At 44.7% G+C, this 109,044-nt stretch overlaps 2 protein-coding genes across 5 annotated transcripts; one reads left to right on the forward strand and one right to left on the reverse strand.

Annotated features, from left to right (window-relative positions):
* Nucleotides 1-13,798: 13,798 nt before the first annotated feature.
* On the reverse strand, nt 13,799-52,275 carry SPATA7 (spermatogenesis associated 7). Of its 4 annotated transcripts, none has more exons than XM_061551344.1 (15): nt 52,158-52,275; nt 49,190-49,253; nt 37,272-37,343; nt 33,812-33,904; nt 30,955-31,002; nt 28,748-28,884; nt 26,825-27,068; nt 25,036-25,288; nt 24,305-24,356; nt 23,019-23,092; nt 21,860-21,895; nt 20,912-20,989; nt 19,239-19,296; nt 15,599-16,051; nt 13,799-14,846 (listed from the first exon to the last, which is right to left on the reverse strand). In XM_061551344.1, exons 2-15 carry the CDS (start codon nt 49,209-49,211, stop codon nt 14,082-14,084), a joined length of 2,385 nt encoding a protein of 794 aa, XP_061407328.1. In that variant the 5' UTR covers nt 49,212-49,253; nt 52,158-52,275; the 3' UTR covers nt 13,799-14,081. The 4 variants fall into 4 exon arrangements, with proteins under 4 accessions (XP_061407328.1, XP_061407327.1, XP_061407329.1 ...); XM_061551343.1 differs by lacking the exon at nt 52,158-52,275 and adding an exon at nt 51,104-51,225; XM_061551345.1 differs by lacking the exon at nt 52,158-52,275 and adding an exon at nt 51,104-51,205 and having other exon boundaries at nt 49,190-49,239.
* A 7,091-nt stretch (nt 52,276-59,366) lies between these two features.
* LOC133342298 (potassium channel subfamily K member 2-like) lies at nt 59,367-74,293 on the forward strand. Its single transcript, XM_061551375.1, is given in 6 exon segments — nt 59,367-60,714; nt 66,386-66,509; nt 68,389-68,549; nt 69,305-69,364; nt 69,366-69,492; nt 71,896-74,293. Coding segments are annotated over 6 exon segments (1,140 nt in total). The 5' UTR covers nt 59,367-60,525; the 3' UTR covers nt 72,375-74,293.
* The last annotated feature ends 34,751 nt before the right edge of the window (nt 74,294-109,044 follow it).

The following is a 109,044-nucleotide window of genomic DNA, read 5'->3' on the forward strand; positions in this document are numbered from 1 at the left end:
GTTCACTTGACATCAGGCGGAGGCCCCCACTGCAACAGCCCCGAGTCTCCCGCGCATCTCCCCCTTTTATATCACTACGAGGCCACGCCCCCCTTCTCGAACCTTCTCGCTGACCCTGGACGCTCCCTTCTTGAACATTACCGTAGCCACCAGTCCCTTCACGCTCACAACTGATACCCCTGTCATTACCTCCCGTGGCCACTGGTGCATTCGTACTGTAGGCTAACCTCCCTGTCATTACCTCCCGTGGCCACTAGTCCCTTCACACCGCATGCAGGCTCTATTATCATTACACAATGACTACAGTACCACTTTGTGGCAAAGTCAACAACAGTGGTTGTCCTATGGATAGACTTTGCACTGCCATAATAAAAATGTGGAAATTTCACCAATGGGTCTGGCCTAAGTGGGAGATGAGCGCCACCCCCCCCCCCCATGCTCATTTGAGCAGGAAATTAGTTGGGCTATTTTTTGACAGAATGTTCGAAAGTGTACATTATCGGCTCCGCATACATCGCATACAATTACCGCTGACGAGCCCCTGCTCTCTGGTCTTTGCGGAATCCATTCCACAGCCAAGATTAACATGAATTGTAGCACATTTCCTTTCCACCCACTTGGATATCCCGCAACCAAAAAATAAATTATATATATAAAAACAGTGTCCTCCATGCATGTCCTCTCGTTTCATTATCTCGCGATGGCGTGCGTGCTTGAGCTGTCACTGCTGAAGAGATACCTGCGCGACGAGCATAAATGATTGCACTCAGGGCCAGTGGCTGATTAAAAGGGAAGGAAAAGATTAAAGAACGGAGGCATCTCATTTGATTAATGTCTTTTTACCAAGTCCTGGAAATACTGGTTAACCAAGTTGGTTTTAACCCAATGGTGTACTGCCAGATGACTGCCCTTCTACTTACGCATTGCAGGCAGGCCATGGTAGTTATTTGACCATACTTCACCGAGTTGGCCAGTGCGGGTTTTGTGAAAGCCGTGGGAACATAGGAGTACAATGTGACAATGGGTGTTTATTTTTGCAATGTCCTCCCCTGCCCCACAATGCAGCTCCGCAGTAGCCTATAACACCTGCTATGCATGAGAGTCACCCATTCAAGCACTATCCAGGGTCCATCCTGCTCAGAGTCCAAAGTTATAGGCATTGAGGCCGTATCTGCGACACTTAAGTTACGCTGCCTGCTGCACGTATACAATTCCATGCTTTTACTACATTAACATCGACAGGGGAGTGGAACCTCTCTAGGTCTTCCTTCCTCTTTATGCCCCCACCCACTTAATCATTAGTCCCCCACCCCCTCCTGGTTATGGCCCCTATCGCATCTTCTTTTTTTCCAGTCTGCGTCTTTCCTTTTAGGCCCCACCCTTTCTTTAGACCTCGCCCCTTCTTCGTTAGGCCCGCCCCTTTATCATTAGGCCCCGCCTCTGCTTACAGCTCAGCTCCTTTCCCCAGACGCGGGGTTGGGTTGCTTTGGGTAGTGCTGGGTGGGGTTGTGGAAGGGGTGGCGGAGTTGGGTAGGTGACAGTGGGTGGGGGGGGCTTCACAATGACCACCGAAATCCCGCAAACCCACTGGCTATCATCAGAGATTTGTTCATGAAGCCATCCAGATATATAAACACAGACACAACTTCAACCCGAGAAGATGGGTACAAATTGAGGAATCATTGGAAGGACGTGATTAACCAGGTAAAGTCTTAACTGGCTGTGATGTTTCCATCCTTCCTGCGATTTTATCTGACTCTCTGAGTTGCATTATTAGGTTGGATGTCTTTGTATTGTCGGGCTGGATGTCCTTCTCGCTCAGTCACCGATGCTGTGACATACTAGGCAAGTCACCGCATTGACATACTCAGCTCGTACATTGACATGCTAATCTCTCACAATACAATGGCCACTTCCACAGCCTCAGGGAGACCATCTCTAGCCCCGCCCTCTTACCCTGAGGCTGCACCCATCTGAGGCCTATATAAGACCTCGTGTCTCAGTAGCTTTCTCTCTCTCTCACCTGAAGACGGTCGCTTGTGTTGCGATCGAAACGTCGTGATCTATTAACTTTCTGTCTACGTGACTTTACCGAAAGAACTAAAGAGTATAGGAACAATATAATAATGAGGTGAATACTCTTTGGTTCTTTCGGTAAAGTCACGTAGGTATGAAATAAAATAAATTAAATCACGACGTTTCGGACGCAACACAAGCGTCCGTCATCAGGGAGGACAACCACAGCAAGAAACAGTTGCTGAAGTGGGCAAAGGGGGCTGCTGCAAGAAGAGGCCATATAGGCAAGAGAAGGGGGGGGGGAGCCAGGGAGGAGAGACAGGGAGGGTGGGGGTGTGGGGTAGGGGGAGTGGAGGCTACAAGTAAGATGCAAGCACGGTAAAAAATGCCGGGGTGGGGAGGGAAAGTGGGCGGGGCTGGGAGTGGGAGGGTTAGGAAACTGGAGATGCGGATATGAAGGCAGGCCAAAAGCAGTTATGGTTTTACCTGGTTAATAACATCCTTCCAATGATTGCTCAATCTCAATGCTCAATGAGGTTAACTTCGTTTTTTAACTCTGCGATGAACCCAGCGACCTGTGAGTTAACGTCAGTGGTGAGTTAAATCTGAACCGGCTCTTCCTTCGTGAATCCTAACCGAATCAGAATCTGTATTTAGACTGGAGGGATTCCGATGAACTACGACGCTCCTTTTCACAGATGTCCATGACCGACACGATGCAGGGGAACGTCCTCATTCAGCAATGGATTGTTGTTGTCCTCGTCAAAGGGCTTCTAAGCTCAAATGGGCCTTCACAAGCTGAAATAAAGTCTCGGTCTGGACGGACAAAGGAATGTAATTTATAAAATGTTCACTATTATGCAACCAATAAGTTAGAAATTATTTTAATTGTCTGCCTGCCAAGTTCGTGCGGTCAGCTTATACTAACTTGGTATTTGGCACGTTACAGGAGCTTTTACATCGCTTCGGTACCACCCTTGGGCAAGAACATTGCATGACCATCACTCTCAATAATCGGACTGCAATTACACCCCCAATGTAAATACCGTGTTTTTTTCGCACAACAATCAGAAACTATTAATGATACATGTATGAATATATGATAAGATACACGCACGGGGTTCTTGAATTGAGCCAGGTTATACGAACTTTGGGGAAGAGACGATGATGGGAGGGCATCCCAAAGTTGAGCAGTGTGAGCGAAGCCGCAGAGAGGGGAGTGTGTTGAACTGCAGTGGTGTGGTGAGTGTTGGACGAGGCAATGCCGGATTATCTTGGTAGCAAAGTAGCTACAAATGCTACGGACCCCGCACTTTTAAGGGCCCCGCGCTAAATGATTTCAAGCTATCAATTCCGGTTCAGTGATTCTGCACTTGCTCTATTACTATAGTACTATACCGCCTTCAACTTTTATGAACGACTGGGTGTTTAAGGTTAGCGATTTGTCATATTATCTGTCTGTATAGCAAATACAAAAATACAATTACTTTACTATGCAAGCAAAAATATATAATTGTGTTTTAATATTCATGTTTTTTTCTATTTAAGGGCCCCTTCATAACAACACGTGCTACAGGCCACGCACGAGTTTAATCCGGCACTGGGACGAACTGCTGCGTGTCGTCGTGGGGAGCGGTGGTCCAGTGGTTAGCGCGCTGGGCTACGAAACCAGCCACCCGAGTTGGATACCCGCTCATGGCCACCAATATCTAAACCGGTCCTGGGCATCTCCTCTGTCGATTCGGCGTCACATGGGTACCTGGTGTTGACAACGTGTGTGCATCTCCACTCGAGAGACAAAGGCGGGCGGGCGTGGTTCTGGCCACCCACCACCTCGTGTGCCGTGCCGACCTTCGCAGTGCTCACGAACATCACTTGCCCCCAAAAGTCTGTTCGGGCGACACGGGGTGGATCTTCGTGTTCCTGCGAGCTGCAGTGTTGGTGGTTGAGCACCGTATGGGGGGGGAGTGTGGACGATGAGAGCGTCCTCGCCAACGGGTGAAGGAATGAACGAGTTAACTTCATGCGATTAAAAAAAACCGAGACAATTGAAACGCTAACGCACAACTTAAATGCGAATTGTCGCATCATGCTATTAATATATAGATTGCCGCGGCAGAATGCATTGTAAACAGGGAGCAAGCGACCCCTGCGAGCGGTGAGAGGCGTTTATCATTGAATCAGCACAAACATTCCAAACATCAAGCTACCAGTTTACACAGGGTGTGTGTGTGTGACCTTGGGTTATTGTTACTCTGGATGGGAGAAGTCACATTCTTTTTACTCTGTTGTCCCTTTACGTCACGACACGGGCCCCGAGGAATGCAGCGAAAGTGAGACCTGAATGAATGCACGCGGAGGATTGTGTCATTTTTTTGTGGAAAAGTTTCTCGACAATTGAACCTTCCCCCTGTTCCCGCCCCTGTTCCCGGACGGGAAGGTTAAACAGGCTGGCCCGAGCCACGGTGGCTATGAGACGTTAACTACCTCCCCTGCTAGACAAGAAGACGTGGGTTCGATCCCGACTCCTGACGTCAGTAGATTTGGTGTTAGCATGTTCTTTCTCTCCCCATAGTCGGGTGGATTTTTCTCTAGCTCCTCCGGTTTTTCCCTCCACATTTAGAATCAACGCGCATTTAAAGTATTTAGCTGTTATACTGGTAGGAACCACCTGGTTTCACCAGCCCACAGGGGATTATTGTGTCCGTCCATCCAAAAATGGGAGGGGTGGGGCTGGGTGGAGAGGGGAGGGTGGGGAGGGGCTAGGTGGGGAGGGTGGGGGGCTGGGTGGGGAGGGTGGGGCTGGATGGGGGGTGGGAGGGGTGAGGCTGGGTGGGGAGGGGCTGATCACCCCGTGGTGCCCTTATAAAACTCAACGTTTAACCTACTCACGCCGGCTTGTGGCCCGCCCTCACAGTCGGGCATATTTGCGGAATACACCACGCCGCCGTTGACCCTGGCCATTGACCGAGCAACCCAACGTTCCTAGCAGCTCCCTCCGCAGAAATGTGTTAAATTTCCACGCGATGAGCCACTTCGTTGAGCTATCATTTGTGGCCAGGTCGCTTCTGAAAGGAGATATACAGCTCAATGGGCCTTACCTGGTAAAATAAATAAAAATGTATTGCTCACGTCACTGCTGATATAAGAGCCTCCACTAGAGAGAGTTCTAGACACCCACTACGGGGAGTATTTTGGTCTATTCTTTTACGCTTCTAGCAAAACATTTTGAAAGAGGGTGAGAGTACCCACACTTTCAAAAGCCGTTTGGCAATCCACTGCTAGAGGAAACCCTTCCCACACCTCGTGTTGTGGGGGTTGCTGTTCAGTGCGGGTTGTGGAAGTTGCGCTTGCAAAGGGTTGGTTCCTGTACCACTCTCCACTGACGTTAGCCGTGACCTGGAGAATCAAACGCACGTTGTCCGAATGATTCGTAGATGAGTGCGCTAATCGCTGCGCCACCGCTCCGCCCACTTATGCAGCATGACTGGTGAGATTCTTGAAAGCTCTGCGAGTGTAAAGAGAGAAGCATGAGAGATGAGGGCATGTGACTTTCCCTTGCCAGGTTAACCAAGGTAGCGTGGCCTGCAGCTGTAGCACCTTGCAACCCTGATCTCGCCAGGACCTCAAAAGCCAAGGAGTAGGGCTTGCACAGTAACTGGATGGGTGACCAACAAAAAAGGGGCATTCTTTGTAATTTGTCAGTCTTCAGTGCACCGGAGGTAAATGGAAGTTCTATCTGACTGGATGATGTACGGTCGAATGTGAAATCTTTGACGAATGGGATGTTAAACTTAGGTCGTGTAACACCCCGTGGTCATGAAATATTCTATGGGACAAATATTTCAGGCGCTATTACTAGTTTCGCCACACACACACGCGCGCATTTTAAAGGTGTTGTACGTTGCTTTTCAATGTCTCTACCGAGTCAATTCCTCAAACATGTTCAAGTGTTATATAAGGGGCCCATGTGAATGGGATACAGGTCCATCCTGCATAAAGACAGAACGGCTTATGTGATATTAAGAATAGCTTTGTGGAAATTCTACAATGTATCTATCAGGCAGACTGGCTCCCTTCACAGTCACGTGGGATGTTTGCCATAGTTAGCTGAGGCCTTAGGACCACCAATGAAGATGAGCACCACACGCTGAACGAATGACGACAATGGTGTCATCATCAGTCATGAGCAATCCACTACTGGATGAAGATCTGCCAAAGCTGTTGCAGTCTCTCACGGCCTTGCGATGTAACAGTTATCCTCATCACACTCCACCTCCCTCCGCCCTGCCCATGCAATGTTGTAAAACATACGACAATAAAAACATTTAATTGAGTTCATGACCAAACGTAATACGTAAACACATTTGTAGTAATTCGAAAATACGCATGCGGCACGCTCCGTGAAATATTACGAAAAATTGTTACAGCTCAACTTTGTAGGAATTCCCCCCCCCCCCCACCACTACTGGCCCCCTCCCCCCTCCAAGAAAAAAATGCGCAAATGGAGAAACCCAATACAAGAAAACTAGGCTACAGGACGCCTCTCATCTGGAATCTTGTTTTATTTAAATCGCTCGGTGGGACAGAAACAAAGGAACGACTGTCTTCTTGATGGCCTTGTGTGCCAGAGACCCTACCCTATGAGCCCCCCCCACCCAACCACCCCCCACAATGCCCCCCTTTCTCTACTCTCTCTCTCTGTCTCTGTGTTCATAGTGAGACCGATGCTGCTGCTGCTGCTACGCTTTGGCTTGTGCCCGAGCCGAGAAGAGCCCCCCGTCGTGATCGCATGGCGTGACAGCCACGAGGCGGAGAGAGGGCAACGCTCGCATCACGCTACCCGCCCATCGGAATGCCGATTTGCACAACGGCCCATGCGACACGCATAAAAAGACAAAGATACCCACCCCCACTGGATAACCTATAACACATCTGTTGGGGCAAGTGCTGTTAGCGAGTAGCCACCTATGAAGGCCGCCACGGCACACGAAGGGCATGGGAAGGCCAGGACCACGCCCCACCGCCTTTGTCTCCCCATTGGCGATGTTGTTTACACGCCCCATCAGGTACACATTTTAGGCTGAGTCGACCTAGGGGGAGGCCCAGGACTGGTACAGATAATCGTCACCGGTGTTCGCTGTCTGCAGGAATCGAACTCGGGTAGCCGGGGTCGCAGCGCGGCGCGCTAACCACTACGCCATCTAACCGACTAATTCGCGGCCGTCTTTATCTCCCCAGCTAGTCGCAGACATTTCATAGACATTTATCAGAAAAACATGTTTTTAGATTATTATTACTACTACGATTATTGTTGATGTGCGCCTCATTTGAAAAGCTTTTAAATTTGTGGCATTTCCCCCCTGGGATGTTTCTATATCCGCCTCTTGTCCCCAGCAATGTGCTCATTTAAGGCCGAGTCGACCCAGGGGAAGGCTCAGGACTGGTTCAAATAATTTCCACTCATGGTGGGCAGTGATCGGGAATCGAACTCGGGTGGCAGGGTTCGCAGCGCTAAACCACTCCACTCTCACTCCCCAGCAAACGCGCGAGTTGAGGCAGCCGTCCTATGAGCCTTACATGAAAAGTCGTGGTCTTTGTCAGTTTGCACAAGGACATAACGCTCAAGGCAAGACGTGCACATTCGTCTCCTTTCCATTGACATGTCGTCGTTTCGTTTCCTAGAGGTGGCAAGGCAAACCGACGCACGAGTTGGCCGAGTGAGACAGTGGTTGGCACGGAGAGTTGACCCCACGGCTTCTCAGTTTCTCCTGGCAATTTATCAGAGTTCGCAGAAATACTTTACACAGTGGTTCCAGAAGTGTTGTGACCCCCCGACGATTAATTGACCCCTCAATTTTTTTCCCCTTTTCATATTAATTTCTCTACTCTTTGGTTTTTTCGGTAAATTAAATCACGACGTTTCGGAAGCAACACAAGCAACCATCATCAGGTGTTGACTGCTCCAGCAAAATTACTGAGACGTCTGGAGCAGTTAACAACTGATGACGGTTGCTTGTGTTGCTTACGAAACGTCGTGATTTAATTTATTTGTTTTCTTTTTTACCTACGTGACTTTACCGAAAAAAACAAAGAGTATGGATCCTTGCAGTCACGAAAACTTCAAATCTAGAAAAAATAATTTCTGTTTTAAATTAACCTTACTTAAATGTTTTTTTAAGTTGTTGAGAATTAAACGTGCACTACCACTGCCCCTAACTATTATTTTATGGCCAAACCCAAATATCAATCGTGATCAATGAGAACGCATATATGTGAAGAAACTCATTGCTGTGTATTCTGGCTAATAAAGTAAATCCACATCAGTTCCGTATCTCCACGTTAAACTGTTTTAGGCGAATGGTCAACAGGCCTTGCGGGTTTTATGTTATCAGCAGAATTTTGTTTAAACAGCAAATTGTGGACCGGTTTGGACTAGCGGGGTCTCATAACCAAGGGCGTGCTAGCTTAAACAGATGCAATTCGAAAACAATCTGTTGTAATACCTCTCATGTGTTTGATATTTCGCTACTTGCTTCAATCTTGATTTGAAGCTTTCGTGACTGCAGGAATCCATACTCTTTAGTTCTTTCGTTAAAGTCACGTAGGTATAAAATAAAATAAATCACGACGTTTCGGGCGCAACACAAGCGTCCGTCATCATGATGTGTTGCGCCCGAAACGTCGTGATTTATTTTCTTTTATACCCACGTGACTTTACCGAAAGAACCAAAGAGTATAGCTACTTATTTGTTGTGCTGTGAAGACGGAAAACGCCACCCATTATTCATGTTACAGCAGCGTTCTTCACAAATGTTGAGCTTAACGTTTGACAGATGCTCTGTATTGGAATGCACACAGGCCCTTTATATGGGTGTCTAATTTTACTTTTATGTATCAAGAGAATGCAGTTAGTTGTCTCCTATTTTACGTGACGATTTACACAGATACACAAGCACTCGCAAGCGGTTACTCACACATAATCGGAACATCTGCACATTTTTTTTTAAATGAAGGGGGTGCATTGGGGCTTGCTATACCATGAAAATCGCAATCTCTGGTGTCGTTCTGATTTTCAGCTTTGGCAAAAATCCGGGCTCCGAGTGACCCGGCCTGCAAAGTGGGAAATGGTCCAAAGGTTCAATCATCTGCCCCTGTCTCTTCATGCTCATTTTTAGAACGCTATACGTGTATGGAAAATGCTTTTGCAACCTGCTCACATGAACCGATATTGAAATTCAGTCACATTACAAACAAAATACCTACATACATGATAAGCATCCTTCCCATATTTGTTTGCCATGTTAAAAAATAAAGGTATTTTATTAAACATTTCATCACCCACACAGCCTTAATGGAGTGCATGTCAGCATCATTGGTTTATACAAGCAAGGGGCCGTCCATAAATGACGTCACGCGATTATGGACGATTCCCCCCCCCCTCTCCTCGTCACACGGCGTCACATAAAGTCAGACCCCCCCCTCAAATATGATGTCACAAAGCTCTGCCCCCCCCCCCCCAAATAAAACATGCTTCAAATCGCTTTAATCTGTTGTCATTGTAGTGCGTATTTAATGTGGCGCTGCACTGTCGGAGAAAACATTTATTAAAAAGTCAATTTAATTAAGTAGAACTTGTTGTCTATATTTAAAGTTGCGCATTTTGATGTGACGTTGCATTTCTCAACCCCCCCCCCCCCCCCCTAGGTGCGTGACGTCATTTATGGACGGCCCCTAAGGAGAAATGTATATTTATATTGTCTTTAATGGCGAGCACTGACCGTGCATCTGCGCGGCATACACGGCCAGGGTGGAGAATGGATGGAGGGGGGGCATGACGTCAGCACGCATAGGTCCCACTCAACGCTGTGGGATGCAGGCAGTCAGCCAGGCAGCCCAAGCCAGCAAACCTTTGTTTTGCTGTTCATGTATGAAATCAGTCGTGGAATTTTGACCAAGACGGGAAAATTCCGTTAAGAAATTGTAGACATTTCACTGGGGAACGCATATCATTGTTTCATTTAATATGGACACAAACCATACTTCTCAATATAAATAACGTTGGCTGTACACCTATAAGTAACAAGTCATTAAGATGAAACTGCCTGCCTTGGAATATGATCATGTAATGTTACGAGGCAGGGTGAGAGACCCTAGGGGGGGAATGATACATTTTCAATAACTAGTCAAAAAACAGACCTAACCTGAGAAACGTGGGACTCAGCTCATTGGGGCACCACGGTGGCGAGATGTTAACTACCTCGCCTGGTATGCAGGAGGTCGTGGGTTCGATCCTGACGCCTGTATATTTGAAGTGTGCATCTTCTCCCTGTGGTCGTGTGGATTTTTTTCCGTGTCCTCCAGGTTGTCCCTCCGCATTTAGAAACAAGCGTTTATAAAGTATTTGGCTGCTATAAATGTCCACGTGATAAGCCACTTCTCGTTTAGCTATCATTTGTGGCCAGGTCGCTTCTGAATAAGTATAACCCGTAAAAACAAAGTTTTTCACTATAAATCCTTTATATGCATGGCGGCTAGAGTCCTCTCGTCCTCTGGCTTGAGATGGCTGCCACCTATGGGTCAGATGATTGCATTGCACCATTAAGCAATTGGTAATTAAATATATTTTTGTCCTAAAAAGTGTAAAATTTTGGAAAAAAAATTTTCACGAACATTGTCACGCACGAGTCTGTGTGGAAAATGTCAGCTCGATTGGATCACGGAAAATGGGTTAAAAAACGACCGAAAGATTTGCACGGTCCTAAGCAAGCAAGCGAACTTAATATAAAGGATTTAAAAATAGGTATATAGTTTAGTGGGCCTTATGGTAAAACAAAGTTTGGTTTTCAAGTGCGTAAATTACTGTGACTTTAGTGCCCTCTGCTGGTTCATAATATGAGCTGCAGTGGAGAGAAAATAAGCTTTAGGCAACGAGTCAGCGTTCAAAGCATTGCTCGCTCAACTTCAGTCCAATACCGGGTTTTTTTAAATCCTTTATATTAAGTTCGCTTGCTTGCTTGCGTGCTTGCTTGCTTACGACCGTGCAAATCTTTCGGTCGTTTTTTAACCCACTTCCCGTGATCCAATCGAGCTGACATTTTCCACACAGACTCGTTGTGCGTGACAATTAATTTTCGTGAAAATTTTTTTTCCAAAATTTTACACTGTTTAGGGGAAAAAATTAAATATTTTATTACCAATTGCTTAATGCTGGCAGACAATCATCTGACCCATAGGTGGCAGCCATCTCAAGCCAGAGGACGAGAGGACTCTAGCCGCCACGCATATAAAGGATTTAAAGTGAAAAACTTTGTTTTTACGGGTTAATTTTTTAATGCGTTGCTTACAATTTGTTTCGTGAATTGATAGAGCAGATAGAATATTTTACGTGCGTTCAAAACACTATCAAACTCTTCTGTCTTATGGGAATATACACACATATATAGAGGTAGATTTGAATGTAGACATCCAGTGAAGAACATCATCACATGCAGAGTTAACTGTTGTTTGTGAAGTGAATACAAGGGGTGACCGCAGTACGGTGAATTTTTTTTAATCACCACCACTCCTGCATCCGATATCCGCATCACTCGTATCGCAAGTCCTGACACCAACTCTCAAACGTTATGAAAATATGAATACATCCTCTCTGTATGTTTTAGAATGCGTGTAGAACAGCAGTGAATACGTTTTGACGTAAAAATAAGTCGTACATGATAGATTACATCCAATTACTGTTACAATCAAGAAAGCTCGTAAACAAAAAACGACGCATGGACAGTCGCACACCGATAGGCACCAGTAGTGGGACATTATATTACGTTTCACAAATGTAAATAGGAAACATTTGAGTTTAAATAAGTTGGCATTTCTCCGACCTGCCTGTGGAAACCCAGAAAGTCAAACATTGACTTCGTCTCATTGGTTTTTAAATCCTTTATATTAAGTTCACTTGCTTGCTTGCTTGCGTGCTTGCGTGCTTGCTTGCTTACGACCGTGCAAATCTTTCGGTCGTTTTTTAACCCACTTCCCGTGATCCAATCGAGCTGACATTTTGCACACAGACTCGTTGTGCGTGACAATTAATTTTCGTGAAAAATTTTTGCCAAAATTTTACACTGTTTAGGGAATTTTTTTTAAATATTTAATTACCAATTGCTTAATGGTGGCAGACAATCATCTGACCCATAGGTGGCAGCCATCTCAAGCCAGAGGACGAGAGGACTCTAGCCGCCCGATTCATGACGCAAATGTTGACTAACCACATGGCATGAAATCCCTGCCCCCAAGCTGTACAATGGAGACTATTTATAGAGCAGTTAAATTGAAGCCGCCAGGTTCTTGAAAGTGGTAAAACGGGTCAACGCTAGTGCCCTCGGGAATATACGGGGCATGTCAAGAGGTGATCTTTCATTTTTAAATCCTTTATATTAACTTCACTTGCTTGCTTGCTTACTCAAGAAAAACAGAAATAAATAATAAAATGAAACCGATGCCACGCATATAAAGGATTTATAGTGAAAAACTTTGTTTTTACGGGTTAATTTTTTTTCTGTAAAGTCACGTATGTAGAAATAAAATAAAATTTAAATTAATGTAATTAAAATAAATCACTACGTTTCGAATGCAACACAAGCGCTCATCATCATGTGGAAATGGGGTAAAACACATAGCGAGGGAACACACAGGGGGACATCACGCGCATAGCACACAGAGAACGGCAAACTGCATGGAGGCAAATACAGCAAGAAGATGGGAGACGAGAACTCAACAAACCTTAGAAACATAACGTGATGCAAAACCAGTCGGCCAACAACACAGTTAGACACTAACCTGGTTGACCACGTATTTCAAAAGACTGCAAATTTTTGTGTGCTCATCATCTGGGCTGAACATACCAACGTAAAACAGAGGACAAGGACTCGTGATCAGACACGAGGTACATACGCAGAGAAGACACAGGTAAAGATGTTTTGGGCAGCCCAGAGGGACAACCAGAGCAACACCACACCAAGAGAAATACACACATGCAGAGGCACACACAGAAAGATTAACTTCATCATCAACCCTGATCAATCCACTGCTGGATCGAGGCAGTCCTCCCCAACGCAAGAAAGAACTGGCCAGGTGCTCGTGTCAAGCCGAGTTGAGTCAGGGGTGGAGAATAGGTGGCTTCTTCAACAACATGTGCATTGTCGTTCTCTTCTAGCATGTGCACCTTTAGCATGTGCACTTATTGTCCTCTTTTAGCCCCGCCCCCCCCCCCCAATACGTTCCATTCATTGGCTACCACATTCAGATAAGCTCCTCCCCCCTCCTCCCCCCCCCCCTTAACTTGTATTTAAAAACTTGTATCTTGAAATGTTTTGCCTCACTTGATACAGCAAATCTAGCTGTGACGGTCCCACCTGATGACGGAGACTTGTGTTGCCTTCGAAACGTCGTGATTTATTATTTTATTTCTATTATTACTTTTATTAATTTTAATTTTATTATTTTTTACCTACGTGACTTTACAGAAAAGAAAAAAAAAACCTAAGAGTATTCTTCAGGTGGCTTCTTCAGGTGAGGTGACCTGCGAGACGCCCCTGGGAGATGTTCAACTGCAGACGATGCCAGCACGAAAGAGCCGGATTCAAACCCAGGCTACAGGTTCCGGCACCAAGTACATTTTACAAACACTTTAAAGACACAAACCGATCGGTGCATTTCAAAACGCAACCTCGGGATGATGAAATGACAAAAAAATTGCAATAAAGATCAAATGTCTTTCACAAGACGTTTTTATTTTATTCCATTAATACTGTCCATCTAAAAATATACAATTTGTAAAGCATCACACAATATATCAGTCAAGTTAACAGTATATTCGTGGATATAGTGGATACAAATCTTTTAGCTTTAAAATTATTCTATGAATTAGCGAAAAACACAACGAACTGCACGCAGTGTAAACCTCAGTTTGAACTTTTTTTGTGAACGATAAAATTGCAACGTAAGGTTTAACCTTTGGAAGAAACGAAACATCAGTGCAAGGGGCTATTGCTGCGGGGTTGATCTACTCGTCAAAAATCGTCGTTGCCCTCGCCTTCATCTCGTGCCTCTGCATCGTCCTTCTCGCTTTCCGCAGGAGACATTCCCCCTTCTTTGTCGTTGCTTACCCGCTCTGGATCGCCTCCCTCCTCATCGCCCAACCCTGCTTCTTCATCGGCAGAACACTGACCATTAGTCTCCTCATCCCCGATGTGCAGCACGCTCGTTAAGACCTTCTGCAACGTCTCAATGTCCTGGGTCACCATGGTCCTGCCGAGCTTGAGCCCAGAGCCGGCGTGGACGGTCTGCGCTCCGCCAAAGAAGTCGTCGTCGTCATCAACGGCGGCATCGGCGGCATCGGGACAAATCTCGCCGGCACCGTCTCTCCCCTCAACTTTGTTCTCCGTGCCGGTGACCGGTTCTGGATCGTTACCGTCCTCTCGTTCGTCCGTCACCGGAACTGTCGCCGTGTCTTCAGCCGGGCTGGAGGCGCCAGCGTGCTGGCGGCTCCGGCGCCTTAAACCAGAGCCTCGCTCCTCGATTTTGTTCTCCGTGGCACCGACGGGTTCTGGATCGCCACCATCCTCTCGCTCGCGGTTCGACTCGCCCGTCACCGGAAACTTCCCCGTGTCTTCAGCTGGGCTGGAGGCGCCGGTGCGCTGGGGGCTCGCTTGCTCGTCTTCGCGGTGCAAGCCGCCGAAACGGTCGTACTTTAAGTCGCGCCGATGTCGATACTTTGCCAGGAGGTCATCCAGTCCATCGTCTGTGAGAAGCGGCGATGAATCATCCAGGGCAGCCTGGCCAAGGGTGACAAGGCAATCGCTTAATCATTACGCGAACATCGGTCAATGCTCGGACCACGGCCGCCGAGTACCGCAGTAACCCTCAAACATGTCAACGTGTCCAGACTCGGCGCGTCTCCCCTGTGAAAATTCCCGTCGGTCGGTGCTCATCTGCATTGGCGGCCCTGGACCGGGAGTGGATATACCCGAGGGCCAGTTTAGCCATAGGACCATTGTTCAATTCTCAAATAGGTACACCGACTTGCAAAGTTTAACATTGTAAATTTACTTGCACACACGAGTATATGTGTATATTTTCAAATATTCCGCGACCCAAGTTGCATTCCCGCTCACGAAGCAATAACAGTGGTGAATATTTAAACTGGTCCTGGGCCTCCCCTAGGTCGACTCAGCCTCAAATGAATACCTGGTGAGGTGTGTAAATATCGCCACTGGGGAGAGAAAGGGGGGCAGATGTGGTGTTGGCCACCCACCCCCTTGTGTGCCGTGGCAAGCTTCTTAGATGCTTGCTAACAGCACTTTCCAAGTCTGTTAAGGCTATACGGAGGATCTTTGTATTGTCTTTGTATATACAAATGCAAGAAACCACGCTCAAAATGTTTTACTAAAAAATATATATTGTTTGGCATCAGAGGAAGCATAAGTATACATGCGTCATCAAATCAGTCCTCCATTAAATTAAAAGTAAACTACGAAACGCATCTTTTTTTTATAAATATACCATTAAACATTATTTAGCAACTTACATCAATATTAAAATCTCCTAGGTCTTGCTCACGCGTGCCCGGGTCATCGCGCTTCCCAGACAATTCCAGCGACGCGTCCCCGTGGCCGTGCAGGACATCGGAGGTGGCCAGCGAAGGCCGGTGCCGCCCCCCTCTCCCGTCGCCGGAGCTCCCGTGAGCGTGTCCTGGCGAGGCCTCGGCGCCCGCGCCGTTCCAGCGGTCGACGGGGCGGCGCGAGCGGTCGTGCTGGCCGTGTCCGTCTCTCGCGCGGCGCTCCTGAGCAGGGCGCGTAGGTGAAGCGCCGCCGCTGTCATCGAAATCATCGCCGTCGCGGCGGAGCGAATCGCGAGAGCGGGCGAGCGGACCGTCCGATCCGTCGGGCCTCCAGTCCCGCGGCAGGGAGTTTCCCCACTCCCGCGACTTCTCCATCCCGAGATCGCTCTTCAGCACCTCCAGCATGTGGCGCATCTTGGTCTGCATAACGGAATTGCATTCATTAGCGGCGGCGGCGTCGTCGTGATCACCGTCAACATTACTACCGGCTCTGCAAAATGTAACAGCTTGCAAAAATATCAACCGGAGAAGTCACTAATCCTAATATTTGGGAAGTATTCTGACAAAAGATGGCAGATGCTCGAAGGAGATTAGTGCCACGATTGCCACGGAAAGCGGAATTGAGCAAGAGAAGAATGCTGCTGCCAAGATGAACGAGCAGAGCGTTGAAGAGGTGAGTGAAAACCCTCGTATGCAACACAGTGTTTTATCCAGCAGAAACTTGGAGGAGGTTCTAGAGCCAGTTCAGGAGGAGAGGAGTCTCAGAAAATGCTAAATGTGGATTGGACACATGCTTAAGAGGTGAAAGCGCCATGAAGGAAGTTCTGCCAGTAAGGATGTTTATTGGTAAGATGCAAAAAGGAAGAAAACGGTGCCGGCTTGACAACTTGGATCAGTTCTGTACAGTAAAATGATTAAGAAAGCTAAAGGTCGGACAGGATGGAGGAGGTAAGCCAAGACCTGCTCTCTCTTTAGCAGAAGACTCAAGAGACAGCAGAGGCCTCAAGAGAGAGCAGAGGCATCCATCTATTTAGGAACTTATTAGATGTCCCAACACACGACTCTGATAATCCGGTGCCTTGGTGGGACTTCTATGGATTATAAACATTCCTAGCAGTGACACACGTGGGGTGGAGCGAGCGGTGGTGCAGTGGCTATCACACTGTGCTATGAACCCGGCGACCTGAGTTTGATTCCCAGCTAACTTCAGTGGTGAGTGATATCTGAATTGGTTCAGTACACCGCCCCCCCCCCCGCCCCTTCACCGACAGGCACTGACCAGCGTCGTTAAGATCTGATAAAACAATATTCACAAACAATTGCGAAGGCCTTCATCCAACCGAGGATTGTCAAAGGGCTGAACATACAGTCCCGCCACGTTTAACGCGGTAGACGCATTTCTGAAAAGTGCCGCGCTAACCAAAAAAAAAAACACATTAAGCGAGAACGATTTCCCCACAATAAATAAATGTCACGATAATATTTGGCAAGAGACGATATTACGCACACACGGTAGAAATGGCCTGACAAAGAAGTGAGATGAGGGTACGCCGCCGCGTACCGCATCATTCCGCGGGCATACCTAGAATTTCCATACCGCTCAGCCGCGCGCAAAGCAGTTCATGGTCGACCGCTCAGAAACTGCGTTACAACGGTGCATGGCTCCGCGTCACAATGGTGCGTTTTCCCCAATGGAAGAACCTCGTTATCGCGAAAACGGGTTGCATGAACACGCATTACCGTTATTACTACATTACCGCAAAAGTTTTTATTTGTAACATTCACTAAGATGATTTTATAAATGGTTGGTAATTGCTTAAATGATTAATACTTATTTTTTTAAACCAGGTATGAACCCATTGAGAAAAGCTTGCTAACAAGGATGCCTGGGGATTAATTCAAGTGTTGGCAGAAAGGAAATTGGTCCCAAGACACTGGTGAAATTGGCATAAAATATTGGCATTGCAGGAATGTCACTCTTTGTGGAATTGTCTCTTGCCTAACACAATTGTCACCAGGCACAAATATCATTAGGTACAAAATACATACATAGAAAATAAGTGTAAACTACAAATTGTAAATTTTTCTTTAAAAAAACTTTACCTGGAGAAAAACCGAGCCGTTACACGGCCCATTATTAAGCGACGTTAAACAATCGGTACTCTCGCAAGGATACACCCCAAAAGCCACGAGGGCGAGGAGAAAGCCAAATTTTGCCTCCGACAGCTACGTGATATTTTGGCAGCGGGCAATAACAGGATGCACGTGCATTCAATTCGGCCAGTTAAAACGCTGATGCTTGTTTTGAGCCTGTTGTTGTTGCTGCTGCAGACAGACGGCCGACTGCTTAGACGACACATCACAAGCGATTGCTTATGAGCACAGCAGCAGTTGTACACAGCCAAAGCGACACGCAAACAGATCTAATCTCGGGGATTAACAAGAACTCTGCCCCACCCCACCACCCCCCATTAGCTAAACGAATCAGCTTTTTTTCCAGAACGCTTGCATTAGGTGTGGTGTGGCATATTCGATTAAATCATTTATTGATGGCTTTAGATGTAATTCATGTTAACCTAATGACCGCACATTATGCGTGGGCTCTGGAAAAAAATAATAACTCCCCCCATCTCCGCCTCCCCCCCCACACAATGGAACATTTGGCGAATGGCAATGGCATTATATTTAACCTCTCTTCACCTATCGTGCAGCCAGATAAGCGACAAATGTCGCTGGGTCCGAGGAGCCATCGAAACACCCCTATAATGTCAGTGGTACGTTCCAACAGATGCGCACAAAATAGCGGTGAATTTAGAGCACCCATTCAGGAGCGGGTCGCACTAGATCACAGGGGAGCTCATAAAGCATAGTTTCCACGTATAAACTAATTAAGGGTCATTGTGGAGCACTATGCCATATGTAGCAGAACTTTGTTCCGTGTCTCAACATAAAAAATAAAATAAATATATGTTGCGTACAGCAGGTCCCCATTGTGTAGATAGAGTGCTTTTGCCAATAACATCTGGTAACCCAGCAGCATTCGTTGAACAAGCATGACTTTGCTGACGAGTCCCGGAGGGTGAAAAAGCAGTTCAGAGTTTGCGTGTTTAAATACATGCTGCTGCTAGATCCCATTGGCCTCGAAGGACAACATGCTAATGGGACTAAAACAATTCTATTTTTACGTGGAGACCGACCAGAGCTTTGGATATATTTGTTTCCATATACATACTTTCAGCGGAAACGCATGCCTCAATGCGAGACGCTCCAGGAACACTTTTAACCTGGATTAACGCTGTGACCACTGAACTCCACGGGTGGTAGGTCATGGTAGAACCTGGCGATTTGTCACGCCTGCAGTCAGCCACCCGAGTCATAGAGCACGTGACTTCACAGTAATCCTCTGCTACGGTCTACTCACAAAACCTATTCAATTTGGCCCACCACACACTGCCACGGATTAGGGCACCATCGCACGCATGTGCAGAAACAAGACGAAAACACTCATCTCCCCCCCACTCGCCCTCCCCCCCTCCATGCCGCCTTTCCAGATGTATCAGCAACGATCCCCAGCCCAGCCTTGAAAGCTCTCGCACGCAAAGCTCACTTCTTCAAGACGGTGTCTGTTTTTCTCCACGTGTCTCTCAAACACTCTCACGAGGACCCTGCGGGAGCAAAAGAGAGAACAAAAAAAAAGCATGTTGACAAACGCTGGCCACGTGTAACGAGCGTCGCGGGGAGGGGGGACAGCCCTGCGCAGACTTAAACAAGGCAGTCAGTCTCGAATACTCTTACAAACGCGAAGCCGTCCCCCGACGTCTCGGGGCAAACTCAAAGATAGATTCGGAGACTGATCCCTTGAGAAGAAACACCGAGTCTCAGAGAGCGTCCCCTGACGGGGGGGGGGGGGGGCCAAGGAGGTCAGGCAGCAGATGGTGCAACGAGTGTGCCGTCATGTGACAAAGAAATGAAACGGTTGGAGCAAAGATATCCGTCCACCCCGAGATGATTTACAGAAGACAATTACTTTTGTTTGCTTTCATTACCTTTATTAGGTGTGTTCGTCAAACACAACTTGTACAAGTGGTACTGACGCAACCCTGAAATGTCATGCTCACGTCACTGCTGCGATAAGAGCCTCCACTCGAGTGAGTTCTAGACACCAACGACGGGGAGTATTTTGGTCTACTCTTTCACGCTGGCCAGACGTCTTGAACGAGGGTGAGAGTACCCAACACTTTATCCCACCCACACGCAACCTGCCCATCGTCTGCGGTGTCTCTACTCATATTGCTGGGTGGACCAGTGGCTGGGGGGGGGGGGTTTAAGAAACTTGCTCGTTATTTCAACTGCCGTGCCGGGAGATCAACCCCGATGACCTCTAGAATACGGGTCTAGCGCGATTAGCATTACAGCACGGCAGCATCACGATGGGGCAATATTTAAAACACGCATACGGTGGATCTGGCAGTCTCTACACAATTAGGAGAATACACGGTGTGCCTTGAATAAGGACGTTTTCCAGGTGAACGGATTAATTATAGGCTCATTGCTTTTGTTGGCTGTGAAATTGGCTGCTATATCGAATGGTTGAAAATAGCGGTGTACCTTTCACTGCACAAAGGACAATGCACGTGACTACAAATAGATGGTTTAAAAATAAGGCAACAATGAATTATTTTTTACTTAAGTTGCAGTGTCATTTACGACGAAAAGAAATGCTCAATTATAATCAAAGCAGCATATTTTGATGATAATACCAGTTTAATATATAATTCACAAGTTGACCTGTTTCCTACTACCAGAATGTTTTAAGCGAATAAACCAGCATTCACATTTTACAATATTACAGTAGTTACAATGAAAACTATAATAATGTAATTAATTTATTCAGGACAGCCACACTGACTCTCGATAAAAAAATGTTACAGAAGGCTCCTCTTGCATTTGGGTGTCTGGCTATACCTATTTAAGGAGGTTTTGCATGCGGAACGAAACGGAAACACGCGGAGAAAACCCACACAGACGAGGGGATAACATCTCAATGGTCCACAGGGGTAGATAGGTTCATGGACCCACTTGCTGTACTACCAGCTCCTGGCCACCTTGCGGCCCAGCATGTGTGGGAGTTTCACAAAGCCACGTGTTTCTACCAACCCCTTACCAACCCCTGCCTTCTAAATGTTGGTCCACAATTGTATGCCACCATTCCCAGCGACAAATGACTACAAAGTGAAAGTGTGTATGAGGCTCATGTAAGTGACTGGATTGCTTTCTTACGAATTTGAGAACAATCCCATTGCCAAGATGTCATCGGTGACCTGTCCAATAAACTGCAAGTATTTCAGCTCTTCTTCTCTGTGGGTAAGAACAACATGGTAAGTGTACATAGATTAAGTGTACACACAGATCAATTCAACAACACTGATTTCATTCTCTATTTTCTAAGCCTACAATTAGCAATGTGCTATGAGCAGAAAGGCACAATCAAGACAGATATCATAATTGTTTTTTTACCCTTTTATCTGGCAACAAAACTGACACCTTTTTTACAAGAAGTCATGTTTGCATTGACCGCAATACCTGCGGTCGGAATGGAAACAAAAAACACAACTCTGATAATGTATGCACTGTCCTTGAAGTTGATTGGTCTGGTCCACACCCGAGACAGCTTTTCTTAGAGCCTGGTCTCACATGGTGTTGGACCAGATGACGCCAAAAGGCGCACAACTCAAAGACAATGCACCATCAGAGTATGAGAGTTCGGGGTAAGCATTTACACCATTTGAACCTCCTTTGCCAGTAGCAAAATATGATCATTGTTTTTTTATAGATATTTTTGAAAATTTTCACCACTATGAGTAAATTTGTATACTGACAGGGCAAGATAAATATGATCAGGTGCGTGTAAGGCATTGTGGAGCCATGCTCTGTCCACTGCTGGACGTAAGAGCCACCATGCTGATTCCATCACCACCCACAATGGAGTCGCAACACAGCTGCAATGCATCTCGCGCCACATGTAAGTGCTGCGCACCAACAGATGTGCGTCCACTTGAGTGCCGGGCATCCACAGGGGAGCGAGTTCACTTTAAAGAGAAGCCCTCCTGTGTGTGCAGACACTAATACTCTCCTACCCACTACCCCCCCCCCCCCAGTCCCCGCTACGCAAGTCAGCCTGACTCAAACACACACAGGAATGTACCAAATGCACGAGACACCACTTACTGTAAACGTGCCCTCTCCGCTGCAGCAGACTTGGGCCTAAAACCAACGACAAAATATTTATATTTAGAAGCCGGTGGGTGACAGCCCTTTGAGATGGGTCATTTCCCTTATAAATGCCAATTATTTTAGAATGCCAATTGTTTTTATGTCAACTGTTTAGCCAGGAAACCATTGCCGAGATTCAAGACCTTTTTTTCAGGAGGTTCCCGAATTTGTGATCTCTGGCCAATTCCGTGAAAGAGCGGTTTGGGGCTTCGCGTAGCAGGAAACTGGAGAACACTGAGAAACCCCCCACACGTACGAGGGCTAGCGCTCTACGCTTGCCACCTCCTGGCCAGCTCGCGCAGCTCCTTGGCGAGAAAGTGCTGTATAAGAACAAGCGGAGACAAGTTTCGTTTGCAAGGGACAACCATAGAAATATGGTGGGGGGAAAAATAATAATAGGGTAGAACACGCGTGTAAACAAAAACATTGCAGACAACAAATAAAACACACACCACTATCGCAGTACACTGATGTATGGTGCTCAGCTATTAATTAAGCAATTTATATTTAACAATAACTTGCTGAATGTTGTTATTGCCATTATTTTATTCCAATTTCACCAGTCTTCTAATCTAAGTTTCCAATTTTTTTTATTAAGTCCCAGGCCTCCTAGCTATAGAAAGCTTTAATGGGTTGCTGCCAGGTTTAAAATAAAGATAATAAACAATGTGATCAATTAGCAAGCAGTTGAACATGTTCTCCAGTGAACGTTATCAAATAATTCAGTAATTTCAAATAATAACCACTCCCCCTGCCCTCACGCGGGGTCCCCACGTGGTTGGGGCAGCGGATCCTACTTCACCCCTCCTAAGAATGGTGTCGACGCACCGATCGGGGGCTTCCACGAACATTATATATGTAAAAAAAGAATAACAACAACGTACAGACCTTTGTCAATCCACTGTTGACTGGCGAAGATGAAGAATGCCACAAATATATTCGGCGTAAAAATGTTTAAAAACAAAAAACATCGTAGAATGCGCACACATTTCCAATCGCGACACCTACCGCAGCGCTTGGCTCAGTGTTTTCCACAATCGCTTCCACCGATAAAATCGTGCGGCAGTATCGTTCGTTGTGCCAAGCACGCAAATGCCAGCACCTGGAAACTTACCCCGGCGAAAGACTTGTGGCTTGGAACCAGTCCCGTGCCCGCACGGGGGCTTCTAGCCCCTCGGTGTACCTTGCCTGGAGTCGCCAAACACGAGACCACAAATCATAATTTTTTGCCGATTTCCTCCCAAATGTTTTATCCAGATTATGCTATCGGTGTCGCGTCACGGGACGGAGTATCCTATCGCAGGGCGGTGCAAAACTTAGTGGTGGAGAACAACCCGTGGAAGCGGACACCACAGAGCTACTTCAGAGATTCCTTCACGAGACCTCTGGTGCCACACAGCGGTGTGCAGTGCCTTTCCAGCCAGACGGCAGTGCAACCCTTCAGTGTCGTCCATGGAAGTGGATACCACGAAACTACTTCTGAGATCCCTTCACGTCACGTCGCGTCCACACAGCAGGGCGCAGCACTTTTCCACAGAGCAGTACAACCCTTCTCGTGTTGGAGAATGAAACGCAGAAGGTAAACAATGATGAACTTAAAGGCATTGGATTGATGGATGTAGAGACCTTTGTCAATATACCGATGGAAAAGGGTTCTTCTCCATTCCATACGGGTCGTTGGGGTCATACAACAGTGCGCTGGTAGGTGTGGGTTGTGAAGGTTGGGGAGCATAGAAGTACACTACAAAGATTCATTTTGCTACACTGCCCTCTGCTGACCACCACAGAGTAGCTCCGTAGCCACTGATGACAGCCTGGAGTGCGCAACGGTTACCAATCTAAGCACTATCCACACTCAAGCCTGCTTAGCTTGACAAGAATGGGTGCATTCTGGGTGATTTTGTAATTGGTGAACAATTAATAATGAAAAAATGCATATGAGACAGTGATGCAAAGGTAGCCCAAGCCCTTCTGCATGCGGCAGAGTTACTTTAGACCAGGGGTGGGGGAACCTTTTGTCTGCCAAGGGCCATTTGGATATTTATAACATCATTCACGGGCCATACAACATTATCAACTTAAAAATTCGCCTGTTATATTTGGTCAAACATTTAATTAACTCACCGCTAATGCGATGGCTGGAACTGCTTCTCTTTGGCGAGGAGTGTGATGTTAGCTGGTATTGATGATGTTGCTACTCGCAACTGCTTGTCCAGGTTTGCTCTTAGATTTATTGAATTTCGAGTCCTGCCTGCGGTTGCCTTGGCAGGGCTAGACTAAATGATTTCGCGGGCCTTATACGGCCCGCGGGCCGGACGTTCCCCACCTCTGCTTTACACATTAAGAATGGTCTTGGTTGATTTACTGAAGCAGAGCAGTGGAGCAGGTAAGTGAACACACCTGTTCCAGCACCCAGCGTGCATGATTGGCGTCCGTCTGGTACATATCCTCGCTGCAAAACGGGCATCAGGAGGCATAAGAGAGATACACGACAATAAATGTACAAAAGTCACTGCCAGGGCATAGAGACAGTCTAAGCAGAGACTAAGCTATCTGATGAGCTAATTTAACATCGATGGTCTTTGCTCTGGTCTTTCATCTCTATATTTTGGGCAACACTTCGATCAATTCGGGCAATTTTTGGTGAGAAAAGTCCCAAATAGCAGCAACACAACTCTACACTCAAATCTGGTTCGTATTGAACCATCATCACGAGAACTACAATCTTGACTTAAAGCTTTCGTGACTGCAGGAATTCATACTCTTGGGTCTTTCGGTAAAGTCACGTAGATAGGTTCAAAGAAAATAACAAAAAATAACAAAAAACTACGACGTTCCCATCGCAACACAAGACGACCGCTTGTGCTGCGATCGAAACGTCGTAGTTTTTTGTTATTTTTTATTATTATCTTTGAACCTATCTACGTGACTTTACCGAAAGACCCAAGAATATGAGAACTATAATGCCCCACCGTTAAGCATAGACAGATGGACTGATGCATGGAAACAGCTAATGCACGAACACTTTAAATCCAAGAAGGAATCCGTAAAAAAAAAAACTCGTTAAAAACATAAAACCACCCAACGTCAGAACGCGCCACAATGACCCCCGCTCCCCTCCCCCCCCACACCTGTCGGGGTCCGTCTGCACGTCCCTCTCCACGAACGTCTTCCCGGGAGGCGGCTGACGAGCTCGGCGTCGGGGCGGCGCGTAGTGCCGCGTGCGGGCCAGCAGCGCGGCGCTGGCGTCCGACCTGAGCATGCGCGGCGTGAACGGTCGCTCGGCCGTCGTGAACGACTCGGCGTGCTTCTCCAGGACGTCGCCGCCCGCGAACGTGCGGCCGCGAGCGTCGCGGTACGGCCGCTCGGGGGCCGAGGCGGCGCCTGCCGTTTGCGGGGGGCACAGCCAGGAGCGTCAAGCAGCCTTCCAGGAGGTTCCCGTGCGCGTTAGCTGCTGCGAGTGCTCTCCAGGCTGCTGCGTTCGCTGCTGCGAGCGGTAGTGTTGCGGTTATCCCGAGTTCGATTCCCGCTCACAGCCAACACCGGCGACTATTATCTGAACCGGTCCTGGGCCTCCGTAGGTTGATTCAGCCTCAAAGGAGTACGAAGTGCGATGTGTAAAAACTTCCCTACTCGGGGGACAAAGACGGCCGGGTGTGGTGCTGGCCACCCACCGCCTTGTGTGCCGTGCCGGCCTTCATAGGTGCTCGCTAACAGCACTTGCCCCAACAGTCTGTAAAGGCTATAATGAGAATCTTTGTCTTTGTTCTCTCCTACACGTGGGGGTTTTCTCTGGGCAGCGGTGGCTCGGCACGGAGAAAAGGCGCTTCGCCGGATGTCACCGGTGCGGTAAATAAAGGATTGTTTAGCTGCCATCTATGGGTTAGGCCCGCGTATCACGATGTCACAGAACTACTGCTCAAGTCATGTCAATATAAGCGTGGCTCCGCACATTAGACAACCTCGCAGGCAAAATGTATAAATCAGTAATGATGTCGGAAGTATTTCTCATTTTATTTTAAATATGGCTTGTTCACGGAATAAGGTGATGGTTTTGACACGCACATGAAACTGAATGCCCCATCATCTGAGTAAGTGCGACACTATGGGATGTTATGAGCAATTATCCTCTCTCAAACTAATTTGGACCAACTATTTACATCTGTATGACAGTGCTCATTGGTTGACATATGATGCCCAAGTAAAAAACCAGAAAAGAATAATGATTACCCACATTTTTAATGGATTTGAATTGTAAAGCCAGGACTCTTTGTTCACCTTCTCTTCCATATGCTCTACAAAAAGTTATTTCCACTGCATATAAAACTAAACATTTTTGTTCTCAAAGATGGAATAAGATAAATACATATTTCCAATGCCAGTTCTATTTTGCAATGACAGTCCCATTAGTGATGACCTGCATCAATCATTATTATTTAGATGTTGTGCTGTTCATCTTCTTGGTTCTTTCGGTAAAGTCACGTAGAAGGGAAATAATAAAATAATTAAAATAAAACATAATAAAATACAATTCTCACTTTGTGAGAATTGTATTTTATTATGTTTTGTGACAATTGTATTTTATTATGTTTCATTTTTATTATTTACCCATGTGGGTAATGACTTTGTGAGAATTGTATTTTATTATGTTTTATTTTTATTATTTCCCTTCTACGTGACTTTACCGAAAGAACCAAGATGAATCCCTGCAGTCCCGAAAGCTTTAAATCGAAATGTTGTGCTGTTTATATGATTGCCATGTACATGCATCCTCAGATGGTCTCTCACTTTAATTATTTAACAACTTTCAAAACAGCTTAGAAATGCCTTCATCCGGCAGTGGACTGATCACGGTTGACGATGACAGGGGGGAAGGGGGGCCCAGGTGGTGGGGGCAGGCGTGGGCAGCTGAGCACTCGCCTGCGGAGGGGCAGGACAGTAGGGAGCGGGCGCGCTGGGAGCCGGGCAGGGACGCGCCCCCCCCACCACGCTGGGATCTGGTGTGACGCCGCAAGTCGGCCCAGCGCGCTGCGTCGCGCCCGTGCAGCAGCAGCAGTGGCGAGGGCGACGAGGACCGGCCCGCGTCGCGCGGCGCCTCCGCATACGACGGGAAGCCCGACGACAGCGCCAAGGCACTGCCGCACCGCGGCGGAGGAGAGGGGCTCTGTGGCAAAACAAAGCCACGCGGCGATTTTATATATACGAGCTGTACTACCCGGCTTCGCCCGGAACTTGGATCCACCACGCCCGGCCGCCTTTGTCTCCCCAGTGGCGATGTTCACACACCACAGCAGTTACTCGTTTGAGGCTGAGTCGACCTAGGGGAGGCCCAGGAGCGGTTAAAATAATCGTCACCGGTGGTGGCCGTCAGCGGGAATCGAACTCGGGTCGCCGGGTTCGTAGCGCAGCGTAGCGCTAACCGCTACGCTACAATGCGTTACGCTTCCACATGCACGGGTCACGTGACAGATATGACGTCACAGCTTACTTGCCATGCAAAAAATATATACATTACTGAGCTCCCCCCCCTCCCCCCAAAAAAAGTGTATTTTTATAATTTTTGCATGGTGTACAATGTGGAAAGTACCCACATGGCAAATTTCAAGTTTGTTGCATGTTGGGAAGCACGCTAAACATTTTGAACACACACACATCATCACAGCTTTGCCTTTTATATATGTGGAGAAATATTTTTTTACCAGGGAAGGCCCACTGAGCTACATAGGTTTTTTTTTCAGAAGCAACCTGGCTATCGTAAATGATAACTCAACAAAGTAGCTCGTCTTCATGTGCAAATTTAAATTTGGACTGCATGTATGATGATTTTAAATGTGGAGGGAAAAACCGGAAGACCCGGAGAAAAATCCACGCAATCACAGGAAGAACATGCAGTCCAAATATACAGGCAGCAGGAGGTCGTGGATTCGGGATCGAACCAACGACCTCTTGTATACCAGGCGAAGTAGTTCACATCTCGCTACCCTCAATATACGAGTCAGAAATATGTATGCACGTAACCCCGTAGGCTCCAGATTACAAGATGATCCGTGAAGTCAGATGCACTCAACACTTTTGTCCTGTTTTAAAAATACCGGTTACACCTTAACACCTACCGAGATAAGAGAAACACCCCCCCCCCCACCTTTTGCTTTAAAAGACAGGGAAAACAACAGGACATAAACCTTGGAATATGGTCATGTAATGTTACGAGGCAGGGTGAGAGACCCTAGGGGGGGAATGATACCTTTTCAATAACTATTAAAAAAACAGACCTACCCTGAGAAAGGTGGGGCTCAGCTCATTGGGGCACCACGGTGGCGAGATGTTAACTACCTCGCCTGGTATGCAGGAGGTCGTGGGTTTTTTCCCGACCCAGATGCCTGTATATTTGGAGTTTGCAAGTTTTCCTCGAAGTTGTGTGGATTTTTCTCCGGGTCCCCCGGTTTTTCCCTCCACATTTAGAAACATGCGTTTGGAGCATTTAGCTGCGATACATTTCTACGTGATAAGTCACTCCTTTGAGCTATCATTTGTGGCCGGGTCGCTTATGAAAAAGAGCTTTATATCTCAGTGGGCCTTACTTAGTAAAATAAATAATAAATTTTGTTTTTTAGTTGCATTGCTTGCGGCAACGCTTCAGAGCCGCAAAGCACCATATATCCTCAGCCCATCTTAACTCCATATCTCCAGCTCCCTCCCATCCCTTCTCACTGCTGGATAATGTTGAGATGTGAGAAACCCTGCCAACTCCCTGACCTAATGCGTCGTGGGAGCGAGGCAAAGGGGTTGAGAAGTGTAACGCGGCGGATAAAACGCGGTGCTCTCGCTCTGTCGCTCACCCACCCATGTGCGCGACGGTGATGCGGTGCGAGCGGAGGCTGGCCGGGAGCCCGAGCGAGACAGCGACGGGTTGCTCCGCAGATCCTTCTCTGCGTGACGCACCTCCTTTCGCAGCCACGCCCGCCGCTGCTGGTCCCGGTCTGTGGCCGTGCAAAGTCATCGCTTTCACTTTGTGCATGTGAGTATGTATGTATGTTCAACTTCTTTCACACCATATGGAGCCAACCGAGCTAATCAGAGGCACAGGGGAAGGGCAATAAACTAAATACAAAAAGCAGCTCTGAAGAAATGAGTTTACAATCTAGATTTAAAAACGCATAGCTCTAGTAGCTTCCTAATATCGGAAGGAAGAGCGTTCCAGACGGCCGCAGAAGCGCTTCTGAGAGCTCAATGCGGCGACCGTCTTTGTTCGATGGCTAGCCAAATGCCGCTGCTGTGAGGATGACACCAGATCAGCAAGGTATTGTGGTTCATTGTGGCAAGCACTACTTCATTGCCTGTCAAGTTTGTTCATCACATCAATAATAATAAAATTATATTCGAGTCGTCAGGTTGGAATAATCTAAATGAAGTAAAATATGAAATTAGAAACTACTTAGGTTTTCGTGGCTGTGTTGTAATAAACTAAACAATTTTTTTTATTGTAACAGGTAAGGCCCATTGAGCTATATAGCTCTTTTTCAGAAGCAACAAATGATAACCTAATAAAGTGGCTTATCATGTGGACATTTATAGCAGCCAAACACTATCAACACATGTTTCTAAATATGGAGGGGAAAACCGGAGGACCCAGAGAAAAATCCACGCGACCATTGGGGAGAACTACAAATATATAGGTGGCAGGGTCGAGATCGAACCCACGACCTCCTGTATACCATGCGAGGGAGTTAACATCCCACTATAGTGGCCCTCACCCCACGTGCCGGGAGAGAAACATCAGACATCATGCCGAAGAACTCGCAGCCTGACTCGAAAACACTTCGGAGATGAATATAAAATGGATCTTGGTGGTCTGGGGCCATGAACTAGCTATACATGAAAATCTAGTTTAATCGTAGCCGATGGATGGATTAGGCCCTAATCCGAACCCAAGTTATCCATGTAGCCTCAGTCGTGCCACATGCTCATTATGAACCCCCACTCCTCTCTTCCCCATGTCACCCGGCCACCTGCCAAGCAAGCAATTCTCAAATTAGGTTCAACCATCCTCAAGAGTAGCTCGTCTAGCAGTGTATTGCATTGAGATGTAAATTCTGTTTAGTTGTTAGGGGGAGGCAGGCAACAGGATTGGAATGTGAAAACTGCTAGGTCAAAGCACCCATTGTTCAGAGAGCCCTGCAGACAATCAATTAAAGTAGTGGATTTACCCTTTCGTTTATTTTTCACAAGCAAGTGTGAACCAATGGGGTCTCATATCCATTTTGTTGAACACATGTTTTGATAACAGACGTTAATAATTGCAGAGTGTACAGATGACTCCACTGAAGCTAATTAGGAGGGCAGATTACTCAAAGGCTAAAATTGGAAAATTTTAAATGAATAATTCAACCTTTATTACAGATCTGAAAAAGATGTTTTGTTTGAGTGTCTATGAAATTATATTAATGGCCTTGTAGAATCATGTTTAATGGATAGAAACTTAAGGACAGACTTCAATATTAAGGATCTCGTCAGCAGTCAGGCTCGCCAAACAAATAATGTTTTACCAGATTGTTACTGGAAAGAGTTCTTCCTCTAAATGCCATGAGTTCTGCCAGTGGCAATACACAATATTGGATAGAGTGCAAACGAATAACATTGCAAACACACCAGATTGTGCGAGCTACTGGGTATAAACAACCACGGTGCCAGTGCTTCCCACAGTGAGTCATCTATTTAACGTGCAAAGTGTAATTATGAATCCACCACCTGGACAACAGCCACAGTACCCAATACTGGGGACTGTTAAACAATCCCAGGGCCGATTCCATTACATCAAGCACTTCATTTGTCGATAATGAAATACGAGCACTGCACCGAGCACTTCTGAGTGCAGCACTTCCTAAAGTTGTTTAATGGGGAAAGAAAATACAAAATATAATTGCCGCTTTAAAACTAAATCCGATTAGTGGTTAACACCTGATCTGCGAGTGCACTACATTGACATCCGAGCCACATTGCGATGAGAAATACCCACATCCGGCCTTGTTCATTCCTGTAATGGTACTTACATTTCACGCTAGTCAGTAGGCTCTTGGGCAGAGACGAATCGACAGCCGCTGTTGTGAGAGAACACGACATCACGCCACCATTAAATGGACACGCTCAGAGGTGGTGCCTCGTGCATGTACATCCGGGTGCGGTGGTGTGTGCCGGTAATCAAGAAACCTTTAGAGTATGTATGTTGAACTTCTTTCGCACCGTACGTAGCCAACCATGCTAATCGGAGATGCGGATAAAACTTAAGAGGCAGCATTGGTAGATCACGAAGAGAACACATGCTAGGTACCCATCTGGAAAGTCATTGTTGCATGTAGCGCTTATACCATGCTGAGTAGTTCCGACGGACGTACTCGTAGACGGAGGTAAGTTAAGGGCTTCTGCCAGGGTTTAGTAAAGCTGTTACAATAATACACAGCAGGGTACACAACTCCCAGGGGATAGGGGTCCTACTCTGAGTCCGGGTCCCTGCCGGCTCGCTCCGGTCTCTCTCTCTCTTGTGTCGGATCGTGGACTCTGCCGACTCCACCGACCGGAAGAAGCACCTCTACGGCTATCACCGGCTTCTCCCAAGACTCCCTATTCGATCCCTCTCTCTACCCCTGGTTCCCTCTTCACCCTGCTTACTCTACCCGTTCCCCCAGTGACCCCGCTTACGTCACGGGGTATCCCTTAAGTACCCTAGGAGACGTGACGTCATGTGCACTGTCCAGCGCGCGTGACCCCACGTCCCGTGACGTCATCGCACTGGACAGCGCACATGACGCCACTACGCTCCTCTACTCCTCTACACTTATACAATCAATGAAAAGAGTTACTGGGCAATAGGGCTCCGCTCGGACTCCCAATATGACCTTCCCGGCAAAATCAACCAGACGGCAATCCTCAGTTTAGCTAGTTCAAATGACTCTCACGATTACAGGGAGCTGCACGCTTTCACTTGGGCCACCCTCGCGTCCAGTCATGATGTCACTTGATCAAAGCAGAACACAGAAGCTCCCAGGACGTAGAGTGAAACGTCTGACACCGTGATTAACACCACGTGTTACAACCCAAAAACATTATAATTGTTTTTTTACCCTTCTATCTGGCAATAAAACTGACACCTTTTTTACAAGGAGTCATGTTTACATAGACCACAATACCGGCAGTCATAATGCAAACAAAAAACATAACTCTGATAATGTGCACTGTCCTTGAAGTTGATTGGTCCACACCCGAGACAGCTTTCCTTAGAGCCTAGTCTCACATGGGTTGGACCAGATGACGCCAAAAGGCACACAACTCAAAGACAATGCACCATCAGAGTATTAGAGCTCAGGGTAAGCTAACAGAAGAGACGTTAAACTTCCAGGATGTGCAAAGAAAATGCATAGACTATTCCACCGAAAATTTAAATGTGCTTGGCATAGCATAACCTTCGACAAGAATTTATTCATTCTTGTTAAAAATAAGGACACGTTTACGATCGCTGCCCTCCTGCCGCGTATAGAAGGGAGGGGGGCTGGGGAAATGGAGCGAGGTAACGAGCCCATGGAAATGTGCTGCTGTGCAGCATTGGAACAATAATCGAGCCAAGCTGAGCCGCTCTTAATACAGCCCATGATTGCTCGGTCTGCATTGGAAACGGTTGTTAAAAAGTAATCATCGGATATGCTGGTACACACAGTGGCGCCCACTCTCAAATTCCACCACGAGCGATTTGACATTTAATAAATACCACTCGCTCGAATGAGCCGGCGACACTGGACTAAGACGCCGGCCTAAGGTTTCAAATCATTTGAGCAAAACATTAAATTAGAGATCAATAGACTGCAGAAAGGAACGTGGGAGTTAATGGACTGCAAAACAATTACAGGGGCACAACATGAGAAGACAAACATGCCCCATTTATGGTGTACAGCTTATGGGGAAAAGTGCTGTTACTGAGCATCTATTAAGCTGAGTAGAGTTCGTAGCGCAGCGTACAAACCACTCTCCACAATTGTAACACAAAAGACAAAGATCCGCCGTATAGCCTTAATAGACTGTTGGGGCAAGTGCTGTTAGCGAGCACCTATGAAGGCCGGCATGGCACACAAGGGGGTGGGTGGCCAGCACAACGCCCGGCCGGCTTTGTCTCCCTAGTGGTGATGTTTACACACCGCACCAGGTACTCATTTGAGGCTAAGTCGAATAATTGTTACTGATGTTGGCCGTGAGCGGGAATCAAACCAGGGTGGCTGGGTTCGTAGCACAGCGCGCTAACCGCTACACTTCAGCTCCCCACACACACAAACACACCAAGACAAAAATCCAAACTTTCACCATAAGAGTCCACAATTGCAAATTCTATTCGGGGAGCACCTACTAAGAGGCTGGTGTACAGCACATTATGAGGTGGCCACTGCCTTGCGTGGGCTACTTAAGACTCTCCAGTATTTCAACGGGTACTTATTTAAAGGCCGAGTTGACCTGAGAGAGATCCAGGAGATTTGTGTGCCACTTGCCAGTTATCTGTGGGCAGGGAATCAAACTTAGGTTGCCACTGCAACTTCACATAGAAGGACCCTCCGTATAGCCTCAACAGTTTCTTGTTAGCAAGTACCCATTAAGGCTGGCATGTTATATGACGAGGTGGTGGAACCACAACCAAGCCTGTCCACCTTTTTCTTTCCAGTGCTCATGTTGACACACTACACCTGCACTAATGTAAGGCACTTAGAGGAGGCCCAGGACTGGTTCAGATACAACTTGCCACTGATGTTAGCCATGGGTGGGAATCCAACTTGTACTGCCCGGTGTGTCGCACTGTGGGTTAACCACTGTGCCACCACTCTGCAGGAACTCACGCTCACACAGACACACACACACAAAAGATTCTGCTACCTTTGGCTGAAGAGATTCGGTTGTAATGTGACGTCATTTGGTCCTCGATCATCATCTGGCTCGCAATTCTGCTGGAAGAGCCAGGGCAAAATGCTGCTCCATGGAACACAAAGGGAACACCGCAGGTATCACCACCGTGGGTTACATTACATGCAGGGAAACCTGAACCAATACAAACCCACCCCTGTGAGATAACATTCCAAACACTATCAACAACAAAAAAACACTAATACATTTGTTAATAACGCTGCCACAGTGGCGAGATGTTAACTACCTCACCTGGCATACAGGAGGTCCTGGATTCGACCCTGACCCGGAATATTTGGAGTCTGCATGTTTTTCCCGTGGTAGCGTGGATTTTTCTCTGGGTCCTAAAGTTTTTCCCTCCACATTTAGAAACATGCATTTACAGTATTTGGCTGCTATAAATATCCATGTCATAAGCCACTTCGTTGAGCTATCATTTGTGGCCAGGTCGTTTCTGAAAACGGAGATATATAGCTCAGTGGGCCTTACCTGGTAAAATAAATTAATAAATCTTGCTCACATCACTGCTATGAGCCTCCACTAGAGTGAGTTCTAGACATCCACTGAGGAGTATTTTGGTCTATTCTTACATGCTAGCAAGACATTTTTAAAGAGGGTGAGAGTACCCACACTTTATCCCACCCATATGCGATCTGCCGATCGTCTGCGGTGTCTCTACTCATATTGCTGGGTGGACCAATGGTTGGGGGGGGGGGGATTAAGACACTTGCTCGTTATTTCAACTGCCGTGCCAGGAGATCGACCTCGATAGCCTCCAGATTGCAAATCTCGGTGTGCTTAGCATTACAGCACGGCAGGATTACTTGTACGATGGGCAATATTTAAAACATGCGTGCAGTGGATCTGGCCTCTGTGGTAGCAGTTACATTGGAGAAACCAAACGACATGTCTCGGACCGCATCCGTGAACATAAGGCAGACCTGAAACACGGTAGGACAAACACCTCAGCCGTGGCAGATCACTGTTACAACTCAGTGGGCTCACATGATATTGACTTCTCCAAGACAGAGGTTCTCTGCAAGCCATCTGGCTATCATGAGAGATTCGTTCATGAGGCGATCCACATATACAAACACAGAGACAATTTCAACCGAGAAGATGGATTCTGGCTTAGCAATCATTGGAAGGACGTAATAAACCATTTCGGATCTTAACTGATTGTGTTCACGTTTACGGTGACTTTCAGACCGCGTTCCACTCACTGGCATGGTGCAGTGTGCAGAGTAATGTATGGTGTCGTAATTGTATAGTAAACATATAGCAGTGTGATACACATTAGGGTGGGTAGAATAATACATAGTGTTATATTAAAATGGATAAGGCAGCAACTGCAGCAGCACCAGCAAGTGCAGCAGCAGCAGTAACAGCAGCAGCAGCAACTGCAGCAGCAGCAGCAACTGCAGCAGCAGCAGAAACTGCAGCAGCAGCAACTGCAGCAGCAGCAGTAACTGCAGCTCCCTTTGATGCTGTTAATCCTGCATAATGCACATGCATATGCAGTACTAATCACATTCCTGCATTTCCCATAAATATGCTAAATTCCTTTTGATATGCAAATTCCTTTGTCAATGCGCCCAGCTTATATATATGCTCCAAGCTCGTGTGCTGTTTCATTCAGACTCTGTCGCCTCGACGGACCTGGTTTTCACCTGAGGACGGCTGCTTGCGTTGTGGCCGAAACGTCGTGAGAATTGTTTTATTATGTTTTATTTTTATTATTTTATTACTTCCCTTCTACGTGACTTTACCGAAAGAACCAAGAAGAAGATCTGGCATTCTCTCACACAATTAGGAGAATACACGGTGTGCCTTGAATAAGGACGTTTTCCAGGTGAACGGATAAATTATAGGCTCATTGCTTTGTTGGCTGTGAATTTGGCAGCTATACCGCATGGTTTAAATAGCGGTGTACCTTTCACTGCACAAAGAAAACGGCGCGTGACTAAAAATACACGGTTTAAAAATAAGGTAACAATGCGGTTTTTGAACTTAGGTTGCAGTGTCATTGAGTGAAGAGAGTGGTATATAACATTTTTTATAAATAAGTTTCATTTGGAAGTTTGATTTAAATTGCAAATCTTTAACCATGATGAATGTCGGATTGGGACACCATATCTTGTGATTATGCACGCAATACACAGGTGTTCCAACTGTACATCAAGGTGCATACAACATCTTAGGTCAAGGTGAACATCTTCATGTTTTTGTCTCTAGTTTGCTGCTGTACTGAAGTACCACGAATCTCCCTTGTAAAATAGACGGTCTAACTGGATAAACGCGATCATCCGTGCAACTAATCACTCAAACTGAAAACCAAGAGATGACAACTTTGCATTCTGACACTGCTATCTGGTCTTTCGTATCACCTGGAATGCACCCGGATCTCGTCAGAACTGAGACGCTAAGCAGGGTTGAGCCAGGATTTCTGCGTGCATGGGCCACTACCATCCATGAGGCAGATATTGTAGGCTGCTGCAGGGCTACCTTGTCAGCAGAGGGCAATGCAGCAAAACCCATTGTTGTATTGCTCAAGTACGGTCAAACAATCCACAAAACCCACGAACTTAACTGAACTAGTTGTATTTTACCAGGTATGGCCCACCGAGCTATGTAGCTCGTTTTCAGAAGCGACTTGGCCACAAATGATAGCTCAACGAAGTGGCTTATCGTGTGGACATTTATAGCAGCCAAATACTCTAAAACGCATATTGAATCTAAATGTGGAGGAAAAAACTGGAGGACCGGAGAAAAATCCACGCAACCACAGGGAGAGGGCATGCAAACTCCTGATATACAGGCGTCAGGGTCGGAATCGAAACCACAACCTCATGCATACCAGGCGAGCTATTTAACATCTCGCCAGCGTGGCGCCGCTCGCGTGGATGAAGCCTTTGTCCAGCAGAGGGCTGACAAAAAGTTGCTTAAAAGTAAACAACTTTGTGCCTACTCACAAGGTGTCAGTTTTTGTACCAGTTGAAAGGGTAAAAACCTATTACTATATTTTTCCACTGGTAAAGGAGGTCTCATAGTGTAAATGCTTACCCTGAGCTCTCAATACTCTGATAGTGCGCTGTCTTTGAGTTGTACGCCTTTTGGCGTCATCTGGTCCAACACCAATGGAGACTAGGCTCTAAGAAAAGCTGTCTCGGGTAGGGACCAATCAACTTCAAGGACAATGCATATCATTATCATCATCAGAGTTGTTTCTTTTTGTTTGCATTTTGACTGCTTGTGTTGTGGTTATTGCAAACATGATGCCTTGTATAAAGGTGTCAGTTTTTGTACCAGTTGAAAGGGTAAAAACCTATTACTAAAACTTTGTGCCTCATTGTGATTTTATTTTCCACCGCCAATATGAACAAAAAGTAAAAACGACGCAGAGAGGGTGATGTCAGGCTGTTGGGAGGCTTACGGCCACTCTTCATCGCCAGGTGACCCCGAGCTGACCCCACAATGCTGCGGCGCCCTGGCCATGACGACGCGTCTAAGCATAAAACAACAAGACAGCATGGCAGAGGCGTCAGTTCTTGTACATATACAATTAGCCCCAAAAATATATGCACATGATAACTTTCATAGTAGGGAAAGTAGAAAGGACGATATACAGAACCTAAAAAATGCAATGTTTTTTTTTCATTTGTGTGGTTTAGGGTTGAATAATTAACCTGAAAATTCTTCCAACAGCAATTTAGAGTGATACATTTCATGTATATGGCATTGTTTCTACATTGTGCTTGTAATTCATTTACTCAAGTTTTGAATTAATTACAGCAGTGCCAAAATCTATCTCGCTCCTGCGCATCAACTCCGTTTAGCACGGTTGTCAAGGTATGGTATGAAAGAAGTTCAACACACATACATAAACTGTGCATTCCCTACTTTGGCTGCCAATCGATCACCCGTCTTTGTCCATTGGCCATCATCCTACTCACGATGAATCCTGCCCGAGTCTACTTACTGTGCTCAACAGTCAACAAGGTATTTCTGATTTGTGTTTGTTCGTCGATTCATGCGTTTCCGCAAATTGTCTCTGTGTAATTCCAAGCCTGCATCTCTTCATACTTCTTCGCACACTTTTCATCGTTGTTGCATTTTAAGTCGGTGTCCACGTCTCTCATTCAAATATCACACGTAAGAGTTCACACGCAGATTCTATGGTTCTTTCGGTAAAGTCAGTGTAGGTAGAAAAAATTATAATCCTGATGACGACTGCTTGTGTTGCGATTGAAACGTCGTGATATTTTTAATCACTTTATTTGATTTAAAAAATTTCCATCTACGTGACTTGACCGAATTCCTGCAGATTGTGAACATTCTTTATCAAAATGTAACATTTGTTTTACCATCAAAAACATACACTGTTATAGATATTTAATGTGAAAGAGCACGACCACTGTGGAAATGGAGTGATGAGATCAGTTCACGTGCAGGAGTCAGATGGATGGCAATGGCGTGGGGAGGCGTTCATCCAGCATTAGGCAGATAATGTATGAAGATGATGAAAAAGTGATAACATATTTTTTATAGTACAGTTACAATAATTAGAAAACGGAGTATGAACTTAATGGTCAATGGTTAGGCTTAACTGCCACGTATTGAGCAAGTCATTTGTAGTTTGTCCTAGAAAAGTAACAAGTGTGACACTGTGCAAACATTAATAATTCAATATCCTGTTCAACATGCGTTGACATGCCCTTGCACTGATACCTCTGTAACGTATACATGTAAAATAAATACTGTAAACACATGGAGGCACAGTATTAATCACCTAGAGAAAAGTATTTGCAGTGTTAATAGGCCAGGCTGGCCATATGTAAGATTTACAAACCATATATAATGTTGTAAACGATAACACGCACACGACAACTGTAGTGAAACATCAAATTACTACACAAAGTGCAGCTTTCAAGATCCTGCTTGCTCTGAATATCAATAGTCTGAGAATGCTAAGAGTTAGAAAACAGGGTTTATTATGTCTAAATCAATAAACAGGCAGCAGACCATGTGCAATTCAATCATATAAGTGTTGCAGCAGCTGAGTATGGGAGTAATTATTGTATTACGACGGCATTTTGTCCTCGATCTTTCTGCGCCGGTGAAAAAACCCATTACGGAATACAGACAACACGGACGCAACATTTAAGAGCTACGCTTTTTCTTTTTCTTCTGTTACAACGCCGGAGTAATGCAAGCCATGATAAGTGCACGCACTTAATTGTTTGGTTAAGTGGCGAGTAGGAGCTTCAAGTCTCGGACAATAAAAGTTCAGAGCAAGCCGTCCACCCAGCAACAACCTCAGCGACCCACATGAGTTACCTCCCAATTGAAGCTGCTGCTGCTGCTGCTGTAATTAACACATTCCTGCGGAGGGAGCTGGTAGGAACGTTGGGTTGCTCGGTCAATAGCCAGGGTCAACGGCGGCGTGGTGTATTCCGCAAATATGCCCGACTGTGAGGGGCGGGCACAAGCCGGCGTGAGTAGGTGAAACGTTGAGTTTTATAAGGGCACCACGGGGTGACCAGCTCCTCCCCACCCAGCCCCACCCCTCTCACCCCCCACCCAGCCCCACCCTCCCCACCCACCCCCTCCCCATCCTCCCCTCCCCACCCAGCCCCACCCAGCCCCTCCCCATCCTCCCCTCCCCACCCAGCCCCTTCCCACCCTCCCCTCCCCACCCAGCCCCATCCCTGCACTACGGACGGACACAATAATCCCCTGTGGGCTGGTGTAACCAGGAGGTTAGTACCAGTATGAAGCCAACTAAGCAGAAGGCATAGCGACACTCGGTAATAAACATTGTAAAGCAGACACATTTTCCCATGATTAGCTCAATAACTTAGAGACGTGGAAAGCACTTGTAAGAAAGGCTAACAATTAAAATAGCTTTGCTTTGGAGAGGCACACCTATGGATTTAAAAAAGGGGTCTCCTAAGGTAAAAGTGGGAGTTTAAAATACCCTCAAGCAAATTAAAATATCTAGATTTGAAGTTTTCGTAACTGCAAGGGTCCATACGCTTTGGTTTTTTCGGTAAAGTCACGTAGATGAAAATAAAATAAGTTAAAAGTTGAAAATCAAAAGTGCCCAGGCAGATGAAGGCTTCTAAACGGAAGCTACATTGTGTCTGGCCACATTCTCTCGTCGTCAAGTTAACCCGTGTTGTTTCAACGCATTGCATATGACGCGTGCAGTTGCCATTCATTTAGCAGCGAGCACAGAGTGCACATCACGATAACAAAAAAACATGAATGGCAGTGTACCATCATTATATAGGCAACAAAAATACCGTTTCATATTTACAGGTCTCTTAAACATAATTTCCCCCTTTAATCTGCTCATTAGCAATGACGGGGGCCGAACCAATCTCAGCCACAATTTGCTTTCTTTAGCCGGGTTCACGACTTCCGTTCGATGTCAACCTTCAATCTTTTTTTAAATCCTTTATATTAAGTTCACTTGCTTGCTTGCTTGCGCGCTTACGACCGTGCAAATCTTTCGGTCGTTTTTTAACCCACTTCCCGTGATCCAATCGAGCTGACATTTTGCACACAGACTCGTTGTGCGTGACAATTTATTTTCGTGAAAATTTTTCCTAAATTTTCCACTTTTTAGGAAAAAAAATTGTCATATTTAATTTAAAATACCAACGTGATAAAAATGAAACTCTTACTCAAGAACAACAGAAATGAATAATAAAATAAAACCGATGCCACGCATATAAAGGATTTATAGTGAAAAACCTTGTTTTTACGGGTTAATTTTTATCTATTGCGATCGATAATGCGTGATTTTTCAAAAGCGGGGAACCCGTTCAACAATTAATTTATTATTCCTTGCACTTCTCATAATTTATAGGCTGAGCATTTGACTTTCGATTGCCTGCCGTGCTTTCTTCAATAACGGTACAAGCCTATGAATTATGCAGGTGGTGCAATACACAAGTGGTTTAGAAAAAAAAACGACCATGCCTCAATAAACACCACCACCACCATCACCATTAACTGGGAGTTCAGCATAAAACTTAAGGGCCCTCCCTACCTAAAGGGGCCATTGGCCATTAACATGCTGTGGGTGGCAGGGCTATCTGTAAACACAAGCTTCTTGTTTCCCTGGAGACCAACACAAACACAAACATAATTTAGGTGACAAGTCCGTCCAACCGTTGACACTCACAATTCACAAGCATGCACACGGGTGCGTACAAAGACAAAGGATCTTTATCGGACTACTGTATTGGGACAAGTATTGTTAGTGAGTACCTATGAAAGGCCAGCATGGCACATGAGGGGGTGGAGTAGCCAACACCATGCCTGGCCGCCTTTGTCTCACCAGTGCTGATGTTTTTCACACTGGAACAGCTAATATTTTTTTAAGACCGAGTCAAATTAGGGGAGGCCCAGGACCGGTTTAGATATTCGCCATCGATGTTGGCTGTGAGTGGGAATCGAACTCAGGTCGCCGGGCTCGTATGACAGTGCACTAACCATGACACTACCGCTCCCCATACACGCACACACATATTCAACGCCTCTTATTAGTAGTAGGTTAGCCATAGATACATCAAACGCTAAATTTAGACCATTTCAATTTCAGCCAGCGCCTACTTTGGGGATGCTCAGGCCAGGTTAGAAAGCAAATGTCACACCGATTGTTTTTCTAGTAAGAATTAGGAGAAATAACTCGCCTTATTTGGAACAAAATGCATTTGTGCAAGTTTAATAGTGTACTGATTTTCGAACTATAATGGTTTCTTCTTCCAACATCCACTACTTGAGTCGTTTGCTATAATTTGTGTTGCTTTTAAGTCGCAACTTGATTATAACTAATTGGATGGCATCTGTCAAATAAATCCTATGGTCAACCTAACATGTAATCACAGGGTCCTGAAAAAAACAATTCCACAAAATACAGAATAAAGAATTAAGTTCTACAGTATTCTGTTCACAGGCGGGATACATTTTTTCCAAACAATGATTCACTTACAAAGAGAACAACACAAACCTGGTCACTGGTTGACATAGAAAAGCATTGAACCCAGTATAGCAGCTAGATCAGTAATAACTCTGTCCTGTTCTGATATCACGTCAAAACTCCCCTCACTATACTACAAATGAAAAATACAAAGATCCCCTGTATAGCCCACACAGGCTGTTTGGGCAAGTGCTGTCAGCGAGCTGCGATGAAGGCGCACGATAGAATGGTGTCCTCGCCAGCGCCACACCATTGCCAATATTTTTAAACACCGCATTTAAGGCTGAGTGGACTTAGGGAAATCCTACGTCAATCGAACTCGGTAATGCAGTGTGCTAACCAGCACTACACTACCGCTCCCCCCACTCTTTGTACCACGGCAACCACACACTCCATCTACACATGACTGGCAATGCCCTCACACCCCAGTGCCAGCAAGACCACGCACATCATTTCCGATTGACTCAACCTGAAGTAGGCACTCAGCGGGGGAATAAGAAAATAGCAACGCTCAATGGAGCTTGCCAAGGCATGCGCTAAGGACTCTTGCTCAATGGACTTGACTAAATTATCTGCGACCGATTGATCAGTGCAAAGACAGAGATAACCTTTCGCTTACCTACGCCACTTCTCTCGCGCAAATCGAAGAGAAGCACGTACATTTACCGCGCAGTGGATCAGAACCAGAATTATTCTTTATACTGGAGGAATCCGATTAGCTGCAAAGCTCTTTTTCACAGATGTTCAGTAGCGGCGGGTGAAGATGCAAAATGACACATACGTGAGAGTCACCTTGACAAAATGCCTCATTCATTGTGCCCTATAAAATGACTATTTTTCAGCTATCCATTGAGTGGCAACATTCCTGAGAAGGATGTTAACTATGACCGAATTTACACCATTGGAACCTCCCCTTTGCCAGTAGCAAAATATGATAATTGTTTTTTTACCCTTTTATCTGGCAACAAAACTGACACCTTTTTTTTCTCGGGTGTGGACCAATCAATTTCAAGGACAGTGCATACATTATCAGAGTTGTGTTTTTTGTTTGCATTCCGACCGCAGGTATTGTGGTCAATGCAAACATGACTCCTTATAAAAAAGGTGTCAGAGTAAAAAAACTAATTATTATGACCTAATTTTTACCCTTGAACTGGACCTGCCTGCACTGTGGTGATCATTCCAAGCAATGCCATGGTGCCAAAAAAGGTAACTGTTAACGTCAGCAATGAACACCATATTGTGCAGTTAAGACACAACACAAAACGACCTTAAGCTCAAATCCCTGCGCCGTTTATATAAATTACCTTCAGTATAGTAATGTAGTTATTCTAACCTCAACTTTATACTGCTTTATTTGCAGCCGATTTTCATGCTTATGTACTTTTTAAAATACATTATTAAGCAGAAAAATGCATTCACATAATTACAGTGTACAAAATGAAAACGTGCCAAAATATCACAGGCGGGCTGTTACAATAAAGTACAACCCACCATTATTCTGACACTCAATCACAAACGCCACATATTTCTAAGCACAACAGGTTGAGTCCATAATCTAAGCGGCATTCTGCAATCGCTATAGAGAACTTCTCCTGTCCACTGTGATATGGGGAACTAACATCACAGATCTTATTATCCGTGATTGTACCCCTCTCATCCTTTGTGTAAAAAAAAATTCGCCGATGCTCAGCAACCACGATACAACACAACTAAACGATTCGCCACTGTTCAGAGAAAAAAACATTCCTGCCTAGGGAGCTGGTAGAAACGTTGGGTTGCTCGGTCAATGGCCAGGGTCAACGGCGGCGTGGTGTATTCCGCAAATATGCCCGACTGTGAGGACGGGCACAAGCCGGCGTGAGTAGGTTAAACGTTGAGTTTTATAAGGGTACCACGGAGTGACCAGCCCCTCCCCACCCAGCCCCACCCCTCCCCACCCAGCCCCTGCCCACCCTCCCCACCCAGCCCCTCCCCACCCCCCAGCCCCTCCGCACCCAGCCCCACCCCTTCCCACCCAGCCCCTGCCCACCCTCCTCACCCAACCCCTCCCCACCCTCCCTCCCATCCAGCCCCTCCCTCCCCACCCAGCCCCTCCCCACCCTCCCCTCTCCACCCAGCCCCACCCCTCCCATTTTTGGATGCACGACGGACGGACGGACGGACACAATAATCCCCTGTGGGCTGGTGTAACCAGGAGGTTCCTACCAGTATCACGGTCATATGATGGCTTCAATGCAGGCCTCAGTGCCCCATTCTACTTAATTGTAAGACAGAAATCGCAACCGTATGGCAGCCACTGCAAGGGCACACAGTTAATCCTATTTGTCAGCGGTGCTATATAGTAAGCCTTACCAATATAATTAGCCCATCTGCTGCACGCGCATCTGCCGTTATTCATTTAAGAATGTTTCACCAATAAATATCATTCCATTTATCCATGACAAATTGTGATTGAAATCTCACTTGGTAGCAAGCGTTAAGAGGCCTGTCTGTGGTCATGGTTTGCATCGAAATAATGTGAGCACAGGTTCCAGTGTGAAGTTTAAAAGTGAGCTGGTCTGAGGCTTGAACCAATTGCAATGCAGCTCTGAATGCAATAGAAGCTCAGACCTAGAGCTTATACAGGATCACAATTAGTCGGCCTTGGTCTAAAAATACACAGCCATCCCTGTCCTATACCTATCGTACTTTCAGAGATTACAAGCTTCAGGCTGAAATGTTGCCAATTACAATAGAGTATCGATAGTAGGTCAGATGCAGCAGTGGTGCAGTGATGATTAGCGCACTGGGCTACGATACCCAGTGACCTGAGTTTGATTCCTGGCAAAGGCTCAGAATTTGTGACAGCCTGCATAAATAAAATCAAGATTAAAATGCTGTACATGTAATTAAAGTAAAAAAACCTCGGACCAGTACAGTGATATAAACCATCAAAATATGTATTGCAGCATTACAATTTTATCAGCGGCACTGCCTTAGTTACCCATAACCGATACACACTCTAAGTTATACATTAACACAAGGCTGGGGAACAATTTTCTTACGAGGGCCACATAAAACCTGTGACCACCCACACATTAAAACACACTGTAGTGCTATCCACGGACGTCATCCGTAGAGGTGACTCAGTGTCATCAAATTAGAAACAATTTCATTAGGCCTATCGTGCAGACTAAGGGGCAAACATTTGTATGTCCTGTTAGTGCCCATCACATGGCAATTAAGCTGAAATATGTATTGCTCATAAGTCAAATTAAGTGAAAACACAAATATATTTGTGGTCATTGGTGACTCGGCTGTAACTACCATTAACTCGCTACACTTAACAATATGATGTTAATCATGGGTGGGTGGCTGAAACCCATACTTAAATCAAGGTTTTGATCCAGGGTCAATGTAAAAAGCTAAATCGTTTGATAGTGGTGCATGTATGAAGCAAGGGCAGGCAAGGCATACTACATCTTCATAACAATTCAGGAAATAGGATGGCAGGAGAGCAAATAGGTTTAGGAATTCATCTGTTTAGACATTTGTTTAAAGTTATCCTATCGTGTGCCTCTCAGGTGCATTGAGACTCGGGCGAAATTTTCTGAACGAAAAACACAAAATAAAATAAGTATTATTAAAAAAAACTTTTTTAAACACGCTTTAATGAAATGTACCGTACTAGTAATGGAAGAACTCCACGACTCCAGGAAGTGGCCCTGAAACTTGCCATAACGTAAGGGACCGTGGTGATCTACAGCCAACGTCAGTTTACCGTGGACAATTAGACCCAAGCCGAAACATAACATGTAAAAAATAATGTTTTAAATATGTTTTTTTTTTTATGATATAATATAAGTATTGTCAACAGTATGACATAAGTATACCAAGTTTGCAGTCACATTGAGAAGTGGGTAAAAATTGAGTTACAAGATGTGAGGATACAACAACAGACAGAGTTGAGCTATATAAAAGCATGTACTAATAAAATCGTGTTAAAACTAATGCACTCGGTAAATGTGAAACGTTGGGGCCTAACTTTGGTCCCACGGTTCCACCACCATACCAACGTTGTTGGCACGTTTACTGGATGACTCTACACCTCGATGCCCACATATAATTTGAGCTACCCGAAGCAGTAATTAATAAGACCATGTATGCATTGTCGTACTATATCACTACAGGAAACAATATTCTGTAGGTAGTACAACAGTCGTGTGTGTATGCACTGTTGAACTTCTTTCGCACCGTACGTAGCCCAACCGTGCTAAATCGGAGGCACGGGGGAAGGACAACAAACTAAACACCAACAACGATTCTAAAGAAACACGGATCTGTAGGCAAATTTAGACATAAGGAACCAGCGTTGGCAGCAGTTGACGAGCCCAACTCAACAATAATACATTACTCATTGATAATGTCTCAATAATGCACTGGAAAATCTATACAGTGGAGAGTACTTAATGTCAACAGTGTCCAGGGTGGTCCAGATGTCTCGTTACCCCAATTTATACAAAGGTTAAAAACATTTTAGGAGTAAATTAATTGGGCAGGGCGGGGGGTGGGAGTCACAAGACATCTGGACCGCCCCCTCTACGACGCACGTGGGTGACTTGCTTTGGCTTCAGACACACAACACTGGTACTAGGCCTCAGCAAGGTAAGGTAATTTACCCTTTTTACCGGGTAAAAGTGTAAAGGTGTCGACATGCCAATTGGTAAGGTAAAGGGTAGGGTAAAGGTAGCTCAGAAGAATTACCCGGTAGGGTAAAGGTAGCGCGAAGTATTACCCGGTAAATACGGTACCTTGTTTACCGCTAAAAGCTCCGTGGCGCAGTCCGTGGCCTACATTTAATAAGTAATATTAAAACAAACTTTATTAAAAACACGCTTTATGAAATGTACTAGTAATGGCAGAACTCCACGACTCCAGGAAGTGGCCCCGAAGCTTGCCACAGGGTAAGGGGACCGTGGCCAATTACAGGCAACGTCGGTTGAGCGTGGACAATAAGACCCAAGCCGAAACATAACATGTAAAAAAGATGGTTTAAAAACATATAATTTTTTTATGATAGAATATAGTATTGTCATCAGTATGACCTAAGTATACCAAGTTTGCAGTCGATACCACATTAGGAAGTGGGTTAAAATTAAGTTTCAAGATTTGAGGATATAACAACAACAATAACGACAACGACAACAACAACAGACAGAGTGAGTTCAAAGAAAGCGTGTAAAATTGGAATCATCGAGAGTATTCTATATGACTAAAGCGCTCTACCCAGCATTTATCATTATAAACCTGTTTCATGTGTAGTAGTTCCCTAGTAATTACCCTGTAATCGGGTCATTTGTATGTGGTAAGGGTAAAAGGTAGGGTAAAGGTAGGCTCGTTGTATTTACCTTTTAACTTTTACCTTACCTTGCCGAGGCCTAACTGGTACCGCACTTAAATAGGGACACAGACTTAAAACATTCACACGGAACTCGTCTAAACACTCGTGGGCCATTCACCACTCACCAGACCCTCACCCGATGCGTGTCACGTGGGCGATAGCCCATTGTGACGACGATACGAACGCACGCGTGCATTTACCCTGTAGACCAGGGGTCGGGAACCTTTTTGACTGGGAGAGCCATAAAAGCCAAATATTTCTAAATATATTGCATTGAGAGCCATATAGTATTTTTAACGTATAATAAATTAAATATGTCTTACTTTTAATGCGACTTCTAGTGCCGCGTGGTTTTGCTGATGGCCTTGTATTCTGGTTCATACGTGGTGAGGTTGAGCTTCATGCAGGCGTGACCCGTGAAATGTATCTTCAAAACTAATTTCTGTTTACTTAAAAATGACACAGTATTATTAAGCAATATCACAAGTATTTTAAAATCAGTTCCAAACTGATTTTTTATTTTATTTTTTTCAACTCAAAATTGTCTGGGAGCCATATGCCGTCACCGAAAGAGCCATATATGGCTCGCGAGCCATAGGTTCCCGACCGCTGCTGTAGACAGTACGGTAAATACTACTAATTTACTCGTGGTAATTGTTACTGAACATGACGGTGTGAATTGCCAGCGTGCACGTACGGCAGTAGCTAGGCAGCAATGGTATATCAACATACACCACACGTGGACCTGCATCTGTTAGCTATGCAGTACAGTACAATAATACAGACAGTACTGTGTGTATAGCATGCGTAGGTGTCGCTTTATAAGTGTGCAAGTTTGACAGTACAGCATGCATCTCTCTCTCTGTAAGCAGTAACACACGTGTCGGATCGAACAGGATAAGCGTGGCCACTCTACAGACGCGATACCAATGCGTTTACAAAGACAAAGACCCCCCCCCACACACGTGTAGCCTTCACAGGCTGTAGGGGCAAGTGCTGTTAGCGAGCAGCACCTATGAAGGCCGCCACCGTAGCACACGATGGGGGGGGTGGGTGGCCAGCAAAACCACGCCCGACCGCCTTTGTCTCCCCCGGCGGCGATGTTTGCTACACACCGCGCACCAGGCCGAGTCTTATCGAGGCCGAGTCCACCTAGGGGAAGCCCAGCACCGGTTTCAGATGCTCGTCACCGGCGTTTGTGTCCGCGTGTGTACTGTACATAAAGACAAAGATCCCCCCCGTGTAGCCTTCACATACTGTAGGGGCAAGTGCTGTTAGCGAACGGCACCCTATGAAGGCCCGGCACACGATGTGGGTGGGTGGCCCCAGCTCCCACGCCCGACCGCCTTTGTCTCCCCAGTGGCGATGTTTGCTACGCGCCGCTACACCAGGTACTCAATTGAGGCCGAGTCGACCTAGGAGGGAGGCCCAGGACCGGTTCAAATAATTGTCACTGGTGACAACTCCAGTGTACCCGGTGCGGTGCGTAAGCATTGCAAGCATCGCCACTAGGGAGACAAAGGCGGTCGGGCGTGGTGCTGATCCACCCACCCCCCTAACAGCACTTGCCCCTACAGTCTGTCAAGTCTACACGTGTGTGTGGGGGGGGGGGGGGTCTGTGTGTGTGTGGGGTGGGGGGTCTGTGTGTGTGGGGGGGTCTGTGTGTGTGTGGGGGGGGTCTGTGTGTGTGTGTGTGTGGGGGGGTCTGTGTGTGTGTGTGTGGGGGGGTCTGTGTGTGTGGGGGGGGGGTCTGTGTGTGTGTGGGGGGGGGTCTGTGTGTGTGTGTGGCACCACGGGTGTGTGTGGCACCACGGGTGTGTGTGGCACCACGGGTGTGTGTGGCACCACGGGTGTGTGTGGCACCACGGGTGTGTGTGGCACCACGGGTGTGTGTGGCACCACGGGTGTGTGTGGCACCACGGGTGTGTGTGGCACCACGGGTGTGTGTGGCACCACGGGTGCGTGTGGCGTGCATCACCTGCGCTTCTGCTGGACGTCATCCCGAGGCTCTCATCTCCACTATCCCGGCTCCACGTGCGGAGCTGCGACGCATCCACACACAGTGGGGGGAGGGGGGAGGGGGGGGTGGGGAGAGGGGGTGGGGGGGAGAGTGGGGGGTGGGGGAGGGGGGTGGGGAGAGGGGTGGGGGAGAGGGGGTGGGGGAGAGGGGTAGGGGGAGAGGGTGGGGTGGTAGGGGGAGAGTGGGGGGGTAGGGGGAGAGGGTGGGGGATGATGGGGAGATTGGAGTAACACTGTACAACAGGCTGGTCCAGATGTCCTGTGACTACCACAATTAATTGACCCCCAACATGTTTTTTTGGGGGGGGTCGTTTACATATTCAGTTCTGTTTTAAATGAAGCTCACTTTACAAAATATATCAAGCTTTCGAAAATTAAATAGGGGGGGGGGGGTCACGAGACATCTGGACCACGCTGTATAACAGTCGTTCTACACAGCTGCAATTGCACTTGTGGACTGTTATACACTGTACTCTTAGTTCTTTCGGTAAAGTCACGTAGGTAAAAATGAAATTAAAATTAATAAAAAGTAAAAACAATAAAATCACGACGTATTGATTTTTTTTTTAAATTTCATTTTTACCTACGTGACTTACCGAAATAACTAAGAGTATGAATCCTTGCAGTCACGAAAGCTTCAAATCAAGAAATGTTATACACTGTGGTCCAGATGTCTCGTGACCCCCCATCCCCATTCAATTCTCTAAAGCTTAAATTGTTTCAAATTTACAGCTACAACAGCACGTGGCAAGTGCAGCTGCACTGTTACAGCTACAATAGCCGGCGTGTAAAACCACTGCACCCACAACTTGACTTCTAACGGGATAACAAAGTGCTGTGTCCCCTTCGCCACGAACTATAACCCTAATGGTTGGGGGCGCATCTGAAGGCGAAATAGTTCGTGTCAATTACGAAGTTTACGTGTTCCGTTGTAATGTTCGACGTTGACGCAACTAATCACGTGTTTAATTGGGAGATGCAAATTCATGAGAATCCCAGCGAAATGCTGACTGCTCTGGTGTAGAGGGTGGTCCAGATGTCTTGTGACCTTCCCCCCCCACGCCCCCCAATTGACCCCTACATTTTTTCCTCCTTTGCAACATTCGTTTGTTTGAAATCAACCTGACTTCATTTAAAAATATTTTTTTTAGTTTTTAGATAATTAAATGGGAGGGGGGTCACAAGACATCTGGACCGCCCTGTACAATGGGGCTAATTAGACCGTGCCAAATTAATGCAGTGGAATTGGCACGCTCAGTTAAGACGTTTCCAGCTGGGAACTCCAATTGGAACTACAACACAATAACCACACCAGCAATTGGAGACACTCACCGTTATATTAGTATGTGACCGAACATTGTATCTTAATAATAAAAAAAAAATCTGAAGACATGCAGTAAGAATCACGACAGACACAGTGACTATCCAAATTCAGCTACAAAACAATGTTTCAAAATTGTAAATACGACGCAGAAAATAACAACTGTGTATGATGTAGCGTAGACGTATCAAAATGCAGCTCAATTATCGTGTATCCGACTGGATGTACAATCTATCCAATTACAGCACCCCACTACTATACATTTAATATAACCTGAATTAATATCAACAATAGTCTACAATGTATCATATTGTAGCAATACAACGGGCTGCACTGTGTATCTACAAAACGATTTAGCCAGCCAGAACTAAACTGGAATGTCTCACACTACAGTTACAATGGCATGTATCCAAATCTAGCTGGCATGTATCCAATTGCAGCTACGATACAATGTACATATCCAGTTGTAGCTACAATACAATGTACCAAAGCACAACCATAATGTGTGGAATACTATCTCATCAGCACTCAACCGCAATGTTGTTATCAAACCTTGTCTGCGCTCAGCTACAACGTAAATCCAGCGATCAACTACAGCCAGCAGCTATTCGTGACGTCTCCTTGCCCTGCTGGTGTTGTATCTGCTGCTGCTGTTGTCTATCTCCAGCACTGTGCCCCCACACTGTTGCTCGCGTTGCTATAGTAGAGAGTTGAGAGGGCTGTGCATTTAGATCTCTCCTCCCCATCATCCTCCTCCTCCCTCCCCTCCCTCTCTCCTCCCCATCATCCTCCTCCCTCCCCTCCCTCTCTCCTCCCCTTTCTTCTCTCTTCCCTCCCACTCTCCTCCCCATCATCCTCCTCCCTCCCCTCCCTCTCTCCTCCCCTTTCTTCTCTCTTCCCTCCCTCTCTCCTCCCCATCATCCTCCTCTCTCCCCTCCCTCTCTCCTCCCCTTGCTTCTCTCTTCCCTCCCTCTCTCCTCCCCATCATCCTCCTCCCTCCCCTCCCTCTCTCCTCCCCTTTCTTCTCTCTTCCCTCCCTCTCTCCTCCCCATCATCCTCCTCCCTCCCCTCCCTCTCTCCTCCCCTTTCTTCTCTCTTCCCTCCCACTCTCCTCCCCATCCTTCACTCTCCCCATCATTCTCTTTCCTTCCCATCCTTCTCTTTTTTTACGATCAGAGGAAACAAGAAGATGATCGGTGTATTCGGCACTTTGCTTCGTTCATCATTTCGGTTTTTTGGTTTTTTTTTCAATGCTTTGCTTTATGTGCCCCCCCCCCCCCGTTTAAATGAAAGATTTCACGAAATATTTCACGCTCTGCTTTCCTCCTTCTTACCCCTTTCCTCTCTCTCTACCCCCTCTCTCTACCCCCTCTATCCGTCTCTTTTTTTTTTTTTACGATCAGTAGAAACAAGAAGATGCTCGGTGTATTCGGCACTTTGTTTCGTTCATCATTTCGTAATTTTTTTTTCTTTTTTTTTTTTAAAACAGGGCTTTATGTAGCCCTCGCTCGCTCGCTCTCTCGCTCGCTCTCTCGCTCACTCTCTCGCTTGCTCGCTCTCTCGCTCTCTCTCACTCGCTCTCTCTCTCGCTCATTCTCTCGCTCACTCTCTCGTTATTTACGCCGCCCCCCTCGCAGTCCGACGGCCTCCGACGGGTAGCTCATAACAGCATGCAGAGCTCCCCATCATCTGCCACGGAGCACACGGCCTCCTCCATCGCCCACTGCTCCTTGAAGGCCGGCACGGCGTGGGTCAGCCGCGCATGGCGGAACTCCAGCCACACCCTGGCTCCGACCAGAGCGCGGAAGATGCCCAGGCTGCTGGCCGGACGTTTCCCCTCCAGGGCCACCTTCCTCGCCCTGTATATGGCGAGCTTGGCGTAGCCGACGAGCACGTTGACCAGCCCCTGGAGATGTTGGGGTCCGTCGCCCTTTCGGTATCCAAAAATGAGGACCGTCGGGGAGAAGTGGAGGCTGAACTTTAGGAGGATGTTTCTCAGGACCTTGAACAGCGAGTCCAGGCTCTTGCACTCCACGTATTGGTGCGCCACCGTCTCCACTTTTCCGCAGAACCGGCACTCCGGGGGCGTGTCGGTGAAGCGCGCCAGGGAGGCGTTGGTGGTGACGGTGCCGTGGGCGATGCTCCAGCTGAGGTCGCCGATGCGGTTGTACGTCGGGCTGGAGTAGAGTTGCCTCCAGCGAGGCCTCTCCGGAGAGATGCAGGGCAGGGCTTTCCTCCAGGCATGGTCCTTATGGCTCCTCAGGGTGTCCTGTTGGTGAAACCGGACCATGTAGGAGTAGAGCACCTTCCTCTTGACATTTGCGAAGGCCACCTCTGGTAGGTCCTCCAGCCGGCACAGGTTGTGATCCGCCTTCGCTTGTCGGCGTTGGCGACGCAGTGGCACGACGGAGAGCTCCGGTGGAGGGGGACTCTCTCCACTCCCCCTCTCCTCTTCCCTCTCTCCCAGTGAACAATCTACCGCTTTACTGAAATGTTTAGTTTGGTGTCTACGTTCAGATGGGGAACTCGAGAGACAATGATGAGTTTCATTGGCCTAGAGTGACCCGGGTCACCTAAAATGACAATGCAACTGACATTAAAAACAAGTGGGAACAATGAAGCAAAAAGAAATTAGACTCCACAAAGCAAGCTAATAGAAATCGAAGCAAAAATAATCGCGTTACGGAATAAATCCAAACAGCGAAGTGTCACTTGACCGGGGTGGGATGGAAAACAATTAATCGATTAATATATACATTATTTGGTAACTAGTGTAATTGCCCGTCATATGATGGGTTCATAGAAAATTTATTGAATGAAAAATGATAACATTTTAAGATTGGATTGAATTAATTTCGTTTATTTTTTTATCTACATATCACATTTAATGTAAATTAACAATCATCTCCCAAAAAGCTTTCCAGCAGATGAATTTTGTTGAATCGGCACTTTGATGTTGGTTGGATTTTTACATCTTGACAAAGCAACATAAGGTTGTCCATGGAGAAAAAAACACAGGTTCTTTAAGATAAAGTCCAACATATTCAAAAGTTTGTCCTTGTGACTTATTGACAGTGATAGAAAATTTAAAAATGATTGGAAACTGTCTTCGCTTCAAAATAAATGGCAAATTCACATCAGACGGTGCCATATCAATTGATGGGAATGAGGACGTCTCCACAATTGGATTCTGAAATGATTTCAGCCACAACAAAGTTGCATTTTACGAATCACCAGAGCGTGTGCCATTGCATAATCCTTTTTTGGGGGGTTGAGATTTCGAATTGGCATCACAATGGTTCCTTTTTTTTCTCTACATAACAATTTATGAGATGGCATTCCAGATGGTGTTCGCAGTTTGGTGCAGAAATTCTATACTGGATAATAATTATTTGTGACGTCAGTCGGACCCACGTGGCCTCCTCAGCATTTCACACAGCGTGCAGTGTCAGGCGTTAGGCACAGATCACCAAGACTATACGTATTTTTTTGGAAGAAAATCGATCATTCTTGTAACAAATTTATAATTAGTTACATTTTAAGAAGCCTTTCATGAAACAAACTAAAATATTTAAAATTGCGTGAAAATCCACGTCACCTACCCATCTTATAACACAGCTACAACGTTAGGCACAGAACACCAAACCTTTGTTTATAATACAGAGTTGGCAGTGGTGGACAAGCAACAAACATGAACCAAAAAAAGTTCCAAAAAAATTCGTCAAAAACACCGCCTGAAAAGTAAACGTAAAATTGCCCTTCATGTGCTATTATGAAGGGCCATTTACCGAAACGTCGCCGATTATATATTTCCCTTTTTTAAGCCACAGCGTTGTTGACGAACGTGTTGAATCGGTGAGTGTAAATTATCGGATATCATTTCACGTGGACAATTCCATGTTTTGATTCGTGTTTGTTGATAGATGACGGATATAGACTAGTTGATTCACGTGATCCACTTCCAGCCACTAGAGCCGCTACATATATCACAAGTAAAACAAATAACACTGTGTAACAAACAAAACATTTTGTTCCTGGGTAGTAAGTGTTATTTCCTAATTGATTATACCTCAAAAGTACAGAAAATGCCTATTATTCTTTAGTTTTTTCGGTAAAGTCACGTAGGTAAAAAATAAATGAAAACAACTAAATTAAATCACGACGTTTCGGGCGCAACACAAGCGTCCGTCTTCAGGTGTGGACAACACAGCGAAAGTACAACCGCTTAAGTGTGTCTAAGAGATGGCTGTGACGAGGCATTATATAGTTGTGGGGAAGGAGGGGGGGGCATGGTGAGTGTGGGGGCGGGGTGTGGGCTGGGAGGTAACGCATGGAGCTCACGGAGTTCAAACTGAAGCTTTGTGATGCAGGGGCGGAAGTAGATAAGAAAGCTAAGTTAAGCCATCCTTTGTTATGCTGCAGGGGGGTATTCTTTACCTACGTGACTTTACCGAAAAAACCAGAGTATGAATCCTTGCAGTCAAGAAAACTTCTCATCTAGAATTAATGGCTATTATTCCCCACAAACTTTGCTTTTGTGACCAGGACAGTGATATTTTGAAATGTATATATTTTCAATGAGAAAACGTGTGCATTTGTGTCTTTCGTTCACGTAAAATCCTGGTCATAAATGCAAAGTTCGTGGGGAATAATAGCGATTTTCTATACTTTTTAGGCATAAGCAATTAAAAAATAACACTTAGTACCCAGGAACAAAAATTGTGTTACATAGTGTAATCTATTGGCAATAAAACACTAAATACAATTTTATGCAAGGAATCATGTCTGCATTAACCACACGTACTTGTGAACATGCAAACAAACATGCTCTGATAATATATGCAAAAAAATATCCCAAAGAATATATTGTTGAATAGAAGCGTAACCCTGAATTGAGAATGCATCATTACACCCCTAATAATACTCTTTGGTTCTTTCGATAAAGTCACGTAGGTATAAAATAAAATAAATCACGACGTTTCGGGCGCAACACAAGCAAGAAGCTTTCCCACCTGATGATGGACGCTTGTGTTGCGCCCGAAACGTCGTGATTTTTTTTATACCTACGTGTTTTTTACCGAAAGAACCAAAGAGTATGGATTCCCGCAGTCACGAAAGCTTCAAATCAAGATTGAACCCCTATTAATGATTGAAGAATTAGTAAACTGATAATAGTTTAAAATATTTTAAATGCAATACTGGACTTTATTTCAAACATATTAAAAGGGCTCTTCCAAGCGTATAATGACCCTACCCTCAATTAAATACGTTATACCACATTACAGTGCAGTAATAAGTGCGTGGGGAGTTGTGATGCTGTGATCAGCGCACTGGTCACTTGCAATTGAGGTCTTACCTGGTGAAAAAACCTTTAACTTAAAGTGCACAATGAACCTGGTTATTTAAGTTTGATTCCTAGCCACAGCGAACATCAGTAAGGAGTGCTATCTGAACTGACCTTGAGCTTCCCACGCCACCATTTGCACTCGCCAAAGTGAGGAGGCCTTCATCCAGCAGCGGATACATTTGTTGAGATCACAATTCGTATAAACAATGTGACTACAGTTTCAATATTAAAGTAGTCATATCAATAAATACGGAAATGAACGCAGTCGATCAAAAGAGCACGTCTATATCGTCTGTTTTTTCACGTTGAGAGGTGTAAATGGAATTGACAGAGGTAAAGAGGACGGTTTCATAAGCGTAGGAATGGTGTTTGACACCAAAGCTCTCAAACAGGTGGCTAAGAGGAGTCGTGAATGCCACAAACAGCAGGGGGCTGAGGACAAAACCTCTGAGGGACTGCATGCGATTTCCGCAGATGAATACTCCCCCACCCTAAGAAACGTCTTTCTGAGTGGGACATAATCCATTGTAGAACTGTGCCACCGACACTGATGTCAGATTCCAAGAGGCTAATGAGGAGAGGGTGTTTGACGATGCCCACAGAGATGTCCAGGCCAACGAGTACGACGACTGAACCGGAGTCCACAATGCAAAGACTGCCATCGAGGGCCTTTGTCAGTGCAGCCTCACTGGAGTAGGTCTGGCAGAAGGTGGACTGGACAGAGGAAGTTTGGTGACGGTGGAGAGATCGGTAATGAATCAATAGCTTGCCGGATCGTCGGGATTGAGGCCTGGTTTTTTGAGGAGTGGGGGTGACTTGCCCTGTTTTTTTGTACATTTTACTGCGAGACTCCTCATCCATGCCTGTAAACTTGATCACACCATCCCAATATTGCCGTTGTTCCACTGGTTCTCGATATTATCTCGGATCAATTTAAAAATGACTTAAATTCTTAAAATCCGTGGACTCGCCCCTACCAACATCTCCCCTCTCAACTCACTCTACTCCCCCTACAAGCAGTCTCTCACCTCTCCCGATTCCACTCCATCCACTCTACGCTCCAGTAACCACGGATTTCTGTCAAAAGCCTCCAGTCGACATTCTCAGTGGTATGTCTGTCATTCTCCTCTGCTGCCTTCATAGTCTGGAACCCACTATCCCTGCCTTTATTCAAGTCCAGGCTCAAGACGTAATTTTTGTTTCCATCTGCCTATGACTAACTGCCTCTTTCTATAAAATAAATATGCCCGTAGGTTTATGTACAACGTATTGCGATGTGGTTGCAGTTAGAATATGTAATGGCTGGTAACACCACGCTGCTGAGAAAGTAGAACACTAAACTGGTGATTTTAAGTTGTAACCTATTCAGTTTACGACAAGCAACATTGCACATTGACCACTTACACGTTCCTAACACGAGGTGTTGCCAAATATGTGATCTAATTGAAATTGATTGCAGGGAGCTCTAAAATTGTCTCGTTTAACCACACCTGCAGCATATTATATGGATTACTTTACCAAGTCTGCCGACACAATAACTAATGTTGACAGGAAGCCCTGCAGTAAATGAGACATGTCCCAATGTCTGCAGCAGGAGAGAGTGCAAGAAAGCATGAAAGACACAACCAATACTGCCCGTGGTTCCTACGTAAATATAGTACATGATGCCTCATAGGTCATGCATGAAGAGCAATATGCCATTAATGTACCTTGCGCATCCCATTCATATTTAATTCACGCTTTGTTTATTTTTAAGCTCTCTCAGGTTGTCATCAATATTGAAGTTCCCGCAAGCAGTTTTCTTGCCTGAGTTACCCAAAACACTGGGATTTTTTGTTGAGAATTTCCATTTAAGGCTGAGTGCCTTTAAGCATTAGCTCCGTCCGCAGGTCTATCTGTAACGGTTGAAGGCACGTGACATATGAGAAAAACATGATCCAACTTTACTGAAACGTTGTGCTCCTCGTCGGGATGCATCACATAGAATACCAGCCAAATGTTATCATAGGGTGGCCCAAACATTTGAAAACAATCACCAGCCGCAAAAGGATTGCCGCATGGTGACCTGTCTCAACCGACCAAGGCCCCCCACCCTCCCCACTAGAGCCCCTATCCGAGGCCGGTTGTGTCATCACGGCCCTGCAAATGATAACTCGTGAAAAATAAAGTCGAATGTCAACGAAAATTTTGTCAAAATGTTGTATGAGTATGATGGACTTACCGTATCGAAAAAAGGCTAAATGTATCGAAAAGGTTGCCTAAAATTTAGGAGACACGGTCCAATACTAAAAGAGTTGTCTTCGGAGATAGTTAAATTTGCAAAGAACCCTTAAACAATTGTTCTCACGGTGCTAAACAGTCGTTCTCAGAGATCCAGCCCTGCCGGCGCGAGGTGCACCACCCTGGGCAGTCGCTATCCTGAGCACCGTTGTCCTAGTTGCGGCTGACGGCCCTACCGCTGCCTGCACAGCTGACGTGGGCGCCTATCGTCGCGAATACTTCTAAGGACAAAACGCAATGTTGGAAATACTTCTAAGGACAAAACGCAATTATTGGAAAACATACCAGAATCCACGCATGTGCACCATTTTTTATGTTGTGATAATCGCTGGGAAAATACTTGGTTTTGACCTTCCATTTACTATACTCTATGATTCTTTTGGTAAAGTCACGTAGGTAGAAAAAATAATAGATATATTCTTTTTTATACCTACGTAAAGTCACGTAGGTAAAAAAATTATAGATCTATAATTTAAAAAAATTTATAGATCTATAATTTTTTATACCTACGTGAGTTTACCGAAAGAACCAAAGAGTATGGATTCCTGCAGTCACGAAAGCTTAAAATCAAGATTCTTCCATGTACTGTAATAAGACATGGAGTGCAAATTAAACACTCAGTGTGTGTATCCCTTACCCGCAGAGATCAGGAATAATGCAGTCATACGGCTTCTGCATTGTTAATCATAGACCTTAATCCTAATTATAAAGTTGAATTATGCACTGTTTACCAGAGTACATGGCGGTGTATGTAATGCGGCATAGGTGCACTATAGCTCAGACATCGATTAAGCCCCTTGTAGCAGAAAGGCGACCCAAGACGAAAAGGAGCCTTTAAAATATGCATGATCACAAATCATTAATAGCTCCGGTATATGCACGCTTAATGCACGGATAAGAGGCTCCATTAGGGTTTCGAATGTTTCATGGAATCGTAGCAATTATAGTATAGTAAGAATTAATAAATAATACAAGAATAAAATCAATTCCCCTTCTCTCAAGAGTCATATACACTTTGCAGTGAAGCTGACAGCCTCCATCTGGACAAGCGCGTGTCTGCCTACAACAGGGCTCCCGCCAGATTTCATCGGGGGCACTTAAACGAAATCAACAACAGCAACATTTCACCAGCGAGTGTAATACACAACAGGCTACTTGTTAGTCATCTTGAAGTGTTGCTTCTCAAGTTTCAGATCGCATTGCAGCGAGCTTTTGGGGAAGTCTCATCATGAACATTACCATCTCTCGTGTAAATTGAATAGGATGTAGTAGCGGTCGAAGTAGCAGCCAGCAGCACCCCTGGGGGACATTCAACAAATGGGCCCAACCCGATTGTTGTGAGTGCGCGTTGTGGTATATATAGGCAGCTCACAGTCTGGCGTGTATTTAGTCGCAAGGCACTCGGCTAAGATAGGTGAGAGGACTCGTGCACGGATGGCTGTAAGGTTGAACGGTAGCAAAAGCGTGAAGAAGTATCCGCGTACGCAAGATAAGTCAACACGTGGCAGCAATCATTGGCCAGCCAACGTTGGCTCACGCAACGGTGAAGAATGACATTAAAATAGCAGATATTAGTTATTGACAGTAACATACCGTAACGTAGGTGACGACGGGAGATAACGATGTCGAACAGTTTCAGAGAGATATAAGTGCGCTAGTGTTGTTATTTACAGTACTGTATTTTTTTCTGTTGCCAATTTTACGTGGAATATATTAAATGAGATCCTTAAAAATATGATGTTGAAGACTAGATATATCCTGCCAATCATCTGGGGATACGGTTGCATTTAAACGCTACATAAATTGTATTGTACGTATAAATGTTTGCCTGCGGCCGAAATATCAACATCAGCTTTTTATTGTGGGCTTCAAACTAATTTTTATCTTTTACAATTTACATTAACCACTGTAGCGCAGAATATATTGATCAATATATTAGGAGAGGCAATGATTCGAAACAAATTGCATTACACATCATGGGCGATGAGTCGCATGATTAACCCAAGTGTGGGTTTCTTGTAACAGCTGCGAGATTTGGTAAAATGGTCATTCAATAAATCCAGAGCCAAAACGACAAATCCAATTCTCCGACTGAAAATTTGCTGTCTTCATCGAGACCCGTAGACAATTTCCCGCTGCTTTCGGTACAACCGCAAGACTGGCATTGCAGAGGAATTAAATTTGTGTTTATGGTTTGAATCAATACTTTTTCCAATCCTGTAAAAAAAAAAAACTCATCGAACAAGACCGGAGTGTACGACTTATAATAGTGCAGGCAGGCACAACGACTGGATCACCGACGCATGCCGATGTGGGCATAGCCAGCAATAAACAAAAGCTGCCAGCGATGAAGTGGCAGGCAGTGTTGACCCTGCTGGGCGTTGTGTTGCTATACCTGCTCGGAGGAGCGTTGGTCTTCCGAGCGCTGGAGAGGCCCTACGAAATGCAGCAGCGAAACCACCTGGTCATCACCAAGGAGTCTTTCCTGGATAAGCACAAATGCGTGAAGCCTGAAGACATGCAGAATCTGCTGAAGGTAATTGTGTATGCAGACACGCGCATCCATGCCACCCACACATCCATGCCACCTATACACATACAGTAGAGCGCATTACTTTGATCGTTTGCAATACAGGCAGACCTCGCTTAGCACTCAAGATGCGTTTCTCCTGAGAAGTGAGCGCTAATCGAATCAGCGCAAAAAATGGGTCATTATACCATTGTATATGCAGCACTGTTTATGGTGATGCATTCCAGACAACGGTGTTTCTATCTTACGAGCAATGTATGAGGGCTTCATTGTAGTGTCGGTAACATCGCAAATATTAATACGGCAAGTAAATATTTCATAAATAAGAAACATTTATTATAACATCAGTAAGTATAATGTACTGTACAGACGAGTACATTCTACTGTACCTGTATTGTGTGTAGTTCAGTCAGATGCGCCAAAGGTGGTGAGATGTTAACTACCTCGCCTGGTATACAGGAAGTCGTGGGTTCCATCCCTAACGCCTGCTGTATATTTGGAGTTTGCATGTTCTCCCCATGGTCGCGTGGATTTTTCGCCGAGTCCTCCGGTTTTTCCCTCCACATTTAGAAACACGCGTTTAGAGTATCTGGCTGCTATTAAACTTCCACATTATGATCAGCCACTTCGTTGAGCTATCATATGGGATGGCCAGGTCGCTTATGAAAAACAGCTGTTTTGCCCAGTTGGCCTTACCTGCTAAAATCAAAATTTAAGAAATTTAGACAATCCAAATATTAACACGTTTGGAATGCGTCATTGAACTGACAGCACCCCACCATACAACCTTGCCTATGAAGACATATTTAAGACGCTGTCTGTTACGAGTAGATTCCTCACGTGAATCCCACTGCTGAATAAAGATCTATCCACATGGCGGGGGTAGTTTGACCATGATTCACCATGCTAGTCAGTGTGGGTCAGTAAAGGCAAGGATCATAGATGCAGCAGCAAATAAGTACAACATTTACAGGAACTCATCCATCTTTATACTCAAAATGAGGTTGAAATCAAAGCTCATTTCTTGGGGTGATCGCACTTTTTAAATCCTTTATATTAAGTTCGCTTGCTTGCTTGCTTGCGTGCTTGCGTGCTTGCTTGCTTGCTTAGGACCGTGCAAATCTTTCGGTCGTTTTTTAACCCACTTCCCGTGATCCAATCGAGCTGACATTTTCCACACAGACTCGTTGTGCGTGACAATTAATGTTCGTGAAAAATGTTTTCCAAAATTTTACACTTTTTAGGACAAAATATTATATTCAATTACCAATTGCTTAATGGTGCAATGCAATCATCTGACCCATAGGTGGCAGCCATCTCAAGCCAGAGGACAAGAGGACTCTAGCCGCCACGCATATAAAGGATTTATAGTGAAAAACTTTGTTTTTACGGGTTATACTTATTTCCAGTGCAGCTCCCCAAGCTTTGGACAACGCTTTGCCTTGGTTAGATAGCGTTAAGTCTGCCTTGAAAAGTCACCTGTTTAAAGTAGCCTTTACCCCTTAGTTCTGGCCGTTTACCCTCGTTCTGTTTGTTTCCTGCTTTCCATACACGGTGGCGCATTAGGATCTACGGATGAAATGCACCACTTTAAAAATGTCAATTATTATGACAATACTACAAATGATTTTGCTGCAATGTCCACTGGTATCTCTACAGACCTCATTATTTGTCCAAAACGTCGCCTATCATATACTTTTACTGACAAGTGTTTTATTTGTGTATTATATATTATGTATGGTTTCTGTAACAGCAAAACATCTATATAATATACTAGCAGGAAGTACCCGGAGTTGCCCGGGTCTTAAAAATATTTCAAAACTACTCTTAAAAATGTAGCAGCAGTGCTTACTGACTGTGGTAGTACCTGCTATGATGACAGCAGTGCATACTGTGGTGGTAACTGCGATGATTACAGCAGTGCATACTGTGGTGGTACCTGCTTTCACTGCAGCAGTGCATACTGTGGTGGTACCTGCTATGATTACAGCAGTGCATACCGACTGTGGTGGTACCTGCTATGATTACAGCAGTGCATACCAACTGTGGTGGTACCTGCTATGATTACAGCAGTGCATACTGACTGTGGTGGTACCTGCTATGATTACAGCAGTGCATACCGACTGTGGTGGTACCTGCTATCACAACAGTAGTACATGCTGACTCTATATCAGTATTTATTGACTCTATAGCACAAAGTACTCACCTGACAGAGTGGCGTGGTGAGGTCTAGTCCCGTGCAGAGCCTTCGGCCTCGCCTAGATTGTCCAGCCGGCCGAGGTGGCACCTTGGCAGTCTGGGGCTCGGCTGCTGCCCCCCCCCAGGCACGATGTCCCCAGCCGCTCTGCGGTAATATCTACGGCCTATAGTGGTAGCATCTATCGACTGTATAGTAGTAATAACTGCATGCATCGTGGTGGGGGGTTCATGAGACAGTGAATAATTAACCTGAGCGTTTAGTGTATTTTTAAATCCTTTATATTAAGTTCACTTGCTTGCTTGCGTGCTTGCGTGCTTGCTTGCTTACGACCGTGCAAATCTTTCGGTCGTTTTTTAACCCACTTCTCGTGAATCAATCGAGCTGACATTTTGCACACAGACTCGTTGTGCGTGATAATTTATTTTCCAAAATTTTCCACTTTTTAGGAAAAAAATAAATTCATATTCAATTTAAAATACCAATGTGATAAAAATGAAACTCTTACTCAAGAAAAACAGAAATGAATAATCAAATAAAACCGATGCCACGCATATAAAGGATTTATAGTGAAAAACTTTGTTTTTACGGGTTAATTTTTTACAAGATTTTTAACGCGACCCTCACTCCCACCGAACGCGTGTCACTTGGCATGGGCCATCCTCCCCACCAAAGGCGCGTGAGTTGGTTTGGTCGTGAACGCGTCGTAAATAAATAAATAAATACGAAGCGCACAGAAAATCGCAGTAAATCGCTAATTAAACTAATTGGAAGTTGACGGATGTGAAAAAGGAATAGCGCTTGCTGACCGTGGGGCTTTCGGCGTGGTGCCTGGCTATTTTTTTCCTACGTTTACCCCTCTGTTGGAGAGCCAAGCGCGCGACCACACACAAACCTACAACCCCACAATTTTTTACATTTATATATAAGAATAAATAAGATAAGATATAAGATAAAACAAAGAAGAAGATACTGTAATATGAATCTCTAGGTAAAATGCAAACATACACAAGAAACATTTTACGTAAAATTATCGTTCGGCAGAGTTTAAACTACACACATTGGAGGCCTGCGTGCAAGATGAAAAATGTCCCATTTTCATCCGCTTAAGAATACACATTGTGATTACCTACCACGCATTAAACGTTATATACATTTTTTCAAGTGTTCTTTACAAACATTTATTTCATATAGCTCTACTTGTTTTCATAACCCAGCTACAATGGGCTCGACTTGTTATCAACGAAAGTACCGTCCAAGGGAGTATTGCATTTACTTTCATACATATAAAAACAAGACAGAATTAACGTTACAACTGAATTCCCCATGCACTTATGTAATTATTTGTTTGAATATACAAATTAATTCCAGCAATGCATGGATATATAAATATATTAATTTCTGAATTTCATCATCAATTAATAGGTGACGTTAAACTTCACGTAGCTTGCACACAGGAACGCGTACAAACCGAGACTTTTGCCTGCTTCAACTTTAAAGACCCACGCGAGTGACACTGTCCGAAAAGTCAATTAGGCAGAAGTCAGAGCAGACAGCTGCCTATGGGACCATGGAATCTAAATATTGAGTTGCAAAATGAAATATTGTCATGGGTCATTTGACTCAGCCATTCATCTGTCTTGTTGTGTGTTGTTGTTTTGTTGTGGTCTGGGACTGTTGTTGTTGTGTTACTGCATTGGCCTAGTTTGCATTTGTTGAAAAATTGGGAGGAATGAATATAGTTTCATCGAAATAAATCAATTGTATGAAATGCATTCCATCCGAGGATCCCAATTAGCAATGCATGAAAAGCAGGAAACAAAAACAGAACCAGGGTAACCAACCAAACTAAAGAAGGAAGGCCACTTTAAAGAGATGAGTTTTTTTAAAAAGACTTAAATATATCTACCTACTCTGATTACCTGATTTCAACTAGCAAGGCGTTCCATCGCTTGGGTGCCACGCTAACAAAAGCCCGATCACCAAAAGAGTGCAACCTAGACCTGGGAGTGCTGATTTGTACTTATATACTTTATTTATGTGAATTTATTTATTGTGACTTGCTTACCTTTCCTATACTTTGCACTCCTATCGTTTTTTTTGTATTGTTGTAACTGTCTGACCTGCCCTAACTGGACATCTGTGAAAAAGCGCTTCGTAACTCATGGGATTCCTTCGGTGGTCAAAATGCAGATTCTGATTCAGCACCATAAGCTGCGTCGTATATTAATTTCACTCCGAGTAGCTGCGGACATACCTGCAGATCTAGTGTTGGACTGCACCGTTCTCCCACTTGCGCACCAATCGCTCAATGATTCATTTGACTCTGATTCTTTGTTGTTGACCTTATACGTCGCGGCAACCGAAAACTAAGGCCTTAAAAATGCATGAATGCTCATGTATTTCAATATGCAGCATTGGGCCAAGTAATCCTGTATGGGAGCACTCATCTTACACTTTTTACAGTATAAAGGTTGCAAGTTAAACACTGATCAGGGGTCATTTGACTCAGCCATTCATCTGTCTGGGGTCGGTAAAATGTGTAATGTATCACATTGTGGGGATGAAATAAGTAAACCCGTAAAAACAAAGTTTTTCACTCTAAATCCTTTATATGCGTGGCGACTTGAGTCCTCTCGTCCGCTGGCTTGAGATGGCTGCCACCTATGGGTCAGATGATTGTCTGGCAGTATTAAGCAATTGGTAATTAAATATTTAATTTGTTTTCCCTAAATAGTGTAAAATTTTGGGAATTTTTTTTTCACGAACATTAATTGTCTCGCACAACGAGTCTGTGTGGAAAATGTCAGCTCGATTGGATCACGGGAAGTGGGTTAAAAAACGACCGAAAGATTTGCACGGTCGTAAGCAAGCAAGCAAGCACGCAAGCGAACTTAATATAAAGGATTTAAAAAGTGATTCCATGGTGTCTGCCACAGGAATGTGGAATTTCCACCCCTGGCTTAGGGCCGCCAATCAAAATAAGCACCACACGACACTTGTTTGAAAACGTGGACATAATATACAAGGCTACTAATTTCAACGCCGTGCCTTCCATGGTTACAATCTACCACAGCTGTACATGTATCACTCTTTGTCCATGCATTGCTGGATGAGGGCTTCTCCATGCTGTGCGGGTCATGGGGGTTATTTGACCACATACACCGCACTGGTCAGGGCGTGTGTTGGTGAAGGTGGGGAGCATGGAGAGCACAGAAGAACAGTACCACGATAGAGTTTGCTCCATTCCCCTCTGCTGCCCACAGTGTAGTTACACAGCAGCCACCAACGTCTGTTCTATGCATGGTGGTACCCCATCCAAGCATTAACCAGGCTCAACACTGCTTAGCTTCAGAGATATAACGGCATCGGGCACATTCCATGTCGAGATACATATTTACGCATTTGAGCGCCGTCAATTCAACATGTACCACTCTGCTGATATTGCTGATCTTGATAAGTGCCTTAACCTGTGCGCAGACGGTGGTGGAGGTGATGGGAGCTGGCGTTAATCCAATCTCCAACAACACCAACAACACCGGAGTCAGCATATGGGACATCGGAGATGCAATCTTCTTTGCTGGCACCGTCCTCACCACCATCGGTGGGAACCTTGTGGTCATTCAAAATGGGATTATTTATATGATGAGTCAAGTCCAGTCAAAGAGTCTGCCTGCTCAAATATTCAACGAGTTTCGATTTAAAGCTCTCGTGACTGCAGGGATTCATCTTCTTGGTTCTTTCGGTAAAGTCACGTAGAAGGGAAGTAATAAAATAATAAAAATAAAACATAATAAAATAATTCTCGCGACGTTTCGGCCACAACGCAAGCAGCCGTCCTCAGGTGGAGAACAGGTCCGTCAAGTAGACACGTCGTGAGAATTATTTTATTATGTTTTATTTGTATTATTTTATTACTTCCCTTTTACGTGACTTTACCGAAAGAACCAAGAAGATATTCAACGAGGTTATTGTTTTCATTTGGAAGGCCTGAGCCAATGGTGGAAATGTATCGTTCTCATGATCGGTGCTTAGTGTCTCGATAGCACGACCGCTGTTTGGCTTCGCTCCACAACGCGGTACTCATTTATCGACTGCTAATGGTAATTTGAGCTCGCATTTAACTTGCATTTTCTTCGTGGTGAAGGACACATGGTGACATTTTAATACATGTGGAGTATTCATTTTTGCGTTGAATAAATACCATTTGTGGTTGTATGCAGTGTTGGGCCATTGCTTTAGCTTCACATGTAGAAAAAGACGTAGAGAATATACCTTGCTCCTGCTGCGAGAATACGAAACATTCCAAGCCACTATGAACGTACATGGTATACTCACACAGACAAGTTTTCTTGGAGAGTGGTGGTGCAGTGGTTAGTGGCACTGTGCTACCAACTCCAACTTATTAGGAATCGATGTAATGACCCATGGCTCATATAGAGCTAGGCTAAGGCACCATTCTAATTCTCATGGTTCAGTGTTAATGCCCAAGGCTCACGGGGGAGAGAGCCCTAAGAGACCAGACATGATGTCTTCGGTATACATGTTACAGGCTCTTGCATGACCTTAAAGAGACATTAGTATCTGATTACATAAAGGAATCAATGTTTTGTGAGCAAATATACGTTAGGGGCCGTCCATAAATGACGTCACGCACCTGGGGGGGGGGGGGGTTAGACATTTGTGACGATGTGTGACGAAGGGGGGGTTTGAGAAATGTGACGTCACATCAAAATTCGCAACTTTAAATAAATGTAGACAACACGTTCTACTTAATTAAATAGACGTTTTAATAAATGTTTTCTCCCACATCAGAGTGCATCGGCACATTAAATACGCACTACAATGACAATAGTTTAAAGCGATTTGAAGCAAGTTTTATTTGGGGGGGGGGCAGAGCTTTGTGACGTCATATTTCAGGGGGGGGGTCTGAATTTTTGTGACACCGTGTGACTAGTGGTGGGGGGGGGGGTCAAAAATCGTCCAAAATCGCGTGACGTCATTTATGGACGGCCCCTTACCACTTGTACTGGTCTTCCAGGCGTGGCCATTGCAACAGTATCGAGTGTTTCAGGGCTGTAAACCGGGGGTGGGTAAAACATATATACATAACTACATTTTGCCGTCTAAGGTGGAACTCAGCTTGCCACCTGTCCTGTGTTTTCCAAGAATCATTCTGCTGCTGAGATAAATGTCCCGTAACTGTCCTGGGAAATCCGTAAGTCTTCCCTGGACATTAACAGTCCTATATGTTGTGTAAATTGCGTGTCAGTACACCGCTCAAGACAAGGCATTTCACGTAGCTCTCCCCTCTTTCGATATTCTTCTTACTGTGATACGTCCCGTTTATATTTTTGTGTGCACCTCAAGAGAGATGGCAAAACTCGGTGGTACCAACAAGTTCATATCAATGGAGCATCTGGTTACCGTTAGCAGCGTGACCCCGTCGCTTTGCGCTGTGCTCCACGTGACCCGCCGTGCAGGCTACGGCAGTCCGTCACCCAGCACGGAGGGCGGCCGCACGTTCTGCACGGTGTACGCCCTGTTCGGCATCCCCCTCTTCGGCTTTCTGCTCGCCGGGGTGGGTGACCAGCTCGGCTCGCTCATCGGACGGGGTATCGGGCACGTGGAGCGCCTCTTCATGGTACCCGTCGTCGTTGTTCGAACGAAAACACTCGACGCGTTCATCACTGCACTGCACCGGTGGCCTTTTACAGGGAGAAATATGTAATAGGTTACGTTTTGGGCCATGGTCCTTCTTCATAGAGAATTAATTAATGTGCTTTTGGAGAAGGCCCATTGCCCAAAATGTTGTCGAATTGAATATATATTTTTTTCCCTTTTCACCATTTCTTTTTGCGATGTTAGTTTTTCTTCCAATGACGTACATGTACAAAACGACACCAGAATAAAAACGAAAATAAAATAATGTTATCGGTACCGAGGCTCCCACAAGGCCATGTGGGAGGGCGTGTGGCACAGTTTGGCCCCAGGTATCGTAGAGTGCAGAGCCGTTTGCGCGCTCCGAGATTCATAGGTGAACGGGACCCACCCTCCAACTTGCAGGTGTCTCGGAATGGGGAAAGGGTAAATAATAATAATAATGATTTACATTCATGAAGGCGCAATTAATTGGATGCACTTCTGCGGCCGTCTGGAACGCTCTTCCTTCAGATATTAGGAAGCCACTGGAGCTATGCATTTTAAAATCTAGATTGAATTAGTTTTCTTTACAACTGCTTTTCGTATTTAGCTTGTCCTTCCCCTGCACCTCCGACTAGCACGGTTGACTACGTACTATCTGAAAGAAGTTCAACATAAATACACAGGGGTTATTTGACTGTACACCACACTGGTGAGGGCGTGTTGGTGCACTGAGTCTCCGCGTTTGCGTGCCAGCGCTGGAACGTGAGCGCGGACCGGATCCGTGTCATCTCGGCGCTGCTCTTCATCCTCGTGGGGACTGCTGCTCTTTGGAGGGGTTCCCATCGCCGTGTTTATGCACATCGAGGAATGGAGCACACTGGAGGCCGTCTACTTTGTGATCGTCACGCTCACCACCATCGGTTTCGGAGACTTTGTGGCTGGTCAGTCCCACGCGCACCGTGACGCGCTGCAGTTTGCTGCAATAAATCATTAATACGTTCATTTAGCGAAATTTTGTATTGTAATTACGTAATAGAGAGGGTTTTTTTTGGGTTAGATCGCGTAAATACAAATGTGTCGTTAAAGCCACCACCACCTGACACAGCGAATTAGTAAGGTTTGTCATGTAAACAAAAGGTACAAATTAGTAAACTTCTTCAGCACACCGGTGTGTTGGAGAGTAAACCCACAACATTTACAATTCGGAGTACGACGTTACACTGGTGATTACAACCAGCTTCATCAGGCGATTAGCCAGAATTGTGAAGAAGTCCTCCTGTTTCGGTCTTCAATAGTGCAACGGTGATGTCATCACTGTGAGCCTAATAAAAAAAACCTCTATTATCGATAATATTGGTCGCGAAAGCCTACGTGTTAAATTGTAATTACAGTTCATTAAATTTTTTAAAATATATTTCCTCACAAAATATGTATTAAATCACATCATTAACGTTATACATAAATAGCCCTTACCCATTACATGTACATTAAAAACTCAACACATTCATCATTAACACTACCTGCCACATAAATGTGCTTTAAAAAAGGGCCATTGCCTGAAAAGTCACCGAGTATCCACAGAGTGATTGCCAAATATGTTGAGTTTTTTGTGTGAATGCTGCTTGTACGCCACTGGCAATGCAGCATAAGCAAATGGCCCATTCAATTAGAATCTTGATACACTTTCCAGAGTACTGTAATTATTCCATGACGGATGACCAGAAATGTGGACACTGACAAGAACAATACAATCAAAGCAGAAGCACGGTGAGGTGTATGGAATTACGCTGTGAAAGAGGAAGAAAACCCACAGAACAGACCACAAACACGAATCATATATCACATTGACTGTTAAGAAAAGTAATTGGACACCAGCAGGACACATCACAAGGGGGGAAGATTGCCAATGCTCCAGATCAATGATGGAGTAGCACATGTTCCCTTTTTGCGATGAATATTGTGATGAAAATAACTCTCAACTGAGATGCTAGTAATATAATTTGATGTACCGGATGGCAGTGGACAAAGTGTTAAAAGCAAAACCTCCTGAGTGGGTCGAGTGGCTCAGAGATCAGAGCACAGAGCTGGCACCACTGATATCCTAGGTTCGTATCCACAGAGCCACCAGTGGTTAAACTGGCACCTAAAGCTTTGATGTGGTTTCTCTGTTCACTAAGGTTCCAGTGCCTGACACCATAGCAATAATTGAAGACTTAGTCCAACATGGACTGAACCCTGATGTTCTTGCTCTGGTTAGGCACTGCCTTACCAACACGTACTTCACCTGGAATGGTACTTTATACAAACAAAATGAGGGTACCCCATGGGTGCCCCCTTGTCACCAGTGATAGCGAACGTTTTCATGGATAAATTTTAAACAGACGCCATCCAGACATCCACCCTACGTCCTTCCCTGTGGAAGAGATATGTGGATGACACTTTCGTCATTTGGCCACATGGCCTGCCAGCATTAAATCAATTTCTCGACCACATTAACTCCATACACCCATTCATCAAATTCACCATGGAAGTGGAGAAGGATGGTAAGCTACCATTCCTGGATGTTTTGTTTGAGAAAAAACCTGATGGCTATTTGGGACACTGTCTACAGGAAAGCCACCCACACAGATTCCTATCTGAAACCTGATTCCCACCACCATCCGGCACAGAATAATTCCCTCATGCACAGTTGGCAGAGCCCCCCCACCCTCTCCATCTCTTCTCCCTGGCTCCTCCCCCCCTCTTACCTTATATAATCTCTTGTCACTCTTGTCACAAGCAGCTCTTTTGCCCACTGCAGCAATTTGTTTCTTGCTGTGGCTGTCCCACCTGATGGCGGAAGCTTGTGTTGCTTCCGAAACATCGAGTTTTGATTTATTTATTATTTATTATTTATTTATTATTTATTTTATTTTATACCTACGTGACTTTACCGAAAGAACTAAAGAGTATAGAGTATGAGCTAATAGTCTCAGCCTGGTCACCAATATCAGGACATAAAACACGTAACATCGATTTTTGTTCTATTCATTCATTTTGATACATTGCATATCTGAAAATTAAAAATATTGGCTTGACAGTCACGCTACAAACATTAATCCCTGGCAGGGCAAGTGGAAAAGTGCTGCCTCCGACTGACCAGAGGTCACTTGAATACATCTCAGAGGTAGCTCTGTGGTATCCACTTATGTGGGCTGTTTTCTAACAAGGACCATTGCACTGCTCTGCAGAGATCCACATGCATAGGTAATCTCACGATATGACACCGGTATCATAACCAGGGTAAAATGTTGTAAAAAAAAAAGTATTATTTTAAATAAATCATCGTGTCTCTTGACCTCTAGGCAGCAAACCGGATCGCATCTACTTCGACGGGTACAAGCCACTCGTGTGGCTGTGGGTGCTGGTGGGCATGGCGTACTTTGCGGCTCTGCTCTGCATGATCGGGGACTGGCTGCGTGCCCTGTCAGAGCGCACCCGCAGCAGCATGGGTGGCATCACCTCCCAGGCCGTGCAGTGGTCTGGCCTCAAGGAGCACGTCTCCGCCACCGACCTGCTGCCCCCCAAGCTGCACAAGGTCGCCGATGCCCTGCTGCCCTTCGACCTGCTCGAGAAGGGGGGCTCAACGGACACCGACGGGCCGCAGGAGGCTGGCGATGGCGGTGAAGCCGGCTCGGATTCCCCCGAAGCTACAGGGCCCAGGATGCTGGGCAAGGCGCTGGGTCGCAAGTGCAAGGGCAAAGAGGTCAAGCGACCCTGGGTTGGCACCGGGGTTGAGGAGGCATTGGTTCAGAAGGGATCCAACCAGCTGTTTAGTCCATAGAGCTGGGGGCATTAATCGATTAACTGCAGATTTTAGTCTACTAGTTGTTTTGTGGACTATTACTTGGGCCTCTTTTGAAATGGTAGCCACCCATTAGCCTGACCAAAGCTAAGGACAATCAATGTTCAATTCAAGGTATTTTATGCTTCTTTCTATTTCTCAAACAACCCCACAACACAAGTTATGTAAACTTTCCTAAATACGCAGTTGATGATACAGATGACGTCACCAAAGACCACCCATTACCTCTTGTCTAGCGGCACACATGGCCAAACAGTTTAGAACTTTTTCCCCCCAACTATTTTGGAGTTCTCTGATTCGTTAAGTGATCAAAACAATAATCGGTTATCGATTACAGCACCTCATAAATAACATTTCCCCAGATATAGCCCTTTGCCATTCCACAGTGAAGTTGAGATTTGTGGATCGCTCAAATTTCAGCGATGATATGAACCCAGAACTGTTTGTATTTAACGTATCAATTAATTCATACTTAGGTACCAGGTATTTTTTATCATGTGTTATCATTCTGGTTTAACAGCAGGGTTTTCACCAACAAGTCGAGGGTCGACAGTCAAACATTGTCAGCATGTATGCAAGATGGGGAGGCCTACATCTAACAGCAAATTCACGCAAGCCTATACATTATTATTATTATTATTTTGCAATAAACTTGACTATAGAGAAAAAACTGGAGCAAATGTGAATGGCCCAACTGCATGGAGTTTTTACACTGAAATGGTATAGACTTTGATGGGAAATACTGTATGCTGTATAATAATTGTTTTGCAGTCAATTGTAGGTTTAACTGGAAAATATGTATATGTTAAAGGACATTTTGAAATAACTGCATGATGGAGAGTAATGGCCTGTATACGAAATGATAAGATTGAATAATAAGTGGTTGTATTGAGCATATTATATTGGCCTTATATGATATATTGGCCTTGTTTGTGCCTACCTTGCATGCACTTTCTTTTTTGGTGAGTTTCTAATTGTTTACATAAAGTCTTACATATTTTTCTGTTACATTGGTCTTTCATGCACAACATAGCTAATTAAAGACACCCAATATCTTTCATTTGTACATATTTCTAAAAATTGCAGGACACTCTAACCAATGTTTGATTGAGGCCCTAACTCTAACCTTACACAAATGAGGGCCCCACGATGATGGAGTAAGAGGCCCCATGTGGCTTGTGCCCCGGGCCTCTAGGAACATTTGGGACGTGCAGAGAATATACATATTCCGTACTGCACTCATGTTTTATTTGAAAGAATGTAGACTTTGTAACGGTTAGCTTTTTTTGTCTTCTTTCTTTCATTAAAGTACTATCCATGAACAATTGTACAAATGTTGATTAAATTGTTTTATAATGGCGACAGCATCCCAACCACTTCAATTGAAGTAATTCTACGAAAGACTAGCTACTTGTCTTACATGCACAAACAACGTACATATCATATCCCCTCACTTCATCTCCATCGATATCAACTATCCTTGCCGTTATATTGCTGCCTATTCTAGTGGGTATCTGATGCCCGTGTAGGACAATATGGAATACGCAGCACTTCCCATACACTACCCAGTGAAAGATAACCTAGTACATATGACCTAATATAAACACATACAAATGCATATTTTCACGTGTATCCTTAGTAGCAGTGGTATGTGGATTGCAGTGAAAAGTAAGATTGCAGTTGAAATATGCTTGTGCCTTTACCGTTAATTATACTCTGTGTGAGATAATTTTATTGTAAATACCGTACTGCTGTTGAATGAAATGTGTTTGCAATGCCATAATGACAAGCGCATGCATTAAATGGTTAAGCATGCACTTCCCAATTAGCTTGGACAAATTCTCTAATTGCCGAAATCAATTCACTTACAAAGACGCGCGTGGCTTGTTCTGCTAATACTCCAGCACACGTGTCAGCCATAATTAGCAAATAATTAGCAAAAAAAAATCGCGTTAATTTACTAACATAATTACAGCTGCAGATGTCATGCACTATATTGGAAGAATGATGCCTTCTCACAAAATAGTACTCGTTTTATTGACCCCAGGAGGAAGATGACTTACAATGGGAATATTGCAAATCCCAATTTGGGGTGGTTATTCTCATTCCATCATGGAAATATTAGATTTCTGCCACTGGTCAAGGGCTGCCATTGCTTGAGTAGTAAGAAAATGTCAATGCAGTATTTGAAATGGATTGCATAATAATCATCAGCTATTGTTTATTATGGAGGGTTCCCCAAACAGTCTCAATCTCCCATGGTCCAGTGATGCCACAATCCATTTCATTCCTGCACCATGAGCTGATCTCATCAATCCAGATATATGCGGTAGAACAGGGGTCCTCAAACTACGGCCCGCGGGCCACATGCGGCCCGCCAACGACATTTATCCGGCCCCCCACCTCCCAGGACTCAGAGGAAGCCAGGGCATGTGGGAGGGGCCAGCTGCGCGGTGACTTGTGGGCAGTGAAAGCCGGAAGCTGGTTCGTGGGAGAGAGACCGCGGGAGACGTGACAGACTGAGCATCACAGCGCAGCCACAGTCTTTTAGAGCAGAGGCAGCTTGGAGGAAGTTGGCAGCATCATTGCCCCCGAACCGAAGAGGTGAGACAGATGACACCCACATCCCATGGTCACTCATTGGGCTGCGGCGGTGAGCACTGATTTGGCTGCACTGGTGAGCACTAATTGGGCTGCGGTGGTGAGTACTGATTGAGCTGCGGCGGTGGGCACTCATTGGGCTGCGCTGGTGAATGGTTCAATGGGCCAATTGACTGGACTTGCCCCCCAGGCCTAAGGCTGCCAGCCCTCCCCTGGCTGTGCTTGACTGGCTCTGCCTCGATCAGCTCCCTCACTTGCCCCTCGGCTCCACTCCCAGTGATATTCATGTGTGCTGGGGATGTACTGCGATCTGTGAACAAAACTGCAGGTGTAATTAACTTTATAATGGCACCCGCACCAGTGTGAGCCTGGGGTAAAAGCGGAGTTCCCCCAATCGGACTGCATTGATGGGCAGTGCAGTCTGTATGTCTCTGTGTGGGCAAAGTTATTGCTGGTATATTGTTTTTTGTAGCGCTGTATATATATTGGTATTTTACTAATAGCAATTTTGACTCCCTAGGAAACAATGATGTCAAGAAAGAGAAAAATTGACTCGGAGTGTAGGATATTCAAAGAACAGTGGACTTATGATTACTTTTTCATGCAGTACAAGGAAAGAGCTGTGTGTCTGATATGCCAGAATATAGTGTCTGTGTTCAAAGAATACAATTTAAGTCAACACTATGAAACTCAACATAAAGATAAATATGATTGTTTGGTCGGAGAAAAGATAAAATATTAAACTAAAAAATACATTAACAACTCAGCAAAATACTTTTGTGAAGCAGAAGCAGCTAAATATTTCATCACTGAGAGCAAGTTTTCAAGTTGCCAAGCTAATAGCGTGCACTGGCAGACCATTCATGGAGGGAGAATTTGTTAAAGAATGCCTTCTTTCTGTTGCCAAAGAGATGTGTCCAGAGAAGGCCGATTTATTTAGTACAGTGAGTCTTTCAGGACCTACAATTACACGGAGGATTGAAGAAATGGGAGACAATTTGCATCAGCATTTGCAAAACTCCACAAAAAAACTTTCCTATTTTTCCTTGGCACTCGACGCAAGCAATGATGTTCGTGATTCTGCACAACTTGTAATTTTTATTCGTGGGACGAATGACTATTTCGAAGTCACAGAAGAGCTTGCTGCACTGCAAAGCATCAAAGGAACAACTACAGGAGAGGATATCTATGAAAAGGTTTGCCAAACTGTGAATGGTTTGGAGCTAAATTGGGCTAAACTAGCCAGTGTGACAACTGATGGTGCTCCTAGCATGGTGGGGTCTAAGAAAGGAGTAATTGCTCGCATTAACCAAGAGATGGACAAACATAACCATTCTCATCCAATAGCCATACACTGCCTCATCCACCAACAAGCGCTGTGTAGTAAATCACTGAAGTGGGATTCTGTTATGAAAATTGTGGTATCTTGTGTTAACTTCATTAGAGCTCATGCACTAAACCACAGACAATTTCAGGAATTTCTGTCTGAACTAAATGTTGACTATGAAGATGTTCTGTACCACACAGAAGTCCGTTGGCTGAGTCGAGGGAGAGTTTTGAAACGTTTCTATGACTTACTTCCACAGATTACAGCTTTTCTGCTTTCAAAAAACAAAGAAGTACCAGAGCTCAATGATGCAGAATGGAAATGGCACCTTGCGTTTCTGACATGTAACAGAGCTACTCAACAGTTTCAATGTGCAACTTCAAGGAAAGGGGAAGCTCCTCTGTGATATGCAATCACATGTCAAAGCATTTGAAGTAGAATTAGGCCTCCTCATCAAACAAGTTGAGGAGGAAAACTTCTGCCATCTCCCCACAACTCAAAATCTGTTAGCGGAAAAACCATTGGTTGTAATTCCCAAACAAAACATGTGTGGATTCACTGGAAAAATTGCAAAAGGAGTTCCAATTTAGATTTAAAGAGCTTCATCGCCATGAACAGGACATACAGCTTTTCCGTAACCCATTTTCTATTGACATTGAAAATGTGGATACAATTTACCAAATGGAACTGGCTGAACTGCAGAATTGTGACTCTCTGAAAGACGCATTCAAGTCAAGCAGCCTTCATAATTTCTATGCATCTCTCCCCTCTGAGACATATCCTCATCTCAGGAACCATGCACTCAAAATGGCAACCATCTTTGGCAGCACTTATGTCTGTGAACAGACTTTTTCCAGAATGAAACATTTGAAATCTCCAACCAGATCTAGACTAACGGATGCACACTTGCATCACTTGTTACGACTAGCAGTGACAAATATGGAACTGAACATTGACCATCTCATTAGCCAAAAGCAGGTCCATAGTTCCCATTGAAATACTGGCAAGTTTGTTGATTTAACTTTACTTGTTCTTCATTTTAAATATTGTATTTGTTCCCATTTTCTTTCTTCACTTCAAAATAAGATATATGCAGTGTGCATAGGAATTTGTTCATAGTTCTTTTTTTACTATAGTCCGGCCCTCCAACGGTCTGAGGGACAGTGAACTGGCCCCCTGTTTAAAAAGTTTGAGGACCCCTGCGGTAGAACATTGTTAAACATCAACTGCATTTGAACAATAAACACCTTGTTTCAATGGGTTATTGCCTGGCTAACCTATTATAGCAATAGGTATATTTCTCATAACGTTACTGCAGCGCTGCCTAAGGTTGCACTTTGGGTATGTTTGAAATGACCGTTTTTATAACGTTTCACCATATACTGTATATCAGGATGGATTTTACAACGTCGTAGCAACGTTGCATGTACGTTATATGATATTATATTATATAGAGCTCCTAGAAATAAAGCAAAACGTAATTCCAAGTTCAAAAGTAGTTACGTACGCATGTCCAGTATGTGCTTTTTTCACCTTCAAAACATGAATTTACTGCATAGATTCTAGCTGGATGCACGTGTTACATATGTACTTCCACTTCTCATTATACACGAATGTATGCGAGCGTAGACATTCTTATTGGTGGTTGATGTGAAAACAGGTCCCTGCGGGGTGGGCTGGTAGGAACGAATAACCAAAGAATATAAACATAATGTATTATTACACTTGTTTAGCCAGGAAAGCCTCACTGAGTGTAAAGGTTTTTGTAGGGTCCTGCCAAGTGTTTGCAGTAGGGGGCGACGGACGGACGGATGGACGGACGATATAATCTATTGTAGGCTGATTCACTTCGTTCCTATCAGTATTATCGCTTCATTGAAGCTAACAAGTGTCCAGTGTCAACACTGCAACCTGTTGCTGGGGAGAGCAGACGCCACAGTCACTGCTGTTCAAGTGCCAGACGCGAGTCCTGCAGTTAAATGTCTATAGTAGTAGGTTTTTACCCTTTAAAACTGGTACAAAACTGACACCTTTATTCAAGGCATCATGTTTGCAATAACCACAACACAAGTAGTCAAAAAAGCAAACAAAAAGAAGCAACTCTGATAATGATAATAATGTGCACTGTCCTTGAAGTTGATTGGTCCACACCCGAGACGGCTTTCTTTAGAGCCTAGTCCCCATTGGTGTTGGACCAGATGACACCAGAAGGCGTACAACTCAAACACAGTGCAATATCAGAGTCTTGAGAGCTCGGGGTAAGCATTTACACTATGAGATCTCTTTTACCAGTGGCAAAATATAGTAGTACGTTTTTACCCTTTTAAACTGATACAAAACTGACACCTTTATTCAAGGCATCATGTTTGCAATAACCACAACACAAGTAGTCAAAAATGTCTATACTTTGTAATTAGTAGCATAATTAAGTTATACTGCATTTATCTTTTTTTTTAATACTCTATTAGAATGGTAACACATTTGTATATGCATCACGTTCGAAATTAATCTCGGGACAACTGGTAACTTTAGGCTGCTATTAAGAAACTTAATTGGCTAAAATGCATTACTCCAACGTGCACTCACATAACATTGACATACATATGTATTTATTCAATTACTTACGTGTCTTGTGTATCTGGTGCGCTGTGTGAAAGTCACATGTAAAAGCATTCGATAAATGAATTAATCCATATATTCAGTGCAATGTCGTCATCCGTTAATTTACCCTAAGATTGTCCATCTGCAATCGTAAATATGGTTGTTCGAGAACGTTTGAAATGCGATATCTAAAATATAGCAGTCCTTTAAAACAAGTTAATGCGTTTTAGATTATTTTTGTAAGTAAACGTTTGTTCAAAATAACCAGTGGTTTAAACAATATGTTGCCAATAAAGGTGCTTTGTGTTCAGTCTAATTGTATAGACTGTCATCAATGGTGATATCTAAATTAGTCCTGGTCCAATACCAATACCCGCCATTCGCCACTAAGTGAGGTCACTATAGCGCCTATGCCAGGCCCGGTGCACTTTGAGGCCACGTAAAGTGTCGAAGGTTCGCTGGCAGGAGGTCACGGGACAGACCGTGCAGGTTTCCATCGGTTGACTGAGATAGCTGCTATGGCAGATGCACCACCTGTGCCCCCCCTACTGTGCCAACTTGCTGTGCTCCGCTGGTTGTTGTGAGCGTGGCTCCTCTGCCCTCCGTGGTTTCTGGAGGGCGAATGCCTCCAACTGCCCAGAAGCGTCCTTCACGTGAGGCCGATCTTGACACCGTTGGTACTAGTCGTCGGCCAGTTAAGTGAGCTCCACATCATCCCGTACCACATCAGTCAATCTCTTCTCCAGCCGATGTTGTGCCCGTTTAGCCCCCCTTTATCTGGCCAAACAGAAGCTGTGGCTGGGCATGCGGGCTACATGACCCAGTCCTGGTCGACCCACATCACCAACCCTATCTGAGCAGCATGGCGAATACTTAGTTATGGTCAAACAACCTAAACATAACCAACACAAAGCATGGGCAGGACTGTATCCAGCAGCGGACTGCCAAAAGGCTGAGTGTTATTATTTTGTAACAATGAAATTAGGAAATCGAGGAATCATTTATCTTCCCCTGAGAATCCGTAACTTGCCACGATTTAATTACAATATTTGTCGAGCAAACTTATTGTAAAACAAATTAAATTAATTGTTGGGACACAACTGCAAAATAAATCAGACGACAGCATGAATAGTTAAGTCAATTATTATTCGAGACGGATTGGCTGCAACATTATTAAAGAGGCAAGTAAGAAAAAACTTGGAATGCTTATGAAAACTGATATTTTAACAGCAATCTAGTTAGGTTTGCTTGATTGAATGCTATATTTTATATCCATATTTAACAGTGCGATATAACTGAACGGGATGGAAATGTGTCAGTTTCTTCGATGCTGAGCTATATTGCTATTTTATCGCTTTTTGTATTAGTTCTTACAAAAACAGAGATGAAAGTGAAGTTAGCTTGGGTGGTATGCACGAGATAGGATTTGTGGCATTGTGAGACCGATAGTGATCACTCTTGGGAGGCCTTCATCCAGCAGTGGATCAGAATAAAAATATTTATACTGGAGGAATCCGATGAGCTATAAAGCTCTTTCCTGTCGGGCGGGTAAGAACGTTACAACAATAAACATAATACATAAACACGATTGGAGTGCAAAGTACAAGAAAGGCAAATAAATCACCCAAACACGTACAAACAAAACTAAACCATCCCCGTCCTACCAAAGGCCGTTGGATCAGCATAAGCAAAACTCTGGACCGGGTTTTCCGACGTTCCAGTTTTTCATCACCAGCATCAGGCTTACTCGAACAAATGCTGGCGATGAAGTGCCAGATGTTTGTTTATGGGCAAGGACCCTCTCGCTCTCTGTTATATATAATACACAACACAACAATTAATTACAGACTCACGCTGACCCAGACCGAAAGACCCAGAGACTCACACAGAGACCCGCAGATTTATACAGATGCCAGGCTCACACAGAGACCTACAGAAAGAGACACCCACAGACTCACACAGAGACCCACATATTTATACAGACCCCAGAATCCCACAGAGACCCGCAGACTCATAAAGAGACCTACAGATTTATACAGACTCACACAGACTTGCAGACGCACAAAGATGCCCAACAGACCGGCACAGATACCCACAGACTCGCAGAAAGGGCCACAAAGATTCCACATTGAACCCAATGCTCGTGAACTGCTAGATATTTACGAGGCAAAGGGATCTAGCACGGCCACAAATGACAGCTCAACAAAAGTGTATTCTTTGGTTCTTTCGATAAAGTCACGTAGATAGAAAAATAATAAAATGATTTAAAAACCCACGTTTCAATCGCAACACAAGCAATCGTCCTCAGGTGAACAAATACAGCAGGCGGACTGTTGAAGAAGAAATATAGCGAGAGAGTTACTGCAGCTACAGGTTATATATGCTTGGAGTGGGGGGGGGGCTAGAGATGGAATTTGCAAATAAATGCAAGATCGCAAAGCCAGGAATACCTCGGCTAACTATGTCTGTATTACGATTCAACAAAAGTGGCTCATCATTTGGACATTTGTAGCAGCAAAATAATCTAAATAGTCGAAGCGCATGTTTCTTAATGTGGAGCGAGGATTGACCACCTGAAGCCACTACATTCACTCCAATTTCAAATAAAAGTTTCGTGAATCGAATTTCTGCCTATAACTGAAATCCCCCAGGGATCTTCTTTGCCAGTATCAAAATATAGCAATAGGTTTTACCCTAATAGAGTTGTTTTGGGTTATATCGCGTAAATATATAAATGTGTCGTTAAAACAACCACAAATCTGGCGAAACGTCGTACTCAGATTTACAACTAGCCTGATGAAGCTAGTTGTAATTACTGGCGAAACGTTGTGGCTTGGCTTTCCAACACACCGGTGTGCTGTACTAGTGACGAATTGGCCACGTTCCCACCATTAGAACCTCCTTTGCCAGTAGAACAATATGATAATTGCTTTTTTACCCTTTTATCTGGCAACAAAACTGACACCTTTTAATGCTTACCCCGAGCTCTCATACACTGATGGTGCATTGTCTTTGAGTTGTGCGCCTTTTGGCGTCATCTGGTCCAACACCATGTGAGACTAGGCTCTAGGAAAAGCCGTCTTGGGTGTGGACCAATCAATTTCAAGGACAGTGCATATCATTATCAGAGTTATGTTTTTGTTTGCATTTGACTGCAGGTATTGTGGTCAATGCAAACATGACTCCTTGTAAAAAAAGGTGTCAGTTTTGTTGGCAGATAAAAGGGTAAAAACCAATTATCATATGGCCACGTTCTGTTTACGTGACAACCCTTACTAGTTGGCTGTGTCGGGTGGTGGCGGGTTTAACGACACATTTATATATTTACGCAATCTAACCAAAAAACTCTATTATGGATATTGGTCGCGAAAGCCTACGTGTTAAACACAAGGTGTGAAGATGTTAAAACACCAAAAAGAATGTTTTTTTCAAGGAATCCTGTCCGCATTCACGACACGTGCTTGTGGTGAGCATGTGTTTTGTTTGAATGTTCACTAATACGTGTGGTCAATGCAGACAGGATTCCTTGAAAAAGTATTGTTTGGTGTTTTAACATCTTAACACCTACATCATTAGACCTCCTTTGCCAGTACCAATATATAATAATAGGGGTTTCTCCCCTTTTTTCTGCCAACATAACTGAAACCTTTTTCCAAGGAATCATGTGTGCATTAACCACAATACTTGTTTGCATTTTGTGTGCATTTTGACCACAAATAGTGGTCAAAATGCACACATGATTCCTTGTAAAAAGGTTTCAGTTTTGTTGCCAGAAAAAAAGGGGAAACCCCCTATTATATTAACACCAGTTTTTTTGCCAGAAAGGGTAACACATTGTTATTATATCGTAATACATGTACTGTATTGTTATTTAGTAAAAGTCTTGCGCAACTGCGGCTAATGTGCATCGATTAACACAAGCGATCCAATGCTTGCATCGCCAATGGGTATCGATTCAGACCGTTTGGATCGACTACCGGGCTAAACTCCTACGCGCGCCGTTGGGGAATCGAGTTGGGGAATCGAGTCACGAATCGATTGCCGGATCGCTCCATCCGGGTCTCCCACAGAAAGCACCCGCCCGCCATTGGCATTCCCACCCCACCAAACATCGCGTTTTTAAATCCGCGATCCCGCGGCGCCATCCTCCGTCATCGGCGGCCGCCGACCATTCCGGACGTACGAGATAGCGTGGCGGTAGCCATCGCGCCCTGAATGTCGCGCGTGCTGTGCTGGGAGGACTTTGTGCAAGGTGCGGTACGGGAGCGGATGGGCAAGCAGGAGGCGAAGGCGGATTTCATGGATGGTGGTTGGGCGGTAGGGGCGGGGTGAAGGGGCGGGGCTAATGTCAGGGCGGGGCCATGATTCAAGTAGTGCGCACCCTGGAGGATGAATGAGGCGTACTCTTAGTTGTTTCGGTAAAGTCACGTAGGTAAAAAAAATTAAATTAAAATTAATAAAAATAAAATAATAAAATCACGACGTTTCGGAGGCAACACAAGTCTCCGTCATCAGGTGGGACAGCCAGATTTGCTGTATCAAGTGAGGCAGGGATTCCAAGATGCAAGCTCTTAAATACAAGTTCAGGAGGAGGAGAGGGGGGAGGAGCTTATCAGAATGTGGTAGCCAATGAATGGAACGTATCTGGAGGGGGGGCGGGGCTAAAAGAGGGGACGAGGTAGTGGTGCTGGTGAATTCTAATTAAGAGGTACTCCTCTACTTACGAACGAGTTAGGTTCCCAGGGGTCTGTTCGTAAGTCGATTTGCTCGCAATTCAAACCATTCCAAACACGCACTGCATGTACACTAAACACGGTGAATGGCTTGTAAAATTTGTATAAACTCCTGTACATGTAGATGCCACTGGTTCTTCACTTTCTGCAGGTGTAGATGCTACCACCGCCCAGCTACTTGCTCGGCGGTTGAACTTACGACACTCGGTCTGAACAGAACAGACATGGACAGTTTCGATTTAAAGCTTTCGTGACTGCAGGGATTCATCTTTTTGGTTCTTTCGGTAAAGTCACGTAGAATGGAAACAATAAAAATAATATAATAAAATAAAACAATATGCCTTCTGAGAAACAATTAATTTTATTATTATATTGTTTTATTATGTTTTATTATTTTTATTGTTTCCATTCTACGTGACTTCACCGAAAGAACCAAGAAGACATGGACAGGTTTGTTCGTATCTCGGAAAGTTCGCAGGTCGAATGTTCGTAAGTAGAGGAGTCACTGATGATCCTTATAAACTCTAGATTTGAAGCTTTCGTGACTGCAAGGATTCATACTCTTAGGTTTTTTTTCGGTAAAGTCACGTAACCTACGTGACCTTATGAACGTTCAAGACGCTTTTACAGACTTGCCATTAGGAGGTGGGGTCGGGTGAAAGATATTGGCTAAGTTAAAAATAGAAAAATGCCTTTTTCTGAGAAACTGTTGTTCAGAATCAGAAATCCGATGAGCCAATGAAGCTCTTTCTCACAGGTGTCCAGTAGGGGGCACGGGGTCAGAAAATTGCAACAACAAACGATGCACAAACGATAGGGAGTGCGAACCTACAGGAAAGGTCAGCGAATCACTAACAATAAATACGCAAAAATAAATAAAGTTAATAAGTTTAATTTCCAAAAGTACATCCCAACCGAAACCGGACTCCCGGACAGAATTAGTGTTAAGATTATTTGCTTATTTATCCAGGGAAGTCAAACTGCGTCTCAGTGTTTTATTTTTTATGAGAGGCCTACCACGTTTTCACAGTAGAGGGATGATGTAATATGCAGGTAACTTTTTCAGCATTGGGATGTTTTGGCCAATACTTTACCAGTTACATTGTATCCTTTAGCTATGGGAGGAAAGATGAGAGGCCGGAGGAAACCCATGCAGAACAGGGGGAGAGCAAATTCCACATAGGAAGACACCTGAATTGGGATTCGAACCCAGGTTATTTTTGCTGTGAGGCATAAGTGGTACGATTGCACCACCCCGCCACCCAGGACTAAAAGATTTGGTGCATGACCGAATTATTAACACATTCCTGCGGAGGGAGTTGGTAGGAACGTTGGGTTGCTCGGTCAATGGCTAGGGTCAATGGCGGCATGGTGTATTCCGCAAATATGGCCGACTGCGAGGGCGGGCACAAGCCGGCGTGAGTAGGTTAAACGTTGAGTTTTATAAGGGCACCACGGGGTGACCAGCCCCTCCCCACCCAGCCCCACCCCTCCCACCCCCCAGCCAGCCCCACCCTCCCCACCCAGCCCCTCCCCACCCAGCCCCTCCCCACCCTCCCCTCTCCACCCAGCCCCACCCCTCCCATTTTTGGATGCACGATGGACAGACTGACACAATAATCCCCTGTGGGCTAATGTAACCAGGAGGTTCCTACCAGTAACATAACTAGTGAATGAGTAAACTGGAGCGTGAATGAAAGACAATGCCTAATAGTCCCTAAGACCGATGATGGACGCTTGTGTTGCGCCCGAAACGTGATTTATTTTATTTTATACTTACATGACTTTACCAAAAGAACCAAAGAGTATGACTATTAATTTCCCTTTATGACCAAGATAGTGAATAACTGATCCAGCCAATGAATGAACGAACCAGGCACTTGACATAAACCAGACACGGATTTTTCACAACTGAATTAATCAGTGACCCAAATCAAGACACTTACCAAATAACTAATACTATAAATGAATAAATAGCCTGGACTCAGAATGCTTGAATGCTAAATAATTTTATAGAATAGTGTCTGTAAATGTGTCATAAATGGCCTGGCTTGTGAGTTAATTGGCCAGGGCCCAGAATAAATGCCTTCACCATTAATGGCTCAAGTCCTGAGTAAATTAATATTCCGGACAATTAATAAATTAAACGTTTTCGAATGAATAAGAGAACTGAGCCATAAATGAGTGCTCTAGTCTCGGCGACCTAGTTTGGTAAACCAGACCATTACATCCTTGAAATAATATCATGCTTAGATAGACATTTGTTAGACATGTACGCTGTACAACTTATGATATATTGCGTGCTGTGACATAATTTGGGCATTCAAGATAATGCAAATAATGTTTTTTTTTTGGCACAGCGAACCTCCTTCGTTCCGGCCTGCTGACGGGCGTGGCGCTTATCAGCCGGTACCGAAAGTGTGAATATGCCCAGGGAGACCTTCGCAGCCTGGGACACGCCCCACTGGTAACAGCGCCTCTGCAATTCCTGGGAGCTGGGACAATTGGTCGATTAAGACGAATAATGGACGAACATTTATAATTGATTATGTTCATGTGGTCGTTTTACTCAGGCCTCTTAAAAATGCCAGCTGCCCTGACAATCCGGGTCTCCCGAAGGCATGAATGAAACCTCATACAAACAATGTCCAGCGTGATGCAGCTGATGATGTCACCAAGCCCTGCCCATCACCTCCCATACAGCAGGAGACATGGGTACACGAGTTATTGGTCGAGTAATCGATTGCTTAAATAATGAGTCCCGTTCCTATTCTTAATACCACAATGGGGCGGCGGTAATCGTACCAAGTTGCCCAGATGACATAAGCTCAAGCCTGCTAAGCAGGCTTGAGCCTGGTTAGGGGCCATCCATTTAGTACCTACGCATGGAGGAGGGGGTTAACCCACTGGCATACGCTTGCGTATGGGGGGTCTAATGACAATGTGTGTACGCATAGGAAACGGGGTGGGGAGAGGGGTGAAGCCTCAATAATAATTTGTCTACATTGGCCTTCAAATGAGTTAGATAGTCCGGTGGTGGACTATCTGTTTGCTTAAACATGTTAATATCCTTGATCGTTTCTGTGTGGACGAAATATCGGCCATTCTATAGGATTGGGGGTGGGGGGCGTCAAGCGTACCTACGCAGGTGGGGGGGGCGTAAAAAGTAATGCGTGCGTACAGGGAGGGGGGAGGGGTCAAGTTTTGACAGATTTTTGCCTACGTACTAAATGGATGGCCCCTTAGTACTTAAAGGTTCAGCAGTTCCACTGCTGGATTATATTTTTTCCGCCTGAGGACGACTGCTTGTGTTGCGATCGAAAAGTCGTGATTTATTTTATTTTATACCTACGTGACTTTCCTGAAAGAATCAAAGAGTATAGTTTTAGCATCTTAAGAATAATTTGAGGGTTTCTTGGATAAGTAAGAGGTTACTAATTATAATTTTCCAGTGGTAGAAATATTTATGTACCAAGGACCAGTTTCTTCAAAGCATAACCATTTTGACAGCTCAAGTTTCCAATTAATTGGTGATATGGCTTTGAGCCAGTAGATGGAGCCAGTAGTCTTAGCACTCGAAGTAATTCATCACGGCCTCTTTGCTTTACAGTACCACAGCTATGTTAACTGCTTGCTGAGCGTGCACCTTACGCTAAACAACGTAATGTGTAATGCCATCTGTTACATTAAAATTGTCTAAGGAATATAGACCTGGTGGCAACCGTTGATGGAGGTTGGGGAATGTTAGGTTTGCGGAGTCGGCATGACCAGAGACAATGCTGTAGCTCTGCATTATTCAGCAAAGTAGACGTGGCAGTTCCATTACCTTGCTTATATTTTACATTAAAACACAGCGCATTGCGTTCCGTATAGCGATGCTGCCTTGAGGCTCAAGGTGACACCTTGATGGAGATTATTTGCAGACCCCACATCCTAAATATTAACCTTTTATCTTCTTGACATTCACATGTTTGTATAACTTATCACTGTGATCATAAATGGTACGTTTAAAATCCGTGGCTCCATGTTCACATGTGCATAGTATGATGCCGTTCTCTGTTGGTGACTCGACCCTTGGCAGAAATTCCACATTTCTGTGATGGGGCTCAGTTTTTCAACAAAATGACTATTGACCTCCCAGAACATTGCATTTATTTATTAATCGACCTTGGAGGGAATGTGGGCTGATTCAAACCCTGGCCAGGATTTGAATTCTCCATAATCAGATTATGTCCTAGCACTCTACTGCAACATCATGCAGCCCAATTAAAATAACATGTTAGTGCAGCTTCAACAAAATGTACAGAAAAAACCCCTATAGACAAATATTTAATTTTAGTCACGAACAAATACATTACCCACTGGGTGACCCAGCAGTGCTTGCCGAGTGTTGTATTTGTGGGACTGACTGCGAGTTGCCAGTTCGCAGAGCTGAGTGTATAGCCCATCAAATTTGTGGGTTTTCTCCAAGTTCTCCAGCTGCCTCCCACATGAAGCCAAACACTAATTCACGGTATTTGCCAAATATACTAATACAGAACCCTCCTGAAAAGGAGCCTTGGGATTCAGAGAAGCTTTCTTGGGTAAAATTATTGGCATTAAATACTGCCTTGAAACATGCTTGCAAGAGAATATATGTAAGGGAAAGCATGTAATTTTTTTATTTTTAGCATATCAAACTGCCAAGACATCATTAAGCTCAAAATGAACACAAAATCAATTAATAATGCTTAAGAACAAAGACGGAGAACAAATGGAGCGCAAAGCACGCTGAAATCTGTATTGACAGGGTCCGCTTGGCTTGCCCGCCGGGGGTTTCGTGTCTCTCGCCAGGAGGTGCTGCAGCAGTTCACGGCCGCCTTCGGGCATCGCGTGGCGACGGCCTCGGCAGCAGCAGGTGGCGAGACGGACGACTGCCGGGCGCGCTCGTTCACCGTGCCCTCCGCGGGCGACGGGCCGGACCGCGTGCTGCACGTCTACTACCAGACGCCCAGCAGGTAGCCAACCGTGCGTCATGGACCCACCCCCTCACCCCCCCCCCCCCCGTCATCCCCTGCAGACGTTCAGTGCAACGCAACTAGACTTGGGAATGTCCGATTTATTTAGAATTAGTTCTACAAGCATGACTGCCGATGGGACGCTGAAGGTCGAAACCGGCAGAGACTAAACAAATGCTGCTTGATGATATTGGTCTGGAAAGCCAATAGGCCGATGGACTGAAGCGTATTTTCATTGTGGAGCGTATGCAGCAGTCTTGGTGTCATAGTAACAAAGATTCACAAAGACAAAGATCTCCCGTGTAGCCTTAACAGACTGTTGAGGCAAGTGCTGTTAGCGAGCACCTATGAAGGCTGGCACGGCACATGAGGGGGTGGGTGGGTGGCCAACACCGCCTTTGTCTCCCTAGTGGAAATGTTTATATACATCGCACTAGGTACTCAATTGAGGCCGAGTCGACCTTAGGGAGGCCCAGGACCCTTAAAAATAATTGTGACTGGTGTTGGCCATGAGTCCCAATCGAACTGGGGTCGCTGGGTTTATAGCGCAGCACGCTAACCACTACACTACCGCTCCCCAGTCACAGTACCACAGTCTTAATATTCTCACGCACAGAACAGACTTATGCGTATATTTGCTTTTATCCATAATGTTCTATAGCATTGCATAATCAGTTGTGCGATCATTTAAACAATCGATTATCGACTATTGGTTTGAAATCACGACTTAAACGGATAACACGAAGACAGTTTGAAAAAAGTCTCACCCTCTGTTCACAAGTGTGCCACTTAATGGATGGTGATGGGCCAGTCTTGGTCACATCATTGGCGTCATCAGCCTCCTCGCAATTGGCGTGGCCTTTAGGGGCTTCTCACTTTCGGGTGGCGGAATGTCGGGGCAACCGGTGTTTCATCAACCTATCAAAAAAGGTCAACTACAATCTCGAGTTCATTTATAAACTTAATCGACTTTTGTTGCACGCTAACCCAGTATTCCAGCTGCTGTCAGAAACAATGATGCATAGGCAAACTGAACTTTCATTCGAATGTGAACTTGCTGCCGTATTCACATAAGAGGCCACCTATTTGTGAATCCATCATTTGACTGCAATACATCAATTTGGACAGGTGGTATTGCTGGCAGAGCTCTTGACTAACAATTGTAGTTCAATTCCCATTGGGGGATTCACTCATCCCAACAGTGCAAATAAAATGAGTGCTAGTTGGTGAGACATCTACTACATCAGCGTCTGTTGAAGAGGATTGGCCCTTTCAATGAAAATGTGGAGTTTAGTACTGCCCCCAATGCTTTTTTGAATTTATATGACTTAAGTACAAATACCCATTTACAGTGTGATCCCACTGAGAAGGAAAATGCAAAGCAGAGCTGATGTAATACAACCATAACACAATTTTGGAATGTTTTAGGACACGGCTTGTTCTTGGCCAGGATCATTTCATGGGAGAACTAATTGGTGCGTGCGTTAACCTTGAATGTGACAGCACTCCTTAGCCTCCTCTTGCATAGCTTGCCATGGGAGCTTTACCATCTGCCAAGCAAGCAGATGCAGCTGAGAACTTTGATTCTCTCAGCCCTTCGCATCTTTTTCTTCATCGTGCTGCTGCATAGGGCCAAACGACAATATTTTGGGCTTATGATGCACCGTTGTGATGGCGAACATTTACATGCAAATTGATGCACATCCAGTTGTACCTTTCATGCTGATAAAATTCATGGGAGGTGTTTTGTTCCTCTGGGCATGAACTGCCACATAGCAATACTTGGCAAGTAATAATATGAAAAATAAGAATAGGTTTTACCCTGTCTGGCAATAAAATAGGCGTTAAGATATTCAAACACCAAATAGAAACCTTTTCATTCTTTGAATCTGGAAAAGGTCCCATGATAATCATATTAAATTGTCTGTTTACCCAGCCAAGCTTGCTCAGTCTTAAGATATGTTAAGGAAGTTTCTACTTTGTATGCCTTTGCTTTTGAGAGGAAGCCTGATTGCTTGGAATCACTGAAATTCTACACTGGTCATTCATAAGCTACTTGCTCGACTGCCTCTTACAGGCACTGCCTTGTCACCATTCATGTGGGTGTCTAGCACAAACCCCATCTATGCAGGATCCAACGACTCTGATGTTGTGAGTTTGCAGGTATGCATTTGAGCCGATGATGGTGATGATGAAAACATAGCATATACAGACCTCCGTTCTGTGTCTGCTATTGGACTGGTGTTGACCTTGTGAATCTCATCAGCTTGTTAAAATATATACTATGTCCTCAAAGATAATTTGTTAAAGACTACAATATATTACATTTGAAGTCGAGACAGAACGGAAGTCCATTTCTATGTGGAAGTGTATTTTTTTTATCTCCACCTATTTTTATTTCGATTATGCTTTCAGCATCATATGGTGAAATGAACTATCCTTTTGGATCTCTCCACTGCAGAGCAGTACAGCCCTTCATGTTAGAGGACAGGTCACTGAAGTGGATATCACAGAGCTACCTCTGAGATCCATTTAAGCTCAAAGGGCAGTGGCTCTGAACTGGAATGTAATCAAAATAAGTCAATTGTCCAAATTCAATTTCACAGTAATTTTTTGTGTGCAGTCATTGGAGATCGAACCTGAGACTGTCAACACATCACACTTGAGAACCTGGTGTAATCACAGAGGACAGCTTGGATTCGAACTCAGGTTTCCCAACTGGTGCCAGCACAACCCTAATGATCTCCGAGCCTCCCAGCTAACTTCTGTGCTTTTTATTATTACACGCTTTTATTTAACTCACTTCGTCTGTTGTCGTATCCTTAAAAAATCTTGTAACTCAATTTTTACCCTTTTCTCAATGTGTTATCGACTGCAAACTTAGTATACTTATGTCATACTCATGACAAGACTATATTCTATAAAAAAAATGAAATATATATATTTTTGTAACATTTTACACGCTTTAATTTAACTCTGTTGTCGTATCCTCAAATCTTGTAACTCAATTTCAACCGTCTTCCCAATGGCGTATCGACTGCAAACTTGGTATAGGTATGTCATACTGATGACAATACTATATTCTATCATTAAAATTTAAATAAATATTTTTAAACATTATTTTTAAAATGTTATGTTTCGGCTTGGATCTAATTGTCCACGCTCAACTCACGTTGCCTGTAAATCACCACGGTCCCTTACTCTATGGCAAGCTGCGGGGCCACTTCCTGGAGTCGTGGAGTTCTGCCATTACGAGTACGGTACATTTCATTAAAGTGTTTTTAAAAAAAAAGTATTTTTAAATATTTTATTTATCCATAGTGCTCCACAACAATGCACAATGAGTGTGTCTACTCTTAATTATGAAAATTCATGTTTCACCCCTTACCCACAGCTGCTACGTAGCAGCGCGCGGGCGGCAAAGGGGAGGCCTTCTTGCCTGCTCGCTGCCCTACGGTGTGTTGCTGTGCAGTCACGGCCAGCCCTTCCCAGCCAATCAGGTGGCCACCCTGGTGGAGGGTGTGGCCGACAAGCTTCGCCTGTGAAGGTGACCCCAAGGCTCAGCTACCGCCCAGATCCCCGCAACCAGCTGCGTCTCTAGGAGATCGTTACGGAAGAATTGTTAGTTTTAATATTGGATGGTATTGGAAACGATTCAACAATGCTGGCATTGTATACATATGTACTTTAGAGAGGTTATAGTGCTCGCTTGCTTTTAAGAGTGTTGGACAGCGCTTGGTGGTCCAGAACCAGCGGTGGAAATTTCACGTTTTTATGGTGTTCCTCCCATAGGAAAGCGGTTCCTAAACTTTCTGGGTCCTGACACCAAATTGGATCATCTCATCAGAAGATGGGGTCACGAGAAATTAAGAACAATCCCGCTAATCTCATGCTCACGAATAGAAAGTTTTGGTAGTATAAAGCAAAACGAAGGTCTGGAGAGAGACGTCTCAGACAATTCTAACAAGCAATGTTTTTTCAGGTTGGTAAGCCCAAAACATCTCCACCTTCTTGGTTCTTTCGGTAAAGTCACGTAGAATGGAAATAATAAAATAATAAAAAATATTTTATTATGTTTTCTTTTTATTATTTTAATAAAAGAATAATTCTTTTAATAAAATAATAAAAATATTTTATTATGTTTTATTTTTATTATTTTATTATTTCCATTCTATGTGACTTTACCGAAAGAACCAAGAAGATGAATCCCTGCAGTCACGAAAGCTTTAAATCGAAACATCTCCACCATTCAGAGAGCTGTACAAACAGACCTTTGCTTATCACTACCCCGTAGAATTCATATTCGTTATCACGCTCTTTTTACTGGAGAACATTTTTACGAAAAAAATTAAGAAAATCCAACATTTTAAAAAGCGCTTACGAGTGAGAACAATCAGCGCCAAGGAAACGCACCGCCGCCATCTTTGTTTACATTCGCTCAGCCAATGAGAACGACGTACGCTCTGAGGCAAGCTGCGGTCGCCACTTTAACAACAACAAAAAACACGCCAGTCCGCCTTGGTCTCTCTATGCCTTATTTTCTTGTGTTTTCGTAAGCATTGTAGACCCATAATGTCTGGATAAAGAACTATAAGTGTTAGTGCTGGAAATGTGACCAAAGTGCCAAGGGAAAGTATCACTTTGGATGTTAAAATGCAAGTGACACGGCGGGTCGAGGTGGGTGAGCATCAGGTGGATGCACTGGTGAGTACAGTAAATAATATTGACTGATTTTATCATACTAATTTATTATTTTTATTATTATCTCTATTAACAATACCCCAATGAAGCCCTCATATATTGCTAATATATAAGATATAATGCTGTTGGGAACGCATCTCCATATATACAATGGTATAATGGCCCCTTTTAGCGGTGATTCCATTAGTGCTCACTTCTCCTGGAAACGCATCTTGAGCACTAAGCAAGGTCTAAGTGTATACTGATTTAAGTCGATCATATACCTTTCTGATTGGTTTAGATGTTTGTGCATTGTGGGAATCGGAGTTTGTTCATCTGAGCTAAAGACCTGAGCGCAGAACTTGGGGAGATAATCCAGCAGGCCACTTCATTTGTGAACTGCATTTAAAACCTCATCTGCTCTGCGCACGTCTGTTTGAAAATTGGTGTGAAGACATGGGGTCTGGTCATGATGTGTGTTGTTTCACACCCGAGGCTCGCTGGTTGTCGAGAGGAAGGGTGTTGGAGAGATGATTTTTCTTCTAAATGAACTGCTCTTATTTACAACGGACGTCCAAAAGATGGAATGTGTTGATCTTATCTGCGATCAGCAGAAAATGTGTCTTCCTTACTTATGTCACTGACATATTTAGGAGACTAAATTAACTGAATGCGAGGGTGCAAGGAAACAACACAAGCATCATTCAAATGAGTGTTTGAATCAAAGCATTCATAGGAAAGCTTTCTTTCTGGAAGACACATTTATTGTAGTTGAGCAACTGCTCCTTCACTCAACTTTCAGGGTTTATGTCTTACAGTGAAATAGATAAGTGCCCCACTCAGTTGATGGCTAATCACCTCAGCTGCATGGAAGCACACTTCTCAACCTCTTTCCATGATCTGGATGTGACAGACTTTAATTGGGTACAAAACCCATTCAATGCCAGCCTGCAACAATGGATCTGCCCCGCAGCTAAAATCGAACAGCTCATTGAAATTTCACGTGATCGGCTTTTGCACACGACACAGTCCCTAGCTCTTCTTCCAGAACTCTGGCTTACTGACGAAAGCATATCCCTGAAATATCAATGCATGCCTTGAAACTGACGGTGCCCTTGCAAGCATGTACATGTGTGAAGTCTGAGTCAACGCACGTGTTTGCTACAAGTACAGATCAACTCTGGATGTCACCGCTGAGATTAAATGTGCAGTATCAACCACACCACCAGATTTTAAGAAGCTGCGTCACATGTCTCAAGCCCATGTGTCTCACCAGACCTGGTGAGCATATCAGATCGTTACTTAATCAACACGTCGTTTCATATTTGTGCAACATATTTAGTTACTTGATTGACACGTTTTTAAATTATGGTCATTGTCGGGGTCATATTAATTTTCTTGCATTAAAATGGGGTCAAAGTGGGAAATAGTTCGGGAATCGCCTCCACAAGTGTGGTAATCATTACCGTGACTGCTGAGGTTTGAAATGCTAATTCAAACCCAGATATGGATTTGAAAGCATAATCATTAATGAGAAAAATTGAGCATTTTGCCAAAAACATTTCCAGACAGTAAACATTTGGCAATCAAATTAATAAATGTTATCTGTAACTGTATCAAAACACAGCACGTGTGGTCAGCGCTTTCAGTACTTTAACTCAGCTCTGCTACCCGTCCATTATAACCCTAAGAAAAAACAATCAGATTCTGAGGACATTTGTCATGTGCACAACTCACACCGTGTCACTTCCGCCTGGCCTTCGGTTTATGACCGAGGGAATATTATAGCTCGCACACCAAGTGAAAGTTAAGTGGTGCTTCCTTTAGCTTGCGTAATAGTTTTTTGAGTGTGTGGCTGGCAACTTGTACATTTACTCCCCTCATTTTCAGAATCACCCATTGTTTCAGTTACTGCCGATTGCATTGGGCAAAAACAGTTCAGCAAACCACTAAAAGCAGCGTCGGCGGCATCGGAGGTATGTGAATGGGCTCTCTCTGCTACAACCATTGTGAAAATAGCACACAGATTGCGCTGCAAGTCAACGAGAGCTCCAGATGGCACCAGCATCAGCCGACATATCAGAACTAGCCGGAGCGGTGAGTTGGCCTGCCGGTGGTGTTCCGGCAGGCGCAACCACCTTCACCGCCGAGAGGGCCCTCTGACCCAACAGCTTGACCAGAGTAGGCGACATAGTTGACACTGCAGGGCAAGTGCATTGATTAAGCGTAGGTGGATCTTTACCAATATGCTCGGATGGTCAAAGAAGAGATTTGGGAGCAGCAACAATGCCACGGGCCTCCTCTCATGGGCTTATTCCCCTCCTGGAGGACTAGCCCTTGTGCACCAGAGGGCATGGTGAGACCTCCTAGACCAGGGGTCGGCAACCAAAATAACAAGAAGAGCCATTTCTTTCCAATTCGGTACAAAATTCAGTATTTCAAGAGCCGCAATGCATCTGAGTACATACTGTACATACGTACATATCGTCAAGAAGCAGCCCGTAAAGAGCCGCATGCGGCTCCGGAGCCGTAGGTTGCCGACCCCTGTCCTAGACCAACCGTGTTTAGCAAGGTAAAGCAGCAGTTATTCGAGCCAAATCAGACAAGGCCGTCCCACCAGCGAGAAAGGGGACAGCGATAAGGGGACATGCGAGCGTCGTGCAGAGGCGGCAAACAGCAAGAAGGGTAAACAGCAAGAAGGGTAAATTTTGCGGCAGGGACACGTGAAGCGACACCATTCACCATTTTACACCGCCAGGCTCGAGCTTCTCTAAGCTCTTTGTCAACCACCTCATCAAGGTCCTCCTCTAGAGAAGAGGTGACCGGTCCTCTCGAAAAAAAGGTGGATATATTCCTCCAGTGGGGGGCGATGCACATGGAACTCCTTAACAGGAGACTTTTTTCAAAGAGATTGGAAGACATTCAGAAAGCGCTTATGTACAGGCCTCAGGCTCAGTGACAAGGCTGGGGGGAAGGAGGAGAAGGATTTGTTGTGGAAAATCTACGCTTTTTACTTCTCTTACTTTAGACTCGTATGTGATTTGAAACCATAGGATATGATTGGGAGAAGCCGGCCAAGCCCTTATGAGTTCAGAAAATCCTAGACTGCCTGTAAGTTGGAAAAACAATAGTTTGCGATAAACTATTTGAAACTACAAACTATTTCAATTTTACCAGGTAAGGTCCACTAAGCTATATAGCTCTTTTTCAGAAGCGACCTGGCCACAAATGATAAGTCAAGCAAGTGGCTTGTGATGTGGACATGTATGGCAGCCATATAATATAAGCACTCTGGTTGAAGAATCATATTCTTAGGTTTTTTCGGTAAAGTCACGTAGGTAAAACATTAAATTAATAAAAGTAAAATAAAATACTGCATAACAAAAGACTGAGCCTTTATTATGGAGAGGTTCGGTTTGTGACTACGCCTGGCCTGCATAACACGGCAGAACTGATTCTTCGGCCATTGCCGATCATTGCTACAACTCGGTGGGCTCTCATGAAATTGTCTTTTCCGAGACCAAGGTTCTCTGCAAACCTCCTGGCTACCATCAAAGGTTTGTACACGAAGCCATAAAAATATACAAACACAGACATAATTTCAACCGTGATGATGGTTACAAACTGAGTAATCATTGGAAAGATGTGATTAACCATGCAAAAAAGATTAAACTACACTTATTTGGACCATCTTATTTGACAGAAAACTATTACAGGTTACTGATAGACAGCCAGTTTTGTTTTACCATGTTTAGCTTTCTACCAGGTTAAGCTTTCTTTTTTCACACTTTTGTTATGCAGGCCAGGCGTAGTCACAAACCGAACCTCTCCATAATAAAGGCTCAGTCTTTTGTTATGCAGTCTATTCATAGTCTCAAGCCGCACCTTTAATCATTGGAAAGATGTGATTAACCATGCAAAAAAGATTTAACTACACTTATTTGAACCATCTTATTTGACAGAAAACTATTGCAGGTTACTGATGGACAGCCAGTTGTTTCACCAGGTTTAGCTTTCTACCAGGTTTAGCTTTCTTTTTTCACACTTTTATTATGTAGGCTAGGCGTAGTCACAAACCGAACCTCTCCATAATAAAGGCTCAGTCTTTTGTTATGCAGTCTATTCATAGTCTCAAACCGCACCTTACCATAATAATAAAAAGTGGACCATTCCTGGCCCTTCCCCCCCCCCTCAACCATTATATATACGGAGTGGTATCTCCTGTAATCTCTCATTTACTTGATACAGCTGTCGGGCTGTGACGGTTCCACCTGAAGACGGAAGCTTGTGTTGCCTCCGAAACGTCGTGATTTTTATTTTATTTTACTTTTATTAATTTAATTTTTTACCTACGTGACTTTACCGAAAAAACCTAAGAATATGAATCCTTGCAGTCACGAAAGCTTCAAATCTAGAATCTGGCTGAAGAATTTGTGGCTGACACCATACATGAAGACAACATTGACTCAAGTCCACTTTGAGGGACGTTTTCTTTTCAGCAAGAAAGCTCGGGACCTGCTGCATGAGTACGAGAAGGATCTGGAGGATTCGTAAGCCTTTGTATTTTTATTTCCACAATTTTTGTTCTACAAGGAGCCGGTTTTGTCTTGGAATTGGGCAAAGTATGTTTGTCCAGTGATTCTGATCAATATTTTAAAGATGAAGATGGAATGAAAGGGTGCAGCCTCGGAGGAGAGATTGAGAGCATTTCCTCTTGGTGGCAGATGAGTAAAATCTTGAGTGGTCGGAAACCAGCTGCTCAAGAAGGCTCGAGAATGCAAATAGCAAGACTTCTGGAAATTGGGATGCTGAGACAGAGTGGAGTCGTTGGGCCCGTGGTCAGGGCTGTGCAGAAAGAGGATTGGATCTACTCAAATCACCTTCACATGCCAAATCACAGACCATCATACGTTTTTATCCTTTCACTGTGAGCTGCTGATATATGTAATTCAACGTTTAGCCCTTTTGATTTGGTACATCACCAAAGGTGTTCCCGAATATTTTGTTGGTGCGCGTGGGGGCCCTTTGCAAGAACGGTAACCACACATACCCACATGCAGCCTTGCTAAACATTCTGAATTGCCAGATCACACTCGAGCTGTCCTTGACACATCGGAGCATAATGTTCGACACGGATGTACAACAGGAAAGATTAGTTTTTTTTATCGTTGATAAAAAATCACTAACAATTCAACTACAAGCAACAAAGATACTACAGACGAGGAGGGGACTGGCAAAGAATTTCATGATTTTATTGGGTCGAATGGTTTCCACCATGGAAGATATCCGCTGGCCCAGACTGAGAATGAGGGCCCCTTGATTTGTTTTTCCTTTGTCATTGGGATCCCTTGGAGGGTGACATCTCGTCAGGACCATATCACTCAATAAATGTTGTTGCTGGGTTCATAGTACACTGCACTAACCACTGCACTACCACTGCCACGCATTATGCCCGATGTGGACCCCAAAAACAGAGGTGAGGTTGCTCCCAGAGGATTTCAATTTTATTGAACAGTGTGACTAAATGAGATTTGCCGAGCTGTAGCCTGGAGTTATTTTTTTCTTTGTTCATTATTATCAGCTGGATAAATTGGCCTCCTCCACTCCCGGGAAGTGAGCTTCAGGAGAAGTGTGCCCCTGGTCAGTGGTCCAGTATGGAGTTGATGTCACATTGCGAGTTAATTTTCCCTCCCTTTATTAATGTTTCCCCTTATTCAGGTGTTCCTAGCGTATTCACGGATGCCAAGGTAAACACGGCTCTAGCATGCACATTATCCATGATATTTTTTTTTAGGTTAGATCATGTAAATATGAATGTGTTGTTAAACCCGCCACCACCCGGCACAGCCAATTAGTAAGGTTTGTCACGTAAGCAAAACGTGCCAATTGGTTACTAGTACAGCAACACCGGTGTGTTGGAGCGTAAACCCACAACATTTAGAAATTCGAGTAGAACGTTTCGCCACTGATTACAACTAGCATCGTCAGGTGACAGCCAGAGTTGTGTAAAAATCTTCCACACATGCCGTCCTCTTGTTTTTGGAGAGACAACTGTTTTTTTTTGCTGTTCAGCTTTTGCTCGTTTGTTGTTGAGTTGTGTTAGCTCTTGTTTATATTTTTTCCATGTTATGTGTGTATGTGTGAGTTTGCTGTGTCACTTGCCTCGAGCTGGCTATGGCCTGCCACCGAAATGGAGGGTCAGTCAGAAGTGACGCCGCGTTTGCTGTGCATATTGAATCATGCGCTTCGGACCGTGTCGACAAATGCCTCGCAAAAGCCAGTGTTGCCCATAGTGCTCTCAAGCCTTGCACATCCGGTACTTGTTCACACGAGAATATGCAATAAATGTTCTATGGAGTTACGAGTGCTCCAATACGTTTTTCGGCACATTTTCACGTGAAAAGTATTTCTGAGTTTAACGCGTAGTAGTAGGCTTCCGCGAACAATATTATCCATAAGTCGTTTTTGGGTTAGATCACGTAATTATAAATGTGTTGTTAAACCCGCCACCACTCGACGCGGCCAATTAGTAAGGTGTGCCACTTAAACAGAACGTGCCGATTCGTTACTAGTATAGTGGGTTCAATTGAGGCGCACACTTGAACTTGGAGGCAACACGGTTTATTAACAGGTAACTCCTAATGTTTAATGGGATAACGACATAGGTTGGTGACCACCGTGCCTAACTAACGCTCGAGGGGATAGCTATATAACCGGACCAGGACACCTTAACAGGCTGCCTGGTCCATGGACGGAGACTGGATACTGAGGACCGCAGAGGCTTCATTCCCAGAGTTGAACAGCCCAGATCCCTCTCGGGACTTGGCTTCTAACTGCCGCGGCGTGGCCAGCTCTCCCCTTGGCCACGCCTCCTTCCAGATCCTTCGGGAGGGCCCGGGCTCCACATCACGTGACTCTCGTACCCCCTCTGGGGGTCCCCCCTGCGTCTGGTCACGTGCCCACTCAGGTTCACCCAGGGTATCATGCCCTGAGCCGACCTCAGTGACACCCAACCCTTGCCCTCTAGTGAGGCATGCCGTGCCATGCTCACATACAGTACTCGTTAATGATCGGTACTGTCGGTACACAGTAGTGACACCATTAATGTCACTACACTAGTATAGCACACCTGTGTGTTGGAGAGTAAACCCACACAATTTGCAATTCGAGTACGACGTTTTGCCAATAATTACAACTAGCATTATCAAGCGACAGCCAGATTTGTGGAGAAATTCTGTTTCGATCTTAAATAACGACATTTATATTTATGCGATCTACCCCAAAACCTCTATTAACTTATTTCTCGTTTGTGGCGTCTGCAAGATAATGGCACACAACCGTTGTGGCAATGGAGCAGTCAATAAAACATCATTTAAATAAATCTTGGCGCTGTGTATTTGTGTCACGCATGAGTCTGTGTGCGCATGTGCTCTTTTAAAGCAGTTTAAAGCAGTTTAAAACAATATATAAACGCATTTAATTTAATTTTATTTTTATTGTTTTATTTAATTTAAATTTATGAATGATGCCCTGACTGGTGAGCATTTTAAATTTCGTTGTACTGGTGACAATGACAATAAACGATCTATCTATCTATCTATACATTAAGTGTTACTTTTCCATTAGTCTCTCCTCCCACGTCTACAAGCACTTGAAGATGGTGCATTGTTTAATTGCAGTTATCAACATTACACGTGTATCCCTGTGTGTTCAGGGTTGTAATTATGTAAAGGCCACATAATTATTTTCATTTCATACCGAGTTTGTTATGGGGTCATGCATAATTATTTCCATGCTACAATTTGCCCACAGACACGCTGAGGACCGGATAACGAATCCTAAATTAATGGAATTTTAACAAATAAGTGTTACTAAAAAAAAGTAATCATTAAATTAGGTTCAAAATTGAGGTTTCACGCAATGTGTATACCAAAACACAGGCTGAGACTGGCGTGTTACATCAGCCTATCTCGCTATTTTGCGTTAAAACGTATCACCAGTAGGTCGTTTATGTGACACCCAACATTTTTCAGAACGTACTTCAACAAAAATGTGTTCTGTATACAGTGAGGGAAAAAAGTATTTGATCCCCTGCTGATTTTGTACGTTTGCCCACTGACAAAGAAATGATCAGTGTATAATTTTAATGGTAGGTTTATTTGAACAGTGAGAGACAGAATAACAACAACAAAATCAAGAAAAACGCATGTCAAAAATGTTATAAATTGATTTGCATTTTAACGAGGGAAATAAGTATTTGACCCCTCTGCAAAACATGACTTAGTACTTGGTGGCAAACCCCTTGTTGACAATCACAGAGGTCAGACGTTTCTTGTAGTTGGTCACCAGGTTTGCACACATCTCAGGAGGGATTTTGTCCCACTCCTCTTTGCAGATCTTCTGCAAGTCATTAAGATTTCGAGGCTGACGTTTGGCAACTCGAACCTTCAGCTCCACAGATTTTCTATGGGATTAAGGTCTGGAGACTGGCTAGGCCACTCCAGGACCTTAATGTGCTTCTTCTTGAGCCACTCCTTTGTTGCCTTGGCCGTGTGTTTTGGGTCATTCTCATGCTGGAATGTCCATCCACGACCCATTTTCAATGCCCTGGCTGAGGGAAGGAGGTTCTCACCCAAGATTTGACGGTACATGGCCCCGTCCATCGTCCCTTTGATGCGGTGAAGTTGTCCTATCCCCTTAGCAGAAAAAACACCCCCAAAGCATAATGTTTTCACCTCCATGTTTGACGGTGGGGATGGTGTTCTTGGGGTCATAGGCAGCATTCCTCCTCCTCCAAACACGGCGAGTTGAGTTTATGCCAAAGAGCTCCATTTTGGTCTCATCTGACCACAACACTTTCACCCAGTTGTCCTCTGAATCATTCAGATGTTCATTGGCAATCTTCAGACGGGCATGTATATGTGTTTTCTTGAGCAGGGGGACCTTGCGGGCGCTGCAGGATTTCAGTCCTTTACGGCGTAGTGTGTTACCAACTGCTTTCTTGGTGACTATGGTCCCAGCTGCCTTGAGATCATTGACAAGATCCTCCCGTGTAGTTCTGGGCTGATTCCTCACCGTTTTCATGATCATTGCAACTCCACGAGGTGAGATTTTGCATGGAGCCCCAGGCCGAGGGAGATTGACAGTTCTTTTGTGTTTCTTCCATTTGCGAATAATCGCACCAACTCTTGTCACCTTCTCACCAAGCTGCTTGGCGATGGTCTTGTAGCCCATTTCAGCCTTGTGGAGGTCTACAAACTTGTCCCTGACATCCTTGGAGAGCTATTTGGTTTTGGCCATGGTGGAGAGTTTGGAATCTGATTGATTGATTGTTTCTGTGAACAGGTGTCTTTTATACAGGTCACAAGCTGAGATTAGGAGCACTCCCTTTTAGAGTGTGCTCACAATCTCAGCTCGTTACATGTATTAAAGACACCTGGGAGCCAGAAATCTTTCTGATTTGAGAGGGGGTCAAATACTTATTTCCCTCATTAAAATGCAAATCAATTTATAACATTTTTGACATGCGTTTTTCTGTATGTTTTTGTTGTTATTCTGTCTCTCACTGTTCAAATAAACCTACCATTACAATTATAGACTGATCATTTCTTTGTCAGTGGGGAAACGTACAAAATCAGCAGGGGATCAAATACTTTTTTCCCTCACTGTATGTATGCATTCTAAGACAAAACCACAAATGATCATCGTCATCTAGCCATGCGGCTATTTGATAAAGCGCGAACAATACTTGTTACTTCATAATAATAATGAGACTAAACAATACGGACAAGCATGTTTTGTAGATTAACCCGCGTTCCCCTACGACTTACTTTATTATACCAGTCCCCTTGAGCACACACCAACAACAGCCTGGCAAGCGCACTTGATTTCACAGCCTTAATTTAATTTTCCTAATCAAGGCAATACAGGCTGTAATTGCATGAACGCCACGGCCGCTAGCTCGGCCAGAGCCTATCAAAAATGTCCTGAGCAATAGCGTGAGACCAAGGGGTGGCTCGCATGCGTGGACTCTCAGTGGAGTTTTGCAGACGCCGGGAGCGCTAAGCCTTGGCCGCCTGTCTTGAAAAACTCACCCCGAATGAGGACTCATTTGGATGAGCGTGCATACAATGGCCTGTTTTTACTCGCGCTTTCTCCCCCACCCCGCCGCCCACCACCACCATCTCTCACGACCCACTCGTCACCGTAGCCCGCAGCTCTCTGTGAGCAATCGCAGGCAGTAACATTGCCAAGACAGATCACGCCGTGCCAAACGGAGGCTGCTGAATGGCGAGCTACGATGTGCAGTGCTCGAGTATTTTGTCCTTTGTATTTCTTTGCTGCAGCGGTGGCTGTCAAACTTTTACGTGCAATCCTGGGCAGCTCTTAAGTGGCTCGGGGCCGGTGGGGGTATGCTGGGCAGGAGGAGAAATTAGACGACTTTGAGATGTTCACAACTTAGGTGGGTGGCGTGAATTGTCAGGAAGAGGTCGGGGGGGGGGGGAAGGTCGGTCAAATGCTCCTCGAGTTGCTTTTGTTCAGGTTTGTTTTTCTTCAACATCGACCAAAGAACGTTTGAACTATAGCACAGGTCATCATCACCTTGTGCTCCCTACATCACCACGAGCGTGCAGTTTCAATCCATAACTCAGACTAATAGGCCAAGGGCCCAATCATTCTGATGCGTCTATTGCTTTCGGAGATCCCCCTTGTGGGTGAATGCTTTCCCGATTTAATTAAGTTTTTTGTCATCTTGTCCACGCATATTTTCGCGCACAGCTGCTATCTCTTTGGGTGGTTTCTGTGATTATACTTCACGCGTTAAAGATGTGCACTTAAGTAGCCACCTGTTGTTGCCGTTGTTAGAAAGAAAAACAACTGGATGAACAGTATGAAAATTAACATCCCTGGCTTGTAAAATTGAAGTGTGTCGTTTTTTTCACAAAGCATGTAAATAAAAAATAATGATATGCTTTACAAGATGTATTCGGATTTTTTATTATACACAGCGTAACATATTTACCCAGAAATTCCTCACCAAGTCCAAACTTAAATTGATCCCCGCACCTACGTACGATTCATCATCCTCCGTCATGGTCATTCCACTGCTGGATGAAGGCCTCCCCAAGCAACTGCCACCCCTCATGATCCTGTGATGTAATACTTAAACTAGCGGCTGTACACGAGCCGATTTCATCGCTCCACCTCCTCAATTGACGTCCTCTCGGATGCTTTCCATTCTTCGGCTATCTGCCCGTGAATATTCTTAACCGTCGGCTATCACCGCTTATGGTGACGTAGCCTGCCCAATTAATTTACTGTACATAATTAATATCTGAGAAAGGAATCCATGTCTTTGAATGCGTGTTGGGCTATTTTACAATGCTTCAGCCTTTGCATCGAGCCGACAGTCTATGCGGGTGGTTGGAAGCCAATTAGATGCGACAAGGCTCACTCCAAACCCAAGGGCAAAAGCATCAATTAGCAAATGCAGACAGCATGCAGCAGATAGCCTCAAGTATCAACAGACATGCACGCACCCATCTTCAATCCAGTCTGACTTTGAGACAATGCTAAAACACAAAGAAGGTTGCTGTTTTTGGCAATTTATCATACAGTGCTGCAGTACTCATGTCGCTGACATCACTGGACTTGCAATCCAGAGGTGTAGCCAGTTCGATTCGATCTCCTGGCTTGGCAGTTTGCAGAGTGAGGGAAGTTTCTTCAACCCCATCCCCACCACCTCCGTGCAGAGCCGGATTAAGCTAGTGCGGGGCCTGTAGCATCTTACCTATGAAAGACATTTTTTTGTCTGTGTGTCCATCCATCTGTCCCTCTGTGTGTGGACGCAACTTGCGAAGGATTTGGCTGTCAAACCGTGGGGTTTACGCTTTAAAAAAAGTAGTCAGGTACCACGCTATAAGCTCCATGGTGAGCCAGCGCTATTCCGTTTTCCCATCCGTCAACTTTAAAGTAGTCAAATAAGCAATTTAGTGCTATTTCTTATTTATTTGTTTCCCCACGCCGATCCGCGAGCGACACAGCACACATTGCGCATGCGCGGAAAGCTGACACATGCCATCGGTGGAGGGGGGCAGGGGAATTCTCATTCGCATTAAAAATGCAATAAAATACACAAAACGTTGAGGTAAATTCTTCACAGTGTGCTGTCCTGTTCTTCTCCCTACCTCGACCCCAATGCGTGCAGTTACTACCATAGAGTCGGTAAATGCTACTACTATAGCCTGTACATATTACTGCAGAGCGGGGGGATCGTGTGGGGGGGGGGGGGGGTGCAGCTCAACCCCAGCCTGCCAAGGTGCCACCTCGGCCAGCTGGACAATCTAGGCGAGGCTGGGGGCTCTGCACGATACTAGGCCTCACCACGGCAATGTTAAGTACTATTTTCTTGCTTTTTCACTAAACTTACGTAGATAGAAAACGTATATTTATAAAATAAACTTGCAAATATTCAAAAATAATGTTTGTGTGTAGATAACTATTATTTAAAAATTAAGTTGCTAAATATTAAAATAATAATGTGTGTGTCTATGTCCTTGTGTGCATGTGAGTCGATGTGCGAGGTTTGAAGACTTTCTGGTTATTCTCCACCTATGACTTTATTTCTCTCCACTCCGTAGCCCTCTGCTTTCTCTTAAAGTACTGCATGCAGTTTTGTTTAAGTTATTTTATGAGGGTCGGGCTTTTTGGGTCACATTCTCAATAAGTGTTTTGCCTGTATGAGGAAACTGAAATATAGAGGAGAAATCATAATAAATAAATGACCATAATCAGGATTTTCTTTGAGTTGTGAAATACTGACTCATCTCAAAACGCTGTACACGAAACCATACATCGTAAAAGATAAACATGTAGCCCTGCAATTGCTTGATGAAACCACTGCTGGTGGAAAGCCCTCTATGGCAGGTAACTCGAGCACCTCTTTAGAGGACATTGGACCTTCTCTTCCACGCTTGACCAAACGTCTTGGAAGAGATGGGAGCGCCCACATTTTACCCCACCGAACGCAGCCTACCGATTCAACTGCCACGGTTGGGAGATTTTGAAATGGCAACCGTTGGATTTCCAGTCTCGTGCGCTAACCACTGCAGCATCCCATGTAAAGACAAACGACATGAAATGCGTTGTTATGAACATGAAATGAGAAGGGGAAAAAAACACGAATCGGGCAAATTGAGAACGTGGCATGGCACAATGACAAGTGAGTACCAAACTCATCTGCTGTGCTGTCAAACGCCCACCTCGCGTCCTGCAATGTTAGCAGTCTTACAGCATCACATGTGCTGCATTCCAAATCCAACGTGTCACCACTCCCAGTTAGAACCGCTGCTCTGATAGATAAATGAGTAAATTTAAAACGTTATAAGCTCTCTATATTTTTTTTAGCAAACCCATATTAACGTGTACATTCACATTCTGTAAGCAGCACACGCTGATAAAGCTGGCAAACGAGAGTGGCTGTTTGTGGGAGAGCAAGGCATGTTATGCTCGCGTATTAAAAGAGGAGAAACGTCACGAGCCATGACCTTGTCCATCTGTACAGCGTGCTCCGTCACAGCTGGGATTTCTACTTTTCTGTTTTTAAGCCCATCAACATTTACATTTGAAGTTTAGTACATCCCCAGAGGTTTTTTGCGCAGCCTTTTAAAAAAAATGCTATTTTGCTAAAGAAGAATGACTGGTCGCGGATCCGGGTCTACACATGCTGATATGCTAGGTTGCTTAAATTATTTATCTCGACTCCTTTTGAACAAGAGGCTCAACCTATTAAAATGCGAGTTCTCAAGTGTTGAACAAAAAAAAACGCCAAAACCAGAACACTGCAATATGCACGGCGACACGTAAACACTGAACGAATACATGATAAGGTCGTGCTCATTACACACAAAGTGCTTGCCACAAATTAACCGCAATACCTTGCTGATCTCGTCAAGAAACATCAATCACGCCAACGCCGGTCATCCTTGCAGCGGCTTTTGGCAAGCCAATGAACAAAGACGGTCACCGCATCGCGCGCTTTCAAATGTGCTCTTGCGGCCGTCTGGAACGCTCTTCCTTCCGATATTAGGAAGCCACTGGAGCTATGCACTGTCGAATCTAGATTGAAAACTAATGTCTTTAGAAGTGCTTTTTGTGTTTAGTTTGTTGTCCTAAGAAAATACATAAATAAGCAATGTCCCCTTCATATATTGGTATCTCCACATTAAAAACATAAATTTGCTTATGACACAACCCATCAGCCGTGTGGCTATCTGGGAGTGCATACAGCTAGTCCCCGACTTACGATGGAGATGCGTTACTGCGACCCCATCGTAAGTCGGGGACTGCCTGTACTTTTCAGCAGCATTGATTCAAGACCAGCAAACTGGACCGGTTTTGACATCGTGTCTCATCAGCAGAACGGGGCTTGCATGAATAATATGAGGATTGTAAAATAATATAGACATAATGCAAACGTGTGTATTGGCGATGTGTATTGCATTCTACATGATTTTGCAATGTCAATATTTGCATGTCAAATATCTTTGAAAAGCGTTTTGTTTTCAGTTGCTCATTTTTTTGTCAATTGTCCCACTGGCATCATGTCACGAGATGAAGTAGCCCTTTTGCAATTATTGCAAGGTATGACGTGATAATGGTCCGCAGAAGCAGATGTCACAGAAGGACTTCTGAGATTGCTTCCAATTCACCAATTTTAATTCACACACTGGGGGACACTGCACTTTCACACGTGCCGTGCTACAGAGAAATGTTCGGTGCATGTTGGTGAAACATTTTTTAATTCTCAAAGTTAGGATTTAACAATAAAAATAGCAGCATTTTTTTGTTAAAGTTTTTGTGCCATCCTTTGTGGTGCCAGGCTAGGAGCATCACAATCACTACACTTGAGAGACAAGTTGAATCATGGGTGGATGAAGCCCTGCTTTGAACTTAGGGTCTCAGCAGAACAGGCTTACACGGAACATTCACGGAGTGTGACGATCCAATTTCGACCAAAACGTGTACACAGTGCAGGGTGATAGAACTGTATTGGTGACTTTCGATTTAAAGCTTTCGTGACTGCAGGGATTCATCTTCTTGGTTCTTTCGGTAAAGTCACGTAGAAGGGAAATAATAAAATAATACAAATAAAACATAATAAAATAATTATCACGACGTTTCGGCCACAACGCAAGCAGCCGTCCTCAGGTGAAGAACAGGTCTGTCTTCAGACGCTGTCTTTCCGACAGACCTGTTCTTCACCTGAGGACGGCTGCTTGCGTTGTGGCCGAAATGTCGTGAGAATTGTATTTTATTGTTTTATTTTTATTATTTTATTATTTCCCTTCTACGTGACTTTACCGAAAGAACCAAGAAGATGTATTGGTGACGTTTTCATAGGGCTCTCATTGCCTCTTTCAACCCTTCTCATCATCCACATCCCTTCACACAGCACGGTGTATTTAGCTGGTGCCGTTTCTTCTTCTGTTTACGGGCACCACGGTGGCGAGATGTTAACTACCTCGTCTGGCATGTAGGAGGTGGTGGGTTCAATCCCGACCCTTGACGGCTGCTGTATATTTGGAGTTTGCACGTGTTCTCTCCATGGTTGCGTGGATTTTTCTCCGGGTCCTCCGGTTTTTCCCTCTACAGTATTTGTCTGCTCTAAGTTTCCACGTAATGAGCTGCTTCGTTGAGCTATCATTTGT

Source organism: Lethenteron reissneri, chromosome 14 (assembly GCF_015708825.2).
Source record: "Lethenteron reissneri isolate LAM-NWPU_2019-01 chromosome 14, ASM1570882v1, whole genome shotgun sequence".
Lineage (NCBI taxonomy): Eukaryota > Metazoa > Chordata > Hyperoartia > Petromyzontiformes > Petromyzontidae > Lethenteron > Lethenteron reissneri.

What these genes read in the sequence shown, in the direction of transcription:
- SPATA7 (XM_061551344.1), bottom strand. Translation starts at nt 49,211, where the DNA reads ATGACGTCCAGCAGAAGCGCAG. An exon ending in ACAGACACCGTCTTGAAGAA is followed by an intron (nt 16,052 to 19,238) that starts GTGAGCTTTGCG and finishes TCCGTTATGCAG; the next exon opens with ACCAAGATGCGCCACATGCT. An exon ending in TAGGAGATTTTAATATTGAT is followed by an intron (nt 14,847 to 15,598) that starts GTAAGTTGCTAA and finishes ACCCTTGGCCAG; the next exon opens with GCTGCCCTGGATGATTCATC.